Source organism: Crinia signifera, chromosome 7 (assembly GCF_055691185.1).
Source record: "Crinia signifera chromosome 7, ASM5569118v1, whole genome shotgun sequence".
NCBI classification, from domain to species: Eukaryota; Metazoa; Chordata; class Amphibia; order Anura; family Myobatrachidae; genus Crinia; species Crinia signifera.
In genome coordinates this window covers 186,476,641-186,598,536 of record NC_139223.1, presented here as the reverse complement: position 1 = coordinate 186,598,536, position 121,896 = coordinate 186,476,641, and the positions used below count along the sequence as shown (strand labels likewise).

At 45.3% G+C, this 121,896-nt stretch overlaps 1 protein-coding gene across 1 annotated transcript; it reads right to left on the bottom strand.

Moving 5' to 3' along the window:
* Positions 1–237: 237 nt before the first annotated feature.
* Positions 238–89,266, bottom strand: CERKL (CERK like autophagy regulator). The gene is made up of 13 exons (XM_083154693.1): positions 88,825–89,266; positions 58,797–59,036; positions 32,585–32,716; positions 24,384–24,447; positions 14,750–14,892; positions 12,300–12,374; positions 9,986–10,163; positions 8,742–8,810; positions 7,280–7,311; positions 7,075–7,186; positions 4,867–4,963; positions 2,697–2,881; positions 238–617 (listed from the first exon to the last, which is right to left on the bottom strand). The coding sequence occupies exons 1-13, from the start codon at positions 89,162–89,164 to the stop codon at positions 536–538; spliced, it is 1,749 nt and encodes a 582-aa protein (XP_083010819.1). The 5' UTR covers positions 89,165–89,266; the 3' UTR covers positions 238–535.
* Positions 89,267–121,896: the final 32,630 nt, after the last annotated feature.

Below are 121,896 nucleotides of genomic sequence, written 5' to 3'. Positions count from 1 at the left end.
ATCCAAAATTTATACTGTATCAGACAATTAGTTTACACTTAGAATACAAAAACTCATGTCTCAAAAATTGCTACAATATTTGCCTTTTGCCTGCACACTGGGGAGGCAGAAATTTTGTGGGTTTAACCAAAAATCATGACAATCGTCCCGGCTGCCTCCACTCTGGAGGCGGCAGGCACATTTTAGGACACACACTACCGCAGAGATATTGAAAAATAAAAACAAAATACTCTGAAACAGATTTGTAAAACAGCTTTCATTACAACTATTTCAAAAAACTATTTAAAAATATCTATAGTACAAGTTTACAATTTCTAAAAATAGTTCTATAGTTTAAAAATAGACTTCTCAGTGATTTTGTTTGGTATCAGGTTTTTGTACTGGGTTTTTAGAACTGGGTCTGAATTGAATTGTGTTCTTATTAACATTACCCTTTCGTACGCAAAGTCAACATTTAGATGTATCTGCTGTCACAGATCAAATAAAATTCATAGAAAAATAGAAGGCGGGTGTTTTTTTTTTTCTCCTTTTCCTTCTACAAACAACTGCATTTCCCTTTCACGTCATCCAGTTCTTCAATATTCCTCCCATAGAGATTGATGAGTTCTGGATGTAATCTAGGATATAAAAAATAAACTCCTATAAATTCACAGCTGAACAAAAAAAAAAAAATAGAAATTTTTTAAATGTATATTAGAATATGCACATGCGTTACACACAATCGGGTATCAATATAAGTGTCTGATGCTGCAGTCACGGTAATCATACCCACTGCAGCAGTATTTTGTGTGAATAAAGGAGGGGCTTGTAAGGGACGGGAGTTGCGTTCATTTTGTATTTGCAAATATAAAGGGCTACTTATTATAGTGGTGTTAGGATGGGTTGCCCTGGAGATGGAACATACCACCATGCTAGGTATGTAGAAGACCAGGACATCGCAGAAGTGTTTAACTCTTTCTGGCAATGGTATAGTCCGGCCTCCGCTCCTGCTCCATTACCGTCATGATGGCTCCGTGTCTGCCATTGCCCGGCTTACAAACTTGGGTAGCAACCCATAAGCTTCGCTCATGGACAAGGGAACCATCAGCTGAGTTACCCCGGCCCTGAAAGCAGGCATAGGGCTTCATAATAGCTGCACAGTGATTGCCCGGTGCTCTGCAGACAGGGGTCCGGTTATCCTGGAGTAAGACATGGATGTGTCCAGTCTACCAGGGACTCTCCAAATCTACTGTAAGTCCCCTTATTTTGCAACTCACGCACACTGACCCCTTCTAAAGAGTGGTGGTGAAGGGGGGCTCTATATTACTGCCGGGCATGATCTAAAACTCTTACACATCCCCCACCCCTCCCCCCAAAGTGTAGAAGTATAATTAAATATGGGAGATAGATGGTGGTCAAACCACACAAACAAAGATAATTGAATATAAGACTAAAGCCCCATACACACTAGAAGATAAAGTGAAAGATATCCTACAGAAAGACCGTTCTGAAGGAAATATTTTACTTTATCTTCTAGTGTGTATGCTTGATGTCATTAAAGATGCGCCCTCCAAGCGCATCGGTAATGACCCCCTCCCTCATCCAGCACAGCCGTCGCTCACCTAGGAACCAGCAAGTGTGTTTGCACTTGCTGATGTCGGCACCCCTGTCGACTCCAATATTGGCGTCAGCAGGGTCCCCTAATGTGTATGTGGGCTTAACACAACATACTATCCCAAATAAATGAGCAGTACGGTACTTGTGTAGTTTCACGGCGCCAGCATGGCGCAGTGCTACTTCCGGTTTGTACGCTCGGCAAACTATCTAAAATAAAGGAACTTAACTCCATGCCAACATGGATAGTTCATACCCCCACTATCCGTGTTGGCATGGAGTTGCTTTTAGATAGCGTGGCGAACATAGCGAGCCACCGAGCCCGCAGCGTGGCGCCGTGAAACTACACAAGTACCAGCAATACTACTGGGCTGGCAGACAGCTTATGTAAACTTTGCTAATTATGCAGCAATGGACCTTATTCAGGGTTCGCACGGAGCTGATTTCTTGTCTTTGCGCATGTGCTGGGTGTGTGCGGCCATGGCGAACAAACTGTTCTCTGGGTGCACGCACCAATCCCTGCGAGCGGGGGGCGTGTAGCGGTGGGGCGGCCCATTAGCATATGGAAATGCCCAATGCTAATGGGCTGATGACACGGGTGCGGGGGCGGGCAGCTGACATCACCAGTTGTCAGCTGCCCACCCACTTCCCATCAGAATGTGCATGCAGATCTAAGCTTTCTCTGAGCAACCTTAGATCTGCGTGCACGTTCCACATCATTCGATGGTCGGCGACCATCGAATGATGTGGGTGTTACCCCGCAGGCTGCGAATGGAGGTTTATGTAAAACCTCCATTCGCAGCCAGTGCAACCGCATGCGCCTTACGAATGGTGGGCCGGCGTACCACCATTCGCAAGGCGGGATCTGGTTGACTCGCAAGGATGCAAATTCGCATCCGAGCGACTCAACCAGAATAACCCCCAATATTTCAGCCCTGTCTTAATACCAAAATACATCTGTGAATGATATAGGCTCATTGGCAATCCAGTTATTGCACCTGTCAGCAGAGCATGCAGCACCCTCGTTAGTACAACACTACAGCCAACAGAAGATGCTGCGCGGAGGGTCTCATTAAGAGGCTGCTTCCAGCGGTTGTACTCACCTGACGTGGACCTCACAGGATGCTTCCAGCAAATCACCATCAATATTCCATAGATAAAGGTCTTCCATGGGGCTTGGACACACTTTCCCGTTTTGTTCATACGTGCCCTCAGCGTGACCGCTCGTGTTCCTGGGGTGTAATTTAACTTCTTTCACCAAGTGAGTTTCAACAAAAGGAAAATTAAACTAGAAAACAAATAGCAAATAGGTGAATAAATGGTTAATCATCAAGGTCTACAGCAGTTACTTCATGTGGTATCAGTCTACAAACGTGTACAATTATTCTGAGTAGGTATGAATGATATGATTACTAATTTACTAACATCTAAGTCAGTGGTTCTCAACCTCAGTCCTCGGTCCCCCCCAACACTTCACATTTTCCAGGTACGCCAATAATACCGTGGGAATTCCACCGGCCACATGTCCACGCCCACCTCTCCCTCCCCGCAGTTCAAAACCCCAGGATACTGATTTATTTGGGAGTATATTGCGGGTGAACTCTGTATACACCTGACACCTGCGAATCAACTACAGTGGATGCCATTTGTCTCATTTCTATCGACTGGTTTAAGGGAGATAGGTATATCCAGCCTGCTGCCACCATACAGCGAACTACCGTCTCACCGGAGGTATTCCACAACCCACCCAAAAAGCTGGGACTGATACCAATACCGGACAATTAAGGATCAGCGGTCACAGGTGACTATAACATTCTCAATTCTTGCATCTTTTTAAAAAAAAATTTTTACTTTATTATGTTTGCAAATAATATATCAGCACACGATTTTTAATTATTGTAAAATTTGTTTTTTAATTAAAAAAATTGACATTTAAATACTTAATAATCTATTCAAGAGCGACATCAGCCCGTCCGCATTCCCAGGGAAACGGGCAGTCGTTTTAATGGTACGCCCATAAAACGCTGGACATTCCCCTCTTCCGGCCGTTTGACGCCCCCGTCCCTCAGAGCAGCCCGGCAAGTGTGTAACTCGCCAAATCGGTTTGCTGACGGGGGGTTGTAAATGCGCAGGAACGCGCATGTGCAAGTCCAGACCATTGGGGCAGGGGCCAAAATTAGATCGCTACGAGCGATCCTGAATTCGCCCAATAGTCAAAATCTGCTCCATGCACTTACAGGGGAAATAACGTAGACAAAGTCGGCCATAGCTAACATGGCACCGTGTGCATGCCCCTTAACAATATAGGTTAATTTGCCCTTTCCACACAGATTAGGTGTGAAATGAAAGCAGATTATACACATTTCTACACACCGCAGAACATGTTATTCAGTGACAAAGTGCACGTGTCATAACCATTAGCAACCACTTTAACTTTGTTAGTAAATAAGTCACTCTGTGAAAACACTATCATTCAAAAAAATTACAACTTTATTACTTGTCAATTTCATCTTTTTCCAATATTTTTGCCATTAGTATATTAGTTTATGAGGTACTCTTTACTTAGAAGGGAGCCCATCATGGCCATCTCGGGCATTGAATGCACTAAAAAATCGGGTGCGATGCGACCGACGAGATGCCCGCGATTTCCCATAGGGAACAATGTTAAATGTCTCAATTGACCCAATTTTCCTGTTCAATGCCTCAATTGACCCGATTTTTCCATAGGAAACAATGTTAAATGGGCCACAGAGGCCAAATAGGCACCCTGAAGTGTATAATGGCCACCCGAATTGTTAACGCCACCCCACGATCAACGTCAACCCGAAGCGTGGCGTGCGCTGCGAGCCCGCGAGGGGCGGCGGTACGCGTCCTACGACCTTTTCATACCCCCACTATCCACGTCGGCGTGGAGTTGAGAATAGAAAGTGTGGCGAGCGCAGCGAGCGCACCCGATTTTTTAGTGCATTCAATGCCCGAGATGGCCGAGATTTTTTACTAACGATGCCCACGATCAAAATCGTGGGCGCCGTTCTAAGTAAAGAGTACCGTTTATGATGTATACACTGTTCCCCAGCTCACGGGCTTTAGTAGGAACCAATACTAATAGTATGAGGCATGGATAAGACGGGCTAAGCTGCATTAGTCTGATTTGTGATTTACAAGTCAGTCCCATAATTGCTAATGTACTCTGACAGGGCCGGGATGTAAAGTCTTCTTAGGAGGACATCAACATTAATCTGTTATTTAACAAATTTGTTGGGGGATGAGTACCTGGTTTTTCAAAGTGGCATAGCGTTTCAGATGCCTCACAAACTCTGGTCTTGAAGTGTTACGTACAACTGTAAGTGCCATGGTTCCGTCGTTTAACCTAGAGAAGAGAAAGAAAAGCAGCAAGTGATTAAGAGAAATATTTGTGGAAAAAACTAAAAATATATTAGAGATGTGTGACGCTGCAGCAAATTCCCAATTTATCTGTACTCTCTCCAACATGTAACATCTCACCCACAGCAATTAAATGTAATACCACGCTCAGAGCGCCTGCCCTCCACGCCCCGGCTCAGAGCGCCTGCCCTCCACGCCCCGGCTCAGAGCGCCTGCCCTCCACGCCCCGGCTCAGAGCGCCTGCCCTCCACGCCCCGGCTCAGAGCGCCTGCCCTCCACGCCACGGCTCAGAGCGCCTGCCCTCCACGCCCCCCGGCTCAGAGCGCCTGCCCTCCACGCCCCGGCTCAGAGCGCCTGCCCTCCACGCCCCGGCTCAGAGCGCCTGCCCTCCACGCCCCGGCTCAGAGCGCCTGCCCTCCACGCCCCGGCTCAGAGCGCCTGCCCTCCACGCCCCGGCTCAGAGCGCATGCCCTCCACGCCCCGGTTTAGAGCGCCTGCCCTCCACGCCCCCCGGCTCAGAGCGCCTGCCCTCCACGCCCCGGCTCAGAGCGCCTGCCCTCCACGCCCCGGCTCAGAGCGCCTGCCCTCCACGCCCCGGCTCAGAGCGCCTGCCCTCCACGCCCCGGCTCAGAGCGCCTGCCCTCCACGCCCCGGCTCAGAGCGCCTGCCCTCCACGCCCCGGCTCAGAGCGCCTGCCCTCCACGCCCCGGCTCAGAGCGCCTGCCCTCCACGCCCCGGCTCAGAGCGCCTGCCCTCCACGCCCCGGCTCAGAGCGCCTGCCCTCCACGCCCCGGCTCCGAGCCCCTGCCCTCCACGCCCCGGCTCCGAGCCCCTGCCCTCCACGCCCCGGCTTACAATCTATAGTCCCAACCACATGTATACGCGCACCCACATTAATTCTAGGGTTCATTTTTTTTTTTTGGTGGTAGCCAATTAATCTACCAGGATATTTTTGGAATATACCAAATTGGTATACTTGCAGAATCTTAGAATATGTAACAATCCCACTGAATGACAAAGATCTATATATCCCCCACTACTGTCTGTGTGGGGGTCACAAAGCATGGCAATAATGAACAGTCGCTGGTTATAATACAAACAATACATAGTATACAAGCAATATGTATTTGCTGCTACCGAATTGGTGTGAAAATCATTTTGCAGAACATTTTTCTATAGTGACTTCATTGTTCAGTCACCTGATGCTTTTTTTAATGAGAAATTTATATTTTTCCAGTTTATGCAAAAAGCATTGTTTTTTTTTGACTATGGGATTAAAAAACTTTTTGGCCATGATTTTTTTGCCCAAGGTTCTTTTTATCAGTCAATTCGATTATTTTCCCTACTATAGGTGTATTCATGGCCGCGATCATTGCCTACATGCTGATAAGATCCGGCGTAGGCCTAATTGAATAGCCCCACGGGATCAGTTAGTCCCCAGTAAATTACACGAACAGCTGAATTGCCCTCTGTGTATTGGTAGGAAAATGGTACGTTAAGGGTATTTATCACATGCCACCTTTATAATGGTAGATCTTTGACAGGTAGCCCTTATAGCGGGGATGGGAAAACCGCTGGCACTCCAGCTGTCGTTGAACTAAATATCCCAGCATGCCCTGCTGCAGTTTTGCTATTTAGCCAAGTGAACACCATTGCAGGGCATGCTGGGATGTGTAGTTCAACAATAACTGGGAGTGTCTAAGGTTCCCCATCCCTGCCTTAAAGAATGTACATCTAAGTATAAATCGTATTTGTTTGATTCTATTACATTATAAATGCTGGTTTAGTTTATCAGGTGGGAATACAGCTCTCCCCTGTCTGAGTCTCCCTTCGTACATGTATATGCCCTCCCCATACCAGCTATATGACCTGGGTTACTCCCCATGTAATACCATTACGGTAAATATATTTGGAAAATTCTAGCTAGACTACTTGACCTAATTTTGCAGATCCTGTAATTGCTGATAATCCTTAAGGCTGCAGCCCGCCTGTGAGGACAGGGCGAATCCAGCAGCAATCTGCGGAAATATTTCTAGAAAGGTTTAAAATTAAAACTGGTGGTGTTGGGCTGTGTAATTCTTGTAAGCCTCTACTGACCTGGTATTAGGTGCCAAACCTCTTGGGGCCATGGGACACAGGCAGGGGATTGCCATAATGCTGACGTTCAGCAGCTCGCCCTGGATGTGCTGCCAGCGGTGGGCCTTGCTCTCTGCGAGATGTGAAACACACAGTTATCTTGGCTCATTACTGAGCAGACAGACAGCGTGTATTAACTGCCCAATCCTCTTATTATTACACTCACCGGACTGATCGGAATTATCATTCTTATTATTCCTGCAAGGAAAGACAAAGGCATTAGCATCAATTCATATAGACATGTTTGTTTAGATACTGAAGGATCATTTAAGGGGATATTATACAGTGGTAGGGGGGGAGGGGGGGGTACTCTTTAAGCAGCACTTTTGGAGGTCCCATGCCCCACTGCCCCTCCCCTGTTACACAGAGCCACACTTCGGTCAGTTCTCTCACTCCCTGTGTGGGCTAGCGATAACACCCGGCCACTGCCTGCTGCCCGCTGGATGGAGCACTTGCACACACACACCCCCAGCGACTTTATATGTCATTTTAAATAACCAGTAAAGGAGGAGGCTGGCCACACCCCCCCCCCAGTATTGGCCACGCCCTCCACGCCATATTGGGGCCTGGCAAAGCTTTTTTTTTATATCTACCATACTGATTTAAAAGGGACTATCCTCTCTTGCTACTATTGATTTTAATAACTATATGGCAAAATACTATATAAACACTTATACTAGTAATTATATATATTTTTTTAAAGATAATGTTCTGAAATATTTAATTTTATTTAGTTTTCTCTCACGAGCAAGGCCCTCCTTCCTCCCTAACACTATACTTTCTTACAGTGCTCCATGGGCCAGATTTATCAACTTGTGGCTAGATCAGCTTGTATCATTTTACAATCCCAGCTTGTAAGTCAAGGATGGGGAACCTTTGGCCCTCTAGTTGCTGTTGAACTGCACATCCCAGCATGCCCTTCTACAGTTTTGCTATTTGGCCATGCTAAAACTGTTGCAGTGCCTGCTGGGATGTGTAGTTCAACAACAGCTGGAGGGCCGAAGGTTCCCCATCCCTATTGTAAGATGACAGTTATAATCTAGTATGTCCCCTCTGTCCAAGATCTGATTATATCTGCCCCCCTTGTGTCTCGTAACCTAGTTCCGTTCCATAACAATCTGTATACTCACCCTTCATTGGGTGAAGCACTGACCATCCACCCCTATTCCATGACTCACTTCCATTTTCATGCCAAGATACAGGGATTTACTCTTGCCCTCGTTCTTTGCCCTAGTTTGTTGGTTTACTATACTGTATTGTTCCTCAGATAATACACCGTACAGTGTTTGTACCACTGATACATCAGTTTTAGTTACTTGTATAGTCCCTTACAGGACTGCGGAAACTATGTAGCACCTTAAAAATAAGCCAATACTGATATTATATTGAAATTATTTGTTTTTTTTAAAGAAATATTTATTCTATAAGAAATAAATGCAACAGAACTTGAAAGCACAAGTAAAATGTGGTTTATGATGAATAATTTCACATTACTAGTGCAATTACATGTAATGTCAAAACAGGGTAATGTAGAGAACAAATGGAAGGGGACTGCTTGTTGAGAAGGATGGGATTCTATTAATGGTATTTGTAACTTCTAGAACGCAGTACATTAACTGTTCCCTTACGTGTGCTCTCCATGAAATGTCAATGGATGGCGTATTATTGGTAAGAATGACAAGTCGCAGCTCTCCGGTCTGTAAAACATGAAGATCATGTATTTGTAGCAGTTACCAAAACACACATTACTTATCCGAAACATAATTCTGGGATATAATCAATGTTTATTTCTATATTGCATCGGGTAAATATTTATTCACCCGATGACCAATTCATTGAATAGTATTAAAAAAAAGAAAACCTTCTAATACTAACAAAATATAGAAAAAAAAACCCCATAGGGCTCTGTCAAGAAGCTGCTGTTCCCGGGGTGTGTCAGTTCCCCAAATGGTATACAAAAATTAAATGAAGAAGTTGTAACAGTGCTCGGTTTTCTTGGGTTACTATCAAAACTGACCAAAGCATTTTGTTGACTTTGTCAGAGTCCTTATTGTCGAAATGGGTTGGATTGGTGTGGTTCACGCGATTACATCATTCCAATGTCACCCACTGGTCCCGCTGGACAGAAAGCAAAAGATTCACCCGCTGACGCTTTTTACCTAACTCGTGGGCTTGGAGAATAGTTTAAATGCCCCACTTGTGAGTTGTATAAAAGAAGAGCAGCTGGTTCCTATTTCTGTGGTTTGAGGGTGTGTGGTGCCGATATTTATCCAAGACTTTCTGCTCAATATGTTTTGTCTTGAAGTGTGTATGAGCGGATAGAGAAGTTCAAAGAAGGTCACACAAGTGTCAGCCATGAAGAAGGAGCCGGACGCCTGTCCACAATTGATGACAATATTGAGCGTGCTAGTGAACTGAATCTGTTGAATAGACGTGTGAGGAGTGCATTATGTTGCAAATCATATCAAATCAGCCGTGGCTCTGCCTATGCAATAATCCATGACTGACTTGGATGCATTCGTGGTTCCCAGCTCAGCCCAAAACTATTTTATGAAGGAATATGAAAGCTTATTGACAGACAGACAAAGTGTTTTTAAAAAACAGGGAAATTATATTGAAAAATAACGTATTGGTCTTTTATAGAAGTTGATTAAAAAGAATTATTCAGTGCGGAATTTTTGTCACCCTCATTTATACATACATATATACAATATATTGGGCCTCATTCCTCATAAACACAACACTAAAGTCTACGTATCATATTCACTTTAGTATGCTATTAAATAAAAACTGTAAACCATTTAAGAAAAAAAAAGAAAAAAAAAAAAGAAAGTGTCTCTACCGCTAAGCAGATCAAACAAAATGAACTAACTTTAAATTTGCGAGACTTTTAACAACGGCAAAGTCTCTTCTCTGACTGGGGGGCATCCAGCGATGTCTCTCTGCAAGAGCAAGGGTCTTTCCACCAAATCCAAACATGGAGGAAAATCCGAACCGCAGAAGCTTGTCGTCACCGCTGAATGTGCAGGCGTCCACCGCTTGTATGTTCCCTGAAATTCCAGATCTAATGAGTTACATTCCACCAGAGGAGAACGGAAAAGGCCGGCACACTGAAATCTATTTCATGCGTTAATTGGTGCGACAGTTACTGCGATTTAATAGAGCATCACATTACCACCGAGGACAGGCGCTTTAACACAAACTCACATTTCCTAAAGATCTGGCAGATTGTTACCAGCAATAAATAGGAACAAAACGCTGTTGAAAAATAGATCTAATTAAAATGGATAATACAATTCTACTGTTCTATGATGACCAAACAATGGGCCAGATGGACTAAAGGTGCATACACGCGGAACGATGCTGGAAGGGTTCCAACATCGTTCACGAGTGTATCAAATCGTTCATCGTGCGTACACATGAAATGAGTTGATCTATAGTTCACAAAAGATTGTTCTATGATCTTTCAGCATGCAGGAAAGATCATAGACCATTGTTAATGATCGGCGGGTACGTGTAACGATGCACGGAACGATTTGAACGATTGGTCATTCCAAACGATCGGGAACACCCAAATCATTCCTTGTGTATGAACCTATAGCTTCAAAAAGTGATAAAACAGAGAGTGATAGCCAACGGGGATGCAGTTACAATCCCGGTGGTCGGAATCCTGGCGGCCGGAATCCCGACACCCATAGAGGGAGAATAAATTAGTGTGCCAAGTGTAGCGAGGCACCGGGCCCGCTGCGTGGCGAGTGCAGCGAGCCCACAAGGGGGGCCATCCACATCCCCCCTTGTCAGGATTCCGGCGTCAGGATTTAGTACCAATCCCAGCCAATCAGCTCCCAACTGCTATGCCACAGGCTGTGTTTGAAAAATGACAGATAGGAGCTGATTGGTTGGTTGTTTATCAATCTCCATTTTATCACTTTTTTGAGGCTTAGTACACCTGGCCCAATGTTAGAAAGTGTTTATACATTTTAAAACATTTAAATACCCTAAAACATTTGCTAACATATTATGGGGGAAATTTACTAAAGGAAATTTGTAAAAAAAATAGGTGTATTTGTATCCAGAAATACACTTATTTTTGACATTTACTATCCCGAAAATACAGCAATTCGTATTCGTATGATGTGCTATCAATACGAAAACGAATTGCCGTATTTTCGGGATAGTAAATGTCAAAAATAAGTGTATTTCTGGATACAAATACACCTATTTTTTTTACAAATTTCCTTTAGTAAATTCCCCCCTATATATTTCCAAAGATATTCTTCAATATGATTCACACGCAGCTGTCATTGGTGTAAACACTATGGGCTGAATGTAACCGCCTCTGAGTTCCGTAGGTGCGGGACTTTTGAGCTTTTGAGTCATGTTAATGATTTCTGCTTAAAAAAACAAACAAAAAAAAAAACAAACAGACTCGCACAAAACCCCACAACCACAACCCCTGGAACACAGAGACTTCTACGTTTAGCCCTACATAATTTCCATAAAAAAATGTAGATGTCCCCTAATTATTACATAACAGCAAGATGTATTGCTCAGCACACTGACTTTATTTAGGCACAATCATCTATAGTTAGAGGATCTAATGTTGGATGTTAAAGGAGACTGGATGGTAGGGGCATTTTAACAAATAAGGGGATGTGTTTTAGGGTACGTATTCTAACCTTCTCCCCCCAACCCCCTGCAGCCTATCCCAAACCGTGTCCTCTTGCAGCCTACCCTTAATACCCCACCAAACCCTAACGTACCCCTGATACTTACTTTCGGAACGCCGGTTGTCAAGACTCCATTGTTTGGATTTCGGCGCCGCTCGCCCATCAGCATCCTGAGAATCAGGATGCCAACTACATCCCTAGATAAGTCACTGTACAATATTCATCCTTTTTGTAAATGTAACTTTAAGACTCATACAAAGAACTGGGACATGTATGATTAGACTTTATAGGTTTAGTCTGTGTCCGATTCAGACCTGACCGCTAATTATAACCAGTGGTTCAGGAATTAAGGAATAACTTTGTGAGACTCATATGATGTTTTCTCAAGATTTAGCAAGGGGTGTTTTCTCTTTCTGTCTGGGATGAGGCTTTCTCCTCGCAGTCCACATCGGCAGTCATGTCTGAATCAGGCCCAAGGTGTGAAATTGTGAGATGCTGGTAGAAAGTAACACTTACCCATAATGATGTGTAACGCCGCAGTTACTGAGTGTCTAATTCCATGGACTGAAAAAGCCAAGACATTGGTGGTGCCTAGAAAACAGTAAATTAATCTAAGTAAAGTTATGGTGGTACTATGTGTAGGACACCAACATGTGTTTCTCCGCCTCACTTCCACCCCTTCCAGTGCCTTCAACTTTGTCACAAGCAGGGACAGGACAATTTGCACAGATCATTGCGCGGCATCAGCTAATTTATGCAAATGCTTTCTTTCTATACATATGCTAATTGCGTAAAGCATCAAAATAGATATTAAATTCATTTAAAAAAAAAACATTGTATACTGAATTGTACCGTGTGTACACTACTGATAAATGTTTACTCTTCGGCGTGTGTCTGATATGGGAGTGTGTGCAATGAAATACACGTTGTAATGCAAGAAAAGAAGCAGCGAAGACAGTAAGCAAGGACGGCGGCGCCAACATAACACTGCGACACAGAAATACAGACTCTGCTTGGATGAGGAAGCGCTTTCTGCAGGATAATTAAGTTAATTAACCAGATGAAATGAATATTCATAAGGCTGTAAATGTCTCCCACGCCAGAGAGGTAAATGTGATGTAACGAGCTGCCGATCAAGCATGGCTGACACTCTCCTGAATAGCTAAACAACGCGAGTATTATATTCAGAAAAGAACAGAGAAATGACCATCCCCGCCGGAAGGATTCATTAACTCGTCATTCGTTATACAGTCACTGAGGTTCTAGTACAGGGTGCCCACAAGCCCCCGCAGTGTATACTGAATCTAGATCTGTAAATAAATACATATACACAGACATGTGTGTGCACGGGAGGGGCTGCGTGTTCCCCTGCATATAATCCGTGTGCTTGTCCTTTAGTAATACATATTAGTAACGCCCTTGCATTACTGAAACCTCACTAACGTAGCCTATTTGGCTGCTTATGTATGGATTACACAGTAACGAATGCCAATGGAAATAGCCAGCACAGTGGCTTCAGGCCTTGCCATATGTTCCTGCATTAGCAATAAGTGACTGGACAATCTCATTCCCTATAGCAGTGTATATTAAATGGCTGTTCTAGAACATTCTTTTATTTACTTTCTCTTATTAAGAACATCTTTTTTTTTTCCCACCATAAACATATACTACTGGCGTTAATTCACGGCTACTGCTACAATGGTTTGTTGTTTGCATTCTAATTCCTTCAGCGGCACAGCTGTTATCAGTATTCTATTAGAAAAGAATATTATTAATCACTATTCATTGTGAAGGGTGGGAAATTTGAGGGCTGAACTACTGTTAAGGCATTCACAAAGGCGATACTCATCTAATTTGTGCACTTTCCATGCGATAGTGGCGATCTCGCCCAGATTGCAGGTGAATTACAGCAGGTCCGATGCGATAAGCGTTACCGTGTGCATCGTACCGGTGCCTCGAGTTGCACCTGCAATCTGTTGGATTTCTTCAGAGCCAGGCAGGTTTGGCTAGGATTGCATGTGATATATCGCATACAAAACATTCGCATGCGATATATCAGGGACGTAACTAGGGGGTCACATGACCCGCGCGCCGGATAGCTCCATGCATAGCTCAGCGTGTGTCTGGGATCCTGGCAGGGAGGGGATGTGGGGGCTGTATTTATTTGCCTGCATTCATTTTATTAAATGAAAGAGGTGTGCGTGTGTGGTGTCACTATGGGCCTTATTCTAGTTCACTCTTAAGGCCCCCATACACTTTGTGATTTGGGCCCGATTTCACCCGATTCTGGAGGATCGGGCCGAGAAATCGGGTGAAAATGGCCAAATTGCGTAGGCTATGACATCCGATCTGATCCGATGCGCGGTCCTGTGCGCATCGGATCAGATCCGGATGTTGGACGGTCTGCACATAAGACAAATCATGTGTAGCCATCTGGGGGAGCGGGGAACGGTCCGCGGGAGCGGCAGAGGCAGGGTGGGGACCGGTCCGGGGGAGCAGCAGGAGCAGGCTGGGATAAGGGACCGGTTCGGGGGAGCAGAAGGAGCAGGCTGGGATGGGGTACCGGTCCGGGAGAGCGGCACGAGATGAAGCGGCAGGCAGGAAGCAGGGGCCGCAGATGCAGAGCAGAGATCGGGGGCGCGGCGGGAGAATAGAAAGAAATCCTATTCAAAAGACTGGGCGCCGCTGATTGGCTGAGAGCTCAGCCAATCAGCGTCTGCCCAGTCTTTTGTATAGGATGGTTTCTAGTCTCCCGCCAGGAAAAGCCATCTTCGCCGCCCAGTCCCCTCGCCGTAATCAACATTCCGGGGAAATCCTTGCTGTAAGAGGGTGGCGAGGATTCCCCGGAACAGCGATGTTTGCGAGGCTTGCCATTTTGACGGCCTCACTCGCCGTTTCCACCTGACCTCAGGGAACAGGGGTTTACCTTTCTCTCAAATATTAGTCTTAAGGCCACGAGGTCTCACCTGCTGAAATTAAACCAAGAGGCAGAGATGCCCTGACCGGTTCGAAACAGGCATTGATATTCTTCCCAGCATCCATTTGGGCACGGAGAAGGAGTCCATGGGCAACCTCACTGACCGATCCATCACCGCCAACGCAAACGATGCTGCAGAAAATAGCAGGCAATATAGTTATTTTCTCAGCACTCTATAGCAGAAATGAATTAAATCAGAGGAGCTGGGAATATGACAGACACGGTTTAGTTATTAGTCAATGTAAATGATTACCAGTATGGGGAGATAGGTCATTGATAAAACGATAGCTAAAACTGACCAGTTTAATAAGAAAGTGCAAAACTTGGAGAAAAGCGAAGTATTTCACACTCCTAAATCTTCTGTCCCGTCCTACTTCCAAGTGATCTAAGACCCATTCCGTAATCTGTCATTATAATATTCAGCACCACTTCTGTAAATTATGGAGGCGCTGGGAAGCCGTAAACATTTGACATAAATAAAAGTCGTATTTTAAGATGTTGTTAATTACCATTAATATGCAAGGAGAGTAATTACCACGGAGCGTTTGCAAGCACATTTTAGTTTTGATTGCTTCTTTACGGGGTTATTATTTATATGCCATGTGATTAGGAAAGACACATTACTTACTAGGTAACATTAATTTAAAAAAGGAGTATTAAATAAATATACAAATGGTTTCGATTAGGGTTATAAATGCATAGAGTACGTAAAGATCCATAAACATGTTTCTACACGTACACCTTGTACTCTTGTACAGCTCAAAGCAAATTATACTGAATAAATACATTCAGTTTGGTCTGTTTGTTTCTCTATAGTTAATAAACACCCAGTCCATATATCGTTATATTATTCAGCGCTCATCACAGTAAGTGTGTCTGCAGACCAGGGTTCCGGAGGGCCAGTGAAAACATGAGGACAATCAGCGGTGAATGCATTGCCCACCATATAATGCAAGAGGATCCGCCTGACCCAAAAAGAGCAGCCGATCCTCGGGGGAACCAGCCAACACAAAAATGACATACCTTAGAACATGCCGCATTTATCTGGGATTGTTTTTTATGAAAAAAAAAAAAAATACCCGATATTTAGGGTGTTAATAGGTGCCACGTCCCTGTGTTCACTGTCATTAACAAGTGTTCATACCCATTAACGCTTTAAGGGGCCGATTCAGGAGCGCCCGATGCGATCCGAATTCGACCCCAGCCCCGATGGTTGGGTTTGTGTAAGCGCATTTCTGCGCTTGTGCACACCCTGGCCGCGAATGGCTTCAGCGAGTTACACACTTGTCAGGCCGTTCACTGCAGGGTGGGAGGGCCGACGGCGTGCAGGGAAGAGCCTAGCATTTTATGGGCGATCCTCTGTAGAAGCAGGCGTGTCATGACGTCAGCGCATGTCCCGTCTTCGGCAAACAGCGACAGGAATTAATGTCTGCATATAGACTGACTTATTACAGAAGGGGAGAGAGACCATTAGTGTTCGGCCAGATGGTGTTTATGGGCTCGCTAGCGAGTCAACCAGAACCTTGGGAGAAAAAAGGTTCTGGGATTGAATGACATCGGGCGTTAAACCCCCCTCACAAAGCCATTACTGGTCAACCAGCAAACCCCACAGACAACGCACTGTAGGTATAAGTGAACACATTCCCTACTGACCATTTATTTTTTCATAGCAACTTACCCGGAACCACTGGCCAATACAGCTGCAGCTTGAGCCACCACTGTCAGTTTGTGTGTATGTGAATCTGGGCCATTAAGGGCATAACTACCATCAATACAGGGAGTACAGATGCTATAGGGCCCACAGCTGAGAGGGGCCCACCTTCCCTGTCAAAGTAACATGTCCTATAAACATTTTTCGGTACTCTTTACCTAGAAGGGCGCCCGTCGTGGTGATCGCGGGTACATTTATGTCTGGCCGCGACGCGACCGACGCGATGCCCGCGATTTCCCATTGAAACCCATGTTAAACATGGAAATCGCGTCGGTCGCGTCGCGGCCGGCCATAAATGTACCCGCGATGCCCGCGACGCGATGCACCCGATTTCCCATAGGAATCAATGTTAAATGGCCCGACCGACGCGATTTTACTGTTAAATGCCTCAATGGACCCGATGTGGGCATAGGAAACAATGTTAAATGGGCTACAGAGCCCAAATAGGCACAATTAACCCTTAAATGTCCCCCCAAATTTTTAACGCCACCCCACGATCCACGCCAACCCGAAGCGTGGCGAGCGGCGGCGGTACGCGTCCTCCGACCTTTTCATGCCCTACTATCCACGTCGGCGTGGAGTTGAGAATAGAATAGTGTGGCGAGCGCAGCGAGCCACCGAGCCCGAAGCGTGGCGAGCGCAGCGAGCCCCGCGAGGGGACGCGGATACCTTCACAGTTATACGCGTCCCCTCGCGGGCTTCACAGGTGTCCGTGGCGACGCGGACACCTGTGAAGCCCGCGAGGGGACGCGTTTACCTGTGAAGGTATCCGCGGCCGCTCGCCACGCTTCGGGCTCGGTGGCTCGCTGCGCTCGCCACACTATTCTATTCTCAACTCCACGCCGACGTGGATAGTAGGGCATGAAAAGGTCGGAGGACGCGTACCGCCGCCCCTCGCGGGCTCGCTGCGCTCGCCACGCTTCGGGTTGGCGTGGATCGTGGGGTGGCGTTAAAAATTTGGGGGGACATTTAAGGGTTAATTGTGCCTATTTGGGCTCTGTAGCCCATTTAACATTGATTCCTATGGCCAAATCGCGGGCATTGAGGCATTTTACATGAAAATCGCGGTCAATCAGCCTTTTTAACATTGTTCCCTATGGGAAAATCGCGGTCATCGCGGGCAGCAGATTTTTATGTACCCGCGATGACCGCGATTTTTACCCCCGACGCCCGCGATTCCAATCGCTGGCGCCCTTCTAGGTAAAGAGTACCCATTTTTCACCACTGGGTGGTACATAGGGCATACTTGCCTACTTTTGAAAACTAGTTTCAGGGAGATTATAGTTGGTAGTAGAATTTTGCACAGCGCCCCATTGAGGGGGCGTGTCATGCTCCTCCCAAAGGGTGTGTCTAGTTCCATATATGGAGAAATTGTGAAAAGAGATTGTGAACGTGGCACCTAGAAGCGTGGGTGTGTACTGCTACATCTGAGAGGAATATTTTTTAATGATTTGTATCCAAATGTAGATGAGCCCCAAAGCAGTTTGTAAGAGCTACTATAGTTGCTGGGAAACGGTGCTGATGATTCAATGTAAATGTATCTGATTCCTTTTTTCCCCAAAATGTAACAGTGTAATGTGGGCTAGGTGACATGAGGGAGATTGCTAGATTAATGAGGGAGAGAGGGAGATTGCTGCTATTTCAGGGAGTCTCCTGCAGAATGCAGGAGGGTAGGACATAGGGGCCCTTACAAAGTTTTGCTATGGGGCCTACAAATAATGTAAAACTTCTCTTTCTGCATATTCTAAGGGGGGAAATGCTCAGCAACTCGCTATGTGCGTAGGCCCCATAAACAAAACATAGTTGCTGTAAATTCCTTTCTTCTTGAGCTAAAGTTTTCTCTTAATTATATTTTTTTGCCTATTCATTCCTAGATGAAGTTTTGCAAACATCGTCAGCAATATGTAAATATGAAATAAAGAAAAGGGCACTTTTAGTTGAGAGGACAAAGCGCACTTCTGCAAATTCTGCACAATAGATACAATGATACACTCGGTGTCTAATAAGGAGCATAATTATGGACAAATTAGGTGTAAACATATGCTCGCACATTTGTACATTAGCAGTTCTGTAAGGACGCGAAGGCTGGCTTTTCAGCATTATTATGTAAACAGTTCATTTACCTGATGTAATAAAAAATAATAATCACATTATAAGAATGCTTAATGGACAACACCATAAAAAAAAACAAATAAGCATGAATGCAATTTTAAGAACTGTGTGCAATGCAGTACTTACTGTACGCAGACTTAAAATAACAATTAGAACACTGTATTCTCTAGGCAAATATACACAGAAACATATTGTCACATAGCCACTCACGCACGGCTAATTATGTGTAATGTAAGCATTAGTTAAATAAAAATGTTTATTTTGTTGCAAATTACTTAAAGTACTCTTTTTTTATGCACGGATTTAGATGTCCTCCTTTATTTTGTAGCTTTAAAGTGGATAGAAAAGATGGACTCGGGCGCGCTATGTGTTCGGGCACTCAGCCGTTCATCTGTTTGGGCATTCCTGTTTTTGGACGCCCGAGTGCGGACGAACCTCCTCAAGCAAAGGGGGAGGATGGTGATGCGCCAGTGGTTCACCGCTGAAGGCACCACTGGCGCACCCGTTCTTCTTCAGTGGCATGCACGGAAAGTTCTAGGGAGTGCCCGCTCCTGTAGCGCAGCTCAGCCTGAGAAATTTCCGGCCATACTACCAAAGGGGTTAAACGCCTATAGGGGTCCATTAGATGAAAAAACATTTTCACTTTACAATACAATACAATACACTACACTACACTACACTCCTCATACAAACACTACGCTCCCTAGGTCTTAATGATACAGCCCTTTCCTGGTTCACATCTTACCTATCTGATCGCTCTTTCAGAGTTCGCTTCTTTAACTCTACTTCCTCTTCACTACCTCTGTCAGTCGGAGTTCCGCAAGGCTCAGTCTTAGGTCCTCTGCTTTTCTCAATCTATACCTCCTCTCTAGGTAAACTAATCAGCTCTTTTGGATTTCAGTATCACTTATATGCGGATGATACTCAAATCTATCAACCCCAGAGTTGTCACCAGTGGTTTTGGGCCGAGCCTCTGAATACCTCTCTACCATCTCATCCGGGATGTCTTCTCGCCACCTCAAACATAGATTTCCAAAACGGAATTAATAATATTCACACCAGCCAAGAACAGTAACCATCCTCAGATCTCCATAACTGTTGACAACTGGACAATCTCCCCATACCACAAAGCTCGTTACCTAGGTCCTTGATTCTGAACTGTCCTTTGTTCCCCACATTCAATCGGTCTCCAAATTATGATGCTTGCATCTAAAAAACATATCCACAATACAACCCTATCTCACACAAGACACTATTAAAGCTCTTATGCATGCACTCATTATGGGGGGATGCAATCCTCTGCCTTGATTTCCGACCAGGGAAATAGCAGCGGAGCCCTATTCAAGCATTCCCTGAAAACTCACCTCTTCAGGCAAGCCTATCATATTTAAGTACAACACGCATAACCCTCTGAGGCACTTATGTATTATATAGCTTCCCTTCTGGACTTGTAACTTGGTGGGACTGCTATGCTATTACTGGTGCCTGTCCTTGTGTTTCCCTCCTATGTCCCTACAGATTGTAAGCTTGCAGCAGGGCCCTCCTACCTCCAAGTCTGTCTGTTGTTACCCAGTTTGTTCTATCACTGTCTACAATTGCAAATGCAACGGAATCTGCTGCGCTATATAATACTGCTTTCACATTGCAGAAATGGGTAATGACACAGTATTCTTAAATGGGACTTTAAAACGGGTCTGAGCCTTGAGACCTTTCACATTGCAGGTGAAAACCGTTTTAAAAATCATTTAATACCATTCAAACATTCAACCCGTTTAACCCCCAAGGGACACGTTTCAAGCCATTGAAATAGAGCTGTTCAAACTTTAACCGGTAAATCAACTCTGGCACTTTCACATTGCAGCCTTAAACGTTTTAAAATGGAAAAAAAACGGCAATATACCGTTTTAAAAGTGCAATGTGAAAGGGGTATCAGACACTGTAATGGCATCTGCTGCGCTATATAAGAAACTGTAAGCAAATAAACAAATAATAAATACATTTACAAAACTTTTGAGAATTGCATCAGCAGAAACTTCCACCCGCATGTCGCACGGGCCTTAAGACTAGTGTGGTATAAAATGAACTGCAGGGCAGCGTAACGACACTTTAATGTGGCATAATATGAAGTGAGGGCCACATTGTAACAAGACAAAATGTGAACGAGGGCATTACTATGGCGCGCAACATAAAGTAGGACACTGCTGCAGCATAGATGTAATTGCAGATATAGTAACTCAGCGCAACCTTTAGCCCATAGTGATCAAAATAATGTAATGAATTGAAGTAATAAGTGTCCTCTAAATCAATGTTCACAATAAGTCCTGACTGTTCCACACATCCGCTGTTATCAATCTCCACCTACACAGTATTACTGTCTCCTTACACTCTCAGTTTGAACAAAACCACAGCATACATAGAAATAGGGTTAAAGGGATTCGCAATAGTCAAATACCATTTATTATTCCATAGGTGGCTCAAATAAAAAATAAAAAATTGAACCATAAAAAAGCAATCCACCATTAGATGGATAAGGTAACGTAGCAAACAGGATGGGTGCAGGCATGTACACATATAAGGGTTTGTTAGCGTCAAAGCACCTCAGGAATCTGTGGCATTGTCCCGGCATATGGATGGAGATTCAGATGTCAAAAAGCAAACTGGCTGCCCACTGTCAATCCGTTACTGTGTTCCACGTGTGCAGGAGTCTTTTTTAAAAACATACTGTAGGAGCCATTCAATTATATCCCATGGTAAACCCCTGCAATGTCCCTACCATACTCATTACACTGCAATGTCCCCATTCGTTCTGTTATTTCATCTCTGCAGTACAGTAACTCTGCCATCCAGTGATGCTGACATGTGGCTCCACCCCCCGCAGACAGCCCACTGTACTCATTACACTGCAATGTCCCCATTCATTCTGTTATTCCATCTCTGCAGTACAGTAACTCTGCCATCCAGTGATGCTGACATGTGGCCCCACCCCCCGCAGACAGCCCACCATACTCATTACACTGCAAAGTCCCCATTCATTCTGTTATTCCATCTCTGCAGTACAGTAACTCTGCCATCCTGTGATGCTGACATGTGGCCCCACCCCCCGCAGACAGCCCACCATACTCATTACACTGCAATGTCCCCATTCATTCTATTATTCCATCTCTGCAGTACAGTAACTCTGCCATCCAGTGATGCTGACATGTGGCCCCACCCCATTGCAGACAGCCCTCTGTACTCATTACACTGCAATGTCCCCATTCATTCTGTTATCCCATCTCTGCAGTACAGTAACTCTGCCATCCAGTGATGCTGACATGTGGCCCCACCCCCTGCAGACAGCCCACCGTACTCATTACACTGCAATGTCCCCATTCATTCTATTATTCCATCTCTGCAGTACAGTAACTCTGCCATCCAGTGATGTTGACATGTGGCCCCCACCCCCCGCAGACAGCCCACCATACTCATTACACTGCAATGTCCCCATTCATTCTGTTATTCCATCTCTGCAGTACAGTAACTCTGCCATCCAGTGATGCTGACATGTGGCCCCACCCCCTGCAGACACGCCCACCGTACTCATTACACTGCAATGTCCCCATTCAATCTGTTATTCCATCTCTGCAGTACAGTAACTCTGCCATCCAGTGATACCGACATGTGGTCCCACCCCCTCCGCAGACAGCCCACCATACTCATTACACTGCAATGTCCCCATTCGTTCTGTTATTTCATCTCTGCAGTACAGTAACTCTGCCATCCAGTGATGCTGACATGTGGCTCCACCCCCCGCAGACAGCCCACTGTACTCATTACACTGCAATGTCCCCATTCATTCTGTTATTCCATCTCTGCAGTACAGTAACTCTGCCATCCAGTGATGCTGACATGTGGCCCCACCCCCCGCAGACAGCCCACCATACTCATTACACTGCAAAGTCCCCATTCATTCTGTTATTCCATCTCTGCAGTACAGTAACTCTGCCATCCTGTGATGCTGACATGTGGCCCCACCCCCCGCAGACAGCCCACCATACTCATTACACTGCAATGTCCCCATTCATTCTATTATTCCATCTCTGCAGTACAGTAACTCTGCCATCCAGTGATGCTGACATGTGGCCCCACCCCATTGCAGACAGCCCTCTGTACTCATTACACTGCAATGTCCCCATTCATTCTGTTATCCCATCTCTGCAGTACAGTAACTCTGCCATCCAGTGATGCTGACATGTGGCCCCACCCCCTGCAGACAGCCCACCGTACTCATTACACTGCAATGTCCCCATTCATTCTATTATTCCATCTCTGCAGTACAGTAACTCTGCCATCCAGTGATGTTGACATGTGGCCCCCACCCCCCGCAGACAGCCCACCATACTCATTACACTGCAATGTCCCCATTCATTCTGTTATTCCATCTCTGCAGTACAGTAACTCTGCCATCCAGTGATGCTGACATGTGGCCCCACCCCCTGCAGACACGCCCACCGTACTCATTACACTGCAATGTCCCCATTCAATCTGTTATTCCATCTCTGCAGTACAGTAACTCTGCCATCCAGTGATACCGACATGTGGTCCCACCCCCTCCGCAGACAGCCCACCATACTCATTACACTGCAATGTCCCTATTCATTCTGTTATTCCATCTCTGCAGTACAGTAACTCTGCCATCCAGTGATGCTGACATGTGGCCCCACCCCCTCCGCAGACAGCCCACCGTACTCATTACACTGCAATGTCCCCAGTCATTCTGTTATTCCATCTCTGCAGTACAGTAACTCTGCCATCCAGTGATGCTGACATGTGGCCCCACCCCCTGCAGACAGCCCAGCGTACTCATTACACTGCAATGTCCCCAGTCACTCTGCTATTCCATCTCTGCAGTACAGTAACTCTGCCATCCAGTGATGCTGACATGTGGCCCCACCTCCTGCAGACAGCCCACCGTACTCATTACACTGCAATGTCCCCAGTCATTCTGTTATTCCATCTCTGCAGTACAGTAACTCTGCCGTCCAGTGATGCTGACATGTGGCCCCACCTCCTGCAGACAGCCCACCATACTCATTACACTGCAATGTCTCCATTCATTCTGTTATTCCATCTCTGCAGTACAGTAACTCTGCCATCCAGTGATGCTGACATGTGGCCCCACCCCATTGCAGACAGCCCACCGTACTCATTACACTGCAATGTCCCCATTCATTCTGTTATTCCATCTCTGCAGTACAGTAACTCTGCCATCCAGTGATGCCGACATGTGCCCCCCCCCCCGCAGACAGCCCACCGTACTCATTACACTGCAATGTCCCCATTCATTCTGTTATTCCATCTCTGCAGTACAGTAACTGCCATCCAGTGATGCTGACATGTGGTCCCACCCCCCGCAGACAGCCCTCTGTACTTATTACACTGCTGGGTCCCCATTCATTCTGTTATTCCATCTCTGCCATCCAGTGATACGGATGTGGCTACACAGCACATTATACATCTGGTAGGTACTGCCCATGTCGGGCCTCTTCAGTTCCCAATCTGCCCGTCATGCATCCTTCTGTGTGGAGCGAGCATGCGGACATTGTTGGAAGTTACAGGGAGCTCTTTGCCAGTCTATTCACTAAGCATCAAAAACAGAATTCCCTTTGTCCTGTGACCGTTACATAAAGTGGCTTTTACAACTGTCAACATTTGCATTACATATTATACCACTAATACTACTAGTAGTTTGCATGGCTAAATCCACTAAAAGAAACGGGCAGACGTTACTTCTACCAAGCAGCTACCACTAGGAACATACCCATCGTATTCTTGGAGTTCACATTCTTTAAGCAATGCGAGTGCATGTCCTTTATATTTAGTTTCTACAAGGAAGAAAACAATACATCATTGAAAAGTCTTCGAAGAACACAGGAGAATATGGCAGAGATCAGCCAATATCGTTCATGATTTCAACTTTCTCATTTAATTACAGGGAACTACCGATTTAGAAATAACAGTAATAATCCGGTGTGGTTTACGGTTTTACAAAATAGACAAATGCAAAAAAAAAATCAGATAAAAACATTGTATATGGTATAATATCCAATCCAGATCTAAAAGAAAATGTACATGAGTTGTTACGCTAAACATGAACTCTTGTCGACCATATTCATGTCAACTGTGTCTAGAGATGGAGCAGCTCCCGTCGGAGCTGCTGGTGGCGATAGAATTGGCAACCGTCAGGAGCCGGAAGGGGGCGAGTGCACGCACGAGTTGCTTGAGCGCCCTGTTCCGTCTGAGCCCTCCGCTGCTGCCCGCACCCCCCCCCCCCCCAACCCTGTCCGTCTCCCTGAAGCACAGACAGGCAGGGATTCTGCTCCCCGCCGCCGAGTGTGAGGCGCTCGCGCATCCCCGTCAGATGGAATGCCAGCTAAGGGAATCTGGCAATTCCCAGCGCTGACTGAGAGGCGCTCCATCTCTATGTCGACCATAAGCTTATGTCGACCTTTTGCCTATGTCGACCAAGTCACTGTCAACTATTAGTGGTCAACCGTTACCTAGCATTATCTACCCAGTGACCGCATACCGTTTATGCGAGCTACAAAAACAGCAGCAAACTGCTGCTGCTCCAAAAAGCCAACTACCAGTAACAATGCGACAAAGCTCAGAAAGAAGGGTGGCGCAGGCACATACCAGAATATGTACCCTCCAGAGGGGATGGATCTGTCACTCCACATTGTCATCACAGCTTCTCACGATGCCCCGTGCAGCATATGAAATGCCAACGTAAATGGATGAGCCGGGCTGCAGATGGCAGCGAGCAGCTCAACCACATTTAGCATTTTCTGGGGCGGCAATGCCAGAAGAGACCGCTCAGCTGTAACCAACCGTCAAAGATTCTTCCTGACTGACATGACACTTACAGATGGGAGTATTGTGTGAGAATGTGCATCGTTATGTGCAAGATTACAGAAATCTTTCATGCCTGTCGCTTCTTGGTTGGGGTCTGGTAGAAGAATGGGCTCCATGACTTTCTGGCATTCTAAAACATGGTAATTTGGCATATTTAAAATAAAGGTACTCTTTACCTAGAAGGGCGCCAGCGATTGGAATCGCGGGCGTCGGGGGTAAAATCGCGGTCATCGCGGGTACATAAAAATCTGCTGCCCGCGATGACCGCGATTTTCTCATAGGGAACAATGTTAAAAAGGCTGATTGACCGCGATTTTCATGTAAAATGCCTCAATGCCCGCGATTTGGCCATAGGAATCAATGTTAAATGGGCTACAGAGCCCAAATAGTCACAATTAACCCTTAAATGTCCCCCCAAATTTTTAACGCCACCCCACGATCCACGCCAACCCGAAGCGTGGCGAGCGCAGCGAGCCCGCGAGGGGCGGCGGTACGCGTCCTCCGACCTTTTCATGCCCTACTATCCACGTCGGCGTGGAGTTGAGAATAGAATAGTGTGGCGAGCGCAGCGAGCCACCGAGCCCAAAGCGTGGCGAGCGCAGCGAGCCCCGCGAGGGGACGCGGATACCTTCACAGGTAAACGCGTCCCTTCGCGGACTTCACAGGTGTCCGCGTGGCCACGGACACCTGTGAAGCCCGCGAGGGGACGCGTTTACCTGTGAAGGTATCCGCGTCCCCTCGCTGCGCTCGCCACACTATTCTATTCTCAACTCCACGCCGACGTGGATAGTAGGGCATGAAAAGGTCGGAGGACGCGTACCGCTGCGCTCGCCACGCTTCGGGTTGGCGTGGATCGTGGGGTGGCGTTAACAATTTGGGGGGACATTTAAGGGTTAATTGTGCCTATTTGGGCTCTGTAGCCCATTTAACATTGATTCCTATGGCCACATCGGGTCCATTGAGGCATTTAACAGTAAAATCACGTCGGTCGGGCCATTTAACATTGATTCCTATGGGAAATCGGGTGCATCGCGTCGCGGGTATCGCGGGTACATTTATGGCCGGCCGCGACGCGACCGACGCGATTTCCATGTTTAACATGGGTTTCAATGGGAAATCGCGGGCATCGCGTCGGTCGCGTCGCGGCCAGACATAAATGTACCCGCGATCACCACGACGGGCGCCCTTCTAGGTAAAGAGTACCAAAATAAATGTATTTATAGACTGTATATGAAATACAAGCTGTCATTTACACATAGGAGGTTCAGAGCCAAATGGTTGCCATTGTTTAATGAGCAAAGTCCATTTCATAACTGTCTGATATTTTATTATCCTTTCACTTTCAGGACCAGATGTATCAAGCTTCAAAAAGTGATAAGATGGAGAGTGATAAACAGCCAGCCAATCAGCTCCCACCTGCCATGTTACAGGCTAGGTTTGAAAAAGGAAAGGTAGGAGCTGGTTGTTTATCGCGTTTCGAAGCTTGATACATCTGGCCCTCAGTCATTAATCTATCGTGGTTTCTGATGAAATTCCAGTTTTCTGTTTCACTAATGAAACCATTCAATTAGTTTCCACGTTGAAGGTATGGCTTTTTGATTGCAATTCTTCCATGGAGACAACATGTGACCAGACTTCTCCCGGTATACCTAGTTTCTAAGAGGAAAGACTCTCTTTTTATGGGGGCACTCTTGTTGAGAGATTAATAAACGTAATCTCGGTTTTTAGAAGATTATTGTTAGTACGGGAAGATGGAAGGAGAAACGCCACATAGGAGTACCCTGGAGACGCCCCTAGTGGTGACAATCAACAACTAGTATCACAGGTGAAAATAAGAATTAGTGTAAAGTTGAGGGTTTAGGTGTAATAAAAATTAACTTTTATTTCTGATTGCTGTTAAAATAAGTACTAGACAGACGTATACGGTTTAAACATACAAAGAAACACACAAAGAACATAGAAAATAAATTCTTTAAACCACACTTTGTGATAATAAATGTATGTATACAATCTATACTGAGATTGTCTCAAATTCCCTAGCTCACCAACCTCTATTCAGTGTATACTCTGATTAGTTCTTAGTAGAAAGGTACCTCTGACAAACAGACTTTACTTCTACAAGCTGTATTAGACACAACGTCTCTTTTCCAAAACTCTGTGTAACACTCTTGTTTGAAACATTGTTAACCTCTGTACCTTCCTACTAAGAACTAACCAGAGTATACACTGAATAGAGGTTTTTCAAGGCATTGATTCATGACAGGAGCCTTCTCCCCAGCGCTAGGGAATTTGAAACAATCTCAGTATAGATTGTATACATTCATTTATTATCACAAAGTGTGGTTTAAAGAATTTGTTTTCTATGTTCTTTGTATGTTTAAACAGTATACGTCTATCTAGTACTTATTTTAACAGCAATCAGAAATAAAAGTAAATTTTTATTACACCTAAACCCTCCTCTTTACACAAATTCTTATTTTCACCTGTGGTACTAGTTGTTGATTGTCACCACTAGGGGCGTCTCCAGGGTACTCCTATGTGACGTTTCTCCTTCCATCTTCCCGTACTAACAATAATCTTCTAAAAACCAAGATTACGTTTATTAATCTCTCAACAAGATTGCCCCAAAAAAAGAGAGTCTTTCCTCTTTCCTGTTTGAAATACCCCCATTACTCTCAAGGGTGTACCTCCACCACAATAAATTTCAGGAGAAAAATTTATTCTCATATTGAACATATTGGTGGATCGATAATGACCTATTTCACATATTGTTTATAGCTTAGAACAAATAAGCTTAACCTGTGCACCGGTCTACTTCCCCATTCCCCTTACCCTCATACCTCATTATACCTAGTTTCTGCCAGTTCTGAGCTGATGGCACTGCCTTTTATCTGAGGCAATGGCCAACCCCTAAATCTACGGTCCTCAGTGTTGCCCATTTCTTTGTGCTTCTTCCAAAGAGTTTGAACAGCACATCTTGAAACCAAAGTCTGCTTTGATATCTTTTCCTGGGAGAGACTTTGTTAATGCAGTGTAACCAGTGGCGTAACTACATATACAGCACCCCCCCGCCAGGAATTTTGGCCGCCCCCCCCCCCCCGAAAAGGTAACACCCTCATTACCCAGTTGCCGCTGCCGCCTCTAACCCGTACACACGCAGATCTGACGGGTCCCCGGCTCTGGCTGCTAATAAAAAGACACTCGGAAAATGGCTGCCCCCATAATGCAGACAGTTTTTGAGGATGCTAGAGGAGGCGGCGGCCTCTAGCAACCTTAAAAACGGTCTGCTGTATGGGGGCAGCCATTTTCCGAGTGTCACTTTTTATTAGCAGCTGGAGCCGGGAGAGCCGGGGACCCGACAGATCTGCATGTCCGGGTTAGAGGCGGCGGCAACGGGGCAAGGAGGGGCGAGGGTGTTTAACTTTTCTGGGGGGGGGGGCAGGAGCCGGGACCTGGGACCTGACAGAAGCGCCGGCGGGCGGACGGCAGAAGGTAACTTTAGCCCCGCAGACCCCACACCTTCTTAGTGTCTGCCTAAAAACCGCGAGGGCTGCAGGACTATAGTTACGCCACTGAATGTATCCTACCTTGTGTCTTGATGCTGTGCTCCGTGTTGCCATGGTGTATGACCTGTGGCAGAAAACAACCTCCTAGCTGTACTCTGAACTTTTCCAGAATATAGAAATTGTTTATCATGGTCTTTAGGGGCAGATGTATTAAGCTTGGTGAAAAGATAAAGTGGAGAAAAAGTGGAGATAAAGCACCAGCCAATCAACGCCTGTCATTTTTCGAACGACGTTGATTGGCTGGTGCTTTATCTCCCTTCATTTTATCTCCACTTCATCTCTTCACCAGGCTTAACACATCTGCCCCTTTGTTTGTTAAAGTAATGTTAAATTAGTCGTCCACTTGGTAGTGAGATGACTATAAGACCATTCGAGTATAAAGTAATAAAGATCTTAATTAAACTAAATAAGAGAAAAGGAAAATTTTAATTTAAAACCTTAGTAGGTTTCGAACATATGACCCCATGTGAAATATTGGAGCACATTAGCCCACACGTCTTTGCGTTTTATTTAATCTACTGGTCAATGTTCATCTGCATATGGACCTGCAGGTGACTCAGAATCAGGCCGCGCTGTCATTTAGGCATTGGACGGAATGGGAAGGGGGTATCACTAGTATTCTGCATCTGTGTAAAAATGCTAATCACTATTTTTACTAAATTTTAACTCCGTCTTGGTCATATCTACTATAAGTGCCAGTAACCAGCAAGTCTGTGCATTATTATACAAATGAAGCTTTAAGATGTCCCAGAATGTCTGGAAATGTAACTGAGAAAGGATCAATGTAAAAGTCTGCATCTACAAACATGATATATCATAAAAAACATTTTTGGGAGGTTTGGTATTTTCATTATGCTTCATTAGTTTTACTACTTTTAACTGTTTCTTCATTGTCAGAGTAACAACATTTTGGTTTTGAAAAGGACATTAGACTCCCTTGGGACATCTCCTTGTTTTGGCCAGCAGGTGTCAGAGTCAGCAAACAAAACCTGCCTTCTGGATACAGGCCCTTGCATTTTGTTTGAAAAGAATGAGACTTAGAGTTGAAGGCGAAAACACACATTAGGAGAAATTTACAAAGAAGGACTATGACGTCCGATCGGGATGGGCCTTAACTGGACGAAAATACGACGATAAGGCAAATTTACTAAGCTGCAGGGTTCTCCAGATTCGTATTTTCCAATGTCTAGGTATTGGTATTTAGCTGCCGAGTTTGCTGGCAGACAAATAGGGACAATGCTTAAAAATAAGAAAATTAAATAAATATTTAAAAAAAACCAGCGTGGGGGTCCCCCTCCTTAGTACAGTATAACCATCCCCGGTCCTGGCTGGTAAATCAAATGGGGTTCCCCTGTCTTTATATAACCAGCACCGGGCTGCCTGCAGTGTAAATTATTATAAATATAATGCGGGACCGCGCATTGCCGTAGCCAAGGGATACACGCAGAGCGATCCGTGCTTCATGTCGAAGAGATCTAGTCAGATGGCTTAAAAATGGGACTGTAATTGCCCCATGTGTATGCCCCATTAGGGTCACATTTATTTATTTTTCGAAGTCTCTTTATTTTAGAGCTGTGACAATAAACAAAAATATTAGTGGATGAAAAAGAAATCGCAAAAAAAAATAAAAAAATCAGGATTATAAATACATAATAGCCAAACATGGAACATAAACATTACACTAAACAAAAAGGCCTGATTCTGAAGTAGCAGCATAGTAAACAAACAAACAAAAAAAGCACCATATAACTAAAATTATTATTATTATTACAATTTTTGGGGTTGATGTATGAGAAAGCAGGATAGTGTTAGGAGAGGGCAGGGGAAAGGTAAGTATACCTACCGGACCCCTGTAGGGATTATCTGCATCGGGATGCTGGCATCGGAATTCTGACCGCCAGTCATTTGTATGTATTCCCTTCAGTATATGTTACATTATTACATTACATTATCAACCTCGAAAAAGTCTGAGAGAAGGTGCCTCCATAGCGGACAATGGCCCTTATTCTGGTTCACCCACAAATTCCTTCTCAAATGGACAAAACCATGTGCACTGCAGGTGGGGCAGATGTTACTTGTGCAGAGAGTTAGATTTGCGTGGGGTTTTTTCTTCAAAGTGAGATCTATATTGCAGTGTAAAAATAAAGCAGTTAGTATTTACCCTGCACAAAAACAAAATAACTCACCCCAATCTAACTCTCTCTGCAAATTTTACATCTGCCCCACTTGCAGTGCACATGGTTTTGTCCATTTGAGAAGGAATTTTCTTTTGTGAGTGAACCAGAATAAGTGCAAATGAGCAGAAACACCCCAACGAGATGGTTGGTTATGGTATGCTAAGTTGACCATGTCTAGGTCGACACCCTATGGTTGACAGTGAGTAGCTCGATACCTATAAATGGTTGACATACCCATGGTCGACAGGGTCTAACGGCTGATTCAAGATTTAGGTTGGCCAAGGGAAGCTCAACAGTCAAATGGGCGACAAGAGTTTTTTGCCTTTTTTTTCTCCCGGATGTCGACACAGTAGACATGTACACACAAAAAGTGCACCTCGTCACCTCGCATGGCAAGTGCTTCGGGCACACTATTTTAGTCTCCGACCACACCCTAGAGGATGGTAGGGCATGAAATACCGCCTGTCGGCACATGTCGGCAAAAAAAAAAAAACTGAAGCACTCGTGTCGACCTTTTGACTGTTGACCTAGAGCTTGTGTCGACCTTTAGACCCTGTCGACCATGGGTATGTTGACCATAGGTGATAGGTGTTGACCTACTCACTGTCCACCATAGGGTGTGGGCCTAGACATGGTCAACCTAGGGTCCAGGAAGAGAAGACGTTTGCCGGCCCATGCACAGTTAATGGGCCTACACAATGCTGAGCGATCTGAGCTAAGTCCATCGCTCAGCACACAGCGATGTGTCAGCGCTGTGTGCTGAGCCATCTGTCAGGGCCAGTGTTCTCTGGCGAGAAGACTGGCCCTGACCCGCAATTAACTAGATTCATCCAGCATGCTGGCATCACTATCGCTATGGCCCCTACACACGGAGCGATATAGGGGCATTTTGTCAGCGTTCTAGTGAGATTGCTTAGAAAATGCCCTGAAATCTCCCAGTGTGTAGGCTCCATAAGAAACATGCCTATTATGTCTATACCCTCTATAGATGAGTTACAAACCAGCACTCACACCTGATATGAATTTAAAAAAAAAAAAAAACACATCACTTTGGAAATACTGATCTGTACCTGGTTTCTCGGATATAAACATTTAGGAATATACTGTATGCACGTTAATGTTAATTAGAATCAATTGTTTGGCCACAGATTGCAATTCAGTATTGATATATACAATGGGCTCTGCATGAACAAAACAGAAGATCTAATGATATAAACATATTGAGCATGTAACCTGATTTACTGTACTTAAAGCTGCAGCTGAAAGCCAGTGGGGATTAGCGGAAAGTTCAGCTTGTCTTGGTTGCTTAGCGATCAGTTCCGTCTCTATTCAGTTGGTTTTATTTATTGAAACAAAAAACTCACCTGTAACATCAGTCTGAATGTCAGCGAGCTTGAAAAGAGGCTCGACGTGTCGGTAGTACACATTGGTCGCTTCTCCTTTGTGGCTTTGGGGGTTAATAATTATCTTAAGAGACTTTGGCCTATTAGGAAAACCTAAAAATGAAAAGGAAATAATTGAAGGAGTACACATCTTAAGGAACGAAACAAAACTGAAACGATAAATACAAAAACGTAAAACAATGTTTCAACACGTTGTGTCTTTATTTTATTAAAGCTTATTTAAACCTGTGACAACTTTAACACTTGCTCTGTATTTTTGGGTCACAAAAAACACAAAGTATATACGGACAATACAAATACGGACTTGTCCAAAGACAGTATGGGGGGGTGGGGTGGGGGGGTGGATGTATTAACCCTTTCAGTGCCAACGTTAAGGTGAGAGATCCTTTTTGGGTGCAATATTTAACTAAACTTCAATTAATTGACTTGGCTGTATTTGTATTTATTTCTTTATTTATAGTAGTAGAACAGTCGCACTGAGCGGCACTGGCATTTTTTAGCTGATATTTTGAGGATCTCTCACCGCAACATTGCACTCAATGGGTTAAGCCTGGCAAAGTGATAAAGTGGTGATAATGCAGCAGTAAAACATCTCCTAACTGCCATTTTTTAAACACAGCTGATTGGCAGGTACGATATCACCTTACACTTTATCGGGCTTAATACTGTACATCCTCATATCCTTCTTTTGTTCAATGTCCCGTGAAATGTACGTTTGTCCAAGTGACACGTATACACCCATACCTGTCAGAAGCTCTGATTTACTGCTGCTGGTTCAAGGAGCTACTGAAAATGAGGCAAGTCCTTGCAGGGAATGGGGATGGTCAGAAGATTCTTTGGTGCAGTTTTGGTGGCTCCTGGACATGGTATGATCAGGGCCGGTGCAAGGGTTTTTGACACCCTAGGCAAAGTCTCTACCAACTCCCCCCCCCCACTAACCCTTAGGAAAGAGATATTATTTATTTACAGTTTCTTATATAGCGCAGACATGAGAGAATATATATATATATATATATATATATATATATATATACATACATATACACACACAGACATATATATATATCTATATATATATATAGATATATATATCTATATATATCTTTATATAGATATATAGATATATCTTTATATATATATATATATATATATGTATATATATATATATATATATACACATATAAACAGCCATACATGGTTTTTGTCATAAATAAATGGATTATAAACCCGTCCCCCCAGGCAGCCACTGCTGCAAGTGCCATACTTCCACATCCACAACATTGAGAAGCTTTTAACAGTTGGTGTGGGGGCCTGACAGGGAAGCGCTGCTCTCTGGGTTCTGCGGGTGGAGAGGGAAGGCTGGGTGGGCGGCTGCTCTCTGATGGATGCCCCAGTTATTTATGGTGCCGCGGGTCCCCCCTCCCGGCTTCCGAAAACCGCGGAAACAGGCTTTTAAAATAATGCAGACAATTGTCGCTGCGGCGCTGAGACGCTGACCAAATCCACGTGTTGGGGAGGTTGCCGCTGAACAGCTCGGGGGGCACCCGCCGATTACCGCCGACCATCCCATGGGTAGTGGGGTGGGGGTGTTACGCGGGCGCTGCCCTGCCACCCGCCGATGACAGTGTCAGACACTGACTAGGTGTGTGTGTGTGTGTGTGTGTGTGTGTGTGTGGGAGGGGGGGGAGGGAGGGTGCCGCGGTTTTGCGGACTCACCTGCTCTTTCCTGCAGGCTGGGATGAATTCCTGTTCCTCTGGCAGGTGCGTCCATCCTGCTCCTCGCGCAGCCGGCAGCATCTATCATGCAGCTCGGTACCGCCCTCCAGTGGCCGGCGCCCTAGGCAAATGCCTGAAGCTGCCTAGTGGTGGCGCCGGTGGCGCAGGCTGCCCAGAATAACAGATGGCATGGTCTGTGGTGGATGGAACTGGAGATTCTCCGGTATAACAGTCAGGAGAGCCTGACAATTCAGTTAGTGCACTACATGTAAACCAGAATGCTGGATATAATTAGGGATGGTCATCAATGGACAATGGTCACAGACCATCAAAGCCATCAGGGGCCGCTGCCTAACCCTAAACCCCGCTGACAAATTTAAAATTGGGATGCCAGAAGTCGGATTCCAGCAATGTCGGTAATGTGGCACTGCTCGTCTGGCCACAAGTAAGGATTCCGGCATCTGTAGTTGACTGCCACAGGGTCTCTAAGACTAAGTTTTGTCGGGCGCAATGCTGGAAGAGGGGTGTGGGACCATAGCCCATGGGGAGCTTTCTGCAGAAATGCACCTCTCTGCTCCTATCCTCACTCTCTCCCGTCCTCTTCGCTCCGCCGCCTGACCTCTCACCTAATCACCTCCTCCCACTCCCGTGTACAAGACTTCTCTTGCGCTGCCCCCCAGCACTGGAACAACCTCCCGCCACCCATCAGGCTATTAGATTCCCTTACCTCCTTCAAGCACTCCCTCAAAACTCACTTCTTCCGACTAGCCTATCCCTCCTAACCTCTTTTGCTCCTCCTATCCTGCCTCCCCTACCCCTCCATCTCTTCCCATCCGTTCCTACTTATCCTATTGTCTTTTGTTCGTCCACCCACCTCCTTTTAGTCTTTTAACTCTTATGAGTAGGGCCCTCCTTCCTCATGTACTCACCCTATCTCTTTACCTCACCAGTGCTCCTGTCCTGTTCTTCCTTTCCTCTACTTCATCTTCAGTCTCCTCGACAATTTCGACAACTACTTCAGAACTGATGCTGATTTTAGTTCTACCAGCTATACCCTATTTATGCTGTATTTTATCATCACACCCTGTACGTTACCTTGTAATCTGTTTTTATGTTTGCTATGTACGGCGCTGCGGACACTTTGTGGCACCTTATAAATAAACAAACTACTACTACTCCTCTGAGCGCTCGCTGACATGTTCTTGGAATCAAACACAAATAAATGGTACTGAAAACGTTACCCACAGAGTTGGCATAGTGCCAAGCATGATTGCATCCCAACACTACTGTCATGAGTATAATTGCCGATCATGACCAATATGTGTGAAGCCATTTTCTGGGAGTGTCAGAAAAACTGCAGCCATTCCCAGGGAGGGTCTGTGACATCGGCACCGATCTCAAACAGCCCGTCTCAGTTGCGGATTAGTGGAAGGGTTAAAGATACTCAAATTTGCACAGACTGCAAAAAGCTTTCCATGGTTCGGGAATTGAGTGTGGATTTGCGAGTGATTCACGAATAGCCAACCATTCGGAAATGTACATGGGACGGGTTTTCTTTGTGTCTGGGCAGTGGCCATCTAGTCGCAGTCCTCAGCAACTTTGCAGGGTAGCGATTTAAGCTGAATTAGGCCCGATGTCCGTTAACCCTTTGAATGCCAAAAACGTTGCTGTGAGTGATCCTCAAAATATCCGCTAAAAATGCCAGCGCCGCTCACAGCGACTGTTCTTTTAGTATACATAAATACAGTACAGCCGAGTCAATTAATTGAAGTTTAGTTAAATACTGCACCCAGAACAGAACAGTCGCTGTGAGTGGCGCTGGCATTTTTAGCAGATAATTTGCGGAACTCTCACAGGAACGTTGCACTCAAATGGTGTAAAAAATAGTTTGCTTGGCAATTTTCACACCTATTTTGACAAATTCCCTTGGCACAGAAAGGGTTAAGGTGTGTACACACGGGACGAAGGTGCCGGAATTGGCTGGGGGGGGGGGGGGTTAATTTGGACATAGTAAAAATAGACTGTGCTGCTATTGTAAAAGACCCGAAATATAAATCTCTGAAATGTTTTTTTTTCTTAAACGTTACCAATGCAGAACTATTTTTGAACTGCGAATTGTGCTAGTTTTCATTGATCCTCAAATACAGTTTTGTTTTTAAAAATAGCAAAATATAACAACTTCCCATTAAAAGCCGCAACTGAGCGGTTTACAAGATCAGCAGAGAAGACCGTTTTTTGACGTCTTTTCGTTTTTTAAGAACAGAGGTGGCACAATAACCACAGTGACAGCATAACTGACGTTTACGTCATTGCACTATAAAATCCGAAACGAGGATCTAGCTAAAACTGGATACCCAAGTAGCCCTTAGCAATGCAAATTCTTGACCTGCTAATGAGCCTATGAGCATGTACGCTTTTGGAGCTTCTCAAAGATGAAACCATTACTGCAGCACCTATCGCATGATGTCAGAGAAGGGTTCGGGTCAAAGTTCAAACCTGAAACAGAGGGAACCAGAAAGAAAACACCCTGAGGGACTGGATGGGGGGGGGGAACGCCTCTCAGCAGGGATTTGATGATCGGGCTGCTGCACAGTTGGTGTGGAGATTTGATACTACAATTTTCTGGATTTGTAGACGCTATATCACTTAGGCCACAGCATGAGCAGGTGCACAGGAAACGTGCTACCACGACCAAGCCTCGTATACCAAAAGAAAAGAAAATGGCAACATAATTAATTTTAACAACCCACTGTCATTTGCCCTATTAATTTTAATATATTTCGCTTTGCAAAACAACTTCAATAAAATTAGCATTAAACCCAAACAGTTGCTGTGATGTTAATTTAAGACTCTAGAGAGACTTGATAATTAATAATACTCATTCTATTGTAGCTGTAATTTGGTAGGGGGGGCAGGGATTTTTTTTTTTTAGGATTTCTTAAATCAAAGTTGTTGTTTTTTTGGTTATTAAACATGCAGGAATGTTAATACCGGCAGCTGATATTTAAGAATCAAAAGGCAAATTAATTGTAAGTATTTATTCTCCAAATAACCGAGTGCTTTGTTTGTAGAGTTCATTAAACAAATATCACGCTGATAATCATTTTAAACTCTAAATTGTTACCTACAGTGTTGGCGTAATAGCATTCATTGGAGCGCTAGATGAGCTTGCTCACTGGATGCACATAAGGTTGCTACACCAGCTTTGGGGATGTTATAATCAGATAAACACAGTGATGACCATTAACCCTTTAAGTGGCAAGTGAATTTATCAAAACAGGTGTGAAAATTGGCAAGTAAACATTGTTATTCGTCATTATGACCTGTAATGTTTACCTTATATGGGAAATATAATCGTTTTTCACACCTTTTTGTATTTGAATTTATATAACAAATGTGAACGACGCTGGCATTTTTTGCGGACATTTTGGGTTAAGGCACTTTCTGTAGACGGAGAAAACGTTACCCTATAATATTACGAGGCTCTATGCGCCACAATGAACATAGAACAGCTGACCAGTAAATACAGACGGGCGTTCTTGCATCCCTTCACAAAAATAAGTCACCGTTACTTGGGAGTGTCCCCAGAGATCAGATGTAATGGAATTAGTTATATTAGCATAAACACTTCATGCGATGGACAGAGGCACCCCTGCGTCATGGCCACCTGGACCCATTGTTTTGTTTGGTTAAGCACATCAGCGTACACAAACATACTCTGATTGAGTCGGATAGCCCCGAATGCGGCCGGCCGGCCGATGGTTGGTGTTTGCGCATGTGCAGAGGCGTATCTGCGCATGTGCGAACGCCGCGCACATCCAAATACCGTGTGAATTCTGTACAGAAAACGATCGGTCGGAACAATCCGAACAGAGGGTGGAGAGGGGTGTGAAGGGCTGTTTGGGCTCATTACCATATGCGTACGCCCCGCATTTCATGGGCGTTCCCATGAAAACGCTGGGCGTACGTATGGTAATCCGGCCATGACGCACGTGTGGTGGGCAGACATATGACATAGCCGGATGCCAGCTGCCCGCCCATATCCCTGCATTTGCACAGAGAGTGGTCTGGAGCACTCGGTGCTGCCTGACCATTCGGTCCAGCATTCGTTGGTCGGCAACCATCGAATGATGGGGGAGGTTCCCACAGATGGAGGAGGTGTTCACATGAAACATCCACTCGCGGTCCGTTGGGTCGGCGCCTTACCGCATTCGGACGGTGTGAGCGATCCATACGGAAGGCGGGGCTAAGAACACTCGGTTCCTGTCCGCAAATAAGCATCCGACCGATTCAACTACAATAAGGGCCATATTGACGATAATACCATAACAAGCTTTTTGCTATGTAGGTATTGCTTGTTTTGGTGATCAGCTGTAATGAAGCAACAATATTAATTGCAGATTGTGGATCAACTCTCTATGGTTTAACGTACTAATTGTGATTAAGGTGACAATGTTAATGAATTATGATTTGTTGCAAATACTGAAGGTATCTATGCACAAAACTGTTCTGATCACATGATATTGCGGGGAAAGTGCAATTTGGACGGCAGAGATAATTTTATGGCACGAATGGAATTAGGAGGGTACTAAATGGTTGTGACATTGAATAAGGATAATAGTCTGGAACAAAAACCCCGATAGTTGTGTTTTATGAAGTGAAATCAGAGAGAGACAGAGAGAGAAAGAGACCCAGACAGAGAGGGACATAGATTCAGAGACAGTGAGAGAGAGAGAGAGAGAGAGAGAGCGCTTGCTAAAATGCCACTATGTGTGTTTCGGTGTCACTGGCCTCCATAATGACATAAAACCCAAACCAGGGTACTTAAGTAAACTTAAGAGGACTGTCCTGATTTGCAAGAAGCTGGGTGATATTGGAGGGTGTTGGACAATAAAATTATGCCCTTGCAATGTTAGCATGCACGCCGGAGGGCGCAGTAATGCTCTTTTCCCATTCCTAATTTCCCAAAGTTGGGAGGTCTACTGTGGGGTTCATAGTACAAAACACTGCCCTCACGGTGACATCAAGGTGAGGTGAGGCGACACCCTGTACAGACACTGGGGTGCTGACAGATAGGGAACTGCTCCTTTTAGAATAGTTCCGTATATATGGAGACAAAGTATGGCCAGAAGAGGATGGGTAGCACATTACCATGGATGCATGGTCACATTCTGGGGGTTATTCAGACCTGAACGTTGGTGTGCGAACTCGCAAGCCGATCGATTATGGAACGACTGCGCATGTGTACGAATCATGGCCCGCATGCGCGAGCCCAAAACAGCGACAAACATCAGCGGTAACTTTTTCCTAATCCCCTCACAACTTGACTGACAGGAAGCTGTCGTTTGGGGGTGGTCACCTGCCGTTTTAAGGGAGTGCCAGAAAAACGCAGATCAGACCGCCTCGCTTGCGCAGACTGGGAAAATCATTTGATGGTGAATTGCGAATGAATAAGCGATCTATTCGCAGACTTGCATAGCGTGGGATGTCACTGTCTGGCGTCTATCTGATCACAGTCCTCTGTAAAGTCGCACAGCAGACTTCAGGTCTGAATTAGGCCGTATGTACTATGCCGAGAACTTATGCACAGCAGACGCCTCCCAACCTTCTGCGAATCAGGGCAAGGCATTAATGCAACTTCAATCAGGTATGCGGAAAAGAAGCCGAAATCTGGATAATTGGGCGGAGGATAGGTGTAAATCCTCTATACACAACTGTAATGTGTTCTGTTAATGCAGCGTTCGCCAACCCGTCGCTCGCGAGCGACGGGTAGCTCGCCGGGTGTTTTAGAGTAGCTCAATGACCTCCTGCCGCGCAGCGAGTCCTTGCTTGGCGGCAGGAGGTCAGGAAGTGAGTTAATGCCGCGTCTCTGTACCTGGCGGCGGCGGCAGTGACCTCCTGCCGCGCAGCGGGTCCTTGCTTGGCGGCAGGAGGTCAGGAAGTAAGTTAATGCCGCATTTCTGGACCTGGCGGCGGCAGTGACCTCCTGCCGCGTAGCGCTTCCTCTCCTGACGTCCCCAACATGCCGCACTTATCGACGCCCCCACAGCCTCTGCTTAACTCTGTTAGGTAATTTTTTTTTTTTAAACTGTGTGTGCGCAACTGTTTACTGCTTAATGGGCATCATGTGTATGACATATGTTTAATGAGTCATTAAACATATGCCACACAAATAATGCCCATTTAACATATGCCCCACACCTTGATACTCATTAATTAATAATCATCAAGGTGTGTGGGGCATATGCCACACACATGATGCCACACACTTGATGCTCATTAATAATGAGCTTCACGCTGTGGGTCATTTGTATAATGGGCATCATGTGTGTGGCATATGCCCCAGATACCTTGATGATTATTAATTAATGAGCATCAAGGTGTGGGGCATATGTGTAATGGGCATCATTTGTGTGGCATATGTGTAATGAGCATCACGGTGTGGCATATGTATAATGGAGCATCATGGTGGGGCATATGATTAATGGAGCATCACGGTGGGGCATATGATTAATGGAGCATCACGGTGGGGCATATGATTAATGGAGCATCACAGTGGGGCATATGTATAATGGAGCATCACGGTGTGGCATATGTATAATGGAGCATCACGGTGGGGCATATGTATAATGGAGCATCACGGTGGGGCATATGTATAATGGGCATCACGGTGTGGCATATGATTAATGGAGCATCACGGTGTGGCATATGTATAATGGAGCATCACGGTGTGGGGCATATGATTAATGGAGCATCACGGTGTGGCATATGTATAATGGAGCATCACGGTGTGGGGCATATGTATAATGGAGCATCACTGTGTGTGGCATATGTATAATGGAGCATCACGGTGGGGCATATGTATAATGAAGCATCACGGTGTGGGGCATATGTGTAATGAGCATCACGGTGTGGCATATGTATAATGGAGCATCACGGTGTGGGGCATATGATTAATGGAGCATCACGGTGTGGCATATGTATAATGGAGCATCACGGTGTGTGGCATATGTATAATGGAGCATCACGGTGGGGCATATGTATAATGGAGCATCACGGTGTGGGGCATATGTATAATGGAGCATCACGGTGTGTGGCATATGTATAATGGAGCATCACGGTGTGGGGCATTTGTATAACGGAGTATCACGTTGTTGGGCATATGTATAATGGGCATTGTGTGTGTGGCATATGTATAATGGAGCATCACGGTGCGGGGCATATTTATAATGGGTATCACGGACTGCACTGTTGAGGGCATATGTGTATCACACCCCCATTTTCCATGGCCGCACCCCATGTGGCTACAGCTCTTAGAGAGCTGACCATGCCCCCATAGCGGAAAAAATGGGGGATGTAGCCTCGCAGGAGTTCCACGGTAGTAGCTGAACCCTCTAATTTTTGGCGCGTGCCTTCGGCACGCGCAGATGTCTCTTCTCCTCTATCTACAGTGTTGGGAGGTATGTTTGTGACATATTGGACATTGCAGTGTGTGCCATATTATGTCTGGGGCATTGCAGTGTGTTTTTTTTTATATTATGCAGATTTTTTAACATTTTTTACTTTAGTAGCTCTTCGGGCGGTTTATTTTGTCGCGAGTAGCTCCCGACCCAAAAAAGGTTGGAGACCACTGTGTTAATGGTTAAGGTTAAACAGAAAGCGGTGACCGGAGATATAAACTAGTAGTAAAAGCAGAATCCATTACCTACTGCGGCAACCTATCAATGTTATAGGGAACCTGCAATGACCAGCCTGTATGTACATTAGATAAGCCATTGACAAGCTTCAGATAAAGCACAATGGAGAGGGTTTTAATATTGCAATGGTATTCTCCACCAGCATCCCTTTAGAATTGGCAGATAATTTGTCTGAAGGCGAGGAGCAGCTCACTACAAAGACAAGCATCAGTTGACATGTGTTGACTAGGCCCTCTCTATTAGACAGTCCTGACCAGCTGTACCCTTACCACCAACAGTTTCCATATGGGAGAGGCGATATTCTGCATGAGCTATAAAAAAAAAAAAATTAAGCTTCTGCTCGCTGCAAACCTCAATCCCCATTAGCAGACTCGTGATTAAAACATAGCGCACGCCTGGCAAACAGGTGCTTGTTATTCATCCGGCAAGGAAGGCTGACCACTCAATCAGAACCCGGTGAGCCTTGAACTTCTGTTTGACCGTGCTAAGTCTAAATCTCTGGCAAGGGTTAAATGAATGACGCTTGCTAAAATTATGAAACTCTTGTTAAGGTTTGCCATTTTAAATAAATATAACTTGCATATAAAAGGATATACAAAATTGTCAAATGTGCAAAATGTATTAAAAAAAAAAACAACATAAAAAAATACCATTAATTATTCGTATAACTTTTTCCATACTACTATTGGTCTGAAATTTCCAGGAAAACTGACACGTGTACATTTTCTCCATGGTTATTTTTCATTCAAAATCTTTATAAAGTTTGAATACATATTTTTTTGTAATATATTGACCGATTTTTTTTTATATATACCGTATTTATCGGCGTATAACACGCACTTTTTCCCCCTGAAAATAGGGGGAAAATGATGTATGCGTGTTATACGCCGATATGCGTGTTATACGCCGATATAAGCAATGTCATCCGCCGATATAATGTTAAGTACCGGTAACGCAGGCAGTAATGTCATCCGCCGAAGTGCGCGGTCCGGTTCTCTGCTGCTGCTGCGCACCGTCCGGTCCTCTGCTGCTGCTGCGCACCGTCCGGTCCTCGCAGCAGCACGCTCAAGACTCCTCCCAGTGACCTGCTCTGCAGAGTGACTCCTTCCTCCCTGGCTACAGCAGCGTCATCAGCCTTACCAAGCGCTGGCTGTAGCCTGGAGGAGGAGAAGGTTTTCTGGTGCTAACTGTGCTGCCCTGCTTCTGTTATTTAAGGTGGATTTTTTTTTTTTTTTTTTACAGATAATCAATTATCCTTATTTTGCTTCAAAGTTTTTATTTAGAAATCCCCTCTTAAAATGAAGGTGCGTGTTATACGCCTGTGCGTGTTATACGCCGATAAATACGGTATATATATATATATATATATATATATATATATATATATACACACACACACATATATATTTCTTTTTTTTTTAAATAGTCATTTATTACAAAAAAAAAATATCGTAACTTGAAATTAATATTTTCAATTAAATAGGTTTTTAATAAAAAAAACTTTATATTATCTCTAAAGCTCTAAAAAAATATATAAATATATTTTTTTGAACTTTATTTAAAAAGCACTTTATACGTTTAAATTTCTTAATTTAAATATAACCCCCATTTAGCTTGTCGGTAAACAATATTAGATTTTTCAATCTACCGTCTGAAAAATAAACTGCATATAGTTATCAAGCCTACTTTGTTCGAGCGCAAAGTATATTGATGTTATATTGTTCCTATTTTCTAAGACCATTATGTCCGATTGAGCGCTAACAGGAGTATAATATTTAAATCCCATTGTAAGTGTGCGATTCATATTCTATTACTTTCTCTTCAGCTTTCAGCACAGTAGAGAAGCAGGAGTGGGATAAAGAATGGCCAACTGTTCCTCTCATAGTAACAAACGTACTAATATGTGCTAGTTTAAACTTGATCTATCTGTGACTCAGTGATCCATGAAAAGTGGGGGTTAATCAGGGTGTTCGGGGAAACAAAAGCCGATAGGGCAGCATAGACGCTACGAGCAGACTCACATCTGTGCAGTTTTAGGACTCCTTGTTAATGGCAATGGTTTCATGCAAAAAAAAAAAAAAAAACAATTTCTTTGAAATATATTACATCCAAATACATGCATTAATCATTCCAATTCTGCAGGAGTTGCAGTTTAATCCAAACATGGCTAAATGCAAGAAGGCTGTCATTTTCCAAGGTAACTACGGATAAATTCTTAGTTAATATTAAACCACCCAAGTTAATGAGTGACATCAATAACAGCATAGATGGTTGTTATGGCAACATTAACTCTTCGAGTCAGGTGAAAATAAAAAGATCATTGAATAAAATGGGAATTTTTCTTTAACTGTTATCTCTCAAATAATTTGCACGTTTTCCCGAAGAGAATCATACGGTTTGGGGTAAATTTTTTTAGTGTTAATGAAACATAGTATAAAATGGGCTATGGCAAGATTTCCGGTACAATAATTTATCAGTAATGTAAAATATTAATATTAAATATTTTATAAATGAAGTGGACTTAAATGTTGACTTCACAAACCTAGAACTGTAATGTGACATTTATAAAAAACACATTTTCAGGTGCCATACTGTGAACTGAAGCGTATAAATGTCATGTTAACATGGTGGCCGCAATCTTCACCATTGCTGATCGCTGCTCTTAATGACACAGTGGGGGTCCGAATGGTTAACCTTGCTTGGTTCCGGGTCAGCCGCTTGTTTTCTTAGTCTATAATAATACTGTACAAACAATAATTGTTCCTACCCTGTAACTCCGATCTCCAGCACTGCACTGTAATTAAGTTGCGGTGACTATTCAGCTCTCAAGTATGAAGTCCATACGGTCTCCTCTAGCATTGTACTCTGTGTTCTTGTCACCCAAGCGCAGACTGTTTAATGCCTAATTATGTACCCGGGATTTACACAATTAAGGTGGCCCGACCACTGCCACCAAATAAATGTTCAAATTAATTTTCTTATAAAATATAACATCCCCAGATATCAATTTGCTAAGGCCGTTTATGCTTCTTTTTTGGGGGGTTTGGATCAAAGTCAACACTCAACAAGTGTCTAGAAGGTTGACGGGCACAGGGTCAACATTGACAAAAGGTTGATGCATGCAAAATGTCAACAGGAAAACAAGTAATCATTAGTTGTTCATTTATTTGGGTGAAAATGTGGATACATTGTCAGCATTGACGCCCAATAAGTGTAGTACATTACCCTTGCATGGTTCACTTCGCTCGCCTTGATTTGATTTTACCATTCCCAATCAAAGTCCACGTAGATCGTAAAGCATGAAGAAGTCCAAAGAAAGAAAAAAGGTGTGAAAAACTCAAGTGTCAACCATTGTTTGCTTTTGTTGACCTTTTGTCAATATCGACTAAGGCCGTGTGAACTTTTTGTCGATGTCCACCTAGTTAATGCATGTCAATCTAGATACTGTTGACCTACCATCCGGATTTCCAAGTTTGGTTCTAGATTTCATGTAACCGTTAGATTTTTCCTTTGTAACTTCCTGGCTAGAGCTGCAGAAAGAAGAAATGCCTAGATGCTAAAATTATTAAGAGTTGCAGTGTTGGTAATCTCTTAGTCTAAAATGCCACATAAGGGACTCCTGCCCAATATAAGACGAGCAGCAGAAGAGGCAACCTTTTATCTGTAATTATCTATGCAGCCGAGAGATTTGAGAAATGGAAAATGTTGGCGACCAGGATAAGCTGAGGTCAGCTATAAGTTATGTCACCCACTCCCAATGTAAAGGGCATACTGAAGGTCCTTTCTTGCACATCCAACGTTCTCCTCTTTGGGCTGAGCAGACACGTATGGTGCACAATACAAGAATCAGCCCCAACTCCTGTGATATGGCCAGGAACTATTCAATTCTGTATTCTGACCACCCGATTACTGTAAACAGTGTTGAAACACTTGGTATTGCAAACAAGTTCATTCATCCAATACTATTATTAAGTTTGCAGATGACGTAACACTAATAGGTCTCATTAGCAATAATGATGAAACGGCTCATAGGGAGGAGATACGAACTCTTGCTGTTTGGTGTGGTGACAATCTGTTGCTTAATACTAGTAAAACAAAGGAGATTATTGTTGATTTCGGGAAGCAGAAAGTCAAGCAGGTTACTCCTATTCAGATAAATGGGATGGAGATAGAAAGGGTCCAGAGTTTTAAGTTTTTAGGTACCTACATTTCAGAGGACCTTTCTTGGTCAGTTAACATCAAGGGTTTAGTGAAGAAGGCCCATCAACGCCTTTTCTTTCTAAGGGTGCTAAAAATACATAATTTGGGAGAGATAGTGAGGCCAGCGTGAGGGCTCCATGTTCCCATAGCAATGTGCAGTGGCGGGTAGTGGCACCCAGCAGTTCTGTATACCAGCAGCGGGGGGGCTCCGTCTCCCCATAGCGACGGATGGGCAGCGGCCGTGCGGGGCAACCTAGCAGCAGCAGGCGGCACCGGCAGCTTTGTGTCCCCAGGGCAACGGGTAGCGACACAGCAGCAGTAGGTTCCTGTCCAAGAACCTTTCACACCAGTCCTGTATCCCAGCGCTAGTCATGGTTTGTTCCCGGGCCCAACCTGGGAATTCAGGCTGGTGTGAAAAGGCTATTAGAGTCCAGCACACACTCCCAAGAAGTCTGGCCATTGTCTGTGTGTCATCATAGCGATTTTTTTTTTGCTACAAAGTATCTTATGCTGCTACTAAAATGGGATTAACAAATGAGAACCATCCAAAGCCATGAGCATCAACACATGATTCACAAGGCAGTTAATAGTGCAGGCAACTTTATCCACTTCTGAGAGGAAGCAATACAAATGTAAATTCAATTGTACTGTATAACCTAAAATCAAAATACTCAGGGTAGAAAATTATTTATTAACCCTTTGAGTGCCAACATTTCTGAGAGATGTTCAAAATATCTAATTATAGTGTTCCCGCTAGGCTGTTTTAGCGGGGTGCTGCGTCCTGCCCAATTTTTAAAGGGTAAAATGCGCCCTGCCCCTCTGGCAGCACCCTGCTAAAACAGCCTGCCTCTGACCCCTCGGGTGTGACCGGGGAAGCCCGGCACCACTGTAGATAGTGCTTCCCCGGCAGTGTAGAGCCTTCAGGGTGGCCGGGCCCGCACACTTCGTTGGGGCCAGCCCCTTTTCTTGACGGCGGCGGCGGCCGGGCAGCGCGGGCACGCCCCTTTTCATCACGGGACCGCCCAAAACAGTGACGTCGGCGGCTTTACGCTGCCCCTGTACAGCGGTGCCCGCCCTTTTTAGGCCACTTTTTTAACACCCAAAAAATGTAGCGATATCTTTTGAAAAGTCACATATCTAGTGGCAGTGATCACGGGGGAAAAAGCTAGCTCTCAATGATGTACTCTCGCCTGCCTGAGTCTCATTGGCGGTAATTAGCCATGGTAGATTACCGCGACTAATTGAATACTGGGCATAAGGATGTATGCATACAGAAATTACATTTTCATTCTGTTGTTGCCGCTAAAGATGGAACGCCAAGCTACTGATCAAGGAACATATCTCAATTAGTGAATACGATTTGTTTGATCAACATGATAATTACTAGATTATTTACCCAATTCCCTTCTTTTCCCACATGCACATATGTAAACTTATATACGGTATGTATGTATGTATGTATACACAGAACACACATACAAAGACAGTATACCTCTCAATCATACCCTTGTTGCTCGAATTCCACTCTCTTGGTCCACCAATTGTATGATAATTGTAAGCTTGCTCCTAGTAGGAAGCAATATGGGATCATGTTGGTCCTCCTGATCCTGCACATACATACAATATCCTCTTGGACTATGATAAAACAGAAGCTCAGTAGCTGAAAAACAATTATGCTTATCCAGCCACAGTAACAAAGGCAATATTTCGCCCATTCTCTGTCCCACAATAGCAAATGCTTTGTAAGTAAGCTAGTAAGCCCGCTCAGAGCAAAAGCTAGTCTGCTACCTTCTGTGTTTGTGCATGTGTGCGAAAGAGATGTAGTTTCACTCTCTGCCAGAAGATGTCAGTGTTTCGGAGACTCGTACAAAGCCGTCCTGAAAGCCGCTCATCTGCTGGTATAACCAGCAGATGAACGGCTTTCCCGGCGATGTTGTGGGAGTGCGCAGCAGCGCTCGCCGCTCATCGCCGGGCCATACACACTGGGCGGCTTTGAGCTGAAAGCCGCTCAAACTTGCTGATTTTAGCGACTTTCAGCTCAAAGTCGCCCAGTGTGTACGGGCCTTAACTCTTGTGCCATACAAGAAGCCATTCTATATTTGCAAACAGGTAGACTGGGATCAGTATTACTAGATTCTTAAACTTAATCATAGTAAAAAGTTACACAAATTAAAACAGACAGTATACCAAAAACCCCAAAATGTGCCGCAACGTGCTTGTTTATGCCTAAACTCTTTCAGTGCCAACATTGCTGTGAGATCTTCAAAATAGCTGCTAAAAATGCCACAGCGACTGTTCTCTTTTTGGGTGCAATATTTAACTAAACTTCAATGATTTGATTTGGCTGTACTGTATTTATTGATACTAAAAGAGCAGTCGCTGTGAGTGGCGCTGGCATTTTTAGTGGGTATTTTGAGGATCTCTCACAGCAACGTTGTCACTCAAAGGGTTTATCCAGTATGTGATTAAATGTTCTTTTAGACCGAACAGCATTGGCAGTGTTGATAGGGGACACAGGAGTAGAGAATAGACTATGGGCTATTTCACACGCTCCGGCTCCTGCCGGGCGGCGAAATCCCGCACGGCCAAAAGCAGTGCCGCAAACAGTAGTTGTTAAAGGACACTATTTTGTCCATTCACACGGGCCGCAGCCGGATCCCACCACTGGAAGGGACGGCTGCCGGGCTGTGGCCATCCCTACCATTGTAAACTGCTTCCTGGCTGTGCGGGGGTTTCACCACCCAGCAGGAGCCGGAGCGTGTGAAATAGCCCTATAGATGCCGAAGTATAGGTCATATATACAGCACTGATCATCCTGTTCGATCTCCCCAACATTCCTGTGCTACAAGGCTGCTGCAAGCTAATTACTACATGTTGAATATTCCTTGTACAGGTCTCATTGATGCAATGCAATAAAGGCATCTTATATGACCAATCATAAAAATAATTAATATGTTCTATGAATGTATTAAGTGAACACAGCTATAATTGCAATTAGACATTTAATTGACTACATACTGTACCCTCTGTTACCAATGTGATCACTATATTGAATGGCTTCAGCAATCTAATACAGTACAAGACATCAAACAGTGATTACAAAATACACAACTCTGTCCCCCAAATCCATACATGACAGCTATTAAATCCGCATTACAGCTGTAATTCATCTTCATTGATTTATTATAATATACACCAAAGAGCTTCTCAATGACATGTCTCATTTCAAGCTAGCAATGACATCTTAATGTGTCCCCGGCTTATTTTCTCATCCAGAGAAATGCCTTTAACTCAATTTTAGTGGCTATATACAGTGCATCCGGAAAGTATTCACAGCGCTGCACTTTTCCACATTTTGTGGTTACAGCCTTATTCCAAAATGGAAAAAATATATATATAATTTCCCTCAAAATTCTACACACAAAATAATCCACAATGACAACGTGGAAAGTATTTGGCGATTCTTTTCAAATTGATTAACCTCTTGCAGTCCTGTTTCTTTTTTCGCAATTCAGTCTGGTTTAAATTCATTGTCATTTTTTTTTTATTCAAAAATGGTCGACATTCTATGTTGAACAATGTTAATGTTCCTATTTTAAAGTGGCTCCCCATTGGATCTGGACTTGAAAGGGTTAAACAAAAACAAAACAAAAATCACATGTACAAAAGTTTTCACAGACTTTGCCATGAAGCTCAAAATTGAGCTCAGGAGCATCCTGTTTCCACTGATCATCCATGAGATGTTCCTACAGCTTAATTGCAGTCCACATGTGGTAAATTCAGTTGATCGGACATTAATTCGAAAGGCGCACACCTGTCTATATAAAGGTGCCACACTTGACAGTGCATGTCAAGAGCACAAACAAGCATGAATTCAAAGGAATTGTCTGTAGACCTCTGATATCAGATTGTCTTGAGGCGAAGCACACAAAAGGAGGAGGATGCATCTGGCTGCCACTGCCCTAACTGTTTGATCACGATGCGGTGATGGCCCATCACCGCAAACAGACACTGCTTTGAGTTTTTGAGTTCAAGGCCAACACATTTGATGGGGTGGGAAAGCTGGGAGGAGGGTGCAGAAACATTGGGGATGTACACTTCTGGGGGGGGGGTTAGGAGGATGAGGTATGTGGCTGCTACTCCAGTCGGGAATTCACAGCAGAGGCTGCTATATTATAGAAGGGAAATTACCTGTACAACAAAGCCAGAGATAGGGAATGGCTGGGCATGTCACTGGAAACCTACTGCTTTTAGGCGTAACCGTGCACCTTGGCACTCATGAATGTTCAGCTTTGAACCTACCATAACACCTCCTTGCCCCTCCCAGTATTACCCCAGCTTCTATCACTTCTACACTTTTTCCTCCCAGCACTGCCCTGCCCCTAACATCCTCTTTGCCACCAGTACTGCCCCAACTTCTATTTGCATCCCCCCCTTCCTTCCCCCCAGCACTGCCTGTCCCCTCAACTTCTCCCCATCTCTACCCCAACTGCTACCTGCTCCTACCACTGCTACGCTGCCACCTGACCCCAGCTCTGTCCCAAATGCTTGCTGCCCTCATCCCCCATATTTTGATTGGACCCAGAAATGGTGGCGTAGGAACCCAGTTTTTTTAAAGTGAAGGGTCTATATAGTCCATATCGGTATGAAACATAGTACATCTCGCACTATGTGTAGACAGCTTGCGATACTGATGCAATACAGATAAACGTAATCTGAAATACCAACCCAGTATCTAAATACTGGGTTCTAGTATTGCCAAAATCTGTCATAGCCAAAATCATTGCAGTGTGTATAGTCAAGATTGGTGAGCTAAAACCACACCATGGGGGTGATTCTGGTTGGATCAGACAGGGCCGAATTTGGCACCGTTCCGATGGTGTAGGGTTTGCACTTGCGGACCTGAAATACCCTCCATGTGTATGCACCTTTACCTTTTTTGGGGGGCTGTTTCTGATGCAGCCCTATAAAAGTACGTTTTTAACGATTAATAAAAATCATCGAAAAATATAAAGTAAAAGACCTGCTTTTTGTGTAGCATTTTTTTTCCATGCTTGATCCGGAAATGTGATTGGGTATACAGTATGTGCCCACAGGTATCAGAGGATCTAAATTATTATTATTATTATTTTTTAAAGGGCCTAAAAATATAAGCTACACAGTAGGTCTAGTGAAATATATAAAACTCTGAGTTTTGTCCCAGAATTCCCTAGTGGTAACTCCTAATTACTGACTGCTGCCCACCCACTTATAAACATTCCTTATTCCTCCTTATGATTATTTTTTATTTTTTTACCTCTTTTCTGATTCCAGCGAGGGTCGAACGCAGAAGGGAATTGACAGATCTGTAATGTGTGCTCTCTGATATAGACGTAGAACGTGCACAGGCCGGGATAAGCAAGTGAATGGTGTCCGCTAACCGCGCATTGCTTGATCAACACTAAAAATCACCCGGCTGGGAGAGAACAGATAAAAATATAATGATCTTCATGCAAGGGGTGTGGGGTCATGAAAAAGGAGATCATTAATTTGGCTGTGAGACTTTACCACACACTGAAATTGTAGCTGCTCCTAGGTTTACCATGCTAAGCTTATGGTTCTATCTCCACAATTAAAAGGTGTGAGCATCAGTGGTGAAGCCTAAAGGTTCATTTGCACTTTTCATATAATATAGGCATGAATAGCAGCCTAACAATAGGGCAAATAAGAGCTCATGGCGCTGCTACAACAACAAGGTTTGAAAATGTTCATTTGTCGTTTAAAGTTTTAGAATGTAAAGTAGCACAAACTATTTCCCATGTGTTACCAATAAGAACCGTCCAGTAACACCGCATGTTCGTTTCTAGCACAAACGTGTAATTGGGGGCTCAACAATTGTTTTGTCAAATCTAGGAGCCAGCTTAAAAGTTTATGAACCCTAGTATTCTACACAACTAAATACATGACAGCATGTATAGACCAGCACACATGACCCTTCAATGCATTTAAACCCACCACATGCCATCAGACCATCACATATGCTTCTTCAATGCACTCAAACCCACCACATGCCCCTTCAATGCACTTAAACCCACCACATGCCATCAGACCAGCACACATGCCCCTTCAATGCACTCAAACCCACCACATGCCATCAGACCAGCACACATGACCCTTCAATGCACTCAAACCCACCAAATGCCATAAGACCAGCACAAATGCTTCTTAAATGGTCACCAGATTGTGCCACAAGCCCATATCTACCTCACATTTCATATTATGCCACACACAGTACATACTGTGCCATGCTGTAGAAGCCAAATACATATTGTGCCACGCAGTACGAGTCAAATACATATTATGCCAAACAACAGGATCCAAGTTCATATTACTCCACACAGTAAATACATATTAAGTGTGCTCTGTGTGCGAAGCTTGCAGCACCTATGTCAGCATACAAATATTATTACCATGCATCACGTTATGACGACCTCCACTTTGGGGTCAGCAATCTACTCTGGGAGTGTCCAGCTCCCTGAGAATCAAGCACCTCCTACATTTTGCCAGCAGTGCTGCAGCAACAAGGAGAAGGAGGACTGAACTCCAGCCACCCACGGACCCATCCACTTTGCAGCATCTTTGGCCACCTGAGGATAGTGTTCATCGTAGCCTGCACCGAATCAGTGAGGAAGGCAAATCGCTATAATATCTGTAGTGAACCATCTTTACCGACAGCATTGAAAAAGGATCACGGCAGAATGAGCCTGACTTTAAAAGATGTCGGGCCCGTTCTGCCCATAACGGCCGTGGATTGTTGTGATTCCGGCCGTAGATTGACAATCCACGGCCGTTTTCACAGACACGCCCCCTTTTCGCTGATCGGCATGCAGGACATTGAATCCCGCCTGCCAATTTGCAGTCGGGTAAACTGCAAACGGGCCAGGAGGGACCGAGAGCCGTGATCCAGGATTGCATACCCCCCCATAGAGTCCAGTAACTTAACGACCCCCTAAATCAATGATATGTACATATATAAATCTCTCTTCTGTAACTAGATTCAATTTCTGCTGCAGATCATTAAACATTTTCTTGTGCCGGAATCCACAATTCATAGGTTTCTCGAGATTACGTAGCCTCCGTTTCTGTTTATATGTTCATCTCTTTTCCATAAATAATATTTTTATTCATAGAGTGTTTTTCTCTAACAGGACTCAAGGCACTTAACAGAGAACATGGACACACTGTAATACAGAGGTTTAGATCTGAATGAAATACAGAAACCCGTACGACCGTCATCGTGTTAAAAGTCCTTTAAACAACCACAGGACAAAAAACAGCGCTGATACTGTGGGGTATATTTTCTAAGGTGGGCGTTCTATGGAAGATAGGATGTTGCCCATAGCAACCAATCTACTACTTATTTATTTAGCACCTTCTAGAAAATAATAGATAAAATCTGATTGGTTGCTATGGGAACATCCCATCTTCAATAGAACTCCCGTCTTAGTAAATTTACCCGTGTTGCATACGATATGACTGGATACGGTCATTTGGTCTACAGTATGTTGGTCGACACCATAAGGTCGAAATGGGGATAGGTCGACATGGGGATAGGTCAACAGGTCATTAGGTCGACACAAGCATTAGGTCGACAGTCAAAGGTCGACATGGGGTTTTTCACAGTTTTTTGAGCCGACAGGCGGAATTTCATGCCCTACCATCCACTAGGGCATTGTGGGAGAATAAAACAGTGTGCCCAAAGCATCGCAAGCTAATATAGCGATGCGAGGGGATGCGGTGCACTTCAAACTGAGTCCATGTCGACTGTGTCGACATTTGGGCCAATTTTTTTTATATCCCATGTCGACCTAATGCTTATGTCGACCTAATGTCCTGTCAACCTAAACCCATGTCGACCTAGAACCATGTCTTGTCGACCAAACGATCCCAACCACCGAAATGACACCACAACAAATTTGTGCACAAGTATAATCATTTTATGACACAGCTAAAAACGGCCTTAGAAATATCTAGTGGAGGTTTATTGATTCTTATTTAAAACAATACGGACATTAACACTGGTAAATGACTATAAAACCATAGTTTCTGATTCATATCCTCTCTCTTTACAAATCGAGCACTTTGCATTTCAGGAGAATGCCATCAACCTAGCAAAGCCTAACAGATGTCACATGATAAATGGTCACGGAGAGAACGCTAAGTGTTTACTTAGGCAAATCTGACCCCATTACGGCATGACAAAGATATTGGTCTATGATGACTAATCGGTGCTATTTATATAAAGACAAATTATTAACCGGCCAGTTACAGGCGCAAAGTAATGGTGTAATACTACAAATAGATTAAGCTAGTTTAGCACCGTTTGCTAATATAAAGCGGAACAACAATGAAAAGCAAAACCTCAAAACAAAAAAAGGAAAAAAAGACAAATAAAAAAGTAAGTGCAGTGGGAACTGTTACTGCCCTTCCTTTACAGTGACAGATCTACGCTAAAGCTCTTAGGAGGGAATTCAATTAACCACGGTAATTTACCGTGGGTGGAAAAGGGCTGTAACCTCGAGCTTTAACGTCCGCAGCTATTCAATTAGAGCCCCTTTTCTGGACTATTAGATTACCTTGTTAACAGGCGTTAATCCATATAATTTGGGATAAATTCCCAGCCTACTGTATGGGTTAAGCTGCAGTACACATAGTTTTGCACATTTGAGAAAGATTTTGCATTTGCGGCCAACCCGGAACAAGGCATTACGTGGGAGAGTCCCAATAGGGTTGGAAGGTTGGGAGGTGTCTTCTGTTCACTGCTGCTTATTTATTTATTTATTGGTGAATGGGTGCTATTTCCACATGCCATGGCCCAATTCTCCAAAAGGAAGATGCGGTAAAGCCATCAGCATTACCTATATTAAACCTTTACACATCTCTTCAAATTGACATATGTAACCCTTATCGAAAAATGCTCTGGACCAGAAGCATTTTGGATAACGGATTATTTGGTATTTCAGAATATTTTTATGTTTCATATCATGTCCCCAGTAGTGCCAGTTACAGATCATGTCCCCTGTAGTGCCAGTTACATATCATGTCCCCTGTAGTGCCAGTTACATATCATGTCCCCTGTAGTGCCAGTTACATATCATGTCCCCTGTAGTGCCAGTTACATATCATGTCCCCTGTAGTGCCAGTTACATATCATGTCCCCTGTAGTGCCAGTTACATATCATGTCCCCTGTAGTGCCAGTTACATATCATGTCCCCTGTAGTGCCAGTTACATATGTCCCCTCTAGTGCCAGTTACATATCATGGCCCCTGAAATGCCAGTCAGATACTGTATCATGTCCACAGTAGTGCCAATTACATATCATGTCCCCAGTAGTGCCAGTTACCTATCATGTCCCCAGTAGTGCCAGTTACATATCATGTCCCCTGTAGTGCCAGTTGCAGATCATGGCCCCTGAAATGCCAGTCAGATACTGTATCATGTCCACAGTAGTGCCAGTAACCTATCATGTCCCCAATAGTGCCAGTTACCTATCATGTCCTCAGTAGTGCCAGTTGCAGATCATGTCCCCAGCAGTGCCAGTTGCAGATCATGTCCCCAGCAGCACTAGTTGCAGATCATGTCCCCAGTAGCGCCAGTTGCAGAACATGTCCCCAGTAGTGCCAGTTGCAGATCATGTCCACAGCAGTGCCAGTTGCAGATCATGTCCCCAGCAGCGCCAGTTGCAGATCATGTCCCCAGCAGCGCCAGTTGCAGATCATGTCCCCAGCAACGCCAGTTGCAGATCATGTCCCCAGTAGTGCCAGTTACAGATCATGTCCCCAGTAGTGCCAGTTACAGATCATGTCCCCAGTAGTGCCAGTTACAGATCATGTCCCCAGTAGTGCCAGTTACAGATCATGTTCCCAGTAGTGCCAGTTACAGATCATGTCCCCTGTAGTGCCAGTTACATATCATGTCCCCTGTAGTGCCAGTTACATATCATGTCCCCAGTAGTGCCAGTTACAGATCATGTTCCCAGTAGTGCCAGTTACAGATCATGTCCCCTGTAGTGCCAGTTACATATCATGTCCCCTGTAGTGCCAGTTACATATCATGTCCCCTGTAGTGCCAGTTACATATCATGTCCCCTGTAGTGCCAGTTACATATCATGTCCCCTGTAGTGCCAGTTACATATGTCCCCTGTAGTGCCATTTGCAGATCATGCAGAAAGTTGCAGTAGTACTTTTAGCAAAAAAATAAAATTTAAAAAAGTACATTACGTAAACTATGGTTTTTAGAATAATTTGGATAACAGATATCCGGTTAAGGGATACTCAACCTGTATGTGTTGAGGTTAAATAACTCCACATAATAAGTAAAAAAAAAATTGTTTAATGTTTTGTGTCTCCAATGTCATTTCTACGCCTTTTTTGTTTATAATACTGTTTGCACATCTATAGGTCGATTGCTCCATTTACATGTTGTTATAAGGATTTCATAATGGTCCAGCCTAGTATTGGCTCCGCCCATTCATTGTTCTACTTTTTCAATTTATTATTGTGTTTTATTGCTAAAATCAATTCAAAAATAAATGTTTTGTCTTTTTTTGGTTATAACCGCCTATTCTGGATTTTTATATATTACTAGTAAATGAAGAAACCCGACACCTTCCAAGTCCCCCTTCCCCTGCTGTTATACATACCCCTCTTTCCCAGTGTTCTTTTCTCCCTCATGTGTCCAGAGCTTGTAGTAGGACCCAAGGAATGCCCAGTGCACTTGGCACAGCTGCACAGAGGTCGTAACGGACCCAAGTAAACTTACGTTATGACCTAATTATGATCAGGCTCCAATTTTATAATAATAGATCAAACACTCAGTTCAGGTGTTTGTTGGAAAAAAAAAGACAAATTAGCAGACAGCCTTTTTATATCATTAAGTGTTGTGAATAGCAACAAGGAGCGATGTGGGAGGTGTTGGGCTTATTATGAAATGGAAACTTTATGCAACTAATTGCCTTCATATCGGTGGGACTGCGGGCGTAGTAAGGATATAAATAGCATGATGCTGGAATGTGCTAATATTTGCGTTATCTGCTTCCCGCCAAAAGGATGTCACAGATGGCAAGACAAATTTAGGTATGTTTTAAACACATCTGTTATTTCAGGTATCAGGAAAACGTAAAAGAGATAAAACTTTATTACAGATATTGATACAAGTTCTCGTAGTACTTGGTTCTACCACCTCTGGCAACTATGTTCAAAGAGATTAGGGTCAAGACTTGGCCACACAAGGGCCTGCTTTGGATGTGGACGGAGGTGCAATCGCTGCTCTTACCTGCACGCATATGTTAATGCAGCAGGGGGCGTCTGGTGTAAGTAGATTTCTGCTGCTTACATTAGTGATCGGTGATAGGATGCAACATCACCTGCGATACCATTAGCTGGCTGCATGACCAATGGGCCACCACCGTCCCTAACAAAGAGGCAAAGAAATCTACGTGTTCCCATCATGATCCCAGTGTCGGGAGTCCCCCATGCCTCAGTTTCAGGAATTGGAAGCAGTCGCTGATACCTCCCAGCCATTAACAGCAGCAGACTGTCAATAACAAACAAGTCCAACAAGGTGCAGTATATGGGTCCGGAGCATGCACCAACATGAAATCTGGTCGGTGGTGGGGATAAGGGTGGAACTTGTGGCGGTGGTCTAGGGATCCCAGTGGCAGCAGCGGTCCGGGTCCACCAGCGGCAGCAGCAGGGGTCCGGACCCTCCATCATCGCTGACAACGGACCCAGTCCCTTTCGACGTAAAGAGCAGCAGCTTTTTTTTTTATATATATTTTTCAAAATTGTCATGGCCAGCCAGTCACGGCTTGCCGCGTCATTGCCTGCCCCCTTGAGCTGTCTATATTAGCCAGCACAAGACAGGGGACAGGCAGTCTGATGGCGGAGGAAAAGTGGAGAAGAGCTCCTCAAGAGGCAAAGCCCTGGGGAGGAGGCGGCCATGCAAAAGTGCTTAAAGGCCGCTGGCCTCAGGTGAAGAATACAGATGAAGATGGAGGCCTGGGTTATCCTTTATTTTGGGGAGGTCTCCATCTGCCCAAGAACTCCCGGTTTAGGCTGACTAGTTAGGGTGGGTAATGCTTTGGCCATGGGACCGTCAAATGTGTCCCTTGGCTCCTAAAATACGGGGGGACCACACTCATTTTGTCCCCCCGTACTTTAGGAAACAGGGCCGGTCCCATGACCCCGATGCTGGTTTCTAAAACATATGGGATATATGATGATGTGAGAATGGGAGGACAATCGGAAGCCACCGTTAAGGGATAGGAGCTTGTGATTGGTCCTCCCACTCAATACTTCCAGCATCATCTCTGAAAGATGGTGATGTTAATTTATTCTGTATAACAAACTATAGCACTTGGAGATAAAATATTTATCCAAGCTGGTGGAAACAGGTTCAATGACAAAAAGGTTTAAAACACTTGGCTAAAATTTCATTCAGGATTGGGAGTTCTGTTTAACATTATTGACATCTTTGTAATTATTAATTACAACTATGAATTTTTCAAACTAACTTACCGTTCAAAATGTCCTTCAATTGCCGGTACCATATATGACAGTAGTCTTCGCTTAGATTGAGAAGATCAATTGAGTCGTTCTTTAGCTTATGTCCCTTCCTGATGCACAAAAATATTGTGATGCCCAGCAAAGTGCCTCCCTTTTCCTGCCCAGCTGCACGGCGACGTTTCAGTTTCACTGCAAATATGTCTCTCACGTCAACAGATTCTTCTTTGATCTGCAGGTTGGCTTTCGATCTGCCTATGTAGAGAAAGAACATCAGCTGGGTTACAGAACAAGTTACCACATGATTATAAAACATATAATTGACAACTGCTGACAACAGCGCCCCCTATCCTACACTCCCTCATGCTCCCCCTACTGCTGCTTTCCAAACCACCCCTTCTGGTGCGTGCTGATGACGCCCCTTCACAGATTCAGAATCCTGCTTATTGACATCTGGCTCCTCGGAGTCTGAATGCGGTCTGGCGGTTTCATCTGTAAGCTTCCTACAGCTCAGAAGCCCCAGGACCCGGGAGTGCCCTTGCTGCCAGCCGTGTGCCCCCCATGAATATTTGCAGTGCACCAGCAGTGGCTGCTGGGTGGTACAGGATAGGCAGAGCACTGTGGGTAGAGCTTTCAGATGACTCTTTTGATCTCTACGCCAGTAATCCAAGGAGTGTGAAGTAATAGACAATTCAACGAAAATCTCCTTGGATCACTGGCTGAGAGATCAGAGGAGTTAGTAGCCTGATGGTCAGCAACATAGAGTCGAAACTTCATGCTGAGATTTTGGGACCCACAGTTGCTTTATGCATTTACTCTTGCAGGACCATTGCGGGACATGTGCAGTGTGATATGAGCCCCCCCCATACATTGCAATATATTGGGACAATGCCCTGATCCCCCAAGGGACTGCTTGAGGGATCAGAAATATCGAACAAGTTTAAAAATAAGGAATTGGGCATTGGTATACAAGGTCAATAATTTGCAATTACTGGCCTTCTACTGGGCAGCACAAACAGTATAATGGTTAGCATTACTGCTGCACAGCACTGGGGTCATGGGTTTGATTCCCACCGTGGCCATAAGGGCCCCCATACATTAGGCAGACTTGTCCTAAGGACAAGTCGGCCCCAGACTTCCCCTGAGCTCTCCCGACAGCTCCCCGTGGGAGCTTGATAAGATTTGGCACTTCATGTGCCATTTTTTACATGTGATAAATCGGATGCGATTTATCACATGTAAAAACCCGGGGAAGCGGCAGCAGAGGCGAGTCTGGGGGAGCTGCTGGAGAAGTAGCGGGCAGGGTCAGTTGTAGAGGCAGGCAGGGATCGGAGAGCAGGGTCTGGTCCGGGGGAGCGGCAGGCCTGGTGCGGGGATCGGTCCGGCAGGAGCAGGCTGGGAGCAGGGACCGGTCCGGGGGAGCGGCAGGAGATGTAGCGGCAGGTGGGGACTGCAGGTACAGAGCAGAGACCGGGGGCGAAGTGGGAGCATAGAAAGAAATCCTATTCAAAAGACTGGGCGGCCGCTGATTGGCTGTGATGGGTTCTATTCTCCCGCTCGCCGTGGGGACCGCACAGCAGAGTCCAGGGTAGTGGTAGCGTCGGGAGAATAGAAACCATCCTATTCAAAAGACCGCTGATTGGCTGAGAGCTCAGCCAATCAGCGGCCGCCCCCGGTCTTTTAAATAGGATTTTTTTCTTTTCTCCCGCCGCGTTCCGGTCTCTGCCTGCTCTGCGGTCCCCGCCTGCCGCTACATCTCCTGCCGCTCCCCCCGGACCGGTCCCTGCTTCCAGCCTGCCGCTGCCACTCCCCCGGACCGTTCCCCGCTCCCATCCTGCCGCTGCCGCTCCCCCGGACCAGACTCTGCTCTCCGAGCCTCTACAACTGACCCTGCCCGCCAGCTCTCCTGCAGCTCCCCCGGGACCATTCCCGCTCCCCCAGACGGCTGCACATGATTTATCTTATGTGCAGACCGTCCAAAATCCGAATCTGATCCGATGCGCACGGGACCGCACATCAGATCAGATCGGATGTCATACCCTACGCAATTTGAGCAATTTCACCCGATTTCTCGGCCCAATCCTCCAGAATCGGTTGAAATCGTGAAAATTGTGTAGTGTATGGGGGCCTAACTGTGTGGAGCTTGCATATTCTCCCCGGGCTTGCTTGGGTTTACTGTGGGAACTCCGGTTTCCTCCTACAATTCAAAAATATTGTTAATTGGCTCCCACAAAATTAACCCTAGAATGAATGTGTGTGCGCCTGTACATGTGGTAGGGAATATAGATTGTAAGCATTAAGGTGCTAAGGTATCAACCTCTTTCACAGGTTACTCTTTGTACAAAAACATATTAAAAAGGTAGCATAAGCTCACATTAGTTAAACACTATTTAAAAAAGACATTACTAAGCTTTTCATATAAGCTTGGTAATTAAGGCAAAAATAAAATCAATAGTAAATACACCTTAATAATTAATGTATTAGCCAGAAAATCAAGGGTATGGCATTATCAGAAAAAAACCTACAGAACTCAACCACTTATAGCATTTATTAGATTTTATTGCCTATTTCTATCAAGAGCAATGCATTCTTGTGACAATCCAGAACATGTGCAATCTAGCCATCTCCTGAGAATACAAGATACAAGTCCAATACATTGTGAGGTTTGGGCCAAATTATACCCGATTCCGTCAGGTTGGGCCAAGAAATCGAGTGAAATCGTATAAATCGCATGCGTTTGACATCCGATGCCGATCCCGTGCGCATCGGAGCTGAAAACCATTAACTCAGTGGTTCCCAAACTGTGTGCCTAGGCACCCTGGGGTGCCTCAGGACACTTGCAGTGGGTGCCTTGGGTTGGTGGACCAGGATCAATTCATATTATTTATGGTCAATGTACCAGGCAAAACCAGTGCTGGTGGCTGCCAATCATAATATATGTGGACAAAACAGAAGCAAATCCTGTCCCTCACCAGATAACTGTGACATATAAACACAATGCACTTAATTTAACATATTTTTTTTTCTCAATTTCTCGATAGGAAACATTTGGCCTAGGGGTGCCTTGAAAATATTTTGATGCTCTAGGGCGCTGTGATTAAAAAAAGTTTGGGAACCTCTGTTATAAGTGCTGCACATAAGATAAATCTTATGTTCAGCCATCAGCGGCTTTTTAGCACCCATGATGAATTGCGACTGATGACGGGGGACTCCGAAAGCTGGTCGGAGGAAGCTGGGTGGGGGGACGCCAGGAGGTGGGCGGTGGAACGCAGAGAGCCGGTCAGGGGGATCCAGCAAAATTTGTTTAATAAAAAACAAACAAAAAAAAAAAAAACTTACGAATAGGAAGCCGCTAAATAGAGCTCTCTCAGCCAATCAGTGGCTGCCCATTCATTTGTATGGGCTTTTTTTTATTCTTCTGCAGCCTGGTTCCTGGCTACACACACACACACACACAAACAAAGTCCAAGCGGCAAAAGGCGTAGGGGCGTGGCCTAGCATGTGGACAGGGACAGTGGACAGGGACGGAAAGCTGCTTCATGGTAATGGTAATATACATACACCTGATTTATGCTGGATGCACGGCGCTGTACATACCAATATACTTGGTATGGGATCTCTAACCCGTTGGTCTGGTGTTTGGGAATAAAAACTTTGGTACTTGTGTATTTTGGCGGCGCCCATCGCATCGCATACCATAACGCATACGATGGTATGCGATGCGACGCGATATCGTACGATAGTGCACGATGGCATACAATTTTGAAATTGTATGCCATTGTTCATGGCATACAATGCCATACGATGCGATGCGATTAAACATTGTATAAGCACCCTAATGGGTGCTTATACAATGTTAAGCACCCAAATGGGTGCTTACAATGTTAAATGCACCCCCACGCCACCCCCCCACTATAAACGTGAACCCGAAGCGTGGCGAGCGGCGGCGGTACGCGTCCTACGACCTTTACATACCCCCACTATCCACGTCGGCGTGGAGTTGAGAATAGAATAGTGTGGCGAGCGCAGCGAGCCACCGAGCCCGAAGCGTGGCGAGCCCCGCGAGGGGACGCGGATACCTGTGAAGCCCGCGAAGGGACGCGTTTACCTGTGAAGGTATCCGCGTCCCCTCGCTGCGCTCGCCACATTATTCTATTCTCAACTCCACGCCGACGTGGATAGTGGGGGTATGAAAAGGTCGTAGGACGCGTACCGCCGCCGCTCGCCACGCTTCGGGTTCACGTTTATAGTGGGGGGGTGGCGTGGGGGTGCATTTAACATTGTAAGCACCCATTTGGGTGCTCAAAAGCACCCTTTAGGGTGCTTATACGATTTTTGGTCGTATAGGGGGTTAAAATCGCGTCGCATCGTATACCATCGGGTGCATGGCATGCGATGCGATCTGTTCGTCGTACGACGGACATCGGGGGCGCCGCCAAAATACACAAGTACCAAAACTTTACTATTCGATTTGTGCACTATGGAAGCCCTGCTTTCGCTTTAATTCTAGATTTGTTACCTGGTGGATATAGAGGCTGTTAATTAATTGAAAACGATGATCCTTGAAGTAGGAACTTACGTTCTTATTCCGGTTGACTCGCAAGGCTGTGATATACGCAGCTTTGCGAGTCCCCCAGACTCCGCCCCCCCCCAAAGGCATGGGAATGGATGATTTGCATAATCATGCATTTGCAGCCTTGGGTGCGGCCGAGAAATCATTTGATGGTCGTGACCATCGAGTGATTTCGCCAGCGCTCACAGATCTGAGACACCTCTGTGGTGACACATCCGCTGCCCACCACCTGCACCATTGGGGAATTTTCATGGAAACGTCCATGTAAACTCTGGGCGTTCCCATGGACAAATCCCTCCACCCCGCCGACTCACACCCAGACTTCTAAGCGCGAGCGCTGTGGCCACACATGCGCATAGATAAATATGCGCAATCGGCAAAAATTAACTGAAAATCTCCCCCTTAGTGCAAGGAGGACTTGTGCTCAGAGTTCATAAGGACTGGTCTTCCATTATTTAGAGGACAGCCTCCTGGGACTAGTTCACAGGGCCAGGGCCTGGTACTAGTGAAAACAGTGGTTTTGAGCATTGCAATTTTATTTGTTCGATATAAAGACAGACAGACAGATTTTCCAATTACTCTAATCTGCACTGGTGTCTATAGGTCCCAATATGGCGATGTACTATACTATACACACAAATACATATGCACCACATATACATAAATCCACCCATGCAGAGCACACGCTGCTTTTGATGTTTTTTAAAAAAAAGTGAGAGAATAATGAAAAGCAGATCCTAACAAATACGATTATGAATACATTTGAAGATATTAAACCTACACATGTATTCTAATAATAAACAGCAGAACGCTTCCTGAAGGGCAACACATGGCCAACCACACACCATGGGGGTGCAACGCAGTCATACCGTACAGTGCAAATAGAAATTCACCTTGTTCGTGTCAATTTCATTTAATTTCTCAACTAAAAAAACCCCCACAAATAATATATTCTTGATACTTAAGTAAATATAAACCGGCATCTACTAAGCTAATAACACTACGGTATAACCACGTCTTCACATAATATTTAGAAGAGACCATTTAATACACATCCATTAGTTCTTCGGACCCCACAGGAGCGCAGCTAATCCTGTTCTTATCTAGTAGCAATAAGTTTTTCTGAAAGACTGAACAGTGCGATTTAATCCAGTGACTTCTTACTGTGATCTAAATTACCTTTGGCTACTGTCTTGTCTTATCACATTGATATCAAATTAACGTTGACGAGTGTAGTGGTCCAGTTAAGAGAAGATAACAAAGGCAACAAAAGTGTATTTTTTATCATTTAAATGGCACCGACAATGTATGACATGCTGTGCAAAAGCGCACTATGCGAATACGCAGCCCCACACAGTAAATTATTTTCTATCTACTTAATGTCCGTAACCTTGGAGATACAGCGACGGTTGTTTTAAAAATCTGCCTCTAACTAAATTTCACTGCCTTAAACTGTAAGGTCACACGTTTTACAGTAAAATAAGGGCAGAGGATGTGAAGTTTCTTCCCAGGTTCAGGAATTGCTAGCATTTTTGGGACAGCACAAAAAAATCTGCGAGTTCGGCAGTACTGTTAAGGGGCCTACACACGTGGAGATGTGCTGAGTGATGCTAGATCGGACAGAACGCTCAGAAAGATGGCCCAGCACACAGCAATGCATCAGCGATGTGTGCTGAGCGATCTGTCAGGGTCTGTGTACTCCGGTGAGAACATCGGCCCTGACCGATTAATATCCAGCATGCCGGGTGATAGCGTTGCACCTTACATAGATATCGTTATGGTCCCTACATACGGAGGGATGTAGGGGCATTTTTTTTTTTGCGATCTAGTGAGATCGCTAAGATAATGCCCATAAATTACTACGTGTGTAGGTTGAATTGAGGCGCACTTGGGGGGCATATACACGGGCGATTTCTGCTAGCCTATATGATATGCGATGCAGGCTAAGAAAATCACCCTTGTGCGTATAAACGATCTGTGCTGCTAAGCAATGTTCTCTAGTTTGAACACTGGTGATCTGACTAGATCTTAACTACATGTAGTCAAGATCTAGTGATGTGTGGGACACCGCATCGCTATCGCTCGGAGGCATACACAGGGAGCGATCCGTGCTTAATTTCTAATCGCTTAAAAATAAGGCTAAAATCTCTCCCTGGGTATGGCCCCTTACTCGTACCGCTAGTGAACTCACAGCTAACTGGAATGAAACTGAAGTAAGAAAAACTATTCTAGAAGCACTGACAAAGATATTTAATGAAAAACAAAAACATTTACTTAGGATTCAGAAATGGAACACATTTAACAAGGATTCAGAGGGTGCTAATGTGTCAAGAGGCAAAGATGGTTGATTGCGCTAGTACAAAGTTACAGATATCATAAATTATGAGAAAGAGAATCTGGTCAGGTATGAAAAAAGAATAACTATTTAATTTAGACAATATCAGTCAATAAAAGGTAGTAAAATACAAATATAATTAAAACAATATGGACAGGAGGTCAATAGTCACCCATTTGTAGTCGGAGTGGTATGCCAGTCCTTGAAAGTAACCCAAATGGGTTTATTTGTGGAGTCCAAAGTAGACAAATATTTGTAATCCAAACTGTTTATGTTGGAGGAGGATGGGAGTACTCTGGTACTGGTGTTACTTTCTCCACAAAGAATTGCCGGGCCTTTAGGAGGTGGTGTGCCCCCAAGATGATCTGTGTGCCACGGATAGTGGTAGAAGGACCAGTCCACTTTGTCTCCAGGTACAACTCACAGTTGGAAATATGGATCCGATTTTTGAGGTCCACAAAGTAAAGAGATGGAATTCGTCTGGCAAGGATTTTGCTGGCAAGGGCTCAGTGACCATGTGTCCTTTAGAATAAAACACCTATGCGTTTCGCTGGCTACAGCATCTTTTTCAAGGAGTATCCAATCCCGGGATTTCGGGATTAGACTGCGCATGTGCAGTCTAATGCCAGGCAGCGTCTGAGCACTCACTCAGACGCTGCCCGGCTGTTCCCGTAACCTGACCCTGGCGTGAGGCCTGCATAGCGTGACAGTAGAGGTCACGCTGCGGAGGCCACACGTCACCAGTCACCGCCCGCCTCTTCTCCGCCCGCCCGCATGCCCGCCTTTTCTCCGCCTGCTGTCTTCTAAGGAGGTGCACTTGCCGGGAGGCACCGTGCACCTCCAAACCCACTCCCGGCCGCTCCCTAATGTAAGTAAATGTGCGGGTCGGCCGTGTGGGTTTAGTGCTAATAATGGGATTTTTGGTGGGGATGCCAATCCCGGGATCCCGGGAATCCCGAGATTGAGCATTTTTCAATCCCGGATCCCGGGATTGAAAAAATGCCCCGAGATTGGCATCCCTAAGCAGGAGCCTTAGGAGGGAGCACACTTGCACCATTTATCACAGTACGGCCAACTTTGGGGACACCCCACTATATGGTTTGCTATAAAAGAAAATTGTTCCTTTTACAACTGAAGTGAAGGATTTGTTCCGAAATTAACATATAATTGAGTCCCCTTCAACAGTATATTACCCTGTACAGCAGTAATAGATAAACAAATCTTCATATTACATTCATGGAGATATGTTATTTCCACAACTTCTGATAGTTACGACTTTTTGATCATATGTTATATGTCCACCCCTGATGAAGTCAATTCTTGACAAAATGCGTTGGGTTCCACATTGTTGATGATCTTTTTATTAATTGATGTTAATTGAGTTACAGAATGTATGTAACATGGTGCGTGCTTGTATATTTCTGTACTTTTATGTATGAATGCCCCTTTAAAACATTCATAGATCTACAACACCAAAATGCAGAGGGACATATATGTGATTTTGTTTGGTCATCCATGAATGAAATTTGGAGAGGTACCATGGGCACTGTCCCAGATAATTATATTGTTAATATATTTCTCCCACATGCTGATCTGTAGAAAGCATGGATTATCCATGGAACATATGCTAACTTGCTCCTAGCACCCCAATTACAGATTTGCATAGGTGGGGCCACAGGAGTTTCCATGAGTTGGACGGATCACTTGGATGAACAGGATGTGGGCCAGATCTTCAGTAGACTGAGAACAACAGCCTGAATGCAATCGATATGGCAGGTACTACCGTACGGCGATACACAAATGTCTATTATGGGAAGAGAGAAAAGGTCAGATGCAAGACATTACCCTCTTTAATCAGCAATTCATATTAAAAATATAAAATGCTTTACATAAAAGTAACTTCAAGCAAGAAAAGCAGGCAAAGAAGCAAACAAGTAAAATAAAAAATTGGTTTGGCATTTACTTACAAACCAATGTGGCAGATGGGTACACCCCCTCTAGAGACTGGCCACACCCCTAAACATGAGCACCTGCCACTGAATTCCCCTAACGGGCCATTCATGCCCTAGTCCGACATGATTAGCCCTAATGTATTTTCAGCTGATAAAAACCAACGGATATCAAGGTTAATGACTGATGATCATTATTGCGGTAGCCAATTAACGTCCCTTTTTATCAACCAAAAATGGAGAAGCAATCGGGCAAAAACACATTGGATAGATGAGAAGTTCCTGGATAGATGAGAAGTTCCTTATCCTATGTGTTATTGGCGTCCCGGCAGCTGCTTATCAAAGGGATAAGGGACACCGGTGTGCATCGGGATTAAGGGACACCGTAGTGTTTAGTTTGCGGAAGTAAACCCCGGGGTCACCATAAGGAAATTCACACTAGCATGGCGAGACCATAAAAATTCCAGTTAGGACCACAATTCACACCAACAGTGCTCTACGTCAAACCATGTTTTACAATTCCAACGTAATCCGTTAGAAGAGTCAACAAGTTGAACACTATTGGTCAACAGTGAATAAGTCAACACATGAAAAAGGAAATGGTTTAGGTTGACACTGATAAAAAATAGTCGACTCAGGAAATTGAGTTTTTCACTTTTTTTTCTTCTTTTAAACCAACTTGTTCTTAATTCACTATCCAAGTAGGCATAGAGTTATGCTGGGTACACACCAGGACGACTAGGGCCCGATCCCCTCAATCTAGATCCAATTCCGACCAATTGGATGTAGATTGTGTGGTGATTGGGCCCTTTTCTGTCCTGGTGTGGACCGATACCGATCCGATGCGCGGTCCCGCGGGTCGGTCGGTCGTTATTGAGATCCTACCTGCTGCAGGTAGGATCTGAATGATGACCATACAGCCGGGTGCGGTTCGCCATCGGATCGGACCCGCTCACGATGCCCATCGTGAGCGGGTCGTGCCCCCCCGCGTCACCGTGAGCGGGTCGGACAAGACACTGACGACCCGCTCACGATGTGCATCGTGAGCGGGTCGTCCTGGTGTGTACCCTACATTAGATTATAATAGTGTGCCATGCGCAGAAAGTGAACGCGGTCCACATATACTGTGTCCTTTTTGGCAGATTTCGATAGACAACCCCAAAAAATAGCAAATTTATGTCAACAGTTTCCTGTATTGACCATTTTTATGTTGACCTAAACCATGTGACAATATTTTCACTGTCGGCCAATAGTGGTTGACCTATTCAATGCTGTCCCTAATGATCCAAACCCATTCCAACATTACCAAATGGTAGATTTTGAACAAATGGGTCAGGTCAGTAAAAGTACTGAACATAATGGAAAGGTTTGTAGTTAATCAAAAGAAAAAAAATAACTGTTTACCCTGTTCTTCCATAAGGCCACGTAACCAATAATCTCAATGTAACAATTATATTGTTTATACAAAATTAGTAAATGAATGTGGCAGTTTTCCACATAAATAATACACCAGGAGGAACATCTTTACTTCAGCACTTTTCAAGACGAAATACATAAATGGTTTCCTTTCCATTGAATTAAATTAATTATTTTTATTCTTGTCATTGTCTCCTTAACTACGTTGGGGGCAGATATAGTCCCAAGTGGAGACGGAAGCCTACTGCATAATGGGCAGCAGGAACGGTGCAATGGTTATCATTACTGCCTCACAGCACTGAGGTCATGGGTTCCATTCCCACCATGACCCTAACTGTGCGGAGTTTGAATATTCTCCCCGTACTTGCGTTGGTTTCCTCCAGGTACTCCGGTTTCCTCCCACATTCCAAAAATATACTGGTAGGTTAATTGGCTCCCAACCAAATTAACCATATAATTAATATGTGGTAGGTAAATATATATATATATATATATATATATATATATATATATATATATATATATATATATATATATATATATATATATATATATATATATATATTGTAAGCTCCACTGGGGCAGGGTCTAATGTGTATGTTTAACGACTCTCTGCGCAATATTTGTGCGCTATATAAATAACTGATAATAAATAAAATAAATAACAATCTGCAAATATAACTTTGTATCTGTATCTACCCTTTATTGTTTTTTCAGCCAGCTATTTTTTTTTTGTTTGTTTTTTAAGTAAAAATCAGGCAAGACACAAAATATTTAATTTACAGCCGAAAATGCCTCTACAGCATCGTTATCCGTAAACAGGTAAAAAGATAGATGCTAAAATATATTTTTTTTAAAACTCACCATATAAAATAATACAATATAAATGTAACAACTGGAAAAGAAAAAAAAAAACACATCATATGTGTGTTACATCAGAATGAATAACAAAAATTAAATAGATCCTTTCAAAAAATCCCTTTTGCCTTGTGTAGAAGGCAGCATTTCCAACATCACCTCCTATGCTGTTCTCCGAAGCGGCAAGTGATGTGAAATTCAAGATTATGATTAAACCTATTAACAATAAAAGCAGCGGATTTCTATTTACAAATGTGTGTATTTAAATTTTATTGGTTACGTGCCCCCACAGACTTTTACACAGCGTGCGGCGCATTCAAACAGAATTTAATATTCTTAATTATTAGGAGATTAGATAGGTAATTCTACACTAAAAAAATGGGCTTGGGTGCCCCCACTGCTTCAAAACCAAGTGGAGTATAAATCTCTGCATAATACTGACCAGTGGAGATTTATCAGGGAGGCTTATTTTTCCATGCGGCATTGGGGGGGAAAAAAAATATAATAAAAATAAAACAGACATGTTTAAGAACTGCGAGCACAATTAGCGTCAAGCAGATAAATCCGTCTTTAATCCTGTTTACAGTCTGCATCAGACAGATGTGCCAAGATTGATTCAGACAGCACCTTGGCTTACAGTAATATTTCTTTTTAAGTGCTGAACACTATTCTATTTTTGCTAAACCTCTACTAAATAGTTTTGGCAGCGATTGATTTCTGCTACTGGTAAAGCAGCAGTGGTCTTCATTTCTGCGCGGCTTTGCTGTAGTCGTCGATGTTCGAGCTGCAAATAGAGATTATCTGTGTCCTTTGCAATTAAATTTCCTTATTTTCCTCCCCAATGAAGATTCGCCAATTTGGTACAGAATTAAATAGCATTATATCCAACGGGATGACTAAATCTCATGAGCAGATGGTACCTGGTGCCTTAGTAAGTGTTATGAGATGGTGCCTATTATTGTAACAAGATCTCGGTGCTGAAAGCTTCTCTTACATGGGCCTGCAGCATAAAAGTATAACAGATATCCACTTGTTGATTTGCTTAGATAGAGCTGCGTTTAGGTGGCGACACGCAAATCAAGATGCAAGAGGGCTTTAAATATACCTTTAATTAATTTGTGCTTCAACACGATGGGGTGAATTTACTAAGATGGGAGTTCTGGTTAAGATGTGATGTTGCCCATGGCAACCAATCAGATTCTACTTATTTATTTAGCACCTTCTAGAACAGCGGTGGCCATTACGTCGATTGTGGACCTTCCACCGGTAGATCGCGATCATTTCCCTAGGTATTCACCTGCTGAAGCCTCTTCTTGCTTCAATGGTCCCAGTAATGGATTGCGGGGGTATACGTGTGACGTCACCGCGTACCTGCGCACTGCAAGGGCTGTGAATTTTAGCCAGTACCACGTCATAATTCAAATTTTAGCCGGTACCGTGTGTCACAGTGCAAATTTTGGTGTGTACCATGTGTAATAATGGGAGTCACGTGAATTTTGGCCCGTACGTCTGTCATAAAGTGAAGTTTGGTTCGTACCGTGAGGCATAATGTAAGTTTTGGCTCATAACGTGTGGCATAATGTAAATTTTGGCTCATACCGTGTGGCATAAGGTAGAAGGGACGATTTGCGCTGGGAGGGCAATGTTTGGCCCAGGAAGAGACGCCGATAGATCACCGTATCGTAAGTGTACAAAAAGTAGATCACAGGTTACAAAAGTCCGGCCGCCCCTGTTCTAGAAGATAATAGATAGAATATGATTGGTTGCTATGGGCAACATCCCATCTTCAATAGAACTCCCACCTTAGTAAATGTGTTTATAGTCTGTCTCGAATATCATGTTAGATAGCTTACAAGCTTTAAAATAGCATAAAGTTTTGTTATTTTTTTATTTTATTTTAAGTATAACAAGCAAATAAGTAGTTTCCACAAATACTAACTTGGGTATACAGGTTGAGTATCCCGTATCCAAAATGCTCGGGACCAGGAGAATTTTGGATAACGGATTATTCCGTATTTCGGAATATTTTAATATTTCAATGATGTATTTTGAAGTATCTTGCATTTATGCTGTATAAACACATAATATACACACAAATATATTTTATTACCACATAAAATACACACAAACATATTTAAAATTGTTCAAAAAACAAGGTTTCAAAACGTGAAACAAAATGTGTGTACTATCTCAGCACTGAATTTGAATGCCAAGCAATCATTGTCTTGCACATATATAGTGCCAGTTACATATCATGTCCCCAGTGATGCTGTTACATATGTCCCCAGTGAGTTTTTAGCAAAAAAAATTTTTTTTTTCACTTTCTGGAATTTCCGTATTTCGGAATAATTCGGATAACGGATATTCGGATACGGGATACTCGACCTGTATACCCAAGTTAGTATTTGTGGAAACTACTTATTTGCTTGTTATATGGGTGTCCAATTAGCTTTGACTGATTTAACATATACCACGGCCACATCTAAGTGTTTGGACTATGTGAGTGCCAACCCTTTGGACTGTGGGCCTTATTTTGATTGACCGGAGAGGGTCTTAGTTTTGAAGGCACCTTCCAAATCATTCGATGGTCGGCGGCCATGGAATGATTTGGCCCCAGCACCCAAGGCGTTGAATGGATGTTTATGCAAAACATCCATTCACAGCCGTGCGGTTGACTCGGTGAGCAAGTGGCTGTGTGAGCGGTGTTTTATCCACACGTGATTCTGAGAATTTCACAGCATTGCGTGTGGACCACAATAAGGTCCAGTGGGCCTGATGCACTAATCTTCAAAAGTGATAAAATTGAGAGTGATAAACAACCAACCAATCAGCTCCTACCTGACATGTTACAGGCTGTGTTTGAAAACGGTCAGGCAGGAGGAGCTGATTGGTTGGTTTTTTAATCACTCTCCATTTTATCACTTTTGAAGCTTAGTGCATCTGTCCCTGTACTGTATCTCTACATCGTACAAAAATCCCCGGTAGGCATCTGTCTGTTTGTTCTGTTTGGCCTAATCTTGATATTCTGGACAGATTCTATACAGAATTTGTCCAGGAAGGATTAAGTGTAATGTTGTGTACACACGGTGCGATGTTGCGCGCAATTCAATTCTGACTGGGATTTAATCAGGATCGATCTAATCAAATGGCAAGTAAAATGCATTTGATTTGGAATATATAGCACAGATCTGTACCATATAGTCTTGCCTGCACAGTCTATTTCACTGTTCGATTTACACTAAACGGGAGCGTGTATCCGAATGGAATTGGCATCGAATGAGGCTGAAATCCGTTCGTTGTCCATTCAATTTCGATTTGATTTTGACTGTATAGTCAAAATCGAACACAAAATCTCACAGCCATAGAAGAAAAAAAAAACCCTACAGGAACAGAAGTCAAAATGTGAAGACCAAATCGGCAGAGTACAGGGGAGGAGACGATCAGGGGTATGTTATTTCCTATGTATAGCACTCGCTATACATAAGAAACGTGTCCTGTTGTCCTCTGTGAATAAAGAGACACAGTGCGTCTCCCCATGTGGAGCTGTAAACATGCGGCACTCAGGAATAATGACACAGAGCTATGCAAAATAGAACGGTCAACGTTTCAATGCCCACTCCGCATTTTCCATCATTGCCCTGTCTAAAATGCGGAGTGCGCATTAAGACGTTGGCCGTTATATTTGGCATGGCTCTGTGTCATTATTCCTGAGTGCTGCTGTTTATAGCAGAGGAGCCTGAACAGGATTAGAGTGGAAAGATTTAGATGCAATATAGAGGTTGAGTATCCTTTATCCAACTGCTCGGGGACCAGAAGCATGTTGGATAACGGATTATTCCGTATTTTGGAATATTTTTATATTTCAATTATGTATTTTGAGGTATCTTGCATTTATGTTGTTTAAGCACATCAACCACATGAAACACACATAAATGTATTTTTTTGTGCATGAAACAAGGTTTTAAAACATTAAACAAAGTTTGAGTACAATCCCAGACACTGAATTTGAATGCCAAGCAATCATTTTATTGCACATATGTAGTGCCAGTCACACACCATGTCCCCAGTAGTGCCAGTCACACACCATGTCCCCAGTAGTGCCAGTCACACATCATGTCCCCAGTAGTGCCAGTCACACACCTTGTCCCCAGTAGTGCCAGTCACACACCATGTCCCCAGTAGTGCCAGTCACACACCATGTCCCCAGTAGTGCCAGTCACACACCATGTCCCCAGTAGTGCCAGTCACACACCTTGTCCCCAGTAGTACCAGTCACACACCTTGTCCCCAGTAGTGCCAGTCACACACCATGTCCCCAGTAGTGCCAGTCACACACCATGTCCCCAGTAGTGCCAGTCACACACCATGTCCCCAGTAGTGCCAGTCACACATCATGTCCCCAGTAGTGCCAGTCACACACCATGTCCCCAGTAGTGCCAGTCACACACCATGTCCCCAGTAGTGCCAGTCACACATCATGTCCCCAGTAGTGCCAGTCACACATCATGTCCCCAGTAGTGCCAGAAAAAAAAGAAAAGTATATTTTTGAGACAGTGGGTCACACACCATGTCCCCAGTAGTGCCAGTCACACACCATGTCCCCAGTAGTGCCAGTCACACACCATGTCCCCAGTAGTGCCAGTCACACACCATGTCCCCAGTAGTGCCAGTCACACACCATGTCCCCAGTAGTGCCAGTCACACACCATGTCCCCAGTAGTGCCAGAAAAAAAAAGAAAGTATATTTTTGAGACAGTGGGTGATATTTGCATAATATCAATCTGTAGTATATTTTAGGCATGGCGCACAAAAACAAAGTCTGCAAAACCTCAAGTACTCATACCTGTATCTGTGAATTGTTAATGACACTAGGATGGTGTAATGGTTAGCATTACTGCCTCACAGCACTGAGGTCATGGGTTCGATTCCCACCATGGTCCTAACTGTGCAGAGTTTGTATATTCTCCCTGAACTTGCGTGGGTTTCTTCCGGGTACTCCGGTTTCCTCCCACAATCCAAAAATATTCTAATAGATTAATTGGCTCCCAACAAAATTAACCCTAGTATGTATGTGTGCGTGTACATGTGGTAGGGAATATAGATTGTAAGCTCCACTGGGGCAGGGACTGATGTGAATGTCAAATATTCTCTGTAAAGCGCTGCGGAATATGTGTGCGCTATATAAGAAACTGTTAATAAATAAAATAAATGACAGTAGCATGTCTGGGAGAATAAGTGGCTGTAGCTGTAACCCGTGTATTATACGGAGCATCGCAGCAGGGTATTAGGAAAAAAGGTTCTCATACCATTAGCAAGGTCTGTTAATTTGCAATGTAATTCATACATCCTCACTCTGGCCCTTATTCTGGTTGGTGCGGTCGAGCCGCATATGCGGCTCCGACCGCACCAGACGAATCCCCGCCCACCCTACGGATCGCCACGGCCGTCCGTACACGGACGGCTGGCGATCCGCATAAAAATGGTGGAGGCTACGCCTCCACCATGGTGGGAGCTGCACCCTGCATTCGATGGTCGTCGACCATCGAAGGCAGGTCCGCACGCCGCGGCAGCTCCCGCAAGCTGAGACCACACGGACAATCGTCCGTGTGGTAGCTTGTATGGGGGCTGAAAGCTGACATCCGGCGACGTCAGCTTTCCGCCCCCATGAGTTGCGTCATGCCCTCATTACCATGCGTACGCCCCGCGTTTGCATGGGAACGCCCATGAAACGCGGGGCGTATACATAGGGAAATGAGGGCATGAAGCCCCTCACTCCCCTATACGCCCCCTTTGCGGCGTACTAACGTTATGTGCGGCGAATTCGCCTGCACATGCGCAGATTGACCTCTGCGCATGTGCAGACGGAAAACATCGGCGGTACGGCCGCACGCGGGCCGTACCGCACGAACCAGAATAAGGGCCTCTGTTATACCATAACAAGGTACTCCGGTTTCAATAAAGAAAACACTACATTCAATTACAGTTATTTAATGCCGATGTCAGGGATTTGATGCCGTATATTAGCCAAATGTTTGTTTTTCTAAGAATCGGCTCGTTCTCTGAAATGATTAGTTTCTAGGAGATGTGGAATTGCAGGGAGTGAGACATCTGTCCCCATGTATGTCCTGTGTCTCATGCAAACATTCCTATATCGATGCATGCTAAACGGAGATTTATAAATAGTCATTTGTGGGGGCCACACTCCAGCCAGCAACACTCACGCTGGTCTTTACCACTCAGGTTGCCCTAGCTTTAATCCTGGGGACCGGTGGCTGTGGGATAGACATAGGGCTAATTCACATGCTCCGGCACCTGCTGGGTGGTGAAACCCCGTACGGCCAGGAAGCCGTGCCGCACCCAGCAGTTAATAATGGACACAACTGGCCGCCCAGTTGCAGCCGGATCCCACATCTGGAAGGGACGGCTGCCGGGCTGTGGCCATCCCCTCCATTGTAAACTACTATGTGCGGCACAGCTTCCTGGCCGTGCGGTATTTCGCCACCCAGCAGCAGCCGGAACGTGTGAAATAGCCCATAAGCTTCCACTTGGGACACTGTGCTCCCTCTGCTGTCAATAACAAGAACACCTATGTAGGTGTGTGTGTGTGTGTGTGTGTGGGGGGGGGGGGGACTGAATTATATGGCAACAGCAGCTGAGATAAGGATTCTCCCTACTTATAAAAGACCTCCGTGTTGGAGAATGCTTTCACCAGCCCTCTGCCACTGGCTTCATTATGCAAAGGAACAATACACACATTGTATATTAAATATATATCTACACACACACATAGTGTAGAATTCCATTATATCACTACTATATTTTGTATCTTGTAATGAGATTATAAATAAATAAATATAGACAGACAGACACAAACAAACACCTGTGCACCCCTTTTCTCCCCACTGAATTTTACTGATCACACATGTGCACTACCATTTATTCACAGTGCGGATAGAACTTGGGGGCAGTCCAGCATCTCTGCATGTGCTGACCATGGCCAATAGAATGGCAAACCGGTAGCAGGTCATAAAACCACTCCCCTCCCTGTGAGACACACCCCTTTTTGGGAGTGTGCACTGAAGGGGGCACAGAGTTGCCTTCTTTGGCCCTCAGCAACCTGCTCTACAACAATATTATATTGGGGGTTATACAAAAGAGTTTTTCACCAAAATGATTCTCCTATCTGTATTTAATCACAGGCATTTTCCCCCCGGTTTTTAGTACATTTTCACCCATACCATTCCACTTTTTTGGGGGGCGAATCAGCATGGGCGAAAATGGCCACAAAAACAGACTCTTAATAGCCAAAACCACGTGAATTTGCGGCAATTTTGACAATGCTAGATTTTTCACCCACAGGGATTGAATTGGGCGATTCAAATTCACGCTAAAAACTGACAATTTTTCACGATTGAATACCCCTATATATATTAAATATATACATACAAACTGTACACAAACATAGTAACAATTCTAATTGTAGTACATTAAATATAGATGCACATGGGTGGGGAGGGGTGGGGGTGTAAGAGTTGGAGAAATAAGAATGGGAATAGATAAAAGGTTATTGATAAACTGCAAGCTTGCGAGCAGGGCCCTCCTACCATTTGAATGCCTGCATAAGAAACGGTTAATAAACAAACACTAAAAACAATAGCAATACAAATATCTGAAATGTAATTAAAGTGAAGTACTACAGCTATTTTACAGGGAAACAATACACTGTTTTTACATCTACTAAAATACATATTTAGTGTTTCGCTCAATCACAGGCACAAAGTTAATTCTTTAGAATAATGTCATTTGTGCTAGCACAATGGATGTGTACAGAACAATTACTTCATGTTCATTTCATGTGCGTACTTCCTTGCTATTGATTCACAAATGATTAACATTCAACATCAATGCTGTGAACGCTGGGCGATCGGGTTTCTGGTGACAAACAGCTGAATCCAGATATTGACAGTATTTACCAGCAATAAGCAGGGATGATGCGGTAACTGGGAAAGAGATAGTCTTTTCATATTGCACGCTGGAAGCAGACGCGTCACGTGAACCTTCAGATACCAGCACAAGTCTTTCACAGATGTTTCAGGGGTCATCTGTGCAAAAACATAGGCATATGTGCCGGAAATGTGACACTATCATGGAATCAATTGGAGTCTAAAATAATAGCACTTCCTATTACTGTGCGGCAATTCAGGGATCACATACACAATGCATTCTGGCTCAGCATTCTGTTCAGTTCAAAGAGAAGAGAAAGGAAACTTAGTCAACTGCAGATTGAGAGGTTCAGTGACTGGTGCAGAAACATAGCTCACCTTTCATGGTCATACACAATGGGGGTAATTCATATTGGCTCGATGCTTATTACAGACAGTTAAAAAATGATGTCAGTGGAGATGGATTTATATTTGCGACCGTTTCTCCGAAGATAGGGCAGGCTGCTGACATCATGTGATGTCACCCACCAGCCCCCGGCACCCTGAGTCACGGCCAAATTAGCATGGGAACGCCCATGAATCGCTGGACTTCCTATGGGCGCAAATCGTGCCAACGCCCCCCCGACCGCACTGCTCCATGCAAACGGGCCGGCAACTATACAAGTCGCAGGGCCCATTCGCAAACGGAGTCTACACATGCGCATAAATGGTTACGCGCATGCACAGTCTCAAAACGTCGCCCCCGTGCGGGGGAGCGTTCAGATTAGAATCATCTCCTACGTCCACTTGGAAAGTAAAGTATGACCCAAGTCGACCTGTGATAGTCGGCACCATTACGGTCGATCTTTAGGCGCCTAACTAGACGGGTTCGACTAAGCGTGGTCGCTCTAGACATCGTAGATCCGTCGACCGGATACGCATCAAAACTGAAGATGTTGTGTTTGGTATTAAATCATTATATTATTATATAAATTGCTTAATTGTACTATTATTTAGCATATTATGGCAGGTTTTAAGTTAAAAACTACATACTTAAATCCCTCTTACTTGTTATGGTGTTAATAGTCTTTAAAAACAGGTGCCGGATGACCTGTCGATGGCCAAGATTCCAACGTCTACATCCCGACTGTTCAACGGCCTGACCAAGAGGGGCTATTCTCCCTCTAGGGGGTCCACAACCCCCTAAATGGACAATAGAACCTGTTGCGAGCCACCAAGCCCACAAGGGGCTTTTTTGCGCTCGCCCTCTGTCAATGCACCGGTGGCCAGGATTCCGATGTCGGTATACTGACCGCCTGGTTCCCATACTGGTCATACTACACCCTTTAAAACTCAAAGTTCTGCTGAAAAATAACAATTACTGATTACACGGCTTCAACTGGAAAAAAAAATTCTAATAATAAATATACAGCAACAGATGTGCTGGGAACTTAATGTACTTTAGATAACTGTATGCTTTGGGGGAGGCAATATAATGGTCACACCGCTCAATAAAAGATACCAGGTGCATGGTAAATAGCAATGTGTCAATCTAATCTATCAGTTCAACTCTACTACAGACAGAATGATTTAGTGACCCGTGGAGCTGACTTTATGTATATATTACATGGATCGTGGATGCGTTAGGACATTCATACAGTGATGCAGTACAGAACTTGATTGCTATTATTCAAAAGGAAATGTCACAGGAATTAATGTTAAGTTGCTTACAGTGAGGGATGGAGAACGTACATCTTTGGAAAGTTTGAAATGGCTCCAGAAGCTGCAATAAACTGCAAATGATTCAGTAAGTCTGTCAACAATGAGCTTTAACAAGCTCTCTAACGAGGTTACCTATACATCCTGCAGAGCGAAGAGCACAGCGCTAATGGGGCCTACACACGGGGAGATGTGCTAGAGCGTTCTGAGCTGTGCTAGATTGCTGCATAGCGATGTGCCGGTGAGAGATCGGTCAGGGACAGTGTTCTCCAGTGAGAGCACTGGCCATTACACACGGACTGATGAATTCCGATACCCACCGGCATCTGCATCCCCCCTAAGTTGCTATAGGGGATGTGATACCGCCCGATGTAACCGTATCCAGAATGTGAAGCCCATTGTAGCCTTTGGGCTGCTTACCGCTGCGGGGTCATCATTAGCTGGCGCATGCGCGGACGCCACTGCACCCGGCAGAGCAGATTGCAGGGACGGGCTCTTTTTGGAGCTCTTGTCTCTGTCCAGGCATACATATGACCGTTAAGGCCCCCATACACTATGGTGATGTACATGCAATTTGGCAATTTACATGTGATTTTAGCGATAAAACGCATGTTCAGTGCCCATGTACATGACATGAGGTGCGATGCAATGCGCGTTGCATCCCCACTCCTCGGTTGCACCTTCCGTGTCTCCCGGCTGTGGCATGACACTGCTGGCTGTTTGAGCCCAGTGCTGGTTTCCAAAATGCAGGGTGTCACCAGCTCCCCCCCCCCCCCCCCCTGTATTTCTGTAACCAGGACCAGCTTAATGAGTCCCGAGCTGGTTATAGCCGGGCAGGGGGGACCCCACGCGGTTTTCTTAAATTATTTATTTTTATATTTTATTACACAGAGAAGCCTGCATGGATCTGACTGATGTGACCGGCCTGAATGGATCTGACTGATGTGACCGGCCTGCATGGATCTGACTGATGTGACCGGCCTGAATGGATCTGACTGATGTGACCGGCCTGCATGGATCTGACTGATGTGACCTGCCTGCATGGATCTGACTGATGTGACCTGCCTGCATGGATCTGACTGATGTGACCGGCCTGCATGGATCTGACTGATGTGACCGGCCTGCATGGATCTGACTGATGTGACCTGCCTGCATGGATATGACTGGCCTGCATGGATCTGACTGACGTGACCGGCCTGCATGGATCTGACTGATGTGACCGGCCTGCATGGATCTGACTGATGTGACCGGCCTGCATGGATCTGACTGATGTGACCGGCATGCATGGATCTGACTGATGTGACCTGCCTGCATGGATCTGACTGATGTGACCTGCCTGCATGGATCTGACTGATGTGACCTGCCTGCATGGATCTGACTGATGTGACCGGCCTGCATGGATCTGACTGATGTGACCGGCCTGCATGGATCTGACTGATGTGACCTGCCTGCATGGATCTGACTGATGTGACCGGCCTGCATGGATCTGACTGATGTGACCTGCCTGCATGGATCTGACTGATGTGACCTGCCTGCATGGATCTGACTGATGTGACCGGCCTGCATGGATCTGACAGATGTGACCGGCCTGCATGGATCTGACTGATGTGACCGGCCTGCATGGATCTGACTGATGTGACCGGCCTCCATGGATCTGACTAATCCGTGCAGGCTTCAGCCAAATATGCTTGGAATATGAGGAGTATTTTCCGGTCGTATTTTCTGCTGAATTACCGGCCGAAATCAGCAGTATGGCGGAGATTTACTAAGAAGGGCGATTACGGCTGATCCCGTGTGCGAACGGGTACAACAGTGATATGCGAAAAATATGAATGGAGAATACAGCACATGTACTAAGCTGCCGTATTCTCCCAGTTCGTATTTATGGCGCTGTGATGGCGCTGGCGCCAGCGGCCCTCCCCCCAATGCCCGGGCAATGCCTGTGTTTTCGCTGGCTTTGTGCGCATGCGCGGCTGACCGATAATCGGTTAGACTGTACATTTTCGGACGACCAATCGCATCTGAATCGGTCCCATATGTAGGGTAGCTACTAACCTCTTCACTATTAAGGCCAGCCCCCTAACACCCTGTAGCACCGCCCATCAGATAAATTGTATGGTACAAGTGTATGCAGTAAGATAAATTGCATGAGATTTGTCCCGGGTTGATAAATTGCATGTGATAGATATTATGTGAAATAAACACTCATGTACAGAGTCTGACATGCAGCACTCCCGGGGAGTTCAAGGGAAATCTGAAGCAATTTCAAGCCTCAGATAAATAACCCTAGTGTATGGCCACCTTTAAGGGTCCGTGTGGTGCAGGGCAGCCAGCGGGGTCCCTGCGGTGCTGGGCAGTCAGTCAGCAGGGTCCGTGCGGCAGCTGGGAACTAAGTAGCACTATTTGCCGGGTGGCAAGTGGCTGCTGAATTTGAAAACATATTTTGAAAAGACTGGCTGGACGTTTATTGGCTGAAAGAATTCTCTCAGCCAATTAGCAGGCTCCCATCTGATTGGCCAAGAGAATTCTCTCAGCCAATCAGCGTCCGGCCAGTTTCTTTTAAACGTGTTTTCATATTCAGCAGCCGCTTCCCGCTCCACTGCTCGGCGGCAAATAGCGCTACTTAGTTCCCAGCCGCCGCAAGGACCCGCTGCCCGCCCCCCCGCACACACCTAGGATTGGACCCAAAACATTGTGGGTGCTAAAAAGCACCCACGATGTGCCAGTGATGAGTCCGATCCGATAAATTTAATGTGCAGCCCGTCCGTCCTCCCCACTCCGACCCGATGTGCAAGGGACCGCGCATCGTGTCAGAGAGGATGTCAAACATCCAATTTGGGTTGATTTCTCTGCCCGATCCGTCGGAATCAGGCGAAATCGCCCCAAATCGGACAAGTGTAGGGGCACCTTTAGGAACGCATATTGCAATGCGATCCTGGGCGGTAAAATCCTACTTCTATAACATTGTATATGCGATCCATAGTAAAGTGTTCTATAGAATATGATGTTTTATGTTTGCATGTTTCTTATACAGTATGTAATTAGCTATAACTGGGGAATAGAGGAAGGCACTTCGTGCTCTTGCTAGTGCATACTGTATGCAAGTCTATAAAGCTACTTCTGGAAACTCATACTGATATACTATAACATCTGAGAAGTGTCTGTCCAGCAGAGCCCAGCATAAGGTCTTAACATTCCCTGTGATATTCTATTATATACATTCTCTACTAATGCAATTAAAACCACTGCTGATTGTCACATTGTGCAGTGTATGAGTGCCTGACACAGATCCCATCACAATGTAGAGACAATTATACCATCACCTAGCGAAATGACTGAGCCCTATCTATTGCCATTACCCAGAGCTTCCTGCGAACTCCTCCATTACAAAGCTCTGCTTCATAACCCGACAGATGTCTTACTTTAGGTATCCAAAACAGACTAAGAGTATCTATTACATCACATCTGTTCGCAGAGAGCTGCAGCAGACGAGGATATACACTCAGAATTAATTATGTTTCAGGATCTTTGTTACTATGTTTATTCTACACTACTGCCATTACAGCTCTATGCAGGGTGTGTGGGTGTGTGTGGGAGGGGGGATGCACCCTAATGGGGCGATTCCCGGGCTATCTCTAAGCGATGTGTCTAGATTAAGCACAGATTGCTCCGTGTGTATACCCCCAGCGACGACGATGACTAGATTTATACTTCTTACTGCAGACTGGTCCGCACATATCGCTCAGCGTATATCCCTGGTACATCACATGTGTGCCAGCGATGTGTGCTAACATCACTTAGCAGTTACCGATAGTGGCAAAAGTGTTAGGCCCCGTACACTCTGGGCGATAAAATTAGCGATAACATTCAATATATCTCTGTGTCTACGGCAAGCCCAATTCCCCCCTTCGTCCTCTGTGCTTATACAGAAGAGGGAGTGGATTAATGAGGGCCCCCTCGCCATCGCCAAGCAAGTGTGCATCCACGGTATCGGCGGCTACGGGATTTGCTAGGTGTGTATGAACCTTTACTTTAAGGGATCTCAAAATAGCTAATTTTCAGAAGCGAGGCCAGGGCCCATAAGGCTTTAAAAACTGCAACTAATTGCAAGTAATTTAAGATGTTAATTATGTTGAGATGAAAACTAAACATTACATGATAAATAAGCCTATGGGAGTGGTATCCAATTAAATACGGTGAAACATCGGAATCGTAAAATGGAAATTTTTCTGTTATACTGTATATCACCAATATTTTATTACAGGGTAGCCAATTAGAACGTTCAGTGAAGCCTATGTGTTTTCGCTGCCCCAGCCACCTAAAGACTGCGCTTATCGGCGATTATGCTTTGCCTGTCTGAGGCAAGTAAAGCAAAATACCCGATAAGCCTCAGCTCATGCCGGCTTTTCAGGGCTAATAGGATAGCTCCTGGCAAATCAAAGATCGCAGACTATTGGATAACATCTATGCCAGTGGTAGCCAACCCTAGCCCTCGAGAGCTACCAACAGTTCACATTTTCCAGACAACCTAGCTGCTGCACAGTTGCACTCATTAATCACTGACACATTTTAAAAGATACACAGATGGAGCTAATTAGCTCACTTGTGATTCTGTGAGGAGACCTGCAAAACATGCACTGGGGCAGATGTATTAAGCCTGGCGAAGAGATAAACTGGAGATAAAGTGGAGATAAAGTGGAAGGAGATAACGCACCAGCCAATCAGCTGTGTTTGAAAAAGGACAGTTGGGAGTTGATTGGCTGGTGCGTTATCTCCTTCCACTTTATCTCCAGTTTATCTCTTCACCAGGCTTAATACATCTGCCCCACTGTTGGTAGCTCTCGTGGACTAGGGTTGGCTACCCCAGATCTATGCTATAATTGTGAATTTAAGATTCTGTATTATAAGGCACAGTGTTAAATAACAAAACTAATGAAAGGCTTGCAATGCAGGAAGAAGAAATGATGAGCTCCAGAAATATTTTTAGGTATTGTTCCTTGGTAAGATTATCTTGCAAATATTCAGCAAGAAGAGTCCACGGAAACTGTTTAATAACGTCTGCATGTACAATGCATACAGAATAGTAGGGTTTACATTCTAACCTATCATTACTGCAACTAGGCAGTTTAGGTGGCTTTGATTCGAGGCGGCTGCGCTATGTTCCATATAAAAACTAAAAAGGAACCAGGAACAAGGAAATTAAAATAACACTGTAGCTAGGACGCTGGTTCAAGTTGACACAAGTCTACTATTGTCTACTTTTCCTTGATAGGAAAGGGCCTCTTGAATTATGGTCCGACTTCTCAAACACCCAAACCACAAAGTAATCCTCTAAGAATGTAGTTTAGTTGCCTCCATCCAACATGGTGTCTTGGCATCTTCATGCCCGATCCACCCTAGTAAACACTGATAGGAAAGGTTATTATCTTCATACAAATGGACTCTTCCCTTGATGATACAGATGGCATCCTTTTCCAAACTTATGTGCCTTGTTTGGTGCCTGCATTACTAAAAATGGTTATTAAATTATGCATATGCAACATGTTCCAACAGAGTCCCTGCTCCAGCAATATACCAGTCCACTGTTAAGTCTTGTGGCACCATGCATGCGGTACCCTCAATGTACAGGACTTACTGCATAGAGAAAATACTTGACTAGTTGCAATATAAAGTCAGTAGATGTATGTAGCGTTCCTGATAGGCTGCCCAATTTTAAAGTACAAAAACACACCCTGCCCTCGTGGAGGAATCAAACGTTGACCATGGTGGGCCATGGCCTCACTTCTTCTGCTGTGCTGCTGCTGTATGCACCTGGAACGTCAGGGCAGGTCCATCCCCCACCCTAGACAGATACCTAAAGCTGCCTAATGGTACATCTGGCCCTGGCTGATGCACCTCTTGTATGTGAAGCCTTCTCATTGGACTAGTCACCAACAAGAACATTATAACAAATTGGTGCGATGCTAGATCACTTTTAGCAGGATCTCCATGTATAATCCACCTGCCCATATAGGTCGCAGTGACAATTAGAGGGGTATTCAATTAGCCCCCAAAAACTTCAAAAGAGAAGATTTTCCCTATGTTTCTCCTATGTATGTTTTTTTTTTTTTTTTTTTAGGGGGGGGGGGGGTTTGCTTCCCCTGCCAAAGGTAAAACAGAATCACTGATTGCAGGTGATTTGATACCGCCCCTAATGATGATTATATTGACCTATAGATGAAAGAAAAACAAGAACACAAACAAACACCAGGTTGAGACAAAATTTGGTACTTGTTTCCTAAAACGGCGCCCATGATTTCCATCGCATCCCCCTTGAATATAGCGGCATGCGATGCGATTTTTAATTGTACAAGCACCCATGCCATGTGATGTGATGTGATGGGTGCTTACAATGAGATGTAACTGCCAGTATCCACGCCATCCCGAAGCGTGGGGCGGCGGTACGCGTCCTCCGACCTTTTCATACCCCCACTATCCACGTCGGCGTGTAGTTGATTTTAGATAGTGTGGCGAGCACAGCGAGCCACAGAGCCCGAAGCGTGGCGAGCCCCGCGAGGGAATGCGGAATACGAGCCCGAAGCGCGGCGAGCGGACACGGATTACTTTACATGTATTCCGCGTGCACTCGCCACGCTTCGGGCTCGTATTCCGCGTGCGCTCACCAGGCTTCGGGCTTGCGTCGCTCGCCACACTATCTAAAATCAACTCCACGCCGACGTGGATAGTGGGGGTATGAAAAGGTCGGAGGACGCGTACCGCCGCCGCTCCCCACGATTCGGGATGGCGTGGATACTGGGGGTTACATCTCATTGTAAAACACCCATCACATCTCATGGAATGGGGGCTTGTACAATTAAAAATCGCATCGCATCCCATTTGCTGGCATACGATGCTATGCGATATTTAATTGTACAAGCATCGCATCGCACACCACTAAGTAAGGTACACGATGCCATGCGATGGGCGCTGTGCTAGGAAAGAAGTACACAAAATTTTTCTGACTTGGTTCAATGTATAATCCCATATTGCTGTTAACATCAGTCACACAACTATGGTAACTACATCGTAGTGTTCATTCTAGCACCCACTATCTTTGAAAACCCGTGCAGTTCCTCTTCCGTGCCTGGGGTGTCGCTGTCTGCTGTGGTGTTTCTAGTACAGGTCTGGTTTGCATATCAGTGCTGATGTACAGACCACACTGTGCTAGAAGCACTACAGCAGACAGCGAAAAAAAGCTCTAGGATTGGCATCCCTATTATTTTTTTTTTCAAATTATTTTAATAAGGATTGAGCATATTACAAATACATACGTCCGTCATAATTGGACAGTACAATATGTGAGCATTACATAACCTTGTTTTTCAAAAAGAATAAAGGCCTTGATAATAGTCAGTAACTACAGGAGTGATATATAATCGGATGACCACACGTAATGAAGCGCTAGTCATGCGCTGGAAGGTCAATTGGGTTATCACCCAAAAGGATATGAGTTTAATATCCCTATTATTAACCTTTTCAAGGGGCCTCAGAGCAATAGTACAGTGACGCTTGTGGTGTTGTATCAATCACATCCTCACGCTTGGGTCTCAGCTGAAAAGAAACTGTTCAGCATCAACAAACTACACCACCACCCCCCCCCCCCCCCCCCCCCCCCCAAAAAAAATTCTTAAATATATTATATGTAATACACACAAACGTTTTGGGTTGCGGGTTTATTTCAAATATCTACCAGATCCATATGAGCTGGCTCTAGTGTACCAGACAGACAAACACCAGGATGAGACAAAGTTAATCTGTCCTGCTTTAGGACACTTGAACTAACAAGGAGACCAATTGTCCTCTGCATCACCAGCCACAACAATCCCACCTTAGGTCAGGAAGGTACATATACATATATATATTTCCCATGGACACATCTTAAGTGCCATGGTTGCATTGTTATGCCGCCAGCCAAACATCCCTGGTAATAGGTATCACATTTCTATGGGAAGTAGCTGTTCTGGCAGGAGCTGTAGGAAACAACAATGACTATTATCAGGGCAGAGCCCTAAAACCTACTATATAGGAGGAGGTTGGATTTGCACCAGTTATCTGACACACAGACAGCACAGTAGTTAGAACGCATCTGAGCATCAGACACACCACGTACTGCAGGGAACTCCAATGCAGAATGAGCATGTCATATGTATATCAGTCACTGTCTACTTTATACGCCAGGCAGCAGATCACACTAAATTAAGGGTAATCAATGCCCTGCATTCCAGCTGCAGTGGAACTACACATCCCAGCATGTCCTGCCAGTTGTAGATTGACCTAACAGTAAAACGGTGGCTGGGTATGGTGGGATATGTAATTCCACAGCAGCTGGTGAACTGCGTATTGCCTTCCGATGCCCTAGAGCACAGGTTCTCAAACTCGGTCCTTAGGACCTCACACAGTTCATGGTTTCCAGGGTCCCCCGACAGGTGCGCTCATTACTGACTGACACATTTTAAAAGATCCACAGGTGGAGCTAATTATTTCACTTCATTCTGTGAGGACACCTGCAAAACATGCACTGTGTGGGGTCCCGAGGACAGACTTTGAGAACCTGTGCCTTGGAGAAATTGTTCACAACCTCAGTCCTCAATGCACCCTTACAGTCCAGGTTTTAAGGATATCCACGTTAGAGCACAAAAATGGTCAATCCCGGGATTTGCTTCCCTGTGTAAAAAAATACCCCGAGTGGTGTGGCAGGACTCTGGAGGCGGTGAGCAGTGGGGATGAAGCTGAGCGGTGAGGCAGGAAGTCAATGCGGTGGTGCATCTTTTTGGCCTGCGCAGCATGACTACTGGAATTATGTCACGCTGCGCAGAGCCACGCCGGCGTCGGGAGAAGCCGGGCAGCGATTGAAATCCCGGCGATTTTGGGGCCAAATCCTGGGATCCCGGGATTGGCCACCCTACACACATAGTTCAAACAAATTGAATTGATGTACTACTTGTCACCTGGGTTCTAGCATGGACAGCTGTAAAACCTGGGCAGTTGGTACTAACCAATCTGCTTATGTCATTGTGTTTGGAAAATGAGAAAAGCTGATTGGGCAGCACACAGCTTTGATACATTCTCCTCCATCCAGGTTTGCAGGATAGCCATGCTTCAGCGCATAGCAGTACATCAGTCTGTTGGAATGAACCACATGCGCTCAATCATGGACATCCTGCAAACCTGGGCTGTCACAGTGACTCTGACTTCTCAGGTGTGAGAGCAGCCCAGCCACCCCCCTCCTCACCTGGGCTCTCGGGGAGGATGGGGCTCCACAGCAGGCGGCTGGCGGTCAGCAGCACATCGCAGCTCCTCTTACCGATCTCAAAGATGCCCCGCAGCAGCGCGTCCTCCCGCCCCATGTCCCGGGACAGCCGTGCACTGCTCGGGGAGCGCTCTTCCGGCTCACCCGGAGCACCGGAGCCATCACTGCCCGAGCTCCACTCCTCGCAGCGGTCACTCAGTCGCTGGGGAGCCGAGGCAGAGCGCTGCCAGTGCCGGGCGGGACTCGGGGTGCTCTCCACGCTGCTGCCGCTCCATGCGCTCACCCGCCGGTAGGAACCGGGCAGGCGGAGGGTGTCCCCCATGCTGCTGCTGCTGCTACTGGTGGTGAGCGGGGGCCTGCTGGCTGCTGCTGCCGGGGCAACGCACGGGGGCGCGCCACGCCATCTCCCGGTCTCCGCGGGAACGCGCACATAGCCGGGAGTTAATGACGGGCAGCATAGTAATAATAATGATAACCAATGATTTTAATAACCCGCTGTCAGGGTGTCTCTGTACCAGTCACTGCTGGGGTGTGTGGCTTAGTAGGACTACTGTGTCTAGGTAGACAATGTCATGTCGACAGTGATTAGGTCGACACACCTTGAAATGATCGATATACCCAAGGTCGACATTGACAAAAGGTCAGCACAAGTTTTTGGTCGACATGAATATTGTCGACAAGAGTTTTTCATGTGTGTGTGTGTGTGTGTGTGTGTGTGTGTGTGTGTCCCCAGAAAAAAGTTTTTTTTTTTTCATACTTTACTATCCAAGTAAAGCAGCGAGTGCATTGATGTACATTTATAAGGTGTCCATGTCAACATATGTTGACATAGACACACAAGAAATGTGAAAAACCCACATCAATGCCTATGTCGACCGTAAGCTTGTTTCGACCTAGTCACTGTCACCATTAGTGGTGTCAGGGGTAGCATAGTGTGTCAGAGGCATTGCGGTGTGCAGCATAGTGTGTCAGAGGCTTTACTGTGTGGAATATTGTGTCAGGGGCATTGCGGTGTGCGGCATATTGTGTCAGAGGCATTGCGGTGTGCGGAATATTGTGTCAGGGGCATTGCGGTGTGCAGAATATTGTGTCAGGGGCATTGCGGTGTGCGGAATATTGTGTCAGGGGCATTGCGGTGTGCGGAATATTGTGTCAGAGGCATTGCGGTGTGCGGAATATTGTGTCAGAGGCATTGCGGTGTGCGGAATATTGTGTCTGGCATTGCGGTGTGCGGCATATTGTGTCAGGGGCATTGCGGTGTGTGGCATATTGTGTCAGAGGCATTGCGGTGTGCGGAATATTGTGTCAGTGGCATTGCGGTGTGCGGAATATTGTGTCAGGGACATTGCGTCCTCAGCGTTACACTGTTTCCCAGCCGGCTGCTCCTCAGTCAGTCACAGTGCAGCCTGCTGCGCAGTGCGTGCCCCAAGTCTAGAACACAGGAGGGGATCGCCCATCAGCTCAGCAGGCAGTCCTGTGACTGAACTGATTGACGATCCGCCGGCTGTGAAGTGCAGTGTGGAGGGGACGCACTGTCACTGGCTGTAGCAGTCCGCCCCTGCTACAGACTAGGTGTGTACAAGCAGATGCGCCCTTAGTGCAGATGCACTGTGGGCACACACCTAGTTATGGCGCTTTGTGTGACCTGTCAACCGCCCGAACACTATCTGCAAGTACTGGCACCACAGCTGGGTGGGCAAATTCGTCCAGGCCCCCAGAAAGGTGGCCAAGCACCATGCATCCTTGCCGGACCCCCCGCATCCCCCTCCACAGTCGAGTTATTTACCAGTAATCACAGAGCTTCAGGGATTGGGTGAGGTAAATGACACAAAATGAATCATTACTAGGGATGCCAATCCCGGGGCATTTTTTTTAGTCCCGGGATTTCCGGGTTCCTAAGATTGGCTTTCCTAATACAATTTAAAAAATGCCCCGGCATTACCTTTATGTCAGGGAGCAACCGGGATCTGTGCGGGCGGGCAGCTGGGAGCAGACCAGGGAGCTGGAGGAGCATGTGGGAGCTGGGCGGGGGCATGCAGTGCGGCTGTTGGCAGGCAGAGTGGCTGATCGGATGGCGGACCATGACCTCTGACTAGGGTTGCCACCTCACACATCATTGATTCCTGGAGATTCCCCCCCCCCCTACCCCTCGGGAGCACGCGCTCCTGGAAAAGTGGGTGTGGCCTCATAAAATGGGCATGGTCTCTTCAGAAAAGTGGGAGTGGCCTCCAATACTGGCATGTAAACAGCCTAGTACCTATATATTACTCATACCTATATATTACTCATCACATCTAGTACCCAATCATTACTAAGCATCAATCCTAGCACATATCCATTACTATACATCACATCTAGCACCTAGACATTACTATGCATCACATCTAGTACCCATACATTACTATACAAAACATCTAGTACCCATACATTACTATACATCACATCTAGTACCCATACATTACTATACATCGCATCTAGTACCCATACATTACTATACATCACATCTAGTACCCATACATTACTATACATCACATCTAGTACCCATACATTACTATACATCACATCTAGTACCCATACATTACTATACATCACATCTAGTACCCAATCATTACTATACAAAACATCTAGTACCCATACATTACTATACATCACATCTAGTACCCATACATTACTATGCATCACATCTAGTACCCATACATTACTATACATCGCATCTAGTACCCATACATTACTATACATCACATCTAGTACCCATACATTACTATACATCACATCTAGTACCCATACATTACTATACATCACATCTAGTACCCATACATTACTATACATCACATCTAGTACCCATACATTACTATACAAAACATCTAGTACCCATACATTACTATACATCACATCTAGTACCCATACATTACTATACATCGCATCTAGTACCCATACATTACTATACATCACATCTAGTACCCGCACATTACTAAGCATCACATCTAGTACCCATACATTACTATACATCGCATCTAGTACCCATACATTACTATACATCACATCTAGTACCCGCACATTACTAAGCATCACATCTAGTACCCATACATTACTATACATCGCATCTAGTACCCATACATTACTATACATCACATCTAGTACCCATACATTACTATACATCACATCTAGTACCCATACATTACTATACATCACATCTAGTACCCATACATTACTATACATCACATCTAGTACCCGCACATTACTAAGCATCACATCTAGTACCCATACATTACTATACATCGCATCTAGTACCCAATCATTACTAAGCATCAATCCTAGCACATATCCATTACAATGCATCACACACATATTACTATACATCACATCTAGCACCTAGACATTACTATACATCACATCTAGTACCCATACATTACTATACATTGCATCTAGTACCCATACATTACTATACATCGCATCTAGTACCCATACATTACTATACATCGCATCTAGTACCCATACATTACTATACATCGCATCTAGTACCCATACATTACTATACATCGCATCTAGTACCCGCACATTACTAAGCATCAATCCTAGCACATATCCATTACAATGCATCACCCACATATTACTATACATCACATCTAGCACCTAGACTATGCATCACATCTAGTACCCATACTTTATGCAGCAGGAGGCACGGCATCGTGCTCCTGGCATCTGGGGAGAGGAGGGAGTCGGCAGTGCCCCCTCCCCTAAAGCGAAGTCTATGCAGAGAATGAGATGACAGTGCAGCCCTGCCCGTTTACAGCCTGCAGGGATCTCCGAAAGAGTACCAGCCCATGGAGGACCAGCACCTCCCAGCCGGTGAGAAGCGCTGCCCAGCCGCTTGTGTATTGACAGCGGTGCTGTCCATCACAGCTCACCTCCGCCCACAAACCCGGCACAAGGGACTGCTGGAGCCGCCTCCTCCTGTGTATTGACGGTGCTGCCGCTGCCCGGCCTACTGGCTTCGGGCAGTGGCAACACCTGGCCCGCGAAGGCTGTGAAGGCTTTTTCACTCACCCGGATTCTGGGAGAATCCCGGAATCTGGGAGACTGGAAAAGCCTCCTGGAGGGTTGCCACCAAATCCGGGAGAGGTGGCAACCCTACCTCTGACCGTCACGCTGCATAGTGCTGCAGGCCAGGCATCGGGAACAGCCGTGCAGCGTCTGAGCGAGTGCTATGACAATGCCTGGCATAAGACTGCTCATGTGCAGTCTAATCCCGAAATCCTGGGATTGGCGAAATTCTGGTGCTTTTGGGGCCAAATCCCGGGATCCCGAGACGCATCATTTAGGCTTGATGATATTACCGACATAACCCCAGAAGTGCAACGAAAAACAGGTTGGTAAGGTTCTTATGAATGCAGTTGGCGCAGTGTGTAGCAAATGGGGAGTGTGCTAAAATGTTTGAGCACTTGAGTGTACACACACACACACACACTTGTTTTGTGACTTCTTAGTCATGTAAGTAAAGGCTTCAGTTATCCTGTGTAATTATGCTGTCAGGTAATTATGCATATTTTTGGCTTATGCTGGTCACTATGTAGCTTAGTTACTTTTTTACACTGTGCGCTGCTAAATGCCATGTATTGTTGTACAGTAGTGTGTAATATTGCATAGTGACACTTACTGCCATATTTTGCAAAAAATGCAGTTTAAGAGGCATACACACGGTGCAATATGAACTACCGATATTGGCCATATAGTATAAGAATAAAGCAGCCGGTATTTACTCTGTACATAAACAAAATACCTCACCCAAATGTAACTCTCTCTGCACATGTTACATCAGACCCACCTGCAGTGCACATGGTTTTGTCCATTAAAGGAGTTTGCTTTTTGCAAACCAACCAGAATCACCCCACGTATGTCCACAGCTTGCAAGTCAGTGTCGCAAGAAAAAGTAGACTGTACAGGGGGCACAATTTTGACCAGAAAGTGTACAATCTAGCAAATGACAACCCAGTGTCTATAGTCAATATCAGTAGTGTCTGGTCTCCGGGATGGTCAAGGGAAATCGCATAGTCAAAGTCAGCTATAGATAAAATCACACCGTGCGTATGCACCTTTACACATGCATCAAATTGTTACCAAAAAACCCAAATACCAGTTAGTTGCAACACACTAAAAACAGAATATAAAGTAATTGTGATTTTGGGGGGTTATGGTATAGATCAGTGGTTCTCAACCTCGGTCCTCATGACCCCCCAACAGTTTCCAGGTCACCCGGCAGGAGCACAGCTGCACTCATTAGTCACTGACACATTTTAAAAGATCACAGGTGGAGCTAATTATTTCACCTGTGATTCTGTGAGGAGATCTGGAAAACGTGAATTGTTGGGGGGTCCTGAGAACCACTGGTATAGATGATAGACAATGTCTAGGTCGACACCTAAGAAAGGGTATGTCAACCACGGCCAACATTGACGGAAGGTTGACACCCGCTTTAGGTCAACATGGACATAGTTGACATGAATAAGGTAGACATGAGTTTTTGCCCACCCCAGGCAAGTTTGCAAATACTCCCGTCTGGTGACCTGCGAGCAGGGGCGTCGAGAGGTCGACCGGGGGCTGGAAAATGGACGGGGCATAGCCACTGGACAGGGGCGTGGCTACGCCCCCATGGGAAAAAAAACACATAACTTGTGCAGGGTGCTGAATCCTCATTGTACACACAGATGCGGCGGTAGCCTGTCATCTCTCTCCCCACTGCACGGCTCCATGCAACGAGGTATGGGGGAGCGGGACCCAGGCCTATGTAAAAACTACCCCCCCCCCTCTCTCGACGCCACTCCCTGCGAGTATGTATAGTTGGACACATAGGTTTATGGTTTTGCTGGTGGGTGCTCACGCCAAATATATAGGGGAGTGGCTTCATGGGAAAGGGGCGTGGCCACAAAATAATACTGATTTATATTACACAGCACAGTTGTCTCCAATATTCAAATTATGGCAACAGTGCCAAATATATAAATGCCCACACAGTGCAGGTACAAAAATCCCCCCCACAGTGCCAAATACATAAATGCCCCCACAGTGCAGGTACATAAATGCCCACACAGTACCTGTGCCAGTGACGAGGGAGGGGGATGCAGTGGGACACGGGCGAGTGGGCTGCTGCTGAGCGGGTGGGTGCCACAGAATCGGCACCTATGGTTGGACATAGATCCCATGCAGTAAATGTTTCTGCTGATGGGACATACCATATGAGCCGGGAGGGCAGGGGGAGCATGAAAGTTTCCAGGACATCCCAAAGTGTATGTTCAGCACTCTTCGTGCCCGGTGGCTCCCTCCGCTCTCCAGCCTTTACTAGAACGAATAGATGGTGGCATGGCTAGTCAAACTGGTGTTCCATCAACCTTGCTGCTGCCACTGCCGTCGCTGGTCACATGGTATGTTCCATTGATCATGAGGTCCAAAGCTACACTAGCTTCTACCCTGTGGGGCCATTCTCGATGTTAAACAGCTGAATTGAACTGGATTTTATCACTGAATGGCCATCGCTTCCATGCTATTCGATGATGACTGACAAAATACCATGTTGATATTTACTGAACCAAATGTGTTTTGACAGTTTTTGTCAGCTTGATGGCAGAGATTATTCCACAGGCTAAATGAAAGTATCCTGTTTAACAAGAAAAATACCCATCTCATCTCTAAATGTGCTTAGATTAAAATGAATTACTCTAGACGTCACAGTTTGCCATAGGGAAATGATGTTGTTTTTTTAGCTATGACAGAGTAGAATCAGTTTAGGGGATTATTTAAGATTTCATTGGACCTGTTCCAGAATTCACAATCGGCTCAGCACATCCCTGGCAATTCTGAGCAGATGGCTTCAGCTTATCATTTGCAGTACAGCTATATTTGTGCTTTCCACCTGTTTCAAATAGAGTTATAGGTGTACCATGTCCAAATCGGAGGTGCAGGAAAACTTATTAGAAATGACTGGGAAAGATTAATGTTGGCCAGTATCGTTGCAATAGATGAGCTGTGTCAGGTCCAAAATAAACCAGAAAAATAATAAAGCAATAATGGATTTATCAATTGCTTCACTCAGTGATGGAACTTGTGTTTTTGTTACCTGGGTCTGCTGGAGGGGCCCGGGGCCCGCTCCCTCATTGCAGGGAGCCGGGCAGTGAGGAGTAGAGAGGTTAAGCTGCTGTTGCAGCACATCCTCTCTCCCCAGCTCTGCAGTGTGCTGAGCAGTGGTGAGAGGCAGCAGCAGCCTGCCCTTTCTCTCTCTCTCTCTCTCTCTCTCTCTCTCTCTCTCTCTCTCTCTCTCTCTCTCTCTCAGCTGCATCCGCCAGATTTTTCGGCCGCCCACATACGGCCCGTACCCCCTGCTCATTTTCTTATCTGGAGTGTGACCACACCATCTCTCATTGATCACGCCCCTCCCATTGGTCACACCCCTTTTTGGTACCGGGGCCCGGCAGCCCTGGGTGGGCCCAGGTGCAAAATATAATTTAGGCCCCTCTCTTTCACTCCAATCCAAGTTCACAATACACAACACGGCAGTGGGCGACAGGGAGAAAGAGTGGGTGATAGTGAGAGGATGACAGGGGCAGCAGTGGGCATTGCACCTGCTACACCAATGGTAGTTCCGCCTCTGGCTTCTCTCCTGAAGATCTGCTCCAGTAAGCAACCATTCCTTTGCAGCTGCTGAAATCTAAAAGCAGTGTTAGCCTATTATTATATAGGATACAACTTATTCTGGTATTATCTTCATTACGTGCTTCTGATTCTCAAATAAATCTATATAAAAAAAGACAGTTGACAACTGAAATGCGTAAGCCATTATTAGGCAGGTTGGGAAATGCAGTGATCCAATGTTTTGGGCATGGGTGTCACACAGCTATCCTGGTGACAACTCTGCCGCAGCAATATCATCCCTAGTACCCGGTCACCTCAATAGCAGTCATGTAGCCACTCACTCAGTAGGGAGGGTTTGGGGCCTAGACAACAAGGCTTTTATAATGTTACTGCCACTTCCCACTGTATCATACTTCAGATGCTCTGGGTGGCAGCTTTCAGGGGAACCGGGGGGGGGGGGGGGAGCGGGCACTGATTTCCCTGGCCTGTCGGAAGGCCTTGTGCCAGCAGCTGAGGGGTTCCTTCACAGTATCTTACTTGTTTTCTTCTTAGACCGCATGGCTATGCCTTGTAAATCTGGACACGGGCCCCTCAGTACCCAGCCCTCGTGGTTGTATCCACAACCCTGGATGCTTTTTGTTAATTGTACACATTGGGGCCGATTCATACCCATTTGTTTGGGTCTGAATTTGGCCCCGTTTTTGATGGTGGGAGCCTGCGAATATGCGTATGAGCAAACCCCCTGTGTGGACGCCTTCGCACTGTGAGGGGAGGGGGCCGGCAGGGTAACACCCAGAATTTTATGGGTGTCCCCATAAAAGCGTTAGGCGTTTCCCTGCACACACAGATGCGGCGATGCCTGCTCGGGACGTGTGGCTGACATCAATGACGACAGCGCCCGCCCCATTTTTGCTGATCAGCATCCAGAATAAAAGTCAATCTAGACAGACTTCTATTAGCGAAGGGGAAGCAAATCGGTACTTGTGTAGTTTCATGGTGCCCCATATATCGGATGCGATATCGGACGATATATCAGATGTGATATCGCCCGATATATCGATGTGATCCGATGCGAATTTTGACCTGTTCATAACCCCACTATCCACTACGCATGGAGTTGATTTTATATAGTGTGGAGATGCAGCGTGCTGCGTTTACCTGTTCGCTAGGCTTCAAACATACGGCCCGAATCAGGCCCATTGTTCTACCAAGCTGCCATCACTATAACTCGCGAAATACAATCTATATTAAAGAATGCGGATGTTTATAGCATCAACCAACCCCAAACTGGGGTTTCAATGGCTTCTCGCATCAGCATCTCATTTACCAATAGCTTCGGTGAGAGCATCAACTGCGGCTACACGAGCACCAGCAGGTCAGAGACGCAGCATTTTCTCAGGCACAGAAATATTCCGCTGTCAGTGACAGATGCTCCCGTTTGCTTGTGGTGCCAGCGGACGCCACTCTCATGTAACACAGAGCTAAGCATTCCGACCGCTTCAGACAGAACCACACAATAGCAGGCAAGCGAGAGACAAATCTCTTCTCCTGTCCCCCAGATGGGTTCCCGAAGCACATGAAAAACCAGGCCCACAATAAGAAATAGAAAGTTGAGTTACAAAGTTATATGGTGCATGTGAGATTTCCGTGATATCGGCGCTAAGCAAAAGAGAGCAAGGGACCTCAAAGCCCTGAAAAGAAAAGGAGGTGGCTGCATAATAATCAGGGTTCCACAATGCAAATAATAAGTATGGGGCATGGGATACTCATGAGGTTGCAAGTGATGGTCCCTCGGGGGAAGGGGGGGTAAAGGTAGAAAGACAGGAGGAGGTGGGGCGGCGACGAACCAATGGGTAAGGAAGGATCCAGGCTTGGGAGAGATTGAAACAAAATAGTGACCTAATAAAAGAGAAATACGTTCTATTACTGTGCCACTTACATTATAATACCCCCCCTGCTTAGAAAGCCCTAATACGCTGCAAACTTGATTACTTTATGTACCTGTATGGGAACAAGAAATAAACGTCTATGTGTAATTGGAAATGTCAGGCATTAGAACAGCAAGCTCACGTTGGGCTAGTATTAAACAGGGACCCAGCTGGTGATTTGTGGTTCCTCACTGCAGTTAATCCAGGCTTTGTCTGGGTAGACAGTCAGCCTCCATAACCAGAATCTACAGGAACATAGCCAGGGTTAAACCGTACTTAATCCAATGGAAATTTGCTTGGAGGGGATTATTGTTTTATTTATTTATTTTCCCTTTTTTTTTTTTTCTCTCGGTGACAACGCAACAACAATGCGTCTCTGTTAATGGTGCCGACTTGAAATGTTTTTAATGCTCTGTTTGATAATGTCTCTGTGAAAGCATCCCGGGAACGCTGGGAGTCTCTCTCTCTCTCCCCATATCCTGTATGTCCAGTATGCTCCCAGGCCGCGGTTTCCAGGCTGGCAGAATCGTGGGTAGGAGTCACGCAATGGCAAGGTTGACAGATAAGGTGGCCATACACACGCAGATTTATCTGCAGATCTGTCTGGTTGGAACAAAAATCTGGTTATGGATGAGAGCAAATGACAGTTGACCATTTGCTTGGAAATGCTGGAAAACTGGCAAACTGTCACTCATCCATAACCATGTTTTTGTTCCAACCAGCCAGATCTGCAGATAAATCTTACTAGTGTATGGGCACCTTTATTTTTCATGTTTCTTTTTTTTTTTAAACGGGAAGTATTTCATACCCGACCATCCACTAGGGCGTAGAGGGAGACTATAATAGGGTGCTGAGCACAGCGCGCTGTGCAAGGGGACGCGGGTCACTGATACGGTGTCCATGGCGAGTCACAGCAACATGCGGGACAAAAAAAGTGAAAAACTCATGTAGACCTGTTGACTGTCGACCTTAGTCCTGTCGACCTATTTAATATGTCAACCTAAGCCCTGTCATACTTTAGTGGTCGACGTAATGTATGTCGACCTTCATGCTGTCGACCCAGGCTGGCTTTAGGTCTAATGCAGCCCCAATCGCTGGGCTGCAGATTCGCAACCTGACCATGTGCATGGTCTGCGGTGCGCATGCGCGAGCCCTCCGTGTGATCACAGCATCGCTGGCTGCTCGCAAGTTGATTGACAGCCGGGGGGGGGGGGGGCATTTGGAGGCGGCACAGCAACGTTTTGTGGGAATGCTGCCTTAAAAACGAAGGCTGGCCCGGCCGCGGAGAGGGAGGATCAAGTCAACATCCTGGCCGTCTGCATCGCGAATAGAGGCCGCAAGACCAGCGCCGGAATCCCAACATCAATGAGGATGGCAACACCAGAATCCAGACTAACGTCATCCCTATCTAGCAAATGATGCATACACATTGGTGATTTTAAGCCCCATTCTCTGTGTGTATGCCCCATAGTAATAGTGATGTGCGGCCCCACACGTTGCTGTTGCCGGGCTAGATATTTCAAGCATGCTTGAAACATCTACTCATGGCTTGTGTTCTCTCTATTGAGAACAAGGGCAGTGACAGATCATTCAGCACACAGCGCAGGTGTAGCACTGGTGCAGCAATCTGTACTGGGCGATCTGAGCGGTTCAGTGTCACTCAGCACAAAGCTCAGCTTGCCCTTGGTGTACGGGGCAATACAGTATAGTATATACGCACATATACACTATAAGCTATATACACTATAAGCTGGGATGCGGTCATTTGGTCTACAGCATTATGGTAGATAGTCATTAGGTTGACACCATTAGGTCGACATGGGAAAAGGTCGACATAGGAAAAGGTCAGCATGGTTCTAGGTTGACCGGTTGTTAGTTCGACGGGTCATTACTTCGACAGGTCATTAGTTCGACAGGTCATTAGTTCGATAGTGTCTAGGTCGACAGTCAAAAGGTTGACATGGGGTTTTCCACTGTTTTTTGGGCCGACATGTGCCAACAGGTGGTATTTCATGCCCTACCATCCACTAGGGCGGGTGGGAGAATAAAATAGTGTGCCCCACGCATAGCGAGCGCAGTGCACTTTAAACTGTGTCCATGTCGACTGTGTTGACATTCAGGTTAAAAAAACAGTGAAAAACCCCATGTCGCCCTTTTCACTGTCTACCTAGACATTGTCGAACTAATGACCTGTCGAACTAACGACCTTTCGACCTATAACCATGTCGACCTTTTCCCATGTCAACCGTTTCCCACGTCGACCTAATGGTGTCAACCTAATGACCGTCGACCATCATGCTCTAGACCAAATGATACCAACCCCTATAAGCTACAGAGTTCATACACCAATTTGGATTGCCCTGCTGTTTGTGCTGTATTTATTAAGAAAACTTTATTTTCTAAAGCCTTCTATATGGAGAAGTAGGAGGCCCAGCTGTCCTGTAGCTGAATATTCCCTATCCACCAACCACTCTACCATTTATCCCATATACTATTGGTGACTATTGAAAATTCCATTTACATATAAAAGAGTATTGGGGGAAATAAGCCACTTTATTAAATGCAAATGCTATTCATTTAATGACAAGGCAGTTTGGGGGGTAGGACGGTTCGTTAAATTAAAAAGCAGTTTCCAGCAGAGACAAAGGATTTATCTCTTAGTGATTATCGACTGTAATTGGCAGATTGATGTGAGCCTGCGGAGCATGAGAGATCCTTACTGCCACACAGGAGGGTGTTAGCGTGTGCCATCATATCATAAGAAGGTACTCTGCCAGCCTGACACATCTTTGCCCGCATTTTAGACCCAGCTCAATAACCATCAAACCAGACGATAAATGGGTCTAAAATGTGGGTGATCTTTAGAACTCAGGGAAAATGAGGCTTGATGGGACTGGTTATGAGGGGGGAGAAGACTTGTGTGTTCCCATCTAAGCATCAATTGTTCCCTGCACCCTCTGATCATATTTCACTTGTTCAAGAAAAAGTACAGGAGGAAAAAGTGTTATCTGTTAAATGTCAAATACAATATAGTGACCACAGGGGTGGTGTTTCTAGGGAGAACTGAGGAATGAAATGTCTGGGGTCATTACATGTACAAAGAAGAGGAAATGGCCTCAATGGCAATTTGCAAAACCCGCAGTCTACTCAGGATGTCCGGCAAAATCACACTGCCTGGATCGATGGAGCTTCATCCGGGGCTCAGCCAATGGCTTCAGCACAACCATCGTGCATTAGGTCAACCGGTACAAAAGATCAGCAGTGCTTGAGGTACTTAACAGCAATACCTCTTTTACAGCAATGACATCACATACGTCATATGTGATGTCATGCTGTCACTACCACAGAAGTGAAAAAGAGCCACAAAGCAGGCAGGCTCTGAGTATGCTGTATACTAGGTGAGAGGGGGCAGGTACATAGGGCCATATTCTGGTTGGTGCGGCCGGGCCGTACGCGTACGTTCCGGGGTTTTTCATGATCTGCGCATGCGTACATTCGCCAATGCGCAGACGCGAACACTCCACAACGCTTACGGACGGGTCTCTACGTGCGAAAAAACCTGTACGCGAGAGTACGGGCATTGGGGGCGGCATAGGGGCGTGTTGAGGGGAGCGGCTGAAATAATGAGGGAAAATGGGTGTAAATATGGGCGTACACGGGGGTGTGCACCAAAAATGAACGGTGCTACTACCGCACGATCGCCTAAAGCACCGTTCATTTCGGACACAAAACAGGCGGCCGCCAACCGCCAGCTTAGACCACCCCTACAGATACCGCATGCCAGCGTGCGCCTGGGTTAGCTAATTAACGCTGATTACTACTCAAACACATACACCTGAATGTAATAAGCAATGCTGCAGTCTGTTAAGTCCAAACCATGATTTCACTACCTGCAAGCCACACACAGCACTCAAACACATTGGAAGCTTATCTTTCTATACTTCTCTACATTTAAAGGTTTGTTTAATTTAAGGTAAGAATCTTTTTAAGACCTGCTTATATATGCTAAGGTAGGTATTTGTTAAACAGTTATACACATTCACTACGTGCTTTCATAGACTTTACACAGTAGCACACTCAATCTACACAAGTCGACATGTGTCAACGTGTTCACTCTAATACAAACATAGGTTTTGTATTTATGATACAATAACATAAACCACATCTAACACCTACAAAGTATGTTTCAGCAATGTTTTAAGCCCATGCCCACTATTTTGCACACAATCTTTGTATAGTACCCAAAATACAGAACTGTCTTTATTAAGGTAGACAATTGAGTTAATAGAAAACAATAATTGAATAACAATTAGAATAATTAATTAATTGTCAGAATTGTAGTTGAAAGGCAAGATTTGCAGGTCCATATATGTGAAGGGTATGCCAGCGTGCACGGACGTACGCTCACTCTCACGAGCGGTGACATAAGCTGAGTTTTCTATTGAAAACAATAGGGACCCGTCCGTGCAAGCTGGCGTACGCTCAGATAGCCGCAAGAAGTCGGCGGGAAGACGGACGAGAGACGTCCGTAAACGGTGGCGTACGCTCTGTTGTACGCTAGTTGTCGGAGTGTAAGGGCTGGTCCGTCCGTGTACGTTGGCGTACGCTCAATTGTACGCCACTCCCCTTCGACGTTGTTTCTGGCCGTACGTATGCGGCTGATTTGTGGGTGGACTTAACCCCAACGGCCGCGTACGGAGAGCGTACGTTAATAGCGAACGTACGCACGTTTGGCCGCTCCGATCAGAATAACCTCCAAAGAGAGGTAGGGAAGCTTCTAGAGGTAATCAGGATGTGGAGCTGCTGGAGGGACACAAGTGGTGAGCTGCTGGACTGACAGAGGCAGAGATATGTATAAGGGGCACTACTGTGGGCATTATGTGTATAAGGGGTGACATTATTGTGGGCATTATGTCTATGGGGTACTACTGCTGTGGGATTTGTGTACAAGGGGCACTACAGTGTGCATTGTGTATAAAGTACACTACAGTGTGTCATAACATGTATAAAAGATATTACTGTGTAGCATAATGTGAATAAGAGGCAACACTGAGTGATGTAATGTGAATAAGTGGCCCTGCGGAGTGATGTAATGGGAATAAGGGGCACTATTATGTGGTGTAATATTGTTCACAAGCACTACATTATGTGTAATGTGAATACTTTGTGCTACTGTGTGACCATGCCCCATGCTAGTGAAACCAGTGTACCTTATTCTGCTTCACTTTTAGAGACAAATTCCTTCTCAAATGGACAAAACCATGTGCACTGCGGGTGGGGCAGATGTAACATGTGCAGAGAGAATTAGATTTGGGTGGGGTTTTTCTTCAAAGTGAGATCTATATTGCAGTGTAGAAATAAAGCAGCCAGTATTTACCCTGCACAGAAACAAAATGACTCACCCAAATCTAATTCTCTATGCACATTTTACATCTGCCCCACCTGCAGAGCACATGGTTTTGTCCATTTGAGAAGGAATTTGCCTCTGAGTGAACCAGAATAAGGCCCAAAGTATAGCAGGTAGAACAAAAATTAATAGTTTGCAGGGGTATTCCGGAAACCTTAGCATTGGGTCCGAATAATGTGTGTGAGTGTGTGTGTGTGTGTGTGTGTGTGTGTGTGGCGGGGGGAAGCAGTAGTTTAGCTTTGGAGTTGCTATTGCTGCTTCTTACATAGCAGCGATAGCACTAATATGGTAATACAGCAGGGGGCGCCACGCCTGCTGCTGCATTACATATAAGTGCTGTCGCTGCTACGTGCAGAATTTAGAATTGATGCTTATGCATTTGTGTGTAAATGATCCCTAGATACCAACCAACATGAGTGTACAGTAAAACTGCGATATTATGTATGCAAAAAAATAATATAAATAAAGCAGCATAAATGACAGCCAGCCACAAAACGTATACCAACCAGTGATCATACTTACCTATCTTTAGCCTATGTAGTGGTATAACATTACTGTTATACTGTATATGTAACAAATATATATATATATATATATATATATATTTGCAGACCAGTTTGGTTGTTAATTTCATGGTCTGAGCTGCTAATTAAGAAGCAGTGCAAATGAATTTCGTAACTCCCTCAAGATTGCTAATTTTTACATACCAGCTGTGTACTTAATTATATTATTAAAAAATATACATTCCTTAGAACATCCTGTCTAATTAATAGTTGTCAGCCAAAACAAATGGGAAATAGCTGCATATTTTAGTTTTCCCCTCATTTCAGTGATAGGATTTACATATTACACGAACTGTTCTCAAATAGTCATGAACTGTTCCAAGCAGAAAATATAATAATACATTTTAGGGATTATTTTCTAACGTTATGACGTGTGAACTGCAATATTTCTACATACATTAGGGGCCTTATTCTGGTTCACACGCAGCGCTGCTATGGGTGCTGCATTGTTGGATGCACTACAACTGCAGACATCAGTGATCATGGGTGTCCTCCAGTGTGCCAAGAGGAGTGCAGAGGCCGCGATCTCCACTGTGCCGAGAGGAGTGCAGAGGCCGCGATCTCCACTGGAAGAGAGAGATTTTCTGGCCTTCTGGTAGGAGCCGCGGCGGATGGCAATAGGTCCCGCAGCCACTAGGCATGCGAGGCACGTGCCTATGACCAACGTATGCTGGGGAGGGGGCACGGCAGGCTAATGAGGCCAGGTGATTGTAATATATATATTTATGACTGACTTGTAATATTTGATTTTGCAGTTAATGGGATAAGTAAAATGGGCAGCAAATGCGAGGTCTGGGGAATGGTGGTAGGGTGAGGTTGGTGGTCTTAAGGCATCTAGATAAGCCCTGAAATGAAGGGAGCAGTGAAATTATAGGTGTTAGTGAACACATCCCCCCTGCAAGGTACTGAGGGGATTCGATGGTGGGGGAAAGGGGGCGGCGTGCGACAGGGCGGAGCTTTAGCGCGCAGCGAATTTCGCTGCTTACCAAAACAACCAGAATTAGGCCCATTGGCTGAAGATATGAATCCTGTCCAATCAATTTTTTATGGGAAAGGAGGAGGGGGCAACCACCTTATACTCTCCATAGCATTCTCATACTTTTATTTAATCATGTTTTGTCATCTGATGAATTATCTTATCTAATCAAATATAACAATTAAGTCTGAATAAAGGTACAGTATATGTGTCTTCCTACCAGTGTGAGAAAGTGACAGTGTATGTGAATATGAGGTGAGGCGATGGTTCTCAGACCTCTCCATCTGTTCTCAAAGCTTTTAAGTGATGACCTGGGATTAGCACAGGTCACCATAGTAAAGTGTTGCTGCAATCTATCTTCTGTGCCACTCAGCTCTTTCCCACAAGCACCTTGGCTGACACACGGCAGTATTGTCCACACTGCCGGGTATGTAGCACTTCAGATCGGAGCACTGTTTAGTAAACACTGCGTTATGCTAAGTCTGTGAGATCTGCCCTGCTAGTGGTTAGCAATAATAAGCAGACCAATGCATTTATACCAGAATGGATGCTGGATACTGTATGAACAAATTATAATGTATTGTATTGTACACATCTGTCTTATTGTATTTGTAAATTGGATTAATAAAATATTCATTTACTGTATGTCTTCTCTTATGCCTTCTTCTTTGTCTTCTCCAGTGCCTTCTCTGATATATTCTCTTATGCCCTCTATGTGATCTCCAGTGCCTTCTCTGATGCCTTCTTCTATACCTCCTATGTGTTCTCCAATACCTTATCTTCTGTCTTCTCCCATGCCATCTTCTATGCCTTCTCCAGTGCCTTCTCTGATATATCATCCTTTGCCCTCTTTGTGATCTCCAGTGCCTTCTCCAATGCCTTCTCCTATGTCTTCTCCAATGCCTTCTTCTATGTACTCTCCAATGCCTTCTTCTATATCTTCTCCAATGCCTTCTTCTATGCCTTCTCCAATGCCTTATCCTATGCCTTCTCCAATGCCTTCTCCTATGCCTTCTCCAATGCCTTGTCCTATGCCTTTTCCAATGCCTTCTCCTATGCCTTTTCCAATGCCTTCTCCAATGCCTTCTCCTATGCCTTTTCCAATGCCTTCTCCAATGCCTTCTCCTATGTCTTCTCCAATGCCTTCTTCTATGTATTCTCCAATGCCTTCTTCTATGTCTTCTCCAATGCCTTCTCCTATGCCTTCTCCAATGCCTTATCCTATGCCTTCTCCAATGCCTTCTCCTATGCCTTCTCCAATGCCTTGTCCTATGCCTTCTCAATGCCTTCTCCAATGCCTTGTCCTATGCCTTCTCCAATGCCTTCTCCTATGCCTTTTCCAATGCCTTCTCCTATGCCTTCTCCAATGCCTTGTCCTATGCCTTCTCCAATGCCTTCTTCTATGCCTTCTCCAATGCTTTCTCCTATGCCTTCTCCAATGCCGTCTCCTATGCCTTCTCCAATGCCTTGTCCTATGCCTTCTCCAATGCCTTCTCCTATGCCTTCTCCTATGCCTTCTCCAATGCCTTCTCCAATGCCTTCTCCAATGCCTTGTGCTATGCCTTCTCCAATGCCTTCTTATATTCCTTCTCCAATGCCTTCTTCTATGCCTTCTCCAATGCCTTCTTCTATGCCTTCTCCGATGCCTTCTTCTATGTGTTCTCCAATGCCTTCTTCTATGCCTTCTCCGGTGCCTTATTCTATGTGTTCTCCAATGCCTGCTCTTCTGTCTTCTCTCATGTCTTCTTCTATGCTTTCTACTGTGTTTGATACCATGTCTTCCCATAAATGTTTTCTTATGCCTTATCCAATGTCTTCTTTATGCATTCATATTATGCCTTTTTCTGTTCCTTCACCTATGTTTTCTCCTATACTTTCTTATATTTTTCTTCTCCTGTGCTGTCTTCTATGACTTACCCTAAACCTTCTTTATTTTCTCCTGTGTCTTCTTCTATATTTTCTCCCATACCTTCTCCTATGCTGTCTTCTTTGACTTACCCTAAGCCTTCTTTATTTTCTCCTGTTCCATCTCCTATGTCTTCTTCGGGGATGGCCAAACCTGTCCTCAAGATCTACAGTACATGTTTCTCAGGTAACCTGTGGATCTATAGTAGGAACGAATGGAACATGTTTGAAAATGTGACAGTTAGTAATGGCTACGCTGTAATTAGGAAAACATGGACTATTGATAGATCTCCAAGACTGGTTTGGGCGGCCCTGTTCTAAGCCTTGTCCTATGTTTTCTCCCAGTCCATCTCCTATGTCTTCTCCTGGGTCTTATATGCCTTCCCCTCTTCTTTCTCCTATATGTTCTCCTATGTCTTCTGGCTTCTGCTATGTCTTTTATTGTGGGGGAGATTCTCTAAGAATCTCCGCCCCCCTTCACCGCCCATCGCAATTATAATTATCGCATATGTTCTAACATATGCGATAATTATAGCAAAGGACAGCTCTTGCGTTAAGAGCTGTCCTTTGCGGTGAGAGTCGCTGGGTTCCAGCAGGTCCCGGCGGCTCCCCCCTCCCTCCCTCACCCCGCGCTGCTGCGCCGGGCTCTCCTCCTCCCTGCACCCGTAAGAGGATCAGTGCAGGGAGGAGGTCACAAGTCCGGGCAGCACAGCTCTGTGCTGCCCGGACACAGGTGAGGGGGCGATGCGGTGCGGCGGGGGTCCGTGCGGGGCGGCGGGGGGTTGTTGCGGGGCGGCGGTAGGATGCGGTAGAAGCCCATAGGCTTCTATGCTTAGTGCATCCCAAAATGCGGTAAAAACCCCGATAACGGGGTTTTACCGCATTTTTAGCTTAGAGAATCTCCCCCTATGTCTTTTCATATGCATGATCTTATATTTTCTCCTATACCTCCTCCTATGATCTTTTATTCTGTCTCCTTTCCTATGTCAACTCCTATGCCATCTCCTATGTATCCTCCTATGTCTTCCCTTATTCCGTATACAAAGGTGACGTTGAATCAGGAGATTATCTGGTGAATCATCCACAAACCATACCCTGGAAAGATTTGAGGAACATGCCATCTCAGTGTATGGCCGGCATTACTTGTTCTAGGAAATTAATTTCCTCAACTCCCCTTGACCTTTTGGACTCTTCAGGTAATCATACAGCTAATATGACTGCTCTGTACAGAGTTACTATTGGCCTACAAATAGTTAAATCTAAAGGTTATGTTTTCATTGTGCACCAATAAAAACAAAAATCTTAAATTTTTTTCAACATACTTGAAATTGTATTAAGCAAACTATGAGCAAAAATCACTCCCAAAAATAGGGGTCATTCAGATGCGGTTGGAGCTGCTGACATGGAAGCAGCAGCGATAGCACTAATATGGTAATGCTGCAGTGGGGGCGGTTGACTGTCGACTTTGCTCATGTCCACCTAATGCTTGTGTTGACCTAATGCCCAATGTAGACCTTTTGAGGTGTCGACCTAAGCCCATGTCGACATGCATGTCCACCTTATGACCCAAACCCCAAGGGAGAACTATTGTCTACATGGCATGAAACACTTCCAAACGGCAATGTGTGACTGTTATGTCGGAGCCACACAAGCAGAGGGAGATCACAATGACTGACAGGTGATATTGCAGATTGTTTTCACTTGTGAGATATGTGATTTATCTGTTTCCCAGTGTGTCCTGCAGAGGATCGCGTTCTCAGTAGGGTTATCTGGTGTGGGTAACAGATCATGAAATGGAATATATGTACTTCATACAACACAAATCACGTCACACACAGGGAAGGGCATTTCTATCCCACAACAGGGCCAGACTTAACATCTGGCAAATGCCTGAAGGGTCAATGGCCTGGTCCGTCATAGCAGCCTGGCCGAGTAGCTCTGATTGGCTGCACGGAAGACAGAGGGTTAAATTTACTAAGATAGGATTTCCATTGAAGACGGAATATTGCCCACAGCAACCAATCAGATTCTATCCATTATCTTCTAGCAGGTGCTAGATAAATAGGAAGTAGAGTCTGATTGGTTGCTATGGTCAACATCCCATCTTCAATATAACTCCCATCTTGAACTCCCCCCCCCCCCCCCCCCCGGCGCTTTGCTCAGCTATCCAGAATACAAAAAGATTGGAATGCGCCACTAGGCACACCCCCTGCAATCCGCAATTGCACCCACTTGTCATGCGCATGCTATAACGTATCAGGCCTAGTGGTGGTAGTGGTGGCGGCTGCAACACAGTTCAAAGTTCAAATAGGGGCGGTACAGCAACTGCCACCTACTGCCATTCCAAACAGACTCACTCACAGTTGGTGGGCTCCCCCATTTGCTTTTGAACTGTGCTGCAGTCACCCCCTCCCCCACCCCCCACCACTGGAGCCACCACTGATGTTCAGACCCCCAGTCCGTCCCTGCCCCACAATATGTTCTGTGCGTCACATCCTATGTTTTGTATAGAGAGAGAGATGGGAAACCAAATCTTGTGGAGATCTCAAAAATAACACACTCCTACTTCTGCCCACCTAAGGGGCATTGTTGAGACAATGGGGTGCAGATTTTGCTATTGGACCCACAACGTTCTAGTTATGCCCCTGATGGGGGTAGTATTTTGCTTGATAGAGCTGCAGTGGAAAAGTCAATCAATTCTGAATGATGTAATGCGCACATGTTAGTATCTGAAAATGTAGACAACCCAACGGCAGATTTTCTACAAAGTAACCTGGGCGCCTGCCTAGGTCCCAGCAGGTCCCAAAGGGCCCCTTAAGGATGTACTGGCTGTCCAAAATGTTCCCAGATGAGCATTGTGCATCTACAACTTGACGTCATGACATCACACAGACCTACCCACACTCCCAAAGTCCCTTTGATCTTCTTTGAAAACTATTCGCATCCACTGTATGTGGCCAGTCGGGTTACTTTACATGTGGCCAGGCTTGCCTACCCTCCCGGAATGGCCGAAAATCGCGTCCTTCTCCCGGCCCCCGGGAAGGTGGGCAAGTCTTTCGCTTTCTGGTGATAGCCCCCACTCCCCCATTGCCCACTGGTTTAATTACCGTAAATCGCGGGGAGCGGGCGGGGCTTAAATGATGCAATCGCTGCATTTCGCGTCATTTAAGCCCAGCCCCCTCTCCGGGGCCCGCGAATCACTGCGTTTTCCGGCATGGGGGGGCGGAGCCAAGTGATGTCAGCCTTGCCCCAGCCCCCCTGACGTGTTGCATCTCCGGACTTCTCCCGGAGAGGTGAAATCTAAAGTAGGCAAGTATGCATGTGACCCAGGTATTTACCCTACTTCCAAAAGGCCTAGATTCTGATTCATATCTGTACGGAATGCCGATGTTCTCACAGCTTAGAATTTATCGGTAATCTATCGATGCAGCAATCAGCAGCAAAAATATAGTGCTATGGATTGTTTGAGGGCGGAGGGGCCCAAACCAGTATCGTACCTAGGGCCCCATGAGGTCTAATATCGGCCTCTGTAATTTTTTGGATGTTTTTGCCTGAATTTCTCTATTCATTTACATTGTGCTTTATCTCATTTGGTGTAGGTATTGATGTATATGTATTTTTGTGTATTGCTCTGTGACATCGTACATAGATACGTATATTCCGCCTCGCTAGCCATCTAGGAATGCCATGACAACTAGCATTGTTTACCACTGTGAGCAATTATATGTGGTGTAATAGCTTCCTTAAGATATTCACATGGGACCATCTTTTCCCAAGCCGCAATTTAATCACATGCATTAGCTATAAAAGCCTTTATAAACCAAGCCACATTATACAAATTAACTCAGGTTTCATGATTTATTTCAGTAATAAATAGTCAAATAAATTTAGTCTGCACATTTCCGCTTGAGGACAAACATGGGCAATAGAAAAACACATGTAGTGGACATAATGAATAGAGATTTCTCTTTATTTAACACCTTAACAACCTTGAATCCCAGAGGTATAAAGGCGACTCAGCTTTCTAGACTCGAAAACCTTATAAACCTAGAGAGTGCAAATGGGAAGCAATTACTATTGGTTAATGATCCCTGTAACATTGGTTGGATTCCCTCAATGAAGCGCCTGGAGACCTGGTAGGGGAAAAGAAAATGATTTTACAGAGATATCAAAATACAGACAAGATTTCAGGTAGAGATTAGCGATGCTGCAGGCAGTCGTGTAACAAAGGCCCTGCGGTCACAGGGAGGCACAGAGTGAGTGTGGGCGCCGGGGGTCTGTGGGGCTATAGATGCACTGAACTGCCCTGCCTTACACTGCGGTTTTCCGCCGCCGCCAGGTCTGTGGCCGGGACCCGTAGATCTACTCTTCCTGGCTCGCTCCTGCTAATTGGAAATAGCCCACACAAAATGTCCGCCCCTTTACAGCATACACTTTTTGAGAATGACTTCCTCTAGCATCCTCAAAAACGGTCTGCTGTTAGGGGGCGGACATTTTGTGGGGGTAATTTTCATTGGCAGGAGCCGGTCAGGGGGAGCACCGGGACTGCAGACAAGTAGATCTGCGGGTCCTGGCCACAGACCCGATGGCAGCAGCGATGGCAAGCAGCAGGGTAAGGCAGGGGTGGGGTGAGTTACAGGCTTTATTTTATGGGGGGGGGGGGGCAGACAGGCTTTATCTTATGGAGGGGCATTGCCGAAATTTTCGGTGGGGGCGCTCGTTTTATTGTTACGCCACTGGCTGCAGGAGAGTGTCACATAGATCAGTTTAGCACACAGGTCCTGGACCCCATCCGGTTCATGTTTTCAAAGTCACCTGCGGATTTGAAAAATGTGACTGTTGGTGACTCCCAGCGCTCCTGTCAGGTGACCTGGGAAAACGTGACCTTTGTGGGGGCCTGAGGACCGGGTTTGAGAATCACTGGTTTAGCGGGACAGTTTTTCCGAAGAGCTGGGATGATGACAATGTGTTGTTGTGTTCCATGGTGATGTTGGAACATAGGGGCTGTTTCAGACATGCTCAAATTTGGCCCCTTCCCTGATGTTTGGGGTTTGTGCATGCTGCATGCGAGGGGATGCGTTAGGCTGCATGCGAGGGGATGCGTTAGGCTGCATGGGAGGGGATGCGTTAGGCCGCATGCGAGGGGATGTGTTCGGCTGCATGCGAGGGGATGCGTTCAGCTGCATGCGAGGGGATGCGTTCGGCTGCATGCGAGGGTATGCGTTCGGCTGCATGCGAGGGTATGCGTTCGGCTGCATGCGAGGGTATGCGTTCGGCTGCATGCGAGGGGATGTGTTCGGCTGCATGCGAGGGGATGTGTTAGGCTGCATGCGAGGGGATGCGTTAGGCTGCATGGGAGGGGATGCGTTAGGCTGCATGCGAGGGGATGTGTTCGGCTGCATGCGAGGGGGTGCGTTCGGCTGCATGCGAGGGGATGCGTTCGGCTGCATGCGAGGGTATGCGTTTGGCTGCATGCGAGGGTATGCGTTCGGCTGCATGCGAGGGGATGTGTTCTTCTGCCGGCGAGGACATGTGTTAGGCTGCATGCGAGGGGATGCGTTCGGCTGCATGCAAGGGAATGCGTTCAGCTGCATGCAAGGGAATGCATTCGGCTGCATGCGAAGAAATGCGTTCGGCTGCATGCAAGGGGATGTGTTCGGCTGCATGCGAGGGGATGTGTTCGGCTGCTGGTGAGGACATGTGTTAGGCTGCATGTGAAGGGATGCATTCGGCTGCATGCGAGGGGATGCGTTCAGCTGCATGCAAGGGGATGCATTCGGCTGCATGCAAAGTTATGCGTTCGGCTGCATGCAAGGGGATATGTTCGGCTGCATGCGAGGGGATGTGTTTGGCTGCATGCGAGGGTATGTGTTTGGCTGCATGCGAGGGGATGTGTTCGGTTGCATGCGAGGGGATGTGTTCGGCTGCATGCGAGGGGATGTGTTCGGCTGCATGCGAGGGGATGTGTTCGGCTGCATGCGAGGGGATGTGTTTGGCTGCATGCGAGGGGATGTGTTTGGCTGCATGCGAGGGGATGTGTTCGGTTGCATGCGAGGGGATGTGTTTGGCTGCATGCGAGGGGATGTGTTTGGCTGCATGCAAGGGGATGTGTTCGGCTGCATGCGAGGGGATGTGTTCGGCTGCATGCGAGGGGATGTGTTCGGCTGCAAGCGAGGGGATGCGTTCGGCTGTATGCGAGGGGATGCGTTCGGCTGCATGCAAGGGGATGTGTTCGGCTGCATGCGAGGGGATGCGTTCGGCTTCATGCAAGGGGATGCGTTCGGTTGCATGCGAGGTTATGTGTTCGGCTGCATGCGAGGGGATGCGTTCAGCTGCATGCGAGGGGATGCGTTCAGCAGAGCGGCACTTACCTGTTCACTAGGCTGCGTATACTCTCAGGTTTGAGTCAGGAGCCATAGTAAGGGCTGTTTCCAGACAAAAAAAAATTATCCGGGGTATTCTCAACAGAATATATGGAAGCCAAATAATTCCCCCCAAAATTAGCATTTGTTGCAGAAATGATGAATAGATGATAACAGACTGTGCCAAATGTGAGTTCCACATATGTTTAGATCTCCTGTATGTTAGCAAGTGCCCTAATGCTCATTTGTAAATCCCTTAATCCCAGCCGTCTGTCCCTCTGACTGCTATATTCTCTGCAGACCAGATATACTCTAGGATTTCCCTGACTGTGAATTTATGTTGTTGAAATGTTTCGCTTGTCTTCATTGTAGAAGTTGGAGAAGTTGGAGAAGTTCTTCAATGTTTGTCATATAACGGATGCGTGTACTGATTCACATCACTCCCTGTGCCAGTGGAGCCTACAATCTACACTCCCTAAAACATAAATACTGTTCATTTTTGATGAAATCTAATCAACTAAGTACAATTACATAAATGGAAAAAAAAAAAAAAAAAAAAAACAAGGACCAAGGTTGCAACTAAGCAGAGAAAAAAAACCATAATAATAATAATGATAATAATAATAATAATAGTAATTTTATTTATATAGCACTCTTTCCCTAAGGTGTCTATTACCTAAAATGTGTTCAATTACGTTAATTACTGGAAGATGTGGGCATTATCATAACACACAATTAGGGGGGTATTCAATCAGGGATTACGACAGTCGGAATCCCGGTCTGTTTTAGTTCCGTTGGACTGTAACTCAACAGCTGGATTTCAATATTGTCAATTGTCAGAAACTCCGCGGATCATCGTCAACATTCTGCAGCTTCCAACAAAACAGTTCTGACTTGTTATAAAGTTGGATCTGTTTTGTCGGAAACTGCCTTCAATGCTATCGGTAATGGCAGCATTGAATAGGTACTGTAAGTATTGCTTTTTCCACTGGCGGAAATAGAGCCCGGGATTGAATACCTGTTACGCTCACCGTAAGGAAGACAAGAACGAGGTGTCACCGACGAAGACTGGAGGACTGAGGTGAGCCAGAGGACTGTCACGGTTGAAGATTCAGATGGGGTCGTGTGATGCACAGGGACTGGAGACAAGGCAGTAGGGTTAAAACGAGTGGGTTTAATGAATGATGTCATACAGGGACTCAAATACTTCTTTGAGATAAAGGCAGGCAAAATAATAATAATGAGTAGCAATGATAAAGAATGTCCAGATAACAATGATGAGGTATATCCAGAGTACAATGATGAGGAATGTCCAGATAAAGAAGTGAAAGGATGGCAACAACAATGGATCCGGAGACTGGAAGAATATGAGGAATGGCTGAGACCTGAGGATGCTGGAGACAGATTCTTGGAAGATCCAGGAGCGGGACCGGAGTTAGGAATCCAGGAGGTAGCACCCAAGGGTACCAGGGAGAAGCTGGCGACCAGCGTGACTGGAATGAGCGATGGGGTCAAATAGCCAATAGCAAGCTGACGGGCACAGCGGGAATAGCAAGGGCACAATGAGTCAGGAGCCTTCCAGGAAGTGCACGGCACAGAAGACTCTTTGCACTGACACTGAGCTACCTAGGCAGATCCCCTTTATGCAAAGAGGGCGGGTGCCATTGGCTGTCACAGTGAAACAGGTGAGAATACCTGACCTGGCCCAATCCCCTGTTTGCCCTCAAGCAAGATGGCGGAGCTGGCCTCCCAGCATCTATAGCCTTAGAGCGGGACCATACTGCAGATTCCCATGCTGCCTTCCAACACTGCCGGACCTCTGCCTGCCGCCTCACCTGACATGGAGGCCGACACACGCCAGCCGGCTGCGGACACGGGCGGGTGAGTACAGTACCCGCCATGTACCACCGAGGTGGCGTGTGACAGAGGACGTGAGGAGGGCCCTCCCAGGACCTGTGGGAACTTGTGGATGAGAGCTTGCGATCCACCTGGAGTCTTCTGGGTAGTCACCCAGGACTCCCTCCAGCTCAGCCCACAGAGCACACCAGCGAGCCTTCTTGCCTATAACAGCCCTGTTCCCTTAAGACTATGATTTCCCTTAAGATTATGTCTACCGGTACTAGTATGCCGCCAGGACTTACGTCAACAGATGGCAGTGTAGGCTGAACCGGGGGAACCAGAATGAGCTACTAAAGAAATTACAAGGGACAGAGGAATGGGCTAAAGGAGCAGTGCAGGCTGAAATCTCACTAACGAGAATAACTCAGTGTAAAAGACAATAACGAGTACTAGATTGGTGAACCACACAAACACACAGGACATACAAGTGAAATAAGAGAGCACACAAATGACAGGCTAAGAGCCTGCTAAAAGGGTGATGGCCCTTTAACTAAGGCCTCTGCAATAACTGCCTAATAGGAGAAAGCTGTAATAGCAAGGTACTCAGGCTATGCTACAGAGAAACGCTGGACACGCTATTTAGCAAGAAATAAGTGGACTGCATAAATATGTACTGTTACTTGTGTTTAGTATGACTGGTAATCAGGCAGGGAATAACTCTGGACAGAGCAAACCAGGAGTAAGCTGCAGCAGGGACCGGATACACATGCAGGACAGACAGAGAGTTCTCCACACCAAACTCTGTAACCGTCACTGGACTGCCCCCATAGAGGCCCTTATTCTGGTTGGTGCGGTGTTTGCCGCTTGCGGTCGTACCGCCGATGTTTTTCGTCTGCGCATGTGCAGAGGTCACTCTGCGCATGTGCAAGCGGTTTCGCCGTACGTTTTTTTTAGACGCCGCACAGGGGGCGGAGAGGGGCGTGAGGGGCTAATTAGCCTCATTACCCTATGCATACGCCCCGCGTTTCATGGGCGTTCCCATGCAAACGCTGGGCGTATGCATGGTAATAAAGCCGTGACGCATGTGTAGGGGGCGGGCATCTGACATCGCCGGATGTCAGCTGCCCGCCCCCATACATGATTTCATACGGACAAGTGTCCGTGTGGTCTAGGGTGGCGGGAGCTGGTGGAGCGTGCGGCCCTGCATTCGATGGTCGGCGACCATCGAATGCAGGGGCTGCTCCCAAGATGGAGGAGGCGTATCCCCGTCCACTTTCATGCGGACCGCCACATATCCGCGTACGAACGGAGGTGGCGATCCGTATGGAAGGCGGGGATTCGCCTGCACGGTCCTGGCCGCATATTCTGATCTGGCCGCACAGATCAGAATAAGGGCCAGAGTATCTTAAAAAGGCTTCCCTGACCAATAACAGCAAGTGCCCTGCTGGAGGTAATTAATGAGTGAGTGCAGCTGTGTGCTGCATCAGAAGCCCGCCTAATCTATGGAGGCAGCGGCTGCCTGGCGTTCCCGTCGCCTAGGCATCCGCTGCGGAAGCGGGTCTGCAGGCGGAGGGAGGCGTCCAGATTGCCCGGCACTTGCCGCAGCGACACTGCCCCCCGACGGAAGTACGGACCCAGAAGCGCTATGACGCCTCTGCCACCTAGCAACAACCGGGGTCAGCGCTCCAGGACCAGCAGCAGGGGAAGGAGAGACGCAACCACTCATGTTGAGTGCCCTGGATTTCCCGGATTAGGGGAACAGTGTGAATAGGATATCAGGTTGTTCAACCCTGATCCCGCTAACACTGTATGGGAAGCAGGTTCAGCAGATTGCATCATTTACATGAATGGCACAGGATAGGCCCAGCTATAACCTGGGTCCAGCCTGCAGTGTGAACGGGTTTCGAGACACTGTAACATGTGTTGAAAAATATGTTCATTTGTTCAGTGACCCAAGCTGCGTATAAACATCACCCCTGGTTTATTTTATACCATTCACTAGTGTCAGGGTGATCCAAAACTGGCACCTTCATTTGAATGTATGCTATTACAGGTTGAGTATCCCGTATCCAAAATGCTCGGGACCAGGAGAATTTTGGATAACGGATTATTCCGTATTTTGGAATATTTCAATATTTCAATGATGTATTTTGAAGTATCTTGCATTTATGCTGTATAAACACATCAAACACATGAAATGCACACAAATATATTTTATTTGTTCAAAAAACAAGGTTTCAAAACATGAAACAAAATTTGTGTACTATCTCAGATATTGAATTTGAATGCCAAGCAAAAATTTTCTTGTACATATATAGTGCCAGTTACATATCATGTCCTCAGTAGTGCTGTTACAAATGTCCCCAGTGAGTTTTTAGCAAAAAATATATTTTTTTTCACTTTCTGGAATGTATGGTTTTCGGAATAATTCGGATAACGGATATTCGGATACGGGATACTCAACCTGTATTGGGTTTTGGGCATAGAACCTCTAGAATTTTATACAGTAATTAGCGCCTATGCAAACAATACAAAAGAAAATAATTCTATCCTAGAAAACTGTAATGTTCAGTTTTCTCTATTTAAATAGTATGGTGCTGTGCACACTGTTGGATGTACAGTTGGTTGAGCGCGCATACACGAGTGGTGAATATCGTAGCGGAATCCTATGGATTAAGGTATTTGAGTGATTTATTAGCATTACTGGGCGATGGCATTATGCAGAATAAGGCCAGAGGTGGTGATCCGATGATTACTAATAACACTGATTGCTCTGTTCCCCCGCAGCACCACTGAGCCTTGGTTTCCCTACTCTCTGCTTCAGGCACAACCCTTGATGCTGTCTCTTGCTCCACACAGACAAGAAGCCAATGTGGGGTGCAGGGTGCATTGGAGTCTTTTCTGAGGTGGTGACTTTTAAAGCAGGAGGAACGCAAGGGGCGTCTGGTACCCTTTCACTGTCTTTCTGGACTGCATTGTGGAAGTGGTTCAAGACTGAAGTCTATTTTACATAGTAGCGGTACAACGGTCATAGATCAGGGTATGGGTAAAACCCGGACCCGGACAAGACCCCGCAATCCCGGGGTCTTGTCCGGGTCCGGTTTTTACCAGGGGGATGTCCTGTCCGAGGGGGCTTCACGTGACAGCTGTTACCAGGGAGAAATGGTGAAAGAAGAACGGGCACCTGTTGAGGTGTTGTGTCAAGCTGCTCCTGCTGGGGGGTGTTAAACCCCTAAAAAGGGTATAAATTGTAACAATAATGGTGGAGCGCAAAAAAATAGATCAATTAGGTGATTATAATAATTCACAATATTTATTATTGCAAATCATATCATTGATCTACTGGTATAAAAATTAGACAAATAGTTTTGCATATAACAATGGAGTGTTGCTACTCAGTAGAGAAAAAGGGCAATCAAAGGTTGTATACTTAATTGTATGGAGTCCCGTTTCTTTCTTTGAAGAGCTCTTAGACGGTTGGAAGTGCTCAGTTCCCCCATATTGGATCCATTGTGGTGCTGAAATTAATTATGGGAGTCCGTAGACCTTGCAGGATTTTAGAAATAACGCTGGAGGATGTTTGGTGTCCTCAAAATAAAGAGGTGTCCTCGACGATGTTGCGGTATTTGTAATCCACAATATGCAGGTGGTGGTATCCCAAAGTGATTGAGAGATGTTGAGGGGTTTTTCAACTGTGGACCCAGGGGTAAAAGATCTTTGAGCCAATTCCAAATGGGGAGTCCAATAACAACCAGAGATTCCCAAAAGCTGTTAAAATTTAACAGGTGCTTCCTGACATGTTTCGTTGTCCTACTGACAACTTTATCAATTTTAAGTTGTCAGTAGGACAACGAAACATGTCAGGAAGCAACTGCTGATTTTAACAGCTTTTGGGAATCTCTGGTTATTATTGGACTAAGGGCCAGATGCACTAAGATTCAAAAGTGATAAAATGGAGAGTGATAAACAACCAACCAATCAGCTCCTGCCTGCCATTTTTTCAAACACAGTCTGTGACATGACAGGTAGGAGCTGATTGGCTGGTTGTTTATCACTCTCCATTTTATCACTTTTGAAGCTTAGTACATCTGGCCCCACATAAGTCAACCGCTACCCCCCCTGCTAACCTCCCCCTATCTATAACCCGGATGCAGTTAAAATCCCGGTGGTCGGGATCCCGGCGTTCAGAATCCCGACCGCCGAAATCCCGACCGCCGAAATCCCGACACTTTCTCCCTCCGTGGGTGTCCACGACACCCCTGGAGGGAGACTAAATTAGCGTGCCGAGCGTAGCGAGGCACCGGGCCCGCTGCGTGGCGAGCGCAGCGAGCCCGCAAGGGGAAATGTCTGCAATTATGCAGTTATGTCAACATTGATGTAATGTTGACAGGTATCATGTTGACCTCCTTGCGGGCGTAGATTTACGTGGGGTGTGTTCAAACTGAAATCTAAAATGCAGTGTAAAAAACAGCTGGCTAACATATGTGGTCTATATGCAAAAACAGACAGTATTTACCCCACACAGAACAAACATAACCCAACCAAATCTAAATCTCTCTAGACATGTTGGGGGAAATGTAATAGGATGAGAGATTCAGAAAGTGAGAGATTTGGTAAGAAATCTTCAGGTTTTTTTTAAACCGGCAATCATTTACACTGCAAAATCAAACTGGTTTTGCAGTGTAAATGATTGCCGCTTTAAAAAACCTGGAGATTTCTTACCAAATCTCTCACTTTCTGATTCTCTCATCCTATTACATTTCACCCATTATATCAGCCACACCTACTTGATTTTGTCCAGTTGTGTGCTTTTTTTACAACTCTTAAATCATCTCCTGGGTGTCACCATTCTAGGGGGGAGACAACAAAAAGCAGACCCCCTCCTTAGTGACTGTGACCCGGGGCTGCATCGTGACATTATCGCCCGGTCACTGAAGAGCAGCCAACTATGAGGAGAGAGCCTCTGGTGGAGCCCAACATCTCTGGAAATGTTGGGCACATCCAATCTGCAGGGATCCCATTAAGTCTTCCCGAGTTTATGGGAGTAAAGGGTGTATTATAAAATAAATTAAAATCAACATATAACCCTCATCTCACTGGTTTCCCATATTGCTTGTAAAAATAATAACTGTTTAAGTTTGATGGATTTATGACATGGTGAGTGTAGCTTTACCATGGCTGGGAACAGATGGTAAGCAATGTGTAAACTTTGTCATGTCTTTTACATACAATAAACATTTCACATATGTGTTTGCTATCCATTTATCCTAGAACAAACGGAGCGATTTCTGTAAGTAAATAGGTCCCGATGCACAGGAGGAGTGTATCTCTACATGACCGCCTACTTCTCTATTACAAACTGGCATCACGACAGTTAACGAGTGAACTCTAAGGAGCTTTGCGGGGTAAATGATGACAATGTAAGGGATAAATTGTCCGACTGCTATAAGCAGCTTCCCCGGTGACGTCTGCCAGGTGTATGGATCAAGTTATTTCATTTCCCTGAGATGAATAAACACGATACATCATTCATGCTAATCTGCAGAAGCCGGGGGGAAATGATTTGCTCTTGTAAGTTATTCAGTTATTCCCATTTAAATTAATAATATGATGCAATCTTTGTTCCGGTGCCCTGGATGACCTAGGAAAGCCCAACATTTCCCTTTACTCCACTTGTTGCAAGTTTTCTCTCAAACAAGTCAGAAACCCAGCCTGTGACATGACAGGTAGGAGCTGATCAAAGAAACTAACCCAATAGAGTCACCTATGATGTGGCTCCCCCAAAAGATCACAGGTTGTTATAAATGTGGAAAGAACTCATGTATAACCTGTGGGTTCATACAAAATAGAACCCTGAACATTGTGCTTGATATGGATTCAAAACCCATTGATATTAGGGGGTTCATTAATTGTAGTACGACCTACGTGATCTACCTCCTCACCTGCAGTTGTGGACTGCGTTACGTGGGTCGTACGACAAGAGCTCTTAAAATTAGATTTTTGGAGCATCGTAAAAACATTTTAAATAAAAATCTCCTACACAGTGTGTCAAGGCATTTTGTAGAATGTCATGATGGTAACCCAGCAGGACTCAAACTCCTGGGCCTTGAACATATAAAAGCAACAACTCGGGGGGGCAATAGATTTAAAACACTTTGCTGTCAAGAAATCTATTGGATATTCAAATGTGACTCATTATTTCCTAAGGGATTGAACGACTCAATGGAATTGAACATCGTCCTATAATTCATCATCATATACATATACCCAGCCCCTTCTCCTGATCATGGTATTCACTGTGCGTTGGAGAATTTCTTTATTTATTTATTTTGTATAAACTCCAAATTCTTCATAAAAATTATCATTGTCCTACCCCTTATGACCATATCTGTGTAATGTAATCTCTCCCCCCCCCCCCCCGTTTTTCTCTTTCTCTTCTTCCTTTACTGTT

Coding starts and splice junctions, on each gene's coding strand:
- CERKL (XM_083154693.1), bottom strand. CDS start 89,164: ATGGGGGACACCCTCCGCCTGCCCGGTTCCTACCGGCGGGTGAGCGCA. Junction 7,312..8,741: donor ACATTTCATGGAGAGCACAC/GTAAGGGAACAG, acceptor CTTTCCTTGCAG/GAATAATAAGAATGATAATT. Junction 618..2,696: donor TCCTGTGAGGTCCACGTCAG/GTGAGTACAACC, acceptor TTTATATCCTAG/ATTACATCCAGAACTCATCA.